The following is a 144,179-nucleotide window of genomic DNA, read 5'->3' on the forward strand; positions in this document are numbered from 1 at the left end:
CTGATCTCATTCAAAAGGCTTCCAACCTTACCCCATTAACTACAAATAGTTATTTTAAGTTTTAAAACATAGTATTTATGATGTTCCATTGAATCTTATTGTCACTCTCCTTTCTACTTTTTTTTTTTTTAACAGAAATGTCTATTGGATTTTGTCCAAAGCCTTTTGGGCATCTATTGATAAAATCATCTGTTTTTAATTATTTTGATTATTTTGGCCTATTATGTTTATAGTTTTAACCTTAATGAACCAACTCTACATTGCAAGTATAAACTGATAATGTTAATAGTATGTTATTCCAGATTATTTGTTAATATTCTATTTAATATTTTATCACAATACCTCTGAGGGACAGTGGTGTATAGATTTCCATCATTATTTTGTTTATTGTTGATGTAGATATCAAAAGCATATTTGTATCACAAAAGTCTTTGCTATAACTTTTGCTTCTATTTTTACATGCTACATAATATTTTATAGAATTCATTCATAAGTTCTTCTGGTTCTGTAGTCCCCTCTCCTGCTCAGGTTTTTTTTTTTTTAAGATTTATTCAATTTCTTTTATTAATAGTCACTAAATATTTGTATTTCTTAATTCCATTAATGTTTGAATAGTTTAATTTTTTTTGGAATTGTTCTTTTATTTAACCTAGTTTTAATTTTAGGGGTATAATTTATAAACATTATAAAATTATTTATTCAAACATCTGACAACTTATATCAAGATAAGCTCTAAATGCATATATGGCCAAATATAAAAAGCCATATCAATCATGAATAACTTCGAAAAACAGGGGAAATACTCCTATTAGATATATGTATAGAAGAAAATAAATCAATCAAAGAAGAAATGGAAAAGACCATAGGAGATAATTATTTCATAAAGTTGAAAAAGCTTTGCATAAGAGAATTTAATAATTAAAAAAATTAACTGGGAAAAATAATCAATTTGTTTTTCTGATAGACATCTCATTTCAAGAGCAAAAGTGATATAGAAGAGTAAGGAATATTTATCAATATTTAAGAATCAAATCATGCTTCACAAACTTGCTAGCAATATGAGCCTTGGCAATTTCCTCTGCCTCAATTTCCTAAATTGTACATTTTAAATAGTACCATCTTTCAAGAACTGTTGTGTCCATTAAATAAGAGAATATCTATAAGCACTAAGTTCAGTACCTGAAAATAACTTATTTTCAAGCCATATAATGAGTTGATTTAACTTTATATAAATATAAGCCATTCCCCAATTGATGTGTGATTTAAGGATACAAATTGTCAAATTTTAAGATAGAAAACCACACTATCATACTCATAGCAAATCAGTCATGAAGTGCTATATCACACCCATCATGTTAACAAAGAATATGTCTCCCACCTAAAAAAAAATTCAGGAATTCTACATTCTGTTGATTATACTTCTATATAAACATGGATAAATGAATACAAAATGTATGTGAAGTAAATATGAAATAATTTCCAAGGAGGAGAAAACTATCAACTGGGAGAATGAAAATATTCCTTTAAAAATGGCTAATTTAATAATATAAGCATATATAATAGAATTTAATTATTGTTTATACATATAATTATATTATCTATTATTAATACAGTAATGATACTTTTATGTATAACACTTTATATGAAAACATAATACAAATGAGTTATATCTAAAATAATCTACTTATTCAATTTCATGCCAATCAAAGTATTAAGAAATTACTTTGTAAAATTAGAAAAAAATAACAAAATTCATCTGGAAGAACAAAAGGTCAAGAATATCAAGGGAATTAATGGAAAAAAAAATAGAAAGGATTGTAGCCTAGCACTATCAGACTTAAAACTATATTATAAAACAGTGATCATCAAAACTATTTGGTACTGGCTAAGAAATAGAATAATGAATCAGTGAAATAGGTTAAGTTGACAGGACACAATAGTCAATAACTATAATTATCTGATATTTGATGAACCCAAAGACAACATCATCTGAGATAAGAACTCACTATCTGAAAAATATTGCTGGTAAAATTAGAAAATAGTATGGCAGAAATTAGGCATTGACCACACACCTAACACCTATACCAAGATAAGGTTCAAATGTGTTCAAGATTTAGACATAAAAGGTGATTCTATATGCAAATAAGGAGAACAAAGGATAGTCTGTCTCTCAGATTTTGGAGAAGGAATATTTTTATGGTCAATGAAGTACAAGAGAACATTATAAAATGCAAAATGGATAATTTTGATTATATTAAAATTAAAGAGTTTTATAGAAACAAAACCAATACAGCTAAAATTAAAAGGGATGCAGAAAACTTGGAATTTTTTTTTTTTTTTACAACCAAGGGCTCTCATAAAGACCCCATTTCTAAAATATATAGAAAATTGACAGAGGTGAAACCAAGAAGGTGGAGAAGACAAATGTAGCATTATAAGCTCCTCTCATACCCTCACTACTAATTACCAAATTCAGCCTCAAAAATAGTGTTTGACTTGTAAAATCTACAAATATTGGCAGTACAACAATTTACCAGCAGAAAATAATCTAGAAAATTGCCAGAAAAGGTTTGTCCTGATTGACAGGAGCAGACTAGTGCAGGTAGGGAGATAGAAGCAGAAGCTAGCATACTGAGCAGACCAGGGTGGGGGAGATCTCCACGCAGGTGGAGATTTTACAAGGAGGACTCTACCACAGGTTGGCTGCTCTGCTTTGATTGCAAAGCAGTACATCACCAGAGAAGTTCCAAAAAGGTCGGAGGTAGAGTGTACTTCAAAAAACGCCAGACTCTAACAGGATCTGGCTACATCCACCCAAAACCGGAAGTGAGTGATTCAGCACAGACCACACCATAGCTGTATAGTCATATTCACATTTCTGCAAGGTAGAGGGGCTCAGCCCAGAGCAGCCTCTAATCTGCACAAGGTGGAGAAGGAGGGACTCTGCCCAAGGCAGGCACAAATCTGCATAGCAAAAGGGCTCTGCCTGGGGCAATAGAACTTCCACAGTGCAGATATGCTTCCCAGGACAGAAACACTTCCAGTGGGGGGCTATTCTGAGGGCAACCGCTAATCCACACACAGTGGGATTCTGCCCGGGGATGTGACACTTTCCCTGCTCAGCTGGTAGGCCCAGGGCAGCTGCTGATTCATGACATTATTTCCAGGACAAAGGCACTTCCAGTGTGGTGCTCTTTCCAGGGCAATTCTGCAGCTCAGCTGCTCTTAGCAGCTCATTTGCAGGACAGTGATTGTCCATACATTGATCCCTGCCCTGAAGAGGAAGCTGGTAACCTCCCTCTTCTGAAGGCAGACACTAAGGGCTTTAAAAAAAATGAGTAAGAAGGCCAAGCAAATGCTAATGACTGATAGCTTCTATACAGAAAAAGAGCAGGTTTTCAACCCCGAGAAGACTATTAGCAGACAGTCTCCAGACAAAACCCCAAAGGGGGATGTAACCTGGTTCCTATCACACAAGGCTCTTCTAGAAGAAATTATTAAAAAATCTTTAAAAAGATCTAGAAGAAAAATGGGGAAAGAAAAGAGAAGCTATGCAAGAGAGTACAGAAAAGGCTTATAACTCACTTAAAGAAAAATTTGATAAAGTGAAAAAAGAAAACTACTTCCTGAAATGTGAATTGAAAAAGATCAAGAACTCCCAGGAAAATAGGATTTGTGAATTGGAAAAGATAAAGAACTCCCAGGAAAGTAGGATTGGTGAATTGGAAAAAGAAAAGAACTCAGTAAAAAAAAAAATTAGTGAAATGGAAAAAAATTCCATAGAGCAAAACAAGTCACTTAAAAACTCAATTTGACATATACAAAAAGAAATTTAAAAAGCTAATGAAGAAAATAACTCATTAAAAATCACAGCTAAACAAATAGAAATTATTTGTTGAGACATCAAGAATCAGTTGAGCAAAACCAAAAAAATGAAAAATAGAAAAAAAAAAAGTTATATATGTACTTGGAAAAGCAATAGACCTGGAAAATAGATCTAGGAGAGATAATCTGAGGATTATTGGACTTCCTGAAAATTATGATGAAAAAAAGAGCCTAAACAATATTTTACAGGAAATCATCAAAGAGAACTGCCCAGAGATAATAGAATCAGAAGGTAAAATAGGCATTGAAAGGATTCATCAAATGCCTTCTGAAAAAGACCTAAAATAAAAACCCTAAAGAATATTGTTGCTAAATTTCAGAACTACTAGACTAAAGAAAAATATTACAAGCAGCCAGAAAAAAAAAATTAAATACCAAAGAGCAACAAAAAAGATCACTCAAAATCTAGCTGTTTCCACATTAAAGTATAGAAGGGCCTGGAATCTGATATTCTAAATGGCAAAAGAACTTGGAATGGAGCCAAGAATAAACTACCCAACTAAGCTGAGCATTTTCTTCCATGGAAGAAGATGGACATTTAATGAGACAGGTGAATTCCACTTGTTTCTAATGAAAAAACCAGAACTGAACAAAAAATTTGACCTCCAAATATGACTCAAGCAAAGCAGAAAAGGTAAAAGGAACTCTTGAGAACTGTATTTCTGTTATGGACATACATAAAGAATGCATGTATAATTTGATTTTACTGATATAATATAAAAAGGGGGGAATAGAAATGGAAAGAGGATAGTATCAGAAAAAGGAAAAAGGGGAGATTAAGGAAAACTATATCCCACAAGGAGCCAAAAGGAACCTATCATATTTGAGGGAATTTAGAGAGGGGGAGGAACATTGTGTGAATCTTACTCTCATCAGATTTGACTCAAAGAAAAAAAAATAACTGACATAATTGGTTTACAGAGAAACTTCTCTCACCTCATTAAAAAGTGGGAGGGGAAAATGGAAAAGGAAAATAGTACTAAGGAAAAAGTATAAAAAAGGGGAAGAGATTCAAAGATGGTGAGAGGGATTCTAAAAAGGAAGAACCCCAAAGAGGGAGATACTAAATTCCTTTTATGACACAGACATGGTACTGATATTAAATCAGGTAGGATGAAAACAGAAAAAGAAAATTATAGACCAATCTTTCTAATGAACATTGATGCAAAAATCTTAAATAAAATATTAGCAAAATGATTACAGAAAATCATCACCAGGATAATACACCATGACCAAGTAGGATTTATACCATGACTTCAGGGCTGGTTCGATATTAGGAAAACTATTAGCATAATTGACTATATCAATAACCAAATTAAAAAAAAAAATATGATCATCTCAATAGATGCACAAAAAACATTTGATAAAATCTAACCTTCATTCCTATTAAAAACACTTGCGAGTTAGGAATAAATGTACTTTTCCTTAAAATAATCAGTAGCATCTATTTAAAACCATCAATAAGCATTATATGTAATGGGGATAGACTGGAACCATTTCCAGTAAGATGTGAAGTGAAACAAGGTTGCCCACTATCATTATTACTATTCAATATTGTATTAGAAATGTTGTCTTCAGCAATAAGAGTTGAGAAAGAGATTAAAGAAATTAGAGTAGGTAATGAGGAAACCAAATTATCACTCTTTGCAGATGATATGATGGTATATTTGGAGAACCCCAGAGATTCTACTAAAAAGCTATTAGAAATAATCCAAAACTTTAGCAAAGTTGCAGGATACAAAATAAACCCACATAAATCCTCAGCATTCTTATATGTCACTAACAAAATCCAACAGTTAGAGTTACAAAGAGAAATTCCATTTAAAGAGACTGCTGATAGTATAAAATATTTGTGAATCTATATGCCAAGGGAACCATATGAGCAAAACTACAAAAACTTTCCACACAAATTAAGTCAGATCTAACCAATTGGAAAAAACATTAAGTACTCTTGGCTAGGTCAAGCAAATATAATAAAGATGACAATACTACCTAACTAATCTATTTATTTAGTATTATACCAATTAGACTCCCAAGAAACTATTTTAGTGACCTTGAAAAAATAACAAAATTCATCTGGGAGAAGAAAAGGTCAAGATTTTCAAGGGAACTAATGAAAAAAAAATCAAATGAAGGTAACCTAGCTGTATCAGAACTAAAATCATATTATAAAACAGCAGTCAACAAAACTATTTGGTATTGGCTAAGAAATAGACTATTGGATCAATGGAATAGATTAGGTTCAAATGACAAAATAGTCAATAACCTTAATAGTCTAGTGTTTGACAAACCCAAAGACCCCTTCCTTCCCCTTTTGGGATAAGAATTTACTGTTTGACAAAAAACGCTGGGAAAATTGGAAATTAGTATGGCAGAAACCAGGCACTGACCCACAGTTAACACCATACACCAAGATAAGGTCAAAATGAGTTCATGATCTAGGCATAAAGAATGAGATTATAAATAAATTAGAAAAACATAGGCTAGTTTACTGCTCAGACCTGTGGAGGAGGAAGGAATTTGTGACCAAAGAAGAACTAGAGATCATTATTTATCACAAAGTAGAAAAAAATTGTATTAAATTGAAAAACTTTTGTACAAATAAAACTAATGCAGACAAGATTAGAAGGGAAACAATAAACTGGGAAAACATTTTTACAGTCAAAGGTTCTGATGAAAGCCTCATTTCCAAAATATATAGAGAACTGAATCTAATTCATAAGAAATCAAGCCATTTTCCAATTGATAAATGGTCAAGGAATATGAACAGACAATTCTCAGATGAAGAAATTGAAACTTTCTAGCCATATGAAAAGATGCTCCAAGTCATTATTAATCAGAGAAATGCAAATCAAGACAACTCTGAGATATCACTACACATCTGTCAGATTAGCTAGGATGACAGGAAAAGATAATGTTGAATGTTGGAGGGGATCTGAGAAAATTGGGACACTGATGCCTTGTTGGTGGAGTTGTGAATACATCTAGCCATTCTGGAGAGCAATTTGGAACAATGCTCAAAAAATTATCAAACTTTGATCCAGTAGTATTACTGCTGGGCTTATATCCCAAAGAGATCTTAAAGAACCAACAATGTGTTAGTACCCCAATTTTCCCATATGCCCTCCAATATTCATCATTATCTTTTCCTGTAATTTTACCCAATCGGAGAGGTGTGTACTGCTATCTCAGAATTTACTCTTTCTCCATTTTATTCATGTAAATATTTAGAGATATAAAATTTCCTCTAAGAATTGCTTTACCTGCATTCCATAGATTTTGGTATGTTGTCTCATTATTTTTATGCTCTTGGATGAAATTAATGATTGTTTCTATGATTTGTGGTTTGAATTTTTATTGCAATGTGGTCTGAAAGGAAACCATTTACTATTTCTGCCTTTTGCATTTGATTGTAAGGTTTTTTATGCCCTATAATATCTGGTCAATTTTTGTATGTATTACCAAGAAAATTATGTATTTTCTGTCACTATTCATTTTTCTCCAGAGGTCTATTATATTTATGCTTCTAGGATTCTATTAAGCTCCCTATTTTCTTTCTTGCTTATGTTGTGGTAATATATATATGACTCAAAAGAGGAAGGTTGAGGTTGCCATTAATATAGTTTTGCTGTCCATCTCTTCCTGTAACTGGTTTACTATCTTCAACAGGAATTTGGGTGATCTATAATTTATTGCATATACATTTAGTATTATTACTACTTCATTTTTTGTTGTTGTTGTACCCTTTAGCAAGATGTAGTTTGCTTCCTTATGTCTTAATTATATCTAGTTTTACTTTTGCTTTATCTGAGATCAGGATGCTTCAGATGAAGTTTAATAAATTCTGGCCCAGGCTTTTTACCTTTACATATTCTGTAAGTGTCTCTCTGTGTCAAATATGTTTCTTATAAACAACATATTATAGGATTCTGTTTTTTAATCCACTCTGCTATTCAGTTCTGCTTTATGAGAGAATTCATTACATCTACATTCACAGTTATGATTACCAGCTCTGATTTTCCCTCCCTCCTATTTTCTCTCCTGTATATGCTTTTGTTCTCTGTTTCTACCTTGTTTCTTCTTAGTAGTGTTCTATTTTTAATCCATCTCACACATTACCTGTCTTCTCTTATGTCAGATTTCTCTCCTTCTCTTATCCCTTTCTCCTAATGTTTCAGCTTTCCTTTCCATCCACTCTCTCCTTTTTCTTTCCTCTTTCTCCTCCTACTTCTATACAGGGGTAGATGGATTTCTATATCCAACTGAGTGATTAAATTATTTTCTCTTTGAGCCCAAACTGATGAGATCAAACTTCAGATAATACTTATTCCCCTCTATTTTAATAAGTCTTTTTTGCCTCTTCATGTGATTCATTTTTTCCCATTTTGCCTTCCCTTCTTGTGCTCCCAGTACAAACTTTTTTCTACTCTTTAATAGATTTTTTCTTTGATATCATTATATCCCAAGCCATTCATAACAACATCTTCCATCCATGTATGTTCCTTCTAACTGTCCCAATAACAGACACATTTTTCAAGAGTTACAGATATTATTTTCCCATCAAGGGATATAAACAATTTAGACTTTAAATAATATATATTTCCCCCTGTTTACCTGTCTATGCTTCTCTTGAGTTCTGTGCTTGATTAAATTTTCTGTTTAGTTTTTTTTTTTTTTTTTAATAGAAATGTTTGAAAGTCTGTTACTTCACTGAAGATCAATTTTCTCCCCTGGAAGATGATGCTCAGTCTTGCTTGGTAGTTAATTCTTGGTTGTAACCTCAGGTCCTTTGCTTTCCAGAATATGGTATTCTAGGCCCTCTGTTCCTTTATTGTAGAAACTGTCTGATTTTGGGTAATCCCGATCATTGTTCCTTGATACTTTAATTGCTTTCGTCTGGCACTTTGCAGTATTGTTCTCTTGAGCTTTGAGTTCTAAAGTTTTGATATGATGTTCATTGGAGTTTTCCTTGTGGGATCTCTTTCTGGAGGTGATGGATGAATTTTTCAATTCTATTTTCCCCTCTGTTTTAAGGCAGTTTTCCTTGATGATCTCTTAAAGGAAGGCTATCCAGGCTCTCTTTTTTTGATCATGTCTTTCAGGTAGACTAATAATTTTGAATTGTCTCTTCTAGATCAATTTTCCAGTTCAGCTCTTTTGCCAAAGAGATATTTTCCATTTTTTTCATTTTTTTTTGTTTGTTTAGCTGCTTCTTGATGTCTCATAGAGTCATTAGCTTCCATTTGCCCTATTCTAGTTTTTAATACGTGATTTTCTTTAGTTAGCTTTTATATCTTTTTTAGCATTTAGTTAATTCTACTTTTGAGGGTGATGTTTTCTTGAGTGGATTTTTTTTTTTTTTTTGCATTTTGCCAATTGTATTTTTTAAGGAATTGCCTTCTTTTCCCAAGCTGTCTGCTCTTTTTTTGCTTACCTCTCTCTCTCTTTTTTTTCTTTTACCTCTCTTATTTGCCTTTTAAAATCTTTTATGAACACTTCCAAAAAGCCTCTTTGGCCTTAAGACCAATTCCTATCTCTCTGAGATTTCCTTAGTGGATATTTTGTCCTCATCTAAAATGGTGTTTTGGTCTTCTCTGTCACCATAGTAGCTTTCTCCAGTCATGGTTCTTTTCTGTTTCTTGCTCATTTTCTTTGTTTTTTCTTTTTGTATTTTTTTTTTTTAATTTTAATTTTTATGGTTGAACTCTGGTCCTGGGGTAAAAGATGTGGGCACTGTCCCAAATTTTCCATGCAACTCTGAGCCTTGATTTTGAGCACAGGGACCCCTTGTTCTTGCAGGGGATAGCTTTGCCTTCTTTTTCCAGGAAACAGCATAATTTATTAGAATTTGCTTTCTGAGCTGGACTGGAGGCTGCTCCATTGATGTGCTCCTCTACTGAGCCAGGACCAAGGGTTTCAGTTGTTGATTTGATGTGATTAAGAACCTTCACTGGCTTTCCCATATTCAGTCTGAGCTAGGCTGATTACCGTTTTCACCCCAGTGAGACTGGCCTTTCTTGAAATTTTTCCAATCTATGTTGATCTGGAGAGTGGTTTCATTCCATGTGTTCTCTATTCAGAGGCTTAGTTTCATGTGGTTTTTAAGGGGAAATGGGAGAACTTGAACAGCTTTCTGACTTCATTCTGCCATCTTGGTTCCACCCTTCACTTTGAAGTTAACTTTTTTATTTATTTTTTTTTTTTGTAGGTTAGCATTTCTAATGGATTTTTGGTTATTGATATTTAAATTTGATAAAGACAATTCTTCACCATACAGAATTGAATAGTGATGATAGGCAAGTGGGAGAGTATTTAATAATTGTAGAATTGATTAATTGAATTTTTGTTTTCTATTTTGTTCTCTTTCATTTCTTTGCTTTCTAACTTCTTTGGGGAAAAAATATGTATTTCACAGATGTATTGAGGTCTCCATCAAACTACAAACAAGGAAAGGATGAGGAAAAGAAATTAATTAATTAATTTTAGGCCCAGATTTTTTAATTTGAATCAGATCCAAACCAGCTTTCTGGAATATGTTTTCTAAAGAGATTAAATGATTTATTTGCTTTCCTCTACAGCAATTAGATTGACAAGGTACGTGGGGGAAACTATATATAACTAACTTGTACTTTAAAAGTAGTTTTAAATAATTTTTGTGAAATGATATCTAATTTTCATCATATTAAATATGTAAATTTAGATACTTAAAGCTTATTGTGTACTGGCTACTCTATAAATGTTTATATTCTTTACTTTTTTCATCTGGAGCCATCTCTAGTCATTCTGATCTATATCCTGCCACTAGACCTAGATAGTTCTGGAGAAGAAAGTGAGACTGGTCACTTTACATATGTGTTTTTTTTTTTTTTTCATTTAAATCCAATTCATTTGCAAGTCATCATATCACCTTCCTGATGTCATGATCCTCTTTAAGAATGAAGGACAAAAAACGACAACTATTTTATTTTATTTTTTAAAATTTTATTATAGCTTTTCCTTTACAAAACATATGCATGGGTAATTTTTCAACATTGACCCTTGCAAAACTTTCTGTTCCAAAATTTCTCCTCCTTCCTCCCACCTCCTCCCCTAGATGGCAGGTAGTCCAATAAATAGTAAATATGTTAAAATATATAAATAACAACAACAATCTTTTTTTGAAATAATAATAGCTTTTCTTATTTTTCAAAATCAATAATAGAAAGATAATTTTCAACATTCACCCTTGCAAAATCTTGTAATAATAACAATCCTTACTGAATTTGCTTATAAAACATAGTATTTTCAATCATAGATTTAGTAGTGGAAGACAATAATAAATGATCTAGTCTTCTATTTTACAGATATATCTTATTTTACAGATAAGGACCTTGAGGCCTAGGATGACAAGGTGATTTTCTCCTGACTCTTTAGATGGTGAGTCTTAAGGATGGGATTTGAGTTCACATCCTCTGACCCTAAAGCTATTTTATTTCCCTTTTTGCTATCATATTCTTACAATCCCCTTTTCAACAACATCTTAATTATTTATGATGGATGAGAAATAAAATATGGATATAAAAAGATTGCATTAGATAGAGGGAACTTTTTCATTGCTCCTTAGTAGCTGAATTTATACAGTACTAATGGTAGACATTTGTGGAAGGAAATTGATAGTTTTTTCACCAAACAAATAAATGCTTCATTAATTATTTTACTTTGAACATGATTGAATGAATAAAAACACATTAAGAGCTATATGATAAGAACTCTTCTAAGAGCTTGGGATACAAATAAAAAGTGAGACAATTCCTGTTCTCAAGGAGATAACACATAAAAGATGATACATAAAAGAAACCATACCTAAAAGCCAGATGGAAAGGCCTAGAATCCCAAAGGATTTGGTACTGGTTGTTGAAGCAAGGAGCAGGTGTCCTTAGGTTACATTAATAGACAAAATGAAAAGGACTATGGACTGCAGGGCATATAGGCAAGGCAGATGGTAAAAATCTGGTAGTTATCCTTCTCAGATAGAAGACAGTTGTTTCCTCTCATTTTATTCAAGCAGTGTGAGTTGTCAAACAGTGCAAAGTGAATGTAGAAAGTGTCCCTGAGTAAAACCTAATTGTCTTTTACTCATTCTTTGGGTTTTGATGGCTTACAGTGAGTGCAAATAGAAATTGCTCTGTTTTGGTCAAAATGTCTGAGGATTTTCTCCTACTAGATTGATTCTTTTGCAAAGTAGGACATCTTTTCTCTCAATTCTTACCTAACACATTCATTTAAAGGCATTTCCTCAGACAAACTGATCCTGGGAAAGACCTCCATTTAAAAAGGCCAAGGCCACCCACTATATTTTAGGCCATTTCCAGTTGTTGTGACTCTTGTGTTATCCCTGGATTCCTATGACTGGTCCAAAGAATGAGGCTGATGATTTTGCACAGCTGTGTCTCACTTAAATTCAGTTCACACACAGATCAAGATATCACACTAGTGATGTCCTTGAGCCTTTTCAAAAACAAAGGACAAACTACGATAGCAAGTACCATGAGGATAGGAAAAATGCATTAAAAGTAATTTCCACAAAAATCCTTTACTTCTTAAAGATATAGTACTATTAACTTTGGATCTATGGTAGTCCTACTAAAGAATATGTTAAAGTAGTAATTCTTATATTATTTCCTCCATACCAGTTATTTTTTGTAATAATTAATACTTTATTTTGATCTTTCTTCTACAATAGCTTATTCTATGATATTCTTACATTATCGAGTGTTATTTCCCTATTCATTTTATGTATCAGGTACTGTGTTCAACACAGGATATGAATGAATAATGCCACAGAATCCAAACTCACAAGAAACAAACAAACAATATTCTTGTTATAAAAGTGTGGCAACTATACTGTCAATCTATGGCATTTCCTAGCATGGTAAAATTGATCAAAATTTAGAACTATAAACATATTTTAGAAATTTATAGAGTTAAGAGGTCATTTCTGGTAAGTAGAATGGAAGATCCTTGAGGGGAAGGATGAATATTTTTTCTTGGTCCCTAATTCATATGGTAGATACTTAATAAATATATTCATAATGGACTATTTTTGATTTTATAAGAAAAGGTTATAGAAAACAACTATATTATATAACAGATTGGAATGAAAACTATATTGAAATTCAGTTTTTGGAATAGTAATAATTATAGAAGATCCTAAGAAATTAGAAAGTACATAAGACAGAAAACACATTAGCTGAACAGTGAATGAATTGAACATTTTCACTGGAAACTTTGAACATTTCTAGAATTTTTCATTTAGCTTGGAGCAAATATTTTAATGTTTCACAGCATAACAAAATGATATATATTTTTTCCATTGTCAATTGGCACAAGAGGAATAGATATAGGTGATACATTGCAAAGTCCTACAAGTTGAATTGAATGTTTTAAAAAATGTATATATATACATCTATATGTATATGTAATATAAATATGTGTTACATGTCATATATATAGTATATATATGTAAAATATACTTATATTTTTCTCTACTCACTTGGTTCTAATTAAATCATTTGCTTTCTATTATAAAATGCTAGTTGAATATATCTTAATTATTCTAAGAAGTTAGGCTAATTTTCAACAAAGATCAGAGTAAAAGTCCATTTCTCAGTGGGTTTACAATGAATGCCTTTCTGGCTGTAAAATAACTTTTATCTGCTTTGCCACATGCTATTATTAAGAAATGACCCATTTACTGGCTGGGGTAATCAGGTCTGCTGATGCTGACAGAATGCTTGGAGCATAGACCTCATTACTAAAGGATAACAGGCACTTCAGATATGAGTCTTATAGAATTCTGATCAATTGTATTCTTGGTGATCACAGAATTGGGCAAATAAAACTTACAAGAAAACATTTATATGTATATATATGTACATATATGTATATATGTGTGCATACATTTCTGTATACACACACACATACATACACATATATCACTCTGTTTGGAAATAACTTTATATAGATTATTTTATTTAGTGTTCACAATAACCTTATTAAAAAAGTACTAGTTGCATTTTACAAATAAGGAAACTGAGAGAAAAAAATGACTTATCTAGGGTCATGTAGTTAGAAAATGTCTGAAGGAAGATTTGAACACAGACCTTTTTTGTTTCTAGGTCCATACACCTTAAATAATAACATAATCATCTAGTTATATAAAAACCCTTTAAAGTCTGGAATTCTTCAAACAATAATGACATGAATTGGATTAATTAAGACTTCACTTGTGAATGTTTATATGTGTGTGTGTGTGTGTGTGTGTGTGTGTGTGAACAGGACTCAGGCATCTATCTCAGATAGGAAATGTGTATCTTCTCATAGGATGTAAGTGCACCCAGATTTAAAATTATGTAGAGTAAATATAGGCACTTTGTGGTGCCATCTGAGGGGAAATGTAGGAAATGTATTGGCAATGGTTAAGCTTTTGTCAGAAGGAATTTTGGAATGTCAGAACAAACAAAATGATGGAGTGTAATGGGCTAAGGCTTGAGTTGATGCACTGAGTTCCCAAGCATGTGAGGCTAAATAGTAATTGGACCATACTCTATTAATATATATGCTTGGAGAAAAAATGGCCCCTACCCACTCTTTGTGCAAGTCCTGATGTGTTGTATAGGAAATGACGATTTTGGTGGGTGGAGACAAGGGAGGGGAAAGGGAAGCAGAAAGAGAGACTACTGACTGGTTTCTTGTCACAGCTGCTCACATTGCTATTGTGGTGGCCCTTCATCTCCAATCCCCCTCTGCTAGTTGGCTTCCTGTTGCAGCTGCCCATATTGCTATCACAATCCTTCTTGCCCATATTGCTATCACAATCCTTTTTCACTTCTTCACTTCAATAAAGATTGAAGATTTTTCTCTTAACCTGAATTCCTGACTCCGGCTGATTTTAAATACGTGGTCATTACATTTGGCTCCCAAGTGTGGGAACCAAGGACCCTACTTTCACTGAAGAAGTCTCCAGATCAGGAACTTAGGTGAGTATAAGACAAACAGGGAACTTATTTTCTTAAAGACTAAACTAGTAACCTTTTTTGGCTGAAATGGGACAGATCCCAGCTAAAGATTCTCCATCCCCCACCCAACCCCCCACCCCCAAGCCCCACCCAGGAGTGGCGCTATAGAAAGCCTGCTTAAGCTGATAGAAGATGAAGGGCTACTTATAATTTGGGAACAGACAATTAGACTTCTTGGCACATTAAAACGCATCTTCGTTCTTAGAGGAAGAGCAAATCTCTCCAGATAATTGGGCATTGATTGGTCAACAACTCTCCGCAAATTACAATGAAAACGGTCCTCAGGTCCTCATTCAATTTCCTTCAAGACATTATATTTATACAATATAATACAGTTGGCCTTAAGAAACTGTATAAGTTCTAGAAGAAAAGGAAAAAAAAACTCTAGGAATAGCCAAATGGGGAAGCCTGAGATAAGGGAGGAAGACAAAGAACAGATTAATGACCATATCCCCACAGGGCATGGAGACTTAAGTGAGGCTCAAGGGTGGGGGGAATCTAAGGCAGCTTCAGCCCCACCTAAGGAGCAGGTAATTGACTCTCCTCTGGCAACTCCACCCTCTGGAATGGTGGGAGGAAGAGTAGTGTGGGGGAGGGGGGGCAGTGAGAGCACCAGCACCTTCCCCTCCCCCCCCCCCCACATTCAGCCACTCCTATGAGTAGATTGCAAAAGGGACTAATTAAGGCCAAAGAGGAAGGAGAAATGTATCAGAATTCCAACACCACGTTTTTTTCTGTAATTCAACAGTTTAATTCTTCAGGTCAAAAAAGTAGAAGATATGCTCCTTTTGATATAGAAATCCTCAAAGACTTGAAAAAAGCTTGCAATCTTTATGGGGCTATATCAGCTTATGTTAAAATGTTATTACAGAATTTGGCTTTTGAAATCTTGACCCCTAATGACTGGAAATCTATAGCAAAGATATGCTGAGAACCTGGACAAACCTACTTGTGGCTTTCTAAATATAGTGAGCTCTGTAGGATACAAGCCCAACAAAATAGTCAAAGTGGAGTTCATGCTGCAATCACCTGTGACCTACTAACAGGTGTAGGTCCTTATGCAGATGTCACAGTACAGATTAATTATTCTATAGCATCATATGAGCAAATTGCTGCTAATGCTATCAAAGCGTGGGCTTCTCTCCACAATAAAGATGATAAGGGTGGGGCCTTCACAAAAAAAACACAAGGGCCAAATCAACCCTTTGCTGACTTTGTGGGACGTTTGCAGACAGCTATCACAAGAACAGATGGAGAAAATACAATAACAGACATTTTGATAAGGCAACTTGCTAAGGAAAATGCTAATGAGGTTTGCAGAAGAATTATACTAGGATTGCACAAGGATGTTCCTTTAGAGGAGCTCATAAGATGCTGTGCCACAGTGGGCACAGATACCTTTTATAGCCAGGCTATGAGGCAGACTTCCCAAAATCCAAAAGTGGGAAGACAGAGTTACTCCTTTTTTTTTTTTTTAATTTTTTATTTAATAATTACATTATATTGACACTCGTTTCTGTTCCGATTTTTTTTTCCCCTCCCTCCCTCCACCCCCTCCCCTAGATGGCAAGCAGTCCTTTATATGTTGGATATGTTGCAGTATATCCTAGATACAATATATGTTTGCAGAACCGAACAGTTCTCTTGTTGCGTAGGGAGAATTAGATTCAGAAGGTATAAATAATCCGGGAAGAAAAACAAAAATGCAGATAGTTTACATTCGTTTCCCAGTGTTCTTTCTTTGGGTGTAGCTGCTTTTGTCCGTCATTTATCAATTGAAACTCAGGTCTCTTTGTCAAAGAAATCCACTTCCATCAAAATATGTCCTCATACAATATCGTTGTCGAAGTGTATAATGATCTCCTGGTTCTGCTCATTTCACTTAGCATCAGTTCATGTAAGTCTCGCCAGTCCTCTCTGTATTCATCCTGCTGGTCATTTCTTACAGAACAATAATATTCCATAACATTCATATACCACAATTTACCCAGCCATTCTCCAATTGATGGGCATCCATTCATTTTCCAGTTTCTAGCCACTACAAACAGGGCTGCTACAAACATTTTGGCACATACAGGTCCCTTTCCCTTCTTTAGTATTTCTTTGGGATATAAGCCCAATAGAAACACTGCTGGATCAAAGGGTATGCACAATTTGATAATTTTTTGGGCATAATTCCAGATTGCTCTCCAGAATGGTTGGATTCGTTCACAACTCCACCAACAATGCATTAGTGTCCCAGTTTTCCCGCATCCCCTCCAACATTCATCATTATTTTTTCCTGTCATCTTAGCCAATCTGACAGGTGTGTAGTGGTATCTCAGAGTTGTCTTAATTTGCATTTCTCTGATCAATAATGATTTGGAACACTCTTTCATATGAGTGGTAATAGTTTCAATCTCATCTTCTGAAAATTTTCTGTTCATATCCTTTGACCATTTATCAATTGGAGAATGGCTTGATTTTTTATAAATTTGAGTCAGTTCTCTATATATTTTGGAAATGAGGCCTTTATCAGAACCTTTAACTGTGAAAATGTTTTCCCAGTTTGTTGCTTCCCTTCTAATCTTGTTTGCATTAGTTTTATTTGTACAAAGGCTTTTTAATTTGATGTAATCGAAATTTTCTATTCTGTGATCAGTAATGGTCTCTAGTTCATCTTTGGTCACAAATTTCTTTCTCCTCCACAAGTCTGAGAGATAAACTATTCTATGTTCCTCTAATTTATTTATAATCTCGTTCTTTATGCCTAGGTCATAGACCCATTTTGATCTTATCTTGGTATATGGTGTTAAGTGTGGGTCCATGCCTAATTTCTGCCATACTAATTTCCAATTATCCCAGCAGTTTTTATCAAATAATGAATTCTTTTCCCAGAAGTTAGGGGTTGTGGGTTTGTCAAACACTAGATTGCTATAATTGACTATTCTGTCTTGTGAGCCTAGCCTTTTCCACTGATCCACTAATCTATTTCTTAGCCAATACCAAATGGTTTTGGTGACTGCTGCTTTATAATATAATTTTAGATCAGGTACAGCTAGGCCACCTTCATTTGATTTTTTTTTCATTAATTCCCTTGAGATTCTCGACTTTTTATTGTTCCATATGAATTTTGTTGTTATTTTTTCTAGATCAATAAAATATTTTCTTGGAAGTCTGATTGGTATAGCACTAAATAAATAGATTAGTTTAGGGAGTATTGTCATCTTTATTATGTTTGCTCGGCCGATCCAAGAGCACTTAATATTTTTCCAATTATTTAAGTCTGACTTTATTTGTGTGGAGACTTTTTTATAATTTTGCTCATATAATTCCTGACTTTCCTTTGGTAGATAGATTCCCAAATATTTTATGGTATCAACAGTTATTCTGAATGGAATTTCTCTTTGTATCTCTTGCTGTTGGGTTTTGTTGGTGATGTATAAAAATGCTGAGGATTTATGGGGATTTATTTTGTAGCCAGCTACTTTGCTAAAATTATGAATTATTTCCAATAGCTTTTTGGTAGAATCTCTGGGGTTCTCTAGGTATACCATCATATCATCTGCAAAGAGTGATAGTTTGGTTTCCTCATTGCCTACTCTAATTCCTTTAATTTCTTTCTCGACTCTTATTGCCGAGGCTAGTGTTTCTAATACGATATTAAATAATAATGGTGATAGTGGGCAACCTTGCTTCACTCCAGATCTTACTGGGAAAGGTTCCAGTTTTTCCCCATTGCATATGATGCTTACTGATGGTTTTAAATATATGCTCCTGACTATTTTAAGGAAAAGTCCATTTATTCCTATGCTCTCAAGTGTTTTTATTAGGAATGGATGTTGGATTTTATCAAATGCTTTTTCTGCATCTATTGAGATGATCATGTGGTTTTTGTTTGTTTGGTTATTGATATAGTCAATTATGCTAATAGTTTTCCTAATATTGAACCAGCCCTGCATTCCTGGTATAAATCCTACTTGGTCATAGTGTATTATCCTGGTGACAATTTTCTGTAATCTTTTTGCTAATATTTTATTTAAGATTTTAGCATCAATATTCATTAGGGAGATTGGTCTATAATTTTCTTTCTCTGTTTTCAGCCTACCTGGTTTAGGTATCAGTACCATATCTGTGTCATAAAAGGAGTTTGGTAGGACTCCTTCAATCCCTATTTTTTCAAATAGTTTATATAACATTGGAGTTAATTGTTCTTTAAATGTTTGGTAGAATTCACATGTAAATCCATCTGGTCCTGGGGATTTTTTCTTAGGGAGTTGATTGATAGTTTGTTCTATTTCTTTTTCTGAGATGGGACTGTTTAGGATATTTACTTCTTCCTCTGTTAGTTTGGGCAAGCTGTATTTTTGGAGGTATTTTTCTATTTCATTTAAGTTGTCGAATTTATTGGCATAAAGTTGGGCAAAGTAACTCCTAATTATTGCTCTAATTTCCTCTTCGTTAGTGGTGAGTTCTCCCTTTTCATTTTTAAGACTAACAATTTGATTTTCCTCTTTCCTTTTTTTAATCAGATTTACTAAGGGTTTGTCTATTTTGTTGGTTTTTTCATAGAACCAACTCTTAGTTTTATTAATCAATTCAATAGTTTTTTTACTTTCAATTTTATTGATCTCACCTTTTACTTTTAGAATTTCAAGTTTTGTGTTTGACTGGGGGTTTTTAATTTGTTCCTTTTCTAGCATTTTTAATTGCAAACCCAATTCATTGACCTTCTCTTTCTCTATTTTATACAAATAGGCCTCTAGAGATATGAAATTTCCCCTTATTACCGCTTTGGCTGCATCCCATACATTTTGGTATGATGTCTCATTATTATCGTTTTCTTGGGTAAAGTTATTAATTATGTCTATGATTTGCTGTTTCACCCAATCATTCTTTAGTATGAGATTATTTAGTTTCCAATTATTTTTTGGTCTACTTCCCCCTGCTTTTTTGTTGAATGTAATTTTCATTGCATCGTGGTCTGAAAAGGATGCATTTACTATTTCTGCCTTACTACATTTGAGTTTGAGGTTTTTATGTCCTAATATATGGTCAATTTTTGTATAGGTTCCATGAACTGCTGAAAAGAAAGTGTATTCCTTTCTGTCTCCATTACATTTTCTCCAGAGATCTATCATATCTAACTTTTCTAGAATTCTATTTACCTCTTTGACTTCTTTCTTATTTATTTTGTGGTTTGATTTATCTAATTCTGAGAGTGCAAGGTTAAGATCTCCCACTATTATAGTTTTACTGTCTATTTCTTCTTGCAGCTCTCTTAGTTTCTCTTTTAAGAATTTAGATGCTACCCCACTTGGTGCATATATGTTTAATATAGATAGTGCTTCATTATCCATGCTACCCTTTAGCAAGATATAGTGTCCTTCCTTATCTCTTTTAATTAGGTCAATTTTTGCTTTAGCTTGATCTGAGATCAGGATGGCTACCCCTGCTTTTTTGACTTCACCTGAAGCATAGTAGATTTTGCTCCAACCTTTTACCTTTAACCTGCATGTATCTCCCCGCTTCAGGTGTGTTTCCTGTAAGCAACATATTGTAGGATTCTGGCTTTTAATCCATTCTGCTAACCGCTTCCTCTTTATGGGGGAGTTTACCCCGTTCACGTTTATGGTTAGAATGACCAATTCTGTATTACTTGCCATCTTGTTAACCCCGTTTATGCTTTCCTCCCTTCTTTCCCCTTTCCCCCCCTTCCAAGTATTAAGCTTGTGAGCACCCCTTGCTTCTCACAGCCCTCCCTTTTTAGTATCCCTCCCCCCGCCTTAGAGTTCCTCCCCCTATCTTACCCCTTTCCCTCCCAGTTCCCGTATTCCCTTCCACTTAGCTTATTCCTTCCCTTTCCACTTTTCCCTTCTCACTTTTCAATGAGATGGGAGAAGTTTCACCATAGATTGAATATGTCTTAAGATTTTTCACTTAAAGCCAATTCTGAAGGCAGTAAGATACCCACTATATTCATCCCCCTCCATTCTTTCTCTCAGATATAATAGGTTTCCTATGCCTCTTCATGAAATGTACTACCCCCACTTTACCCTTTTTCTGGTACAATGTCCTTTCCACATCAATTTCTAGAACAAGGTATACATGTATTCTTTATACATCTATATAGTCAAAATATAGTTCCCAAGATTAATCTTTACCTTTTTAGATTTCTCTTGAGTTCTATATTTGTAGATCAAACTTTTTGTTAAGTTCTGGTTTTTTCATCAGAAATAGATGAAATTCGCTTACTTCGTTGAATGTCCATCTTCTTCCCTGGAAAAAGATGCTCATTCTCGCTGGGTAAGTTATTTTTGGTTGCATACCAAGTTCCTTAGCCTTTCGGAATATCATATTCCAGGCCCTTCGATCTTTTAATGTGGATGCTGCCAGATCCTGGGTGATCCTTATTGTGGCTCCTTGATACTTGAATTGGGTTTTTCTAGCCGCTTGCAATATTTTTTCTTTCATCTGAGGGTTCTGGCATTTGGCCACTATATTCCTTGGTGTTTTGATTTTAGGATCCCTTTCAGTGGGTGATCGATGAATCCTTTCAATGTTTATTTTTTCCTCTGTTCCTATGACTTCTGGGCAGTTCTCTTTGATAATTTCCTGGAAGACAGTGTCCAGGCTCTTTTTTTCATCATGTTTTTCTGGGAGTCCAATGATTCTCAGATTGTCTCTCCTGGATCTGTTTTCCAGGTCTGTTGTCTTCCCCAGAAGGTATTTCACATTTTTCTCCATTGTTTGATTTTTTTGGATTTGCTTGACTGATTCTTCTTGTCTCCTCGAGTCATTCAATTCCACTTGTTCAATTCTGATTTTCAGTGAAGTATTCTCTTCACTCACTTTTTTAAAATCTTTTTCTAATTGTCCAATTGAGTTCTTTTGTTCTGTGGAATTTTTTTCCATTTCGCCGATTTTGTTTTTTAGAGAGCTGTTTTCTGTTTCCAGTTCACTAATCCTATTTTTCAAGGATTTTACTTCTTTATCCACTCTCTCTTTAACTGACTTCTCCAGGCTCTTTTCCCATTTTTCTTCTAGCTCCCTTGTGAGAGCCTTTTTAATCACTTCTATGAGGTTCATCTGTGCTGAGGAACAGACGATCTCCTCCTTTGGGGATTCACCTGGGGACTGCCTGTTTTTAGTCTCCTCAGGATTTAGAGTCTGCTCTCTATCTGTATAGAAGCTGTCAAGGGTTAAAGTCCTCTTCAGCTTCTTGCTCATTCTGTCTATTAATCAGAGACAAACTACCAAAGAAAAACAGAAAAAACTGGAGTCTTTCTTTGGGGGAGGGGTTGGGTATGTTATCGAGTTTCCTCTACAGACTGCGGGGGGCAGCAGTGAGGCACTAGCAGGACTGTGCTGCGCCTGCGCTCTGAGATCCCAAAGCTTGCTGAGTCACTGAGGGGGGGGAAGGGGGGGCGGCCAGATCCTGAGAGACTCCAGCTGTTTGGGGTTGTGTTCTTCAGCCCCGGTGTTTTTAGCTTCTCTGCTGGGCTGTTGACTTGCTGCCGGAGCAAAGTCTCCACACCTGTAGCGAAGCTCTCCCCGCAGAGACGGCTACGATCACTCTCCACCCCCTCTCCAGTCTGCTCCTGTGCCCTCACTGCCGCTGCCCTCAGCCTGCGCCCGATCTAAAACCGCCTCAGCCCTCCAGTAAAGACAGACCTTTCTTGGCGGATCTCAAGGATGGCTTCTCTTGGTAACTATTTGTGGGTTTTTTTCAGTCAAGCATTGATTCAGAGGCTTGTAATGAAATGGATAGTGAGAGAAAGCGTGGAGCTTATGCAGCTGTGAGCCTCCTCTCCGCCATCTTAACCGGAAGTCCAAGGTCTCACAGAGTTACTCCTGGCAAGGGACTTCCAGAGAGACTCGTAGATACTTTCAGTGTGGAAAAGTAGGACATCTGAAAGCTCAATGTTGGTATAGATATAGAATGGGAAAACAGGGTGAGAGAACAAGACCCAATACCCCATGTGCAAAATGCAACAGAGGCTTCCATTGGGCCACAGAATGTAGACAGATTCAGGGAAATGGGATGAGGGGCCCAGCCCCAGGGCCCAAGGCAAAAAACACTTGGGGCATGATGGCAGCCAATGGTGCACCCAAAGAGTGCCTACAAGTTCAGTTCCCAGACATGACCAGTCAGCCAGAAAGCCATATGATGGGAGAAGGGGATTACACAGTCAATCAGCCAGGAAGCAACCTGATGGCAGAAGGGAATTACAATTGGGGAGAATAAAGCTGTATGCAGCTGGGACAACTGAGATACCCCCTGGAGAGGTGAAATCTGTTCCTCTCCAGCCAATGGATACCTTACCTCCAGGCACAGTAGGCTTGACCATTTCACCTCATTTTTATACGTACAAAACAGTGTCCATCTACATACTGATGTGGGAAACTGGGGAATGTGTAGATAATATCCCAGTCACTAATACAGGTAGACAATGTGTGACTTATCACCCAGGAGAAGTAGTAGCATCAGGTTTATTCATGCAAAATCCTAATAAGCAACCTGGTGATAATCACCCAGACTCTGACTCCAGACCACAAAATCCAGGAATATACTGGACAGCAGCTGTAACAGCTGACCGACCTATGTTCATGATCTGTATAAATGGCCTACCATTGGAAGGACTAGTAGACACAGATGCAGATCGTACAGTTATTAGAGGTGCCAATTGGCCCAGTCACTGACCAAAGATTAAAGCAGATACCTACATGTTTGGAGTAGGAGGATCAATAGCAGCTGAAGTTAGTGCTACCCCTATGATATACACTTTTGAAGGCAAAACAGGAGTTTTTACTCCTTTTGTAGTTGAAAAAATCCCCATCAATCTGTGGGGAAGAGGCATTTTACAACAATTAGGGTTAAAAATGAGTACTTCGGTTTTTTAAGCAGGGCTGCTGTTGAAGGCCTGCCAACACTTTCACCTGTTCCTATCCAATGGAAAACTGATACACCAGTGTGGATAGAACAGTGGCCCTTAGTTAGTGATAAAATTCAGGCCTTATTAGATATAGTACTGGAGCAGCTTGAACAAGGGTACTTACAACTTTCTCTAAGTCCTTGGAATTCCCCAGTGTTCTTTGTAAAAAAGAAATCTGGAAAATGGAGGATGCTCACTGATATAAGAAAAGTGAATGAACAGATGGAAACTATGGGAACTCTTCAGCCTGGACTTGCATCTCCTACTCAATTGCTTAAAGAATGGCCTCTTTGGGTCATAGATATTAAGGATTGTTTCTATTGTATCCTTCTGGATAAGGAGGATATGAAAAGATTTGTCTTTTCTTTTTCTTTTTTCTTTTTCTTTGACCTGAATTTGTCTTTGTGTTAACTTAGCTGAGCCTTATAAAAGATATGAATGGACAGTTTTGCCAGAGGGAATGAAAAACAGCCCCACTACGTGTCAAATGTATGTTGCTGCTGCTCTTGCTCCAGTAAGAAAAGCATTTCCAAAAGTTATGCTATTACATTATATGGATGATATATTGGGAGGTGCACCTGAGGAACAAATGCTAGAAGCATGTCTACAAAAGACATGTTAAATCATGAGAGTATACAGCACAAATATTGTGTTTGGATGCATCTGTAAAAATAGTCGGCCCTTTAAGAGGAACTTTAGAAACTTTTTATTCAAGAATCCATTGCCAATTATGTAAAATTCTGGTTATCTTTAATGGAGACCCATGTGTAAAATTTGCAACCATGGCTAAGATACTACAAATTGTACATAGCTGAAGAAAAAATTCAAAGACATGCTCCTTTTCAATATTTAGGATACGAAGTATACCCTAAGGTGCTTACAGTACAAAAACTGTCCTTAAGAACAGAGAAGCTAAACACCTTAAATGATTTTCAGAAATTGATAGGAGATATCCAATGGATGTGAACAGTGTTAGGCTTGACTACCTATCAGTTACAACCATTATATGACATTTTAAGGGGAGACAGTGCTTTAAATTCACCACACCAGCTTACGAAAGAAGCTCAAGAGGCTTTGAGAAAAGTTGAACTGGCTTTATCCAATGTGGTTGAAAGAGTCACTCAAAAACCCTTGGAAATATCAGTTTTTGCCACACAAGAGGCACCCACAGCAATCCTTCATCAAGGAGGCAGTGTGATAGAGTGGGTGAACCTCCCGGCACAACCAGAACAAAGCCTTACTCTTTACCCAGTGCTTGTGGCTAGAATTTTATTAAAGGCCATTAAGTGAGCAGTACAGTTATCTGGGACAAGACCTGATAAGATATACACCTTTTACACCAATACACAAATTAATGTGTGCTGTGAGACCATCCCAGAGTGGCAAATTTTATTAGCCATGGCTCCAAGTTTTATACATAGGTCTCCATTAAAGATAACCAGAATTTTATATAATTGGCGATGGATTCTTGAAGAAAAAGTTTCTAAAATTCCTCTTAAAGGACCGACTATCTTTACAGATGCATCCAAACACAATATTTGTGCTGTATACTCTCATGACTTAACTATAAAGAGAGTAGTCAGAACTCCTTTTCAGTCCACTCAGCAGAACGAATTATATACAATCATGTTAGCTCTCACTTATTACCCAGGAGACATAAATATAATATCTGATTCAGTCTATTCAGTAGGTGTGGTTCAAAGAATTGCCACAGCCCAAATAAAATTTGCAGCTTCTAATATATATCAGCTCTTTAAGGAACTTCAGGAGCAAGTGAGAAAGCATCCAGGAAAGATTTATATCTTGCATGTCCACTCACATAGTGGACTCCTAGGTCCTATTTTTGATGGAAATTGAAAGGCAGATAGCCTTTTAACTATGTTAAGCCAGTACTCCTTTATTTCAGGAGGCCCAGGAATCCCATTCTAAATACCATCAGACTACTCGAGCTTTGCGTTTACAATTTGGGATAACAAAAGAGGAAGCTAGGAGCATAATAAAAAGCTGTACAGCTTGCCTTCCTTTCCACGCTCCTACACTGTCTCCAGGGAAGAACCCTCATGGTTGGAGACCCAATGAAATCTGGCAAATGTATGTGACCCATGATAAATCTTTTGGTTGTCTTTTATCCATGTTGTGGTAGACACCTTTTCAGCATTCACTTTTGCCATACCAGCAGCAAAAGAGACACCCCGAATGGTCACTGAATTCCTCACACAAGCATTTGCCATTATGGGTGTGCCACAAGCAATAAAAACAGACAATGGTCCCGCATATACCTCCAAACATTTTGCACACTTTTGTACACAGTATAAGATTTTACACACCACTGGCATACCCTTTAATCCTCAAGGACAGGCAATAGTAGAGAGGAGAAATAGAGACATTAAGACGCTGATCCAAAAACAAAAGAATGGGGTAGCCACAAGTAACCCTAGAGAACTACTAAATCTAACCCTTTATAATATTAACTTCTTGATTTTTGACAAAGATGCACTGGATCCAGCAGACAGGTTTTATAACCCACTGGAAGGGCAATGTCCAGTGTGAGCAGCTCCACTATCTTTAGATAATTGCCAGGTGATGTGGAGAGACACAGAAAGTGGTGAATGGAAGGGACCGGATAGACTAACTGCTTGGGGGAGAGGGTTTGCTTGTATCTCTACAGGTGGAGAAGGAATCAGATGGGTGCCAACGAGCCATATTCACCTTGTCCATCGCAGAGAGATAGAGCAGGCCCTTGAAACAAAGGAGAAGACCCAAGAAATATTGGGTTGTGCTATTGCTGATTGTACTCACCATTGAAAGAGCGTGGCAGTTATGGGGTTTGACACATGGACATAGAAAATCATTGGACTTCAAAACCCTCAGGAATCATTGGATTCTCTGAGACATAAGATTGTTGCAGGACTTTAAAACCCTCAGGAATCATCGGATTCTTTGAGACATAAGACTTGAAAGCCCTCCGGAATCACTGGATTTTCTGAGAAATGATAAGACTGTTACAGGACTTCAAAATCTGCTGGAGTCATTGGATTCTCTAAGACATAAAAAAGACTTTTGCAGGACTTCAAAAACTTGGGGGGATCATTGGATTTCCTGATATTTGAAACAATGGACAATAGATTGGTTTTGGACTATCTCTTGGCTGCTGAAGAAGGCGTATGTGTGACTGCTGTTTACATACTCTCCTTCTAGGACTTCTGGCAATCTTTTACAACACCATGTTGATTTATATTGTTTGTTATACTGTTATTTGAGTGTATAATTCATATTTGTTACACCACATCAAGACTGCACTGAATGTGAGGAGAGTCATCACTAATAGCCTCTGTGTTATTGCTATGTGCTTGTGTAATACCTCCCATGCTGATGGGTTTGTGCATAATAAGACCCTTCAGCCCAGAAACCTGCTAACAACCCCCACTTTCCTTTGGTGCTTTTCATATCCCTTCCTGAGATGTCAGGGAGGGTGTGATTATCTCCTTTTTTAGTGCTTTCACCTCCCTTCCTGAGAAGTCAAGGGGGTCATGATCACCTCCTTTTCAGTGCTTTCACCTCCTTTCCTGAGAAGTCAGGGAGGGTGTGATCACCTTCCCTTGGGGGTTCTGACCTCCCTGAGGAGTCAGGGATGGCATGACCACCTCTGTTTTAAAACAAAAGAAAGGGGAGATGTAATGGGCTGAGGCTTGAGTTGATGCACTGAGGTCCCAAGCACGTGAGGCTAAATAGTAATTGGACCATACTCTATTAATATATATGCTTGGAGAAAGAATGGCCCCACCCACTCTTTGTGCAAGTCCTGATGTGTTGTATAGGAAATGATGTTTTTGGTGGGTGGAGGTAAGGGAGTGAAAAGGGAAGCAGAAGGAGAGACTGCTGGCTGGAGGCTTGTCACAGCTACTCTCATTGCTATTGCAGCGGCCCTTCATCTCCAATCCCCTTCTGCTAGCTGGCTTCCTGTTGCAGCTGCCCATATTGCTATCGCAATCCTGCTTGCCCATATTACTATTGCAATCCTTTTTTACCTCTTCACTTCAATAAAAATTGAAGATTTTTCCCTTAACCTGAATTCCTGACTCCGGCTGATTTTAAATTCGCGGTCATCACAATGGAGTGAAACAATTTTCTAGCCCAAGACTATTTAAAAAGTCTACTGAAAATGTCTAACTCACTGAAGTGAGAATGAAGCCCAGGACAATTCAGGATACACTAAAGCAAATCACTAGGGGAAAACTAAGGTCTTCAAGGCAATTGAATCAGCAGCAGTAAAGCCAAAGCCATGGGAGTGACTGAATTAGAAGCAGCAGTGGCTTCTGTAAGTCCATAGAGGATAAGAGGGTCAGACAGCTGGTTAAAAGAAGATTTTAGGGAACCCTTTGCTGGTCATGGTAGCAGGATTCTGTTTCATTGCCCATACATGGTCCCAGGTTGAAATAAAAGGATAAGGAGGAATACTAGCAGGAGCAAGAATCCTGGCTATAGTTTCAGAATGAAAAACAATCCTTGTGGTTACTCACAGACAAGAGTACAAGCCAGGAGAGCTTAATAATTCTGGTGTGCTTGTGTAAATCAGTAGTCTTGGGTGAAATTTTCACTTACTCTAGTTTCTGGAAAAGTCTATTGGTGTTGAAATTATAAGAGGAAAGATAGGTCTTTTTTGTTTTATTTAAATAGGAACTTCCATAAACTATCAACATCTTATTTGTATGCCAGTTTCCTGTTTGTAAGTTGATTATTTAACTATTTTGTCAATATTTAATTAAACTTATTTCAAAATAATTATTTTTAATTCACAATTGAAAGACTTGCTAAATTTTACTTAGAAATTAGTGAAAACAAAGATGTAAGTTTTCACTCTCCCAGATCACAGAGATGCTGAAATCTAGCCACTGAGCTCTTATAGGTATGTGGACCCATATAAAGCTCCCTTCTTCAACCTTCATCCCAGGGAGTCTCTAACTTCTGAAGATAATTATTCAGTTTGGGAAGTGAGTGAGAACAAGAAACAAAAGGAAAAAAAAAATGAAGCAAAATAAAAACAATGGTACAAGCTCTAGTTCGCATAAGAGAGACTTATTACAAAATTTCACAGTGGACAAGTGGGACTCTTATTTTGATAGTAGGAAGCATAGTGCCACCAACTGAGTTTTAGAACATGAAAGGTATATTTTATTTGTCTGTTGGACAGAGGTACCTTTAGAGGGCTTAAAGAGATTTTTATTTTTAGGACTTACTGCCTATGAATTGTGCAGTCCACATATGTGATGAATGTGATTCCCTAATTAGATTTCTAGAGTCAGAAAACAATTGGGAAGAAATTTTCTTTGAGGAACAGAGGGAACAGTGTAAAGGGTTGAAACTCTGAGTTGATGCACTGAGGTCAAACAACTGAGCACTTAAGGCTAATTACTGATTGAACAATACTCTATTAGCATATGCTTGGAAAAATGGCCCTTCCACTATTCTGTGCTGGTTCAATCTTTTGGTGTATACAGAGACTTGTTGGAAGGATTAGGGAGTGGAGTAAGACAAGCCAGAGTCACTTTGGCAGTAGATGAAGAGAAGGAATGTCGTGAAGATCCTGCACACATCCTATTCACTTCTACCCCTGAAGACCAAGAATAAGGACCAAGGACTTTTGCTTATCCTGACTCTGGCTGATTCTAAAGTATCCAGAATGTTAACTCGGTCTTCAGAGAACAACACATGGTAGAAGTCCTAAAAGGGAAGACAATGAGTCACTCATTTTCAATCCCTTCCATTTCAACATTTCCCTAAAAGAAGAGAAAATTCAGGTTGAAATTTGATGTAACTGCCATTGAAAGTGAGAGGAGAATCTGATTCACTTCTGGTAGGGTCTGTTTATAACTATTGATGGAACTGCAAGAACAAAAATTATTGGATAAGTATGAATAAGTTGGTAGGGACACCTCCTAGGCTAAGTCATCAATTTTATGACAGATAGGTATGGCAAAGCACTTCAAAAACTTATTCAACAGGTCAAGGATATTTCAAAGCAAGTCTCATTTTGCCTAATTCTAGGACAATCTTTTGAACTACTTGGAGGCAGAATGTTTGCAGATGGTTAAATCAAACTTGAGGAAGTATCAAAAGCCTCTTTAAACTCCTCAAGTACTTGACCTCTCTTCATGGAAAAGGGCCATTTTTATTTAGCTGATTTTATGATTCTATGATAACAAATAGACAAGTGAACTGCTTTCTTCATTAATGGAACAAAACAAAAGTCATATTGTCCAGAAATGCATTGGGGTTGAAGGTCTTTAAAAAAACAAACCAAAAACAAACAAACAAACAAACAAATAAACAAACCTTGTAGTGAATTCAGAATCCTGGAAAGCCTTAGATATTTAGCAAGATTTTAAGTACTTAATTGGGACCTATCAATTTGACTCTGACTAAAGCCTAAGACAGGATTTGGCTTCTGAACACATCAGCAAATGTACTTACAATGCAATAAATTCTATGTCAGCCTCCTAAATTTCTTAGCTCCATAGTATAAGAAGCTACTCTTTGAAGTTAGAGCTAGTAGTCTGACATTGAAATCTGCAGTCATGGATTTAAAAGAGTCATATTATGTGAGGTATAGACCAACTTGCTGGTTTATAAATCCAGTATTCAAGAAATCAAGCTTTTTCAATGCTAAAGTTAGGTGAAAGGATCATGGGACAAGCAGGGAACTGGATGAAAGAATAAGGTAAATACGATGTCAAAAGAAAAAATAGAGGAAGCATTTAAGAAACCAGAAGTTTCAGCCTTTTATCATAACTGTGTAAAATCCACATCATTATTTTGAAATGTAGAGAAGTGTACAGGGCTTAGGGGTGTGGGAAGAGAGGACAATGGATTAGGCTCTAATATTACTTGCTGATTTAATAGCATTGTCAAAGTTAAGGCAGTATTCACCAAATAATTATATATTTATTTTTGTTTTTTATAGTTCATGTAATAGAACAAGAAGATTTAATTTTTGAGGAGAAGAAGAATAAAAATTACTATATCTCCATGTAACATAAGTCAAAATCATCAGCTTTTTAGTTTGATCAGGAATGTCAAACCAGAGATTTAAAGAATTATACTAAGCAGGTAGCTTGATGGCACAGACCAGATTACTGGTCTGAAGTCAGGAGGTCCTGAGTGCAAATCCAAGAAAACTTAGTACTTCCTAGTTGTGTGACCCTGGACAAGTTACTTAACACCAATTCCCTCACACACACACAAAGAACTACACTAAATGTGTCAGGGGAAGATTAGGGAGAGGGTTGTTCAAGCTAGCTAAACCATATCTGAGAATCTATTGCTAAAATTTCTATGAGAGCATTTACACCTCAGAAATTAGCAAATACTACAAATTAGGGCTTGAGTTATTATTTAGCTGAGTGCTTAGATTTTAGAAAGTGGTTAAAAAATGTTAATAAATGCATCTAGTACTCTTTATCTTTTTTTCAGAGTTAAATATTTACCAGCACACTTCTTGGATAGCTAAGTGGCTCAGTGGATACAATTCTGGGCCTGTCATCAGGAAGACTCATTTTCTTTTTTTTTTTCTTAATTTTTTTAAATTTTTAATAACTTTTTATTGATAGAACCCATGCCAGGGTAATTTTTTACAGCATTATCCCTTGCACTCACTTCTGTTCCGATTTTTCTCCCCCCTCCCGCTACCCCCTCCCCCAGATGGCAAGCAGTCCTATATATCTTAAATATGCCACAGTATATCCTAGATACAATATATGTGTGAAGAACCTAAGAGTTCTCTTGTTGCACAGGGAGAATTGAATTCAGAAGGTAAAAATAACCTGGGAAGAAAAACAAAAATGCAAACAGTTTACATTCATTTCCCAGTGTTCTTTCTTTGAGTGTAGTTGCTTCTGTCCATCCTTGAGCAATTGAAACTGAATTAGCTCTCTTTATCGAAGAGATCCACTTCCATCAGAATACATCCTCAAACAGTATCATTGTTGAGGTATATAATGATCTCCTGATTCTGCTCGTTTCACTTAGCATCAGTTCATGTAAGTCTCACCAGTCCTCTCTGTATTCATCCTGCTGGTCATTCCTTACAGAACAATAATATTCCATTATGTTCATATACCACAATTTACTCAATCGGCACCCATTTATTTTCCAGCTTCTAGCCACTACAAACAGGGCTGCCACAAACATTTTGGCACATATAGGTCCCTTTCCCTTCTTTAGTATCTCTTGGGGTATAAGCCCAGTAGAAACACTGCTGTATCAAAGGGTATGCACAGTTTGATAACTTTTTGAGCATAGTTCCAAATTGCTCTCCAGAATGGCTGGATGTGTTCACAATTCCACCAACAATGTATCAGTGTCCCTGTTTTCCCACATCCCCTCCAACATTCAGCATTATCTTTCCCTGTCATTCTAGCCAATCTGACAGGTGTGTAGTGGTATCTCAGAGTTGTCTTAATTTGAATTTCTCTGATTAATAATGATTTGGAGCATATTTTCACATAAGACTCATTTTCTTAAAACTAACGCATAACCTTGGGCAAATAAATAAATGTTGTTTGACTCAATTCCTTATCTGTAAAATCAGCTAGAGTAGGAAATGGTAAGCCACTTCAATATCTTTGCTAAGAAAGCCCCAAATTGGGTCACAAAAATAGACACAACTGAACAATTGTAGATTAGACACTGGCACTGAGACAGTCTTTAATCTTGGCATTTGCCAAACAATAAAATACATAGGTATTTATATATTATTATTTTCACTTGACAGAAGGGGAACTGGAGGCTCCAAGAGATTAAATTATTCATGAGTAGTAACATAATAATAAATGACAGAATCAAGAATTGAATTCACTCTTCTCTGATTTCAAACTCTATCCACTATGTCAAGTAAACCCGGATAGAGGGGTGTAAGATGAATGACTGGTTGAAAGGGCTATAAATAAATTTGCTCAGAAAGAATAAATATGGACACTAAGCTGAAAAGAAAAGAAGAAAATGTAGAAACTGAGATAGTTTTGTGAAGGCTTTTGAAACAGAATCTTAATAGTGGAAAGCAATCTTTTTCTCATTTTGTATTATTCATTACTATGTGCTCTACAAATTATCAATATGAATTTAAAGAGTCCTACAAGGCTGAAAGGTTGACTTCTTTTAAGACTCTCCTTTTTTGCCACCATGTATCCTCTCCACATATACTGCTCATACTTTAAAAAAAATACTCACTTTAGATAATAAATAAATATTAATCATTTTTATACTTCTGTGTTTAATCTGATCTGCTTGTCAAAGATTGCTTTGTTCTTTGGAGGCATAAATACAGAGAAAGGTAATGGGAACAATAAAATGGGAAATGTGTTATAGGACATAGAAGTGTAATACTTATTTGAAAGATTTTTAATAGCATATTGTTTTAACATATGTACATGTTAGAAATGGTTGAATACTCTAGAGTTTTTCAACCATGAATGTAAACAGGTAGCAATTTAATAATTTTCAAGTAAGGATAATAGATATAACTGAGAAGGTCCTTAGATAAAAAATATTAGAGATAAACTGGATTACTTCCCTCACTTCATACATAATGTAACTTAGGCCAAGGGAAGTTAAGTGAATTGGCCAAAGTTACACAGTTAGACAGAGTAGACCTTGAATTCTAATTCAAGTACTATTTTCCCAAATACATTGCTCTTTCTACCACAACTAGTTAATAAAAGTTTTTTTTTTCTTTTTTCTGGCATGAGAATCAACTGTATGAGAAAGGAAAGATGGGAAGGATTATGGATTTGTAAGAAGAAGGTGGGGTGGAAATTGGAGGTAGGAGACTACCTAGGAAAATTGAGATCTAACCTGGGATAGAAGCCAAAATCTAACAATGAAGTCTGGAAAAAAAATAAACAAAAAGAATCAATACAATATACTTCTACAAATAAATCTATTAACTAATATTTTACCTGGGATTAGTTGATAGATAGCTGAGAATAACATAACTTTTCCTGATAGAAATTGTGTAAAAGTGGAATTAGAAAAAAAAAAAAGCCAGAAATAGACTAGCAACTTCAAAATTAGACAGAGGTTAAATTTATCTAATTCTATCTAAATATTAAATGCATAGTTGGGAAAAAGTATTGCTTTTGTAGAGATGAGTGCAACAGGTTTTGTACTACTACCTTCCTATTTAAAGATATCTACTGTTTTAAAATCACAGAATTATATAAAAGCAAGTAACTTTATGTCAACAAATTTTATGAGTAAGTTGGTATAGAAGGTATCAGAAAATATATTTCAAAACACATTTGATAAAAAAAATCCAATATGTTTATCCTTGAGATACTTTGCATAAGCCATGAATTCTCCTTCGCCTTACTCAGAGAATGCCTGCCACCAACAAACCTGGGAACTTGTGACTGAAAGGATCAATGCATTTTTAAAATCCCATTATGTTACTTGGAAATCCATTTTAGGAATGAATTGTGAGAGATTATTCCTGGCAAATAAATACAGATGGTTAAAGTACTTCAAATGTCTTTTAGATGAGCACATATTTTCATTCTGAAACAATATGTATCAGAAGACATGGAATATTATTGTGAAGACTGAGAATTCAATTTTCATAAACACAAGGTAGATGCCAAATTCTTATCAGATTATATAAATCTACAAACATATATATTTATTTTTATTACAATTTTTTATAATTTCACTTTTATATATTATCAGAAAAGTCTATATTTTTCTCAGTTATTCATCAACTAACTCAGATAAAAATATAATATTTTTATTATATTTTATATATAACTATATAACATATGAGGGAAAGATGTTCTCCCTTAAATAAAAAAAAAAATACTTGAAGAGTTTTCCATTTAGAAGGGCAAAAGACTTTGGATTAGAAGGTTAAACACTTTGGATTAGTATTTTCAAAGTTATAGGAAAAACACTATATATAAAATTTTAATATTATAATTATACTGATAAAAGTATTTTTGTTTTTGAATTTTATCACATTTTTATTTTCCATCACGTTTATTTTAATATATTCTTATCTCCACTATTCAATAACCATCCCTTATAATAAAGCACAAAAATATGTAATAGTAATTTAAGAAAATATTATAATAGCATTTATATAAGACTTTTAGGTTTGCAAAGCACTTTATATATGTTAATGCATTTGATCCTTACAATAATCTATCTCTTTTTTACTTGTGAGGTAAGTGGGATGGAGTTAAAATGATTTTTACCAGGATCACATAGCTGGCAGTAAAAAAGATTCAACCTCATGCAAAATCCAATACTGATATTTAGGAAACATAAATTTATTCACAAATCTGATACTACATGCCCACATGACCCACAGCTCCTCAAAGAAGGGAATAAAATGTATTTTCTTATCTTTTCTTCAGAGACTAGTTTGGTCATTGTGATTACAAATTGCTTGCTTATTCTTCTTGATTTTTTCTCCTCTCTTTTGTTTTTTACCTCCCCTTTCTTCTTCTCTTCAAACTTTCTCCTTTTGGTCCTTTATTTTTCTCTTCCTTTATTTTTTTTTTGTGTTAAAATTTACATTGTTATAATCACTGTATATATATATATATATATATATATATTTTTATCTGCTTACTTATGTCTTTCATTCTAGTCTTCCTATGCTTTTTTGAATTTTTATATTTAACATTTATAAATATTAATAACAAATAAATTCATGAAGTTATGTATCCCCTAATTAGGAGCCATCTTTTTTTTGGTTCCAGTTTTTTGCTAATACACACACACATGCACACTCACAAGCACATATGCTTGTGACACACAAAATCATACCTAAGTTACTGTGAACACTTTGATGTGTGATTCTATCTTTGGCTGCCTTTGAGTCTAGAGATAGCAGTGAAATCTCAGCATCAAAGTTGGTGAATATTTTAGCTATTTTCTTAGCTTAACTTCAAATTGTTTTTCTGGAATAATAGGAAGAAACCACAGGTTGATTGCTAACAGCTTATTATTTTACCATTCGTTATGTAGCTCATTCAAAGGATATGTGTTTTTGATCTGATTTTATTTGTGTGGAAAATGTTTTGTAGCTGTGTTCATATAGTTCGTCTTTCCTTTGTCAGATAGATTCCCAAATATTTTATACAATCAACAGTTATTTTGAATGGAATTTCTTTTTGTACCTCTTGCTGCTGGACTTTGTTGGTTATCTATAAAAATGCTGATGATTTATGTGAATTTATTTTGTATCATGTAACTTTGCTAGAGCAGTGAATTGTTTCTAGTGATTTTTTAGTTAATTCTTTAGGTCCTCTAAGTATATGGTTTCCTATTTATGTACTCTTAATTTTTTTATGTGGTGTTCTCTTCTTTTTCTGAAATATGATCATTCCTTGGGAGCAGGTTTCTTGGGGAGGTTTCTGGAGGCAGCCTTCGTTTAAGATCCAAGTAATATTCACCTTGAATGCAGCCAGGGATTTAAGTACTGTCTTTTATTGTCTCTTCCAAAATAGCCCAGTTAGTTTTCTTAGAGACCTATCTCTCTGCTTGGTTCCAAGAGCTCTTGCATCTTGTCTGCAGCTTCTGCCTCCAGCTCTCTCTGAATCTTTTCAACTGACTGACTGACTGACTGACTGAACTCAGCTCTTTTTATGCTTTTTTAGAGGTGTAAACTCAAAGGTTGACTCCTCCTCTGAGAGTGGGATTATGGGAGGTGTGAATTCACAAAATTACAAAGTTAACTTTGTATGATGCTTGTTAGTGGTTTTTAATAGATGCTACTGATCATTTTAAGGAAAAGTTCATTTATCCTATACTCTCAAGTGTTTTTATTAGGAATGGATGTTGGATTTTATCAAATGCTTTTTCTGCATCTATTGAGATAATCATATGGTTTTTGTTAATTTGGTTATTGATACAGTCAATTATGCAAATATTTTTCCTAATATTGAACCACTCCTTCATTCCTGGCATAAATCCTACTTTATCGTGTTATATTATCCTGGCAATGATTTTTGGTAATCTCTTTGCTAATATTTTATTTAAGATTTTTGCATTGATGTTCATTAGGTAGGTTGGTCTATAACTTTCTTTCTCTGTTTTCGTCCTACTTGGTTTAAGTATCAGTACCTTTCTGTCATAAGAGAAATTTTGTAAGAATCCTTCATTCCGTATTTTTTCAAATAGTTTATATAGTATTGGAGATAATTGTTCTTTAAATGTTTGGTAGAATTCACATGTAAATCCATTTGGTCCTGAGGATGTTTTCTTAGGGAGTTGATAAATAGCTTGTACTATTGCTTTTTCTAAAATGGGACTATTTAAGTAATTTATTTCCTCTTCTGTTTATCTGGGCAATCTATATTTTTGTAGGTATTTCACTTAGGCTGACAAATTTATTGGCATAAAGTTGGGCAAATAATTGCTCTAGTTTCCTCTTCTTTGTTGGATAGTTCTCCCTTTTCATTTTTCAGACTAACAATTTGATTTTCCTCTTTTCTTTTTCTAATCATATTAACTAATGATTATCTATTTCGTAGCTTTTTAAAATAGAAACAACTCCTAGTTTTATTTATTAATTCAATCATTTTTTGTTGTTATTTTATTGTTCTCTTCTTTTATTTTTAGAATTTCAAGTTTGGTATTTGATTGGGGACTTTAAATTTGTTCTTTTTCTAGCTTTTTTAGTTGCAAGCCCAACATATTTATCTTCTCTTTATTTTGTTCAAGTAAGTATCTAGAAATATAAAATTTTCTCTTATTACCACTTAGACTCATTCCACAAATTTTGGTATGTTCTCTCATTATTCTCATTCTCTTGGATGAAATTATTGATTGTATTTATGATTTGCTGTTTCACCCATTCATCCTTAGGATGAGATTATTTAGTTTCTAATTCCATTTTGGCCTGTTTTCCACTGAGTCTTTATTGAATGTAATTTTTATTGCATTGTGCTATGAAAAAAATACATTTACTATTTCTGCCTTTCTGTATTTGATTTTGAGGTCTTTATGTGCTAATGTAATGTTCTTTCTAAAATGTAATGTTCTCTGTTGAGGTTGTCTTGGAATCTCTAGGAGCAGCCTTCCTTTCAGTTCTATAATGACCACAAGTGCAGCCAGGTGTTAATGTTCAAATCCTTTTTTATTGCTTGCTTTTATTGCTATCCTATATCTTTCACTTGAGACTTGGCTAGTCTTCTGGAGACCTTCCAGAGTCTTGGTTTCAGTGAAGAAGCAAAGGAGGAAAGCCTGCCACCAAGGGGGTGTGAGATGGGATTAATCTGTCTGAGTCCAAGGGATTGTGCTCCAGCCTTCTGTCTGCCCATCTCTTTAGCCCTGCTTAGCTTATAGTATAGTTATACTGAGTATACACCAATCATTATATCACTGGGAAACCATTATTTGTTGTAGGATTAGATCATTGCTAAACTAGATTTAACCATTATCTCCTCAATTCTATTTAATACCTTGTTTCAAGTTCTGGCCCATAACATTTCCTTGTTAGGATTAAATCAATCACACTGAACCATGATAAATTAGATAACTATTGTCTCAATGGATTCCACTGACTTAGTACCTTATGAGAATCCTATGTTTCAAATTCAGAGTTCTGGCCCATAACATGCTAACATAGGGTCAATTTTTGTACAGGTTCCATGAATTGCCGAAAAGAAAGTGTACTCCTTTCTTTGTCCATTCAATTTTCTCCAAATATCTATTATATTTAGATTTTCTAGTATTCCATTTACCTTTTACACTTCTTTCTTATTTATTTTATGATTTGATTTATCTGGTTGACATCTCCCACTATTATAATTTTGCTGCTTATTTCTTCTTGAAACTCTTTCAACTTCTCCTTTAGGAATTTTTAGATGATATAACACATGGTGCATATATATTTAATATTTTCATTGCTTCATTATCTATGGTACCCTTTAGCAAAATATAGTTTCTTTCCTTATCTCTTTTAATTAAATCAATTTTTGTTTTTGCTTGATCTAAGACTAGGATGGCTACTCCTGCTTTTTTTTATTTCACCTGAAGCAGAATAGATTATGCTCTAGCCTTTTCCCTTTACTCAGTATACATCACTCTGCTTTAAATGTATTTCTTATAAACAACATATTGTAAGATTCTGGCTTTTAATACATTCTGCTACCACCTATGTTTCATGGCAGAGTTCACCCCATTCATATTTACAGTTAAAACTACTAATTCTGTATTTCCTGCCATCTTATAAACCCCAAATTGCACTATTCTCTTTCTTTTTCCCTCTTTCCTCCTTCCAAGTATTTTACTTATGAGTACTACTTGCTTCAAACAGTCCTCCCTCTTTAGAGACCCTCCCCCTTTCTTATATCTCTCCCTTACTATTTCTCTTTTCTTTTCTATTTAGCCTTCCCCTTCCTTTTTCCCCTTTCCCCTCCCATTTTTCCATAAGATGAGAGATGTTTCTTGGTGAAACAAAATCTATCTAATATTTTTTAGGCCAAATCTGATGAGAGTAACAGTCACACAATATTTGTGACCTTCCACTTTTCCTTTCAATTATAATATGTTTTCTTTGCCTCTTCCTGAGATGTCATTTCCTTCATTTGACCTCCACTTTCCCTTTTTTTTTTTTCTATTACAATCCCCTTTCCACCTTTAGTTTCCTTTTTATATTACAATAGTAAAATCAAGTTATATATGTCCTCTCTATGTATACACATAACAGAAATACAGTTCTCAAAAGGTTTTTTTCTTTTTACCCTTTTATGCTTCTCTTGAGTTCTATATTTGGAGGTCAATTTTTTTTGTCAGTTCTGGTCTTTTCATCAAAAATAAATGGAATTCACCAGTTTCATTGAATGGCCATCTTCTTCCCTGAAAGAAAATGCTCAGTTTATCAGGGTAATTTATTCTTGCCTGCATTCTAAGTTTTGCCTTTTGGAATATCAAATTTCAGGCCCTTTGATCCTTTAATATGGAAGCTACTAGGTCCTGAGTAATCCTTATTGTGACTCCTCAGTATTTGAATTATTTCTTTCTGGCTGTTAGTAATATTTTTCCTTGGTCTGGTAGTTCTGAAATTTAGCCATGATTTTCCTTGGGGTTTTAATTTTGGGGTCTCTTTCAGGAGGTGTTTGGTGAATTCTTTCAAAGGTCATTTTACCTTCTGTTTCTATGATATCCATGCAGTTCTCTTTGATGATTTCCAGAAAGATAGTGCCTAGGCTTTTTTTTTTTTTTCATAATGTATTTCAGGGAGTTCAATAATCTTTAGATTGTCTCTCCTAGATCTATTTTCCAGGTCTGTTGTTTTTTTCCAGTTAGGTATTTTACATTTTTTTAAAAAAAAATTTCTTTTTTTTGTTTTTGTTTTTGTTTTGCTTGACTGATTCTTGTTGTCTCATTGAGTCATTCATTTCCATTTGTTCAGTTCTGAATTTTAGTGAATTATTTTCTTCCTTTACTTTTTTTTACTTCTTTTTGTATTTGTCCAATTACATTTTTAAATGAGTTGCTTTGTTCTATGGAATTTTGTTCCATTTCACAAATTCTGTTTTTTAAGGAGTTATTTTCTTTTTCTCTTTTACAAATTCTGTTTTCAAAGGAGTTATTTTCTTTTTCTGTTTCAAAATTCTGTTTTTCTTGGAGTTGCTTCCTTTTTTCCATTTTTATCAAATCTATCTTTGAATAAGTTATATGCTTTATCCAACCCTCTTGCAAAGTTTTCATTTCCTTAACTCATTCTTATTTTAGCTCTCTTTTAAGATCCTTTTAAAATTTCTTTTAGGAGATCCTTGTGTGATGGGGACCAGGTTATATCACCTTTTGGGGTTCATCTGGAGACAATCTGTCTTTAGTCTTTTTAGGGTTTGGAATCTGTTCTTCTCTCTCACCATAGAAGAAGAATCCTCTTTATTTTTCTACTCATTAAAAAAAAAAAAGTTAAGGTCTGCTTTTAAGACTGGGAGGTTTTTCAAGTGGCTGTGACTGTGCTGGGTCAGTGCTGATTCATTCCTGGTGCTGAGTGAGCATGACCAGGTCTCATGAGATTCTGGAATTTCAGGGTTCACTGTTGATCTTCTGTGTTTATGTTGGATATTTTATAACTTCTCTGCTGATCTACTGGCTTGCATCCAGGGCAGAGTGGCCAACACTGTTGTAGATTCATGTAGATTCCTCATAAATTCTTCACCATGTGGATTCTGTACTTCCCAGGGACTCTATGCTATCTATGCTGGCATTTGTGCTCAGCTGTTTGTGTTAGGCTGCCTCCCTCCCATTTCCAATTGAAACAGACCTTTTCTGGTCTGTTTCCCTGTAGATTCCTGCCAAGTAGAGTTTACATCACCCTGGTACTCTGTGCATTTGTGCTCTGCCTTGTGTTTGCCTGCCTCCCTTCTGTTTCCAATTGAAATAGACCTTTTCTGCCAATCTTCAAAATTATCTTCTGCTGATAATTTGTTGCCCTCCCAATATTTGTCAGTTTGGGCCAGATCTAATGCAGAGGCTGGGATTGCTAATCAGTCTGAGGGTTGTTGAGAAGGTCAGGGAGAAATGTGTGTCATCTCAGCCATCTTCGCTCTGCCCCTGGAAGTCCAACCTTCTATTTCATTGAAATAGAACCCTTTTCCTCTGAAGGATAATGCTCAGTTTTGCTGGGTAGGTGATTCTTGATTGTAATCCTAGCTTCTTTGCTCTCCAGAATTTTCATATTCCAAGGCCATTGGTTCATTAATGTACGATCTGCTAAATCTTGTGTTATAGTGACTGTGGTTCCACTATATTTTAATTCTTTCTTATTGGATATTTGCAGATCCTTGATCTGGGATTTTCAGAATTTAGATATATTCTGAAAGTTTTCGGTTTGTGTTCTCTTGTTGGAGGTGATTGGTAGATTCTTGCAATTTGTATTTTGCCTTCTGGTTTAAGAATATCTGGACAGTTTTTCTTCATAATTTATTGAAATATGCTGTTCAGTGTCTTTTGTGTTTTTTAAGGAGTTATTTTCTTTTTCTCTTTTACAAATTCTGTTTTCAAAGGAGTTATTTTCTTTTTCTGTTTTCAAAATTCTGTTTTTCTTGGAGTTGCTTCCTTTTTTCCATTTTTATCAAATCTATCTTTGAATAAGTTATATGCTTTATCCAACCCTCTTGCAAAGTTTTCATTTCCTTAACTCATTCTTATTTTAGCTCTCTTTTAAGATCCTTTTAAAATTTCTTTTAGGAGATCCTTGTGTGATGGGGACCAGGTTATATCACCTTTTGGGGTTCATCTGGAGACAATCTGTCTTTAGTCTTTTTAGGGTTTGGAATCTGTTCTTCTCTCTCACCATAGAAGAAGAATCCTCTTTATTTTTCTACTCATTAAAAAAAAAAAAGTTAAGGTCTGCTTTTAAGACTGGGAGGTTTTTCAAGTGGCTGTGACTGTGCTGGGTCAGTGCTGATTCATTCCTGGTGCTGAGTGAGCATGACCAGGTCTCATGAGATTCTGGAATTTCAGGGTTCACTGTTGATCTTCTGTGTTTATGTTGGATATTTTATAACTTCTCTGCTGATCTACTGGCTTGCATCCAGGGCAGAGTGGCCAACACTGTTGTAGATTCATGTAGATTCCTCATAAATTCTTCACCATGTGGATTCTGTACTTCCCAGGGACTCTATGCTATCTATGCTGGCATTTGTGCTCAGCTGTTTGTGTTAGGCTGCCTCCCTCCCATTTCCAATTGAAACAGACCTTTTCTGGTCTGTTTCCCTGTAGATTCCTGCCAAGTAGAGTTTACATCACCCTGGTACTCTGTGCATTTGTGCTCTGCCTTGTGTTTGCCTGCCTCCCTTCTGTTTCCAATTGAAATAGACCTTTTCTGCCAATCTTCAAAATTATCTTCTGCTGATAATTTGTTGCCCTCCCAATATTTGTCAGTTTGGGCCAGATCTAATGCAGAGGCTGGGATTGCTAATCAGTCTGAGGGTTGTTGAGAAGGTCAGGGAGAAATGTGTGTCATCTCAGCCATCTTCGCTCTGCCCCTGGAAGTCCAACCTTCTATTTCATTGAAATAGAACCCTTTTCCTCTGAAGGATAATGCTCAGTTTTGCTGGGTAGGTGATTCTTGATTGTAATCCTAGCTTCTTTGCTCTCCAGAATTTTCATATTCCAAGGCCATTGGTTCATTAATGTACGATCTGCTAAATCTTGTGTTATAGTGACTGTGGTTCCACTATATTTTAATTCTTTCTTATTGGATATTTGCAATAGTTTCTCCTTGATCTGGGATTTTCAGAATTTAGATATATTCTGAAAGTTTTCGGTTTGTGTTCTCTTGTTGGAGGTGATTGGTAGATTCTTGCAATTTGTATTTTGCCTTCTGGTTTAAGAATATCTGGACAGTTTTTCTTCATAATTTATTGAAATATGCTGTTCAGTGTCTTTTGTGTTTTTTGTTTTTTGTTTTGGTTTTTTATCATGACTTTCAGATAGGCCAATGTTTTTAAAATTTTCTTTCTTGGACCTATTTTCCAGGTCAGTTTTTTTTTTTTTTTTTTTTTTTTTTTTACAATGAGATAGTTCACATATTTTTTCCCCTATTTTTTCTTTCTTTCTTTTCTTTCTTTCTTTTTTTTTTGTCATGCTTTATTGCATCTTAATTTCTCATAAAGTCATTAGCTTATAGAGTAAGGTGGTCCGTGTTCACTTCTCCCGGTACTCTCCCTGGGTGTGGATGGCTCTCTTCATTGCTAAGCGGTTGGAACTTTTCTGAGTCAATTCATTGTTGGGGAGAGCCATGTCCATTGGAATTGATCATCATGTATTCTTGTTGTTGCCACGTACAATGATTTGAATCACCTTTTTAAAGCTTACTCTTTCAGTATCAATTGTCCTTATATTGTACTAAGCTGATTTGGGAATCTTATAGACATTTTATTATTATTTATTGAAGTTTTGTGTCTTATCATCCCATCATTTCAAGTGAATCAAAAAAGTCACTGAGATAAAAGTAAAAAATGTATTTATAATTAATTACACTTATGTTTCTATTTAATTTTTCTTGTCATTTAAAAGTATAGTAAGGTACATAACATAATATTTTAGGAAACATTAAAATTATTCTAACTTAATTTTGTACTGCTGCAACACAAATCTTATGGTGGCATAAATTCTAATATATCTATCCTTTGGATGCATTTCTCAAAACTGTGATATTTGAACCAGAGGGAAATAGAAAATTAATTTGATATTGTTAATAATTCAGAGGAATTGCCTATTGTACTTGAATTTCTTAATGATAGTAGCTAAATGCATTCCTATATATACATTTCTTTTTTGAATGGTTTGTTAAATTACAAAAAACAAACACCAAGGAACAGCTTTGAATCTGAGTTGTTTTAGAAAGTATAATTACTTTGCCATCTTGGTTTGGAAAAATATATAATTGTATTTATTTTCTGGATTTTTGCTAATAAAGTACATTAAAATTCCATTAAATAAATAAAGTTATTAGCTTCCATTTGCTTAATTCTATTTTTTGTGGAATTATTTTTCTCAGGGAGCTTTCATACCTCCTTTTCCAATTGGCCAATATAGAATCCAGAAATGTTTCTATTTTTGTTCCTCAATTCTTCATTGGGATTTGGATAGCACTTTCCTTTGTGAGAACTTTGTAGTTGAGGTAAATCATCATGTTGCTTAGAAGAACTGAATGATTTAGAGTTGATCATCACACAATGTTACTGATATAGTGTTTTCCTGGTTCTTATTTCATGTGTAATTGTACAGATCTTTCCAGGCTTTTCTGAAATTTGTTCATCATTTACTAATGTACAAGAGTATTCTGCCATATTTATATACTACTGTTTGTTCAGTCATTCATGAATTCATGAACATCCTTTCAATTTCCAATATTTTCCACTGCAAAAAGGGCTGCTATAAATGTGTGTATATGTGAGTCCTTTCTCCCTTTTTTAATGACCTCTTTGAGATATAGACTTAGTGGTTTTGCTAGATCAGAGGAGTGACCAGTTTGGTTGCCTTTTGGGCATAATTCCAAATTCCCCTTCTGAGTGGTTGAATCAGTTCACACTTCCAGCAACAATGCATTAGTGTTATGACATTATCCCATCATCTCCAATGTTTATCATTTCCTGCTACAGGAGCAACCTGCTAATGGTTGCTGGGGATCTAATTTTGACCAGTAGAATAGATTCCTTCATGTGAGAGGATAACAATACAAGGAGACTGAGAGGAGAGGCAATTGTATTCTCTGACCTCTCTCCTCTTCCCCCTAGTCTTTATTTCATTCCTAATTGACAAGCAACATCTGCATTAGTAAAGGCTCGTTTGCAATTCCTTCAACTGTGCTTTGATTCACAACTGTGGAGGTTTTCAGAGAACTGACCTGCCCCTTCATACTTAGGCATGGTCCTTAACAAATTAAATTTTGTTTTGTAAAGTCACATCAGCCAATCTGATATGATTGAAGTGATATCCCAGAGTTGTTTTAATTTGCATTTCTCTAATCATCATGAACCTCTCTTAATCTATCCTTTAAGAATTTGGATGCTATAGCACTTAATGAATATATGTAAATGTTATTTCATTTTCTATAACACCTTTTAGCAATGTGTAATTTCATCTTTACTATCTTTTAATTAGGTCTATTTTTGCTTTTGCTTTGTCTGAGACCAGATTCTTACTCCTGATTTTTGTTTGTTTTAAGTCAGCTGGGGCATAATAGATTCTGTTCTAGTCCCTTATCTTTACTCTGTGTGTACACGTGAGCATGCATACACACACACACACACACACACATACATGCACTTCAAATGTGTTTCTTATAAACAACATGTTGCAAGATTCTGGCTTTTGATCCACTTTTCTATCTGCTTCCCTTTTTTTGTTTTGTCTTTTTTTGTTTGTTTGTTTTTGCTAAGGCAATTGGGGTTAAGTGACTTGCCGAGAATCGCACAGCTAGAAAATGTTAAGTGTCTGAGATCAGATTTGAATTCAGGTCCTCCTGACTTCAGGGCTGGTGCTCTATCCACTGCACCATCTACTTGCCCCTCTGCTTCCTTTTTATTGGAGAAATCATTACATTTACATTCATAGTTATGACTACTAGTATGCATTTCTGTGGTGTTCTCTTCTTTAAAATATAATGGTTCTCTCTGAGCAGGTTTCTTGAGGAGGTTTTCTGGTGGCAGCCTTAGTTTCAGTTCAGAGTAATAATCACTCCAAATGCAGCCAGGTGTTAAAAGTTCAGATTTTTTATTACTTCCTCCAAAATAGCCCAGTTAGTTTTCTTGGTGGCCTATCTCTCTGCTTGGTTCCAAAACCTCCCTCCGAATGTTTCCAAATCCAAAGGTTTGTCCTTCAGCTTCCAGCCAGCACAAAGCTGGAAAATGGAATGAATCTGTCTTGCCTCAGAGAGAGGGCTTCGGGCTCTCAATCTCCCAGAGTGCTCCTCTCCAACTCCTGGCAATGTTCTGAACTAACTAACTGACTGAGCCTCTGTCAGATTCTTATATATGATCTCTCAAAGGTTGACTCCTTCTCTGAGAGAGTGGGATTATGGGATCTGAGAGTGGGATTATGGCTTTCTGACTTGTGAATCTCCCAAAAGTGTGAACTCCAATAAATACTTAAATACATTAGTGAGCTAGAGGATTTGCTAAATACCATGCTAAATTAGGTAACTGACATCACTTTGTAAGGAGTCTAACACATTTCCCTCTATCATATTTTTCCTTCTGTTTGTCTTCTCTTTCTTTTCACCCTTTCTCTTCTCACCAGTGTTTTGCTTTTGTCTTCCATCTTCCCTGATTTGTTGATTCCTTTCCACCACTTAATCACTCCTCCTAATTTCCTGTCAGGTAAGACATATTTCTATATTCAAATAATTGTGCATATTATTCCTTATTTGAGCCAATACTGAGGAGAATAAAGTCAAGTGATGCCCATTATCATCCTTCTTTCTTCACTCATCCTTTAATTACTTTTAGGTCATCTCCTCAAATTCATCTTATATCAGCACCTTATGATATGTATTGCGTGTGTGTGTGTGTGTGTGTGTGTGTGTGTGTGTGTGTTCCTTTTAACTACTATTATGGGACACTTTAAGAATTACATCTTTCTATGTAGGAATGTAAAAAAAAAAGTTCATTTCCACTAAATCTCGTATGTTTTCTTTTTCATTTTTCCCTTCAGTTTGATTTTTTTTGTCCATTTTTTCTCCTTACAAAAGATTGAAATCCTTCTATTTTATTGAATGATCATTTTTTTTTGAAGTATCATCCTTAAATTTGGATAGGTAATTTGCTTTTGTACTCCTAGCTCCTTTGCCTTCTGCAAAATCATGACCCATTATCTCTGATTTTTTTATGGATTATGCTGCTAAATCCTGTGTGATTTTGAGTATGGCTATGTGACATTTGAATATTTACTTTCTGATCACTTGCAGCATTTTTTCCTTGACCTGATAGCTTTAAAACTTGGCTATATGTGCTTGGAATTTTAAGTATGGAATATCTTTCCTGAGATGATTGGTGACTTTTTTTCAATGCCTATTTTGCCCTCTAGTTCCCAGATACCAGTAAATATATATTTTTTTTTGATAACTTCTAGAAAGAGGCTGTTGAGGTCCATCTTATGATTAAGGCTTTACAATGATTCTGATATTGTTTTTCCTGTATCTATTTTCCAACTCAGTTCTTTTCCCAATGATTCAAGTAAGTTTTTATCTGATTCTCTTGAATTCTTTAAAGTATACCATCATATCATCTGCAAAGCATGATAATTTTATCTCCTCATTGCCTATTTAAATTCCTTTTTTTTGTTTTTTTATTGCTACAGTTAATATTTCCAACACAATGTTATTCAATATTGAATAACTGACGTGATAATGAGCGTCCTTGTTTCACACCTGATCTTATTGGGAATGTATCTAACTTCTCCCTATTACAAATAATGCTTGCTAATGGTTTTAAATAGCTGTTGCTTATCATTTAAAGGAATGTTCCATTTACTCCCATGTTCTCTAGAGTTCTTAATGGGAATGGATGCTGTACAAAAGCTTTTGAGATTATCATATGATATATAATAGTTTTATTATTGGTATAGTCAATTGATATGATCAATAACAATTATGACTATATTTTTCCTTATATCGAACCAACCTTGCAACCCTGGTATATAGTCCACTTGTTGTAATATACTGATTGTTTTGCTAATAAGTTGTTGTAACCTCTTTGCTAATATTTTATTTAAAAATTTTGCATTAATATTCATTAGGCAAATTGGTCTATACTTTTCTTTCTCTGTTTTGGCTCTTTCTGGTTTAAGTATCAGCACCATTTCATTGTTTCTTGATGTTTCATAGTCATTAGCTTCCATTTGTCCAATTCTAACTTTTAAGGAGTTGTTTTCCTCAGTTAGATTTTGTTCTATCTGTTCCATTTGTCCGATTTTAATTTTTAAAGAATTGTTTTTTTCAGTAGAATTTTATATTTCCTTTTTCATTTATTCAGTTTTACTTTTAATTGTTTTCCTTTTTTCCCAAATTGTTGACTCTTTTCTCATAAATGTTTTTTATTGCTCTCATTTCTTTTCCCAATTTTTCTTCTACCCCTCTTATATGATGTTTAAATTCTTCTATAAGTTCTTTCTGTATTTAAAACCACTTCCTGTTTTTCTTTGGAGTTTTTGCACATAGATGTTTTGCCATCATTTTCTTCTTCTAAGTTTGTGTCTTGTTCTTATTTTTCACCATAATAATTGCTTATGGCTAGATCTTTTTTTGTACAGTTGCTGTTTTTTGCTCTTCTTTTTTCCCCCATGTTTTTAAATGAGAACTCTGTTTTTGGGATTGAAGGGGCACTATCTCAGGTTTCTTTTGCCAGATGTTGCAGGTGCTGGCTATTTACTTGATACTGTACTTTTCCCCTTAGACCCTCATGTCTGTTGCTGTACTGGGGGGATGGAGTGGGAATAGGCTGGTGATATTGGTCTGTAAAAGTCTGGTAGCTTAGCTGCTGCTGAGTTGGAATCCTAGTGGTAAAATCTGGTGTGTTCTGAGATCAGTTTGGTGTTTCTGTGTGTTTCCTGTGGCTGAAGCATATGGAAGTATGGCCAATGAACCCTTTCTGTTTGTCCAGAGCTATGCTGAAGTAAATGGAGATCTGGCCCCCAGAGGTTTTCTGATTGTCCCAGGGTTACACTGAAGCATGTATTGGGAATTGAAGTCTGCAGATTTATCTGACTATGCTAAGGCATTGGTTTTAACCTTTTTCCAGTGTACTGGGTTCAGGATTTTCCCTTGCTTTCCTGTGGTGGGACTTGCTTCTGCCTTGCTGGGATACTTTCTGTCTGGGACTGAGCTTTCAATTTATGAAAGTGAGATGAACCTTACTTGTTAATATTCCATGTTTCTTGGAGCAAAAAGATCATTTCACCATCTTTTTTTCTGGTTTTGTTATTCCAGGTTTTATTTAGGCGCTTTATTTTATGCTTGTCTGGAGGTGAATATGGGAGAATTTGGGTGATTTGCTATTTATTCCACCATTTTTGTTTCTGGAAGCCCCATTGAGGGTTAAGTGATTTGCCAAGGGTCACACAGCTAGGAAGTGTTAAGTGTCTGAGATCACATTTGAACTCAGGTCCTCCTGACTTCAGGGCTGGTGCTCTATCCCCTGTACCACCTAGCAGCCCCAGTCCCACTGATTCTTATTTTTTTCAATTTTTCAATATAGTAACACCCATGGACTCCTTGAAATAATGTTTATAAATGTACACATTAAAATACAAAGGATTACATAAGGGACCAATTTTATTGAAATATAGTTATTAAAATAAGCACACACACACACACACACAATCTTGGACCTCAAGAAATCATTAAGCCAACCCATTTGTAAACCCAGAGCAATGAATTATGTAATTTCATATAGGAAATTAACATTCAATTTGCACCCAAATTTTGTCTTCAAATTCAATGTTCTTCCTATTCATTACATTTCAGTATTTTATTAATAAAACATGTATAGTACATACTGAATAGCATCTAATTTGTTTGAATTGTTTTGGAATGTTGCTCCAGTATAGATGTTTTGATTACTTATGATTCTGGCTAGTTTGAATATATGCAGACTATTGCTCCCTGACCAGATAGGCTTAAAGGTCAAATGGAGCAAAATGAGTCATTGTTTATTAGCTCTCCCTGGAACAACAGTATAATTCAATCCTGACATCTTAGAGAAAAGTCCACATTTGCCATACCAGAATTCTCTTCTTACATTATTTTTCCCTATTATCTCTTGATCATTACTTTTAATATAATATATTTTTCAAACAGAACTCACTGTTGTATGTGGGAAGACTTGTCTCTTAATTCAAATTAAGAGCAGGTATCATATGGCTATTAATCTGACTTCAGATAAACTGTGAATCATTTAATAGAATATCCAAAAGGCAAGATGTGGATCACAAAGCTCAGTACAGAAAAGTCTTAAGAATTTTCTCACCCTTTTTTTAATGACAATTTAATGACAATTAAGACCACAGAATATTATGCCCCAGAAATAATGTTCTACCATCTTTTCTCCTGGAAGTCCCATTGATTCTTAACATTTTTTTTAAATTGGTCTGCTACCCTTTTGCCAGTTTAGTAAAGTCCATGGGCTCCTTGAAATAATGTTTATAAATGTAAACATTAAAATACATAGGATTACCGAGGAAACCAATTATATTGAAAGGTAGTAATCTGTTGTAATCTTTTTCTTCCCAAATGCAGCCAGGTGATAAAAGTTCAGATCTTTTATTGTCCCAATATAGCCCGGTTAGCTTAGAGGCCTATCTCTCTGCTTGGTTCCAAGAGCTCTCTCCGAATGTCACCAAATCCAAAGGTCTGGTCCTTCAGCCTCTGCCTCAGTTTTCTTCAGCCTCCAGCCAGCTCCAACTCTTCATGTCATTCCGCTGAAATCTCGACTTGTAGCATCTTCACTCTCCGAAGAACACTTCTGCCACCAGCCAGCCAAGTGGAAAATATTCTGCCTTGCCTCGGAGAGAGCGCTTCTGGCGTAACTCTACTGAAATCTGACTGAGAGCTTCTGTCTGTTTCTTTTATCCAAGAGGGAGGAATTGTGGGATACGAGAGAGAGGGATTATGGGTTTTCTCCCATAGTGCTCTCTGGCCCAACGAGCTTCAAGGGAGGTGTGAACTCATTGAACTTAGTTCTACTTAGTACCTTGTTTCAGGTTCTGCCCAAAACATCTTCTTGTAAGATTAGATCAACTCTAATTAGTTAGCAGTTAGTAAGGATTCCAACATCTCCCCCTTTCTTTTGTTTTAAAACATAGGGGGTTTCTGAAGGGGTACACATAAATCCATCAATATGGGCCAGAACTTTGTAACAGATATACATGGTATACATAAATCCATCAATATGGGAGGCATTATACATAATTTACAAAAGCACACAGCAATATAACACAGGCTAGTGGTAATGTAACAAATAACATGAATCAACATGAAAATTTAACTACTGCAAAAGTCTCATCAACAATCTTTCATCTCAAGAAATCCAATGATTCTTGCAATTGCTTAAAAAATGTTGTAATCTTTTTCTTCCCAAATGCAGCCAGGTGATAAAAGTTCAGATCTTTTATTGTCCCAATATAGCCCGGTTAGCTTAGAGGCCTATCTCTCTGCTTGGTTCCAAGAGCTCTCTCCGAATGTCACCAAATCCAAAGGTCTGGTCCTTCAGCCTCTGCCTCAGTTTTCTTCAGCCTCCAGCCAGCTCCAACTCTTCATGTCATTCCGCTGAAATCTCGACTTGTAGCATCTTCACTCTCCGAAGAACACTTCTGCCACCAGCCAGCCAAGTGGAAAATATTCTGCCTTGCCTCGGAGAGAGCGCTTCTGGCGTAACTCTACTGAAATCTGACTGAGAGCTTCTGTCTGTTTCTTTTATCCAAGAGGGAGGAATTGTGGGATACGAGAGAGAGGGATTATGGGTTTTCTCCCATAGTGCTCTCTGGCCCAACGAGCTTCAAGGGAGGTGTGAACTCATTGAACTTAGTTCTACTTAGTACCTTGTTTCAGGTTCTGCCCAAAACATCTTCTTGTAAGATTAGATCAACTCTAATTAGTTAGCAGTTAGTAAGGATTCCAACAGTAATCAAAATAAGCAAAAACAAATAAGTTGGACTCCAAATTAAAAAAACAAACAAACAAAAAAGCATTAAGTCAACCTATTTGTAAACCCAGAATCATGAATACTTTGCTTTATATAGGAAGTTAAGTAACTAAATATGCAGCCAGAGTTTGTCTAAAAATTCAATGTTCTTCCTAGTATTACAATTTAGTCATTTGTTCATAAAACACGCAGTAAATATTGACTAGCATGTGATTTGTCTTCATTGTTTTGGAATATTGAAATCAGACTATGAAAACAGTGCTATACCAGTTCTTGTATGTGATTAAGGTGCTGCACCACGGCAGGATCACTGCACCAGCCTCCTCAAGTTTCAGACTATGGTCCACTCTGATCTATCCTTCTACCTTTGCAATTTCTTTTCTCATTTTTTCTCCAATATTTCTTACCAGATTTATTCTCCCTCTCCCAGGGTAGCTGTCTGTGCTTATTTAAAAGTCATACATATTAGTCTTCTCTATTTTTCCCCAATCCCAAGCAAGATGAATGTTGTCTTCAAACAACCAATCTTTATAGACCACACTCTTAATGACGCTGCCATCTCTCTTCACAAGACATCTTTCTTTAGCAAAAGGATAATTCATTAATAGCAGTCCCTTCCACTAATGATACAAGATCTCACTCTTCTTTCCTCACTTTTCCATCTTTCTATGCATTCCTTGTCAACTCTTTTGAAGGCTTTTATCTTCCTGAGAAACCACAGAAGCTGCCTTCCCTTCATTGCTACCCTTTTACTTGACAAGGGGATGTTACCTATTTTCTTTGTTACCTTCCCTTCTCCCTTTCCACACATCATCTTAAATTTTTTATATTTTAGTCCCATACAAAAAAAAAGGAAATTCATCTGTAGGTAGGGGTCTAGGAATTCAGAACATGATTCCTCCAGGGTCCATCTTCATCATTACCTCCACTTCACTTATACATTCAACCTAGTTTCATCATGTACATATATAAAAAAGTTCATTAATAGTTTCTCTGCAGGTAATTTTGCTTTCCCAGTTCTTGAATTCTTCATATATTCAGCAGTTCTGCAATTCTTTTATCTATGGCATTTCAGAAGCAAATAATCTCTTTTAACTTTCTAAAATATTTACTTTTTTTCTAATTACATCTTTAAAAGTTTTATTTTTTTATTTTTCAATTTTGATTTCTAAACAATTTAGAATGATAGTCCCCTATCACTGACAAGATAGATGATTTTATAAAGGATTTATAAATGCAATCACATAAAACATTTCAACATTAATTATATCAGGAAAGAAAACACAGATCTTCCAAAATAAAAGTTAAAATAATCCAAAATCAGACTCCATCAATTCTTTCTCTAGAAGGGAATAACATTTTTTTGTAGTGAGTGCTTCATAATTTTCTTAGATACTTATTTTCTGAGAATAACTGTCATTCATAATTGATCATTCTATAATATTTCTTTTACTGTAAACAATATTTTCCTAGTGGTGTTCATTTCATTTTCATCAGGTTACATAAGATTTTACAGGTTTCTTTGAAAACATACTGTTCATCATGTCTTATAGAGCAATAGTAATCCCACAATCATATTTCAGAAATGGTCAACCATTCATCATTTGATGAGTATCCCCTCAATTTCCAAGTCTTTGTCACAACATTCAGAGCTTCTATTAATATTGTTGTACATATATCTCCTTTTTTCTTTTTCTTTTTTAATCTCTTTGGAATACAGACCTAGAATTTTTTTGGATATTATCCCATCATAGTCAATTCATGTATATACACTGTCTGATACAATACTGAATAATAATAGTGGAAATAGACAGTCTTGGTTCATCTTTGACCTTACTGGGAAGGCTTCCCGATTATCTTAATTAAATATAATGTTTGTAGATGGATTTAGATAGATACTACTGATCATTTTAAGGAAAGCTACATTAATACATTTTAATGTTTTCCTAGTTGTCCTTCATATCCATATAGCCCATTCCATTGTAAAAGCTTTTTGGTGCCTCTTTAATGTGAGATAATTTAACCCATTCTGCTTCTTCCTTCTTCCTTCTCACAGTGCATCCCTCCCTAATTGTATTTTTTTGGATATCATCCTATCATAGTCAACTCACACTCTATGTACACTGTTTTTAACTACCTAGTAATGATAAAGTTGTTAGGAGTTACTAATATCATATTCCCATGTAGGAATGTATACAGTTTCTGCTTATTGAATCCCTTATAATTTATCTTTTCTGTTTGTTTTTTCTTCTGCTGCTGTCTTGCATTTGAACTTTAGTTTTTTTTTTTTTTCTATCCAGCTGTGTTCTTTCATCAAAAATTCTTGATAGTTCTTTATTTCAATTAATATTTATTAATATCCTTCCCATAGAATACACTCAGTTTTGATGAGTAGATAATAGAATTAATATTCTTAGTCCTTTTGCAGATCCGAAGATGTTAGTCTAAGCTCTTCAGTCTTTTAATTTAGAAAATGCTAAATCTTGTGTGATTCTAACTATGTTCTATGTATGATATTTGAATTATTTTTTTGCTTCCAATATTTTCTCTTTAACTTGGCAGCTCAGGGATATTTCTTGAAATGTGATATCTAGTTTTTTTTTGTTTGTTTGTTTTGTTGTTGTTGTTGTTGTTGTTTTTAATCATAGATTTCGAGTAGTTCAACACAATCTGTCCTTCATTTATTTTCCAAATAAGTTGTTTTTCCAATGAGATATTTCACATTTCCCTCTATCTTTAATTCTTTTGATTTTGTTTTATTCTTTTTGTGTTATGGAATCATTAGCTCCGATGTGAATGTCAGTGACCATAAACACCTCTACTTGGCAAATTTTGTGTATATATATATATATATATATATATATATATATATATATGTATGTATATATATAAAATTTCATTTTCCCATTCTGCTTTTTAAAGATTTCTTCTTTTTGATGAATTTTAGTTACCTCTTTTCTCTTTTGATTTTTCAAAATTCTTTTAAGTGGGTTTTTATGTATTTTTTCAATTTGGCTCATTCTATGTTTTAAGGTGTTTTTATTAATACTTTTGTGCCTCATTTGATGAAACTTTTTTCATAATATACCATTATTCTGTTTCTTTTTAACAATTTCCCTCTACCTCCATTTTTTCCAAAGTTTGAAATCTATTCATATTTTTCCTTGAGGTTTTCAATATACCTGCTTTCATTTCATTGTCTTTTTCCAAGTCTGCATTTTTGTCTTTTTTGTCACCACAGTCTTTTCTATTGCCAAGTTCTTTTTTTATTATTTTCTTATTTTTACAACTAATTTCTTGACTTAACATTGTGTTTAAATTTGACTGTGCACCCAAAGTGGAGGCCACGTTGTTTCAAGCTTCATGTTTTTTATCCTGTTTCCTCCCTCTCCCCACCTCGAGCTGGGTATGTGTACTCTGTAAGTGTAATCATCACTTCTTCCTAGATGATATGAGTTAAGGAGAGATGAGGTTACTGTTCTCCTGGTCTTTGCTCTGGTCTGTTGATCACAAACTTTTTTTTTTCCTTCTTTAAAACTATAGCCAAATTCTGCTCCTGCTATTGCTTCTCCTTGTGTTAGTATTGCTACCCATATATGTGTGTGTGTGTGTGTGTGTGTGTGTGTGTGTGTGTGGACAATGCAACAGAGTGCCATTCACTGTGCCAGCAAAAAATGTTTTCACTTATCTCTTGTTAAACAATTGTCCAACTCTTTTACTGTCTGGACTGAGAGCTCTGGCAGTCACTGCTGCTGTTGATTCAGTTACTTCCAAGGTGTGCTGTTAGCTTTCCAATCATGAATTATGCTGGTGCAATCTCTTCTGTGCTATATTTTTACTCTCACTCCAATTAGATAGACCCTTTCTGCCAACCTTCTAAGTTGTTTTGGGCAGAAAAAAAGTTTTACTACATCCTTTTTTTAGTTCTGCTGCTCCAGAATTTGTTTTGAGGTATTATTTTAATATTGTTTGAAGATTCACAGAGGTTTGAGAAATTTCAAGGAACACAGAAAATCTCTGGTTCTCCTTGTGAATATTGTGAATCAGATCACCTGAAAGTCTTACAAAGAGCTGCAATTGATAATTATTACAACTGGAAAAAAAAAGAAAAGTCAAGGTATTTTCCTTGTAGCAAAACAAAACATAGAGAAATAATTCCCTACTGAAATTGGAAAGACAAATAGATCACACTGACTCATTTAAAACAAGTAGGAACCTAGGACACAGGGAAGTACTTAAATCTAAATGAAGCTTTCACCAATCTCTAGCTTTTTCAATAACTCCATCACATCACACCACTTCCAAGGTAATCTTCCTAATGCACAAGATAAATTACTTCCTTTTTATAAATATTCCATGAATCTTCACTACTTAATGAATGATGAGCAAAATCCTTACCCATCACTCAAGGTCCTCTATAATCTTATTATATCTTGTCTTTCTAGTTTTATTACTTATTGTTTTTATACAAATTTTGTCTTCTAACCTACGTGCAGTATTGATAATTATTTTCCTACCTGTTTATATTCTTTGTACCTTGAAATAATTGTCCCCATATTTCTACCTTTCAATTGTCTTTTTATTCAATGACTAGCTCATCTTGTTTTTTTCTATGAACTCTGTCCACATCTCTCTAGTTCAAAGGATTCTTCCACTTTTGACTCTCTAATGGCATTGATTTCAACTCTTTTTATGTAATTTATCATATACTACCTTGTATCTTATCTTTTGTTCATTTTTTATTTCCACTCAACCTACCCTACCCAACCTCTCTATAGGGACCCTGCTGGTTTTTATTTTGTATAAAAATTTAGCACTTAATTCTCAATCCACATATTGATGATTGGTTAAAAAATATTGTTGAATTAAGTGGATTTATATTGGCATAAAAACAACCCTAAGTAGTTAAAAAGACAATAACTTTTGGAGGAATTTGCAGATTTGTGAATTTTTAATACTAAATCCAAAGAACAAATTCACATATCTATCTATGGTGACTATAGAAGAAATAGTCTAATCATTTGCTACTTTAATCATCATAATCATTAACACCATTACAGTGTTATCTATCCTTATTAATATGTGAGCTAGCTGATAGCAGGGACAGCTGCAAGTTCTTCACAAATGTTTGTTTTTTGATTGAATGACTGAATGTCTCATTTTTCCATTTGTATCCCTAACACTTACTATGGTGATTTTATTTGCTTAATTCATAGATTATATTTTATCCATTTATTATTAAAATGATTTTATTACTTAAACAGCAATATTTTATGAATAGAACTCCAGAATAAGAGGCAGAATCCTAAGTATTAGTCCCAACTCTGCTTCTTAGGAGCAATATGAACTCAGTCATATTAACTTCTCTCACCCTCAATTTTCTTATATGTTAATTGAAGGAGAGAACAATAGTAGAAAATAGTTAAGCTTCTGTATAGCTTTGGAATTCTATTTTTATGGTAATATAGTCTAAAGGAAGAGTGACTCTGGGATATTGTAAATAAGTAACTCAACTATATTTAGGATCATATTAGGATTATAGAATTCACTAAAGTGAGGACTATGGGATTAAAGAGAAAACACAGGCTTTATAGGAGAAGCTTAGAGTCTTATTAGATTTTATAGCCTTCTCTTACCTAAAATAAACTTATTTAATTTTTATCTTAGGAAACTATAGTAAACTATACTAAAGTATATAAATTACGGATTCATCTAGAAAAATAATAGCAGTTTTTTCTAATAGCACTATTTACCTGTTAAGCATGGGATACAAAAATGAATGAAAAATATTCATTTAACAATCACTATGTACAAAACCTTGTGCTAAGATGTGGGGACACAAATAAAATAACAAGACATTTCCTGCTTTCAAGAAGCTTACATTCTAATGGATGTGATAATGCATATGGAAAGTTTCAGCTGCAAGATGGAAAAATTGTGTGGACTTGAGAGTACCATGGCTAAGATAATGGCAGAAGTTATCTACTTGAATGTCATTTCCATTTATTAAAACATACCCATTTCTGATGATGAACTGATAGTGGCATGAACTTTGGTAGTGACAATGTTTTTTTCCTTGATCATTACAGATTTAGAATTAAAATTTTGGCCACTCAAAGATTAATAAAGAGTCTGTTGGGAGAGGCAGCTAGATGCTACTGTAGAGAAAGTCAGAAGGACCTGAGTTCAAATCTGTTCTCAGACAGTTGACATATACCAGCTGTGTGACCTTGGACTTTGGGGAGAGAGAGAGAGAGAGAGAAAGAAAGAGTGGGTGAAGAAAAGGAAGGAGGAAGGAGGAAGGGAGGGAAGAAAGGAGGCAGGGAGGGAGGAAGAGAGTACATAAGTAGAGAGTGGTATATCAGCAATGAAGTATTAAAAATTAGCAGAAAAAATGTGCTAGAAAAGGTAACGAGAATGGGATAATAAATGAGTTTACTCATGTTTTCCTTTGGCATCCATAAAAAAATCAAGAATTATGAAGAAAGATATCTAGAAATTTCAGAGTTATTTATAGAAAGATCTAGGGAAAAAATTCACAAGGGATGCAAAGAGGTTGATGGATTGTGATAACTATCATTAGAGGAATATCCTTGCCAAAGAGTCCATGGACTTACCAGCAAAGTATCCCAGTATAGTTACAACTAGAAATGATCAGAAAACACTATTTTCCAATCCTAGTAAAATATATCACTTGAATTTTTTTTTTCTTTAAGTCATTGACTGTATGAAATTATTGCAGAGTACATTAATGATAACATTTAATTCTATTTAAGTAAACAACATTTTCTCTGTAGATCAGATTTCTGCTGCAATGCATTGCATACTACACAATTTCAGGATTGGGTAAACACTTAAAAGCAAGCAAACAAAAAACCTTCATTATTTTTTCTTCATGGAGTCATATGCTATTGTTCTCAATTTGATTAGAATTGTGAATTTCTCTAATTTGAATGTGGCATTGTGGGCAATGTTTGTTTATGCATTTATTTATTTGTGTATTTGCATCCCCAGCACCGCAGGTTATCTCTTCTTTGCACATGTAGACATTAACAAACTTTTGCTAAAATATTGAATACACCATGTTGAGAGAAAATTGGGAAAATATTTTAAGGTATTCTTGAAGTATTTTATTAGTTTTTTTTAATCACAATGCATATTAAATTTTTAGCTTTAATATTTATTCATATGACAATAGGTATAGATGTGGTAAACAGTGTTCCAGAATCTGGTTCTATCAATACCATCAATTATTCTTTCCAATGTAAAAAATTCTGAGACCAGATTCCATGTATTCATATGATATGTTGTACTAGAAAGATGGGAATTGTGTGAATGTTTTTCTAAAGACTTATTGCTTTTTAAAAATATGAATGATAAAAATATACATTAAAAGGAGAGAAAATAATGAGTGCTTGAGGGAAATTATTATCTGATTTTACTCCACTACAGTGCTAGCACATACCAAAGAAAACTAGAATAGTCCCTGGATAAAGCCACATACACATTTAATGAGTTATTTGCATGCAACTCAATGCTGTTGTATAGAAGGATGCATCATTGTGCTGAGCACTTCAAAAATGACAATAAATGACAGTGTAGCAATGTCATATCATTCCAAGATTTGGCACCAGACACCAAGCAAGGATGTACAAATAGTTTTTCATAATGCCTAATGGTAAACTGCATGCTGCAACCTCAACACATTCATAAATTGAATCATTTTTACCAAGAAATGACATGCCAAAACCTTAACCTCATTAATATCTAGGCCAATTGCTATTAATCATGTAACAGTTTAAATAGATTAAATAGATTATCTTATGGGGATTATTTCAACCAGAGCTAATATCTGGAAAAATAAAGAAGCATTTTACTAAACTTTAATAATACAACTGCAAGTTAGATAAATTTGAAAAAAAAAAGTGTGGTGTCACATAGTATGGAGTATACAGTAGTAAAGTATAAAAACTATGGAAAATATAGAATTTTCATTTTAAATTCTGCTCTTTATTCACCTGAGAGTACTGACTTCTTAGCCTTGTTTTCAAATTAGTTTTGGGCAGTGAAAAGAGAATAAGATTTGAAGTTTAAAAAAAAAAAAAAAACCTGAGTTCACTGTATGATCTTGAACAAGATCAGTGACCTTAGTTTTCTTCATAATCTTATTTTTCTTAGATGCTTTTCGTTTTTATTTTTTACCCAATCTCTCCCACTTGATTTTGAAGACTTTTCTTTTTTTTTTTTTTAATGTTCTATAAATTCTTACTGGGCAGATAACCATTTAACATTACTTTATGGGGAAGAAAATGTTTTTGTTTATTTTTTTTTTTGTATTTGTTTGTTTTTTTACTTCAGTGTCTTCAGAATATTAACCCTAGTCTTGCCTATTTCCACAATAAGTTTCTATTGTTGGGTTCTTCTATTTTTTAAAAATAAGATATATTAGTGAAAGTACCTCTAAGCTTGGTAGTGGGGCTCTTAGTATTGAGCTCTGGCTTCACTTCAGCTGTCCTCTCAGGCCTGGAACCCAAACCAAAAACTCTACCATCCTGCAAATGCCCACAATCAGTAGTGTCCCTGCCCCACTGCTTCTGCACTCACCTAAGTTGGTTGCTTCTCTCCCAAGACCTCTCAGCAGCACAATTGGGCCTGAATTCCTAATGGGCAGAAACTCCCTTAGTCTTCTTGGACTCAGACCCCCAACTTCCCATGCTGTCCAGCAGGTGAAAGTTTCTGTAGCATAGATATGGAAAGTGGTAGGCAGAAGGAAGAAAAGGGGTGATATTTAGTAGTAAAGATTAAAGAGAGAAAGACAACTTCTAATAGAATCAGTTTTTCTTAAGAAAGTTATTAGTCCTTGTAATGTCCTGATTAGCTTTCTGGAGGTCTTGGGACCAGCCTTTGTTTTAGTAGAGTAATCACCAGGAGAATAGTCAGGGATAACGTTCAAAGTCTTTATTATCTCCTTCACAGTCTGTCTCCTTCACCTGGGACTGGACTAGCTTTCTGGAGGCCCTCCAGAATGGGTCTTGGTTTCAGTGCAAGAGGCAGGAGAGCCACTAGGACAGTTTCTATCTTGAAGTGTCTCTCTGGCTGAGTTGTCCCCAGTTTATATATACTCTATTACAATTACATCATTACAATATACTGAGTATTAACCAATTATCACATCACTATTATATCAACCATTAGATGTATCTATGGCTGCATTTCAGTGATACATACTATCATTTTTCTACAACTTTAGACTTGTCATATAAATTCCTTGCCATTTGATTACTCCTTCAATCCACAGCTATACAATCTCTTCACTTATGATGAAGCAGGGAAGAGTGGTTAGTATAGTTGGGAGTCATCACTCCATGCATATGCCGTGATACTCAGGTCTTCCCCTAAAGAAATAAATCTTACCTTATGACATATGCCAGGGATTGTGGTGGAAACAAGGGTCAAAATAATTAATATACTTTTTAAATTCTGAACATGAGTTCACAATTTAAACAACTGAATAAATTTAAATGTAATTGCATAGTATTAAATCATATTTGAAAGAAGAAATGTAAAAAAAAAACATGTCAAAAATGCACAAGAGAGAAAAATGTCTGACAAATGGGATAAGCAATATTTATTACTAGGGTAAAAAGTAATATATGTTTATAACTATTATGAGACCACAAAACAAAATTACTTCCATTATTATCTTATCATGCTTCTTAATATAGTATAAATGAATACCAATTAGAAACTCAAAGGGTTTTTTCTATATTTGTAAAAAGTTTAAGTTATGGGGCAAATGTTTTGAACTTAGACAAAAAGCTTTAAAATATTTTTCTACTACATCACTATTACATAAAACTATAATTTACCATATTTGCCATTTAATTTTTATTATTCATTTATCTAAAAAAACACTGAGTGTTTATATTATATGTTATTATTCTAAATTGTTATAGATTATTGATTACAAAAATATGGAATACATTTTTAAAAGTTCTACTTGGTCATTATGAAGAAAGAAAAACATCATTTAATATCTCAGTTTTTCTATATTTTGCCTTTTAAAGATTATCTTTTTCAACTCTTTATCCATTAATATTTCCCAATAAAAGTATCCCTAACAAAAAAGATGTATACATCTTATGACTATAAACTTATTTTCTTTTAAGGCACACCATTTTCAGCTCTATTAGAAAATTAGCTCCCTCTTTGAACTCAAATCTTTCTCCTTACAATTTCTACACATTTTTGCTTAATTTTCCTGCAGGTGCCAATAAAGATAGGTCTAATTAAAGGATGTGTAAGCATGGTTCTAACTAGTTCTGAAAGCCAATTGTTAAATTTTAAGTTAGAACATTTATATTTTGAAAATTGGCAAATGCTTCAAAATTGAGCTTGGTTTGTTATTTTGTTGATTTGTCTGAATTAAATAAGTGATGCTAGAAATGTTAAGAATGTATGTCAAACCTAAAAAAACATATTACGGAATTTTTCTGAATGTTGATTACCAACCTATTTATTGCCCATTCCCACTTACACATAATAATATAGTATAGTATAATATATAATACTAATATAGTATAGTGTAGTATAGATTTGAAAAATCACCATACTATTTCCCACTTTTTTTTTTTTTAATAACCTAACCTATTTTAGTTCATGTAAACATTTCTTACAGGGTATGAAATGAAGGGATCTCTCTGCTCTCATCATTATCCTTTGTTTTATGTTATGTTTTATATTAGCCAGTAAATACAGCCATGTTGCAGAAATGTCCCATTTGAAAAGAAATTGAGGCAAGTTAAAGTTTAAAGCTTTCTGCTCTTACAACTATGTTTAAATCCTCTGAAGTACTTAAAATGAATGTAAAGGATTCTTTTAGCTTGAGATCCTGCTATTTAATAAATGTTTGTTGACTTGAATTAGCTTGCTTATTCTGTATCAAATCCTTTGTTTATCTTGCTCTTTACTTGACTTGTTTATGGTTTAAAGCCTACTTTTTCCTCTCTGCTATTTGTGAGATATTTGTTTACAGAATTAACAGCTCTGTCTTCTAACCTTTGCTTTTACCTTGGCTTTTACAAACATTTGACATTTTCAATTACAAAATTTGTTTTTCTCACCACCTATCAATACTATTATCCTGCTCCCCTCATTTACTACAAAGTTTATGCAGAAATCATTCTATTGAATCCTGTTTTCCAAATTCAAAGAGGCACTTTGGTTAGATTGAAAGCACCTTTTTATATAACTAGAAATGGCTTTAATTTCTTTATCTGAAAATTGTCTGTTCATATCCTTTGAATCTTTATCAATTGGAGAATAGCTTGTTTTCTTATAAATTTGGGAAAATTCTCTATATATTTTAGAAATAAATCCTTTATCAGAACTCTTGGATTCTGATCCCAGTTTACTGCTTTCCTTCCAATCTTGTCTGCATTGGTTTTGTTTGTATAGAAACTTTTTAACTTAATTAATTAAAATTATTCATTTTGCATTCCATTATGTTCTCTAATTCTTTTTGGTCCACAAATTCCTTCCTTCTTCAAAGATCTGAGGTGTAGACTATTCTCTGTTTTTCTAATTTGCTTATAGTATAATTCTTTATGTCTCAATCATGAACTCACTTTGACCTAATCTTTGTATAGGGTGTTAGGTGTGTATCAATGCCTAGTTTCTGCCACACTAATTTCCAATATTTCAAGTAATTTTTGTCAAGGACTGAGATTTTTTTTAATTTTTATTTTTTCCCCAGAAGCTGGGGTCTTTGGGTTTATCAAACATTAGGTTACTATCGTCATTGATTATTTTGTATTGTGATAAGTTGCTCAATTTTTGGCCAGTTCCAAATGATTTTGATGACCACTGCCCTATAATATCTGGCACAGCTAGGCCACTTTCATTTGCATTTTTTTTTATCAATTCCCTTGAAATTCTTGACCTTTTGTGCTTTCAAATAAACTTTGTTATTATTTTTTAGCTCTGTAAAATAATTTCTTGGGAGTCTGATTAGTATGACACTGAATAAATAGATTAAGATAGAAATATGACTTTTATTATATGAACTTGCCCTGCACATGAGCACTTGATATTCTTGCAATTGTTTACATTGAACTTTATTTGTGTGGAAAGTTTTTGTAATTGTATTCAGATAATTCATGACTTTGGTTTAGGTTCCCAAATATTTTGTCATCTTCACTTATTTTAAATGGAATTTGTTGGTAACATATAGAAATGTGAAAGATTTATAGCCTGTAACTTTGCTAAAGTGGATAGAGCACCATCCCGAATTCAAATCTGACCTCAGAAATTTACCTCTTCCTAGATGTGTGACCCTGGGCTAGTCAAAACCCCAATTATTTCACACACACACACTCTCTCTCTCTCTGTCACTCACACTTACACACACACTCACGCACATAGAATATATATATATATATTATATATATGTGTATGTGTATATATATATATCATTGTTTGTTTTCTTTTGTTCTTTTCAGGTTTAACAATTAGAAAGCAAGGTCATCTACTATAAGAATTTTTTACCTAGTCACTTTAAGCATTGTTCTCAAGTCATCTGTTTTGATAACATAAACAACTTAATTAAATACAATAAATATTTAATGCTGTTGTTATGGTATAATCTTATTTGTCCATTTTGTGCATAAGGATATACCTCTATCTATTTGTCTATTCATGAGATTATTTACCTACCTACTTACATAAATATATGCATATTTATTTATATATTACAAAGTGAAAAAGTAGAACTAATATAAAGTATTTTAATGTTTTCCTCAATATCTAGATACTTAAGACAACTTCAGAAACTTATCATCCAAAACTATTTATTTTTTTCTTTTTAGAAATTCCTGAAAATAAAAATTAAAAAATGCTTTTGGGAAAAGACTATTTTTCTTTTCTATTAGATATAGAATATAAGCAAATAACATTAAGGTTCCAAAAGAAAGCACTGAACATGTTTAAATTCTCAATTTAACAGATTTATAAAAGGTTCAAATTGATGTTCAGTTACTCTCCAAGTGTCCTTTTCTCTAATTTTGACTAAATTTTTTTCTTACTATTACTATGTCTTACAACCATGAAAATTAGAAAAATCACAAACAGGAAAAAAAAATATTATTTGTTATCCTTCTACTAGGAATACTTTCCCCCCTTAGCATTGACTTCTGGGCATGAGTTACTGGCTGTACTCTTCAACAGGTTATTTTACATAATGATATTGTTGACTTGGCTATCTTTAGCTCATTCTCATTTTTTATGTCTGTTTGAGCCCATCAAAAACTCACACTTTAAGAAAGAGCCTTTGAATAGAGGGGCTTTACCAGCAGACAAAATTAAATCCTCTGGGCTTGTTTAGTCCTTTTTTTTTTTTTTTTTTCTTATTTCTTAAGACAATCATTTTCATTTTCTTTTATGTCATTTTGTGATTGTCCCTAGATACTCAAAGAACATTTTATATCAAACAAAATGCCAAAAAAGAAAAAAAGAAAAAAAAAGTAGATTAGATGGTTGGGAAATTCAGCTCAAATGTGTTTGAGATAAAATAAATATTTAATAATGATTTTATCTCTTTCTCTCAAATTCTGTAGTTTTGTAATATCTCTCTTCCCTTCGATTCTGACAATGATATATTAAGTTTTTAATTCTCCATTCTTTCCTTTTTATTTTTCTTGTATTTATATTTTCAAAGCAAAGAAGAAAATTGAAATAATTATTTGAATGTCAGATATCCTTCTTTTTACTGTCCATTTTAGACCAATAAATAGTTTTGTTTGAAAGATACAATTTAATAAAACTTGTCTTAAATTGTCATAAACCTTTTTTTATTCATCCTAAAAGTTGATATTTATATATTCACTTAAACCTTAGTTCCTACTAACGTGCATACTACAGTACAAATTCAAATTGTTTATAGCAGACTTGAAGTTGCCAATCCTCACTTCTCAGATAGTGTACAAACTGAAAGGCTGTTGATTTTTTTTTTCATTACAGATATAAGCAGATCAACATATAATAATTTCTGCTTTGTGGGGTAAGATACACTTAATTCTCACAAAATGGTTTCTGTTACTTTGTAGAATATTAATGAATTCTAATAAGCAAAGTTTCCTTAAAAGTAATATGATACTCAATTAACAAAAGAAAAATGGCTTTGAATTTTCAGTTTTGAAATGAAACACCTACACAAATTTTGCAGCTAGCTATCTTATAAATCTTAGATGGTTCTAAGGAGGGGTAACCTTGTTAACATATGATTCTATGATACATTAATTCAATCTGCATTATTTAAAGAAAAAACTTTTAGAGGCATAAATAGGATTTTCTCCTAGTGTTTCTATGACCATTTAAGTCTAAGACTTCATAAATTAAAAGAGAAAAAGTCCTTCATAGTTACTGAGGTATTATGTAAGACAAAAAGGGCCTTTAATAATGGAAATTTGGATTTTTTTTCTGTTTTGAAATTTTATCTTTTTCCTAATAATTCTATCCTTGAAAATACACTTTAAAAGTATTAGAAGAAATAAATTAATGACAACTATCACTAAAATGGTGTTCATAGCAACATTTTGTTGTTGTTGTTGTTGTGTATGTGATTGCAAGGCAAGATTGCAGCTGAATGTTGAACAGTGGGGACAGTTCAAATGAATTATGCACTTATATAACTGAACCATAATAAAGTAAGGGGAAAGGAGTGGAACAAACATTTATATAGCACCAACTATTTGTCAGGCACTGAGCAGAATATTTCTTTTTCTTTTCTTTTTTTTTTTTTTTTTGATTAGAAATGTTATCTCATTTTGTCTTCACAACAAATATGTGAGGTCAGTGTTAATACTATCTCCATAGTGCAGTTGAGAAAAATGAGGTAAAAAGAAGATAAGTAAGTTGCTTAGACCTATATGACCAGTTATTGTTTGGGACTAGATGTGACCTCAAGATTTTCCTTTTTTTATTCATAATATTTTATTTCTCCCCAATTACTTATAAAAGATTTTTTTTTTTAGTTTTGAATTTCAAATTCTATATTTCCTCCCTTTTTTCCCTCCCTCCTTAGATGGTAAATCTAATATAGGTTATATAAAAGTAATCATATAAAACATTTTCATGTTAGTCATTTTGTGGAAGAAATTTAAACAAAAAAAATGAAAGAAAAAAAGAAAGTGAAGAACAGTATGTTTCAGTCTGCATTCACATGCTATTAGTTCTTTCTCTAGAGATGGATAACATTTTTCATCACAAGTCCCTTGGGATTGTCTTGGATCATTGTATTGCTGAAAAAGCCAAGTCATTAACAGAATTTGCTTTTTGTTTTTGTTTTTGTTTTTCCCCCAGTATAGCAATTCTATCAAGTGCACAACCAGCTGCCTCTAAATAGGAAATATGAGAAGCATAGAGATAATCTGGAATGACCTTAACTAAATAATCAAAACCAAAAATAAATAGAAACAAAACAATTGAATACAAATATAAATGAAAATGGAAGGGCAAAGAAAGAAAAATCACAGAAACATAATGGAATAATGAAAAGTTACATTTTATGTGTTGAAACAATTTAAACATAAAGTTACAAAGCAAATTAGATAACTGTTATTCAACGTTCAGTTTCTTCTTAAGTAGCCTAGTTAAAAACAGTTTGAATATTAACATTCATATGTTGCAAGATACAAACATTTATTATAAAAAAAATTCAGGTTGGAAAGATTATTTATTTTACACACAATTCAATTTTTTAATATAAATATTTTTGGGTGAAGCAATTGGGGTTAAGTAATTTGCCCAAGGTCACAGAGCTAGGAAGTATTTTTTTTGTTGTTGTTATTGAGGCAATTGGAGTTGTGACTTGCCCAAGGTCATAAAGCTAGGAAGTGGTAAGTATCTGAGATTAGATTTGAACTCAGCTTCTCTGACTTCAGAGCTGGTGCTCCATCCACTGCACCAAGTAGCTGCCCTTAAAAACAAAAACAAAAACAAAAAAACAACCAAAAAAAAAAACTCTTAATACACATTTCTTTATGAATTCAGCTGCGAGAGAAAAATCAGAGCACAATGGAAAAACCAAGAGAGAGATTGAAAAAAACAAAACAAAACAGAGAAAAGAAGTGAACATTGCATGTGTTGATTTACATTCAGTCTCCTTAGTTCTTTTTCTGAATGCAGATGTCATTTTGACATCTGACAAAATAACTAATATGTAAATATTTTATGTAATTGTAAGAGATCATTTAAAATATAAGACATTGGTCATTATTTCAGGGAGGGTAGGAGGAATAGAATTTAAACTTAAACTTAAAAAATCTTAAAAAAATATTTAAAATCATATTAACATGTAATTAGGAATAAATAAAATACTATACATGTGCAAATTATGTATCAATTTGTTTTTCCAACATGTTGTCTCCCATTGTTAAATAAAATTCTTTTAATTTTCCTCCAAAAACCATAAAAGAAAAAACTCAATTTAGTGACTCTGTAATAATAAACATCAGGAAAGATACAAAAAAAAAAAAGATTCATGCTCAGCCAAGGTATTTTTTTTATTGTATTAGAGGGTTTACAATGGCATAGAGATAAAGAAAAAAGAAAATAATGTCTGTGGCTGTTAATTTCCTTATTTGTAGATGGCATTGGATTGACAACACCAGGCTCTAGACTTTTGCAGAGCTTCCTATAAGAGATCTATCCCTATTAAAGGGGATTCGGTCTATGTATTCACAAAAAAGGCAGGTAGAAGAGAAGAATAGAGTCCAGAGGTCCTCAAACTTTTTAAATAGGGGGCCAGTTCACTGTCCCTCAGACTGTTGGAGGGCCAGACTAAAGTAAAAACAAAAATTTTGTTTTGTGGGCCTTTAAATAAAGAAACTTTATAGCACTGGATGAGGGGGATAATCATCCTTAGCTACCACATCTGGCCCATGGGCCGTAGTTTGAGGACCCCTGTAACACACAGTCTGCCCAGGAAGAAGCACTCAAACTCAGGCAGAGGCTGTTCACCTGGTTAAGGAAGTGTGAGACCAACACCTGAGAATTTTCTTATCCATACCCAGTTCCTGTTCACAGATCCAGGACAGACTGAGAAGACCAGTGTCTAGGGACAGCATTCCAGGTTAGGCAGTGTGTGTAAAGTGTAAGTAGTTTATGGAGAAAGGAGCAGATAACAAGTATAGCTCAGATGCCACAAGTAGAATTTGGAATCAACTCCAACTTTTAGCTCATTCTGAAACTAACAGAAACAAATAAAATAGACATTCTACACCAAGATAAGATATTTAATTCTGCCATTCTGAATCAGAAGACTTTCCCAAGTGGCTAATAGCTGAGTCCAGCAACAGATAATTGTTGCACAAACCTAAACTCAGGTCACAAACTTGAAGAACTGAGACAAAGGAATCAGCAATCAGATTTTGTCTAGGATCAAATCAGACCACTTTGGAAATATTTATATTGCAAGCCTGAACTGTGCTTGAAATTCTGGAATATGCATTAAAAAGTAAATAACTCAAGAAAGCTGAATCAGAAGACGTCTAGGCCTTCCCTCCAGAAATACACAAGAATCATAGTTTAATATAACATCTAAAGCCACAATGATAGGCTGCAAGAGACAGAGAAACCTGGGAAGACCTGTATGAATTGATCAGAACAAAGTGAACAAAAGCAGGAGAATGATTTACACATGTACATATATAAATACAGGAGGCAGCTAGGTGCACAATTATGTACAAATCCAATCTCAAACATTTATTCACTATGCGGCCCTAAGCAATTCACTCAATCTTTTTTGCCTCAGTTTCCTCATCTTTCCAAACAATTGTTTTACTTCAGTAGAAAAAGATATGGAAAACCACTTCAGTATCATTGTCAAGAAAATCCCATGGTACTGTGGTCAAGAAGAGTCAGACATGACAGAATGATTGGATATGTGTGTGTGTGTGTGTGTGTGTGTGTGTGTGTGTATGTATTTATGCAGTATACATATACAGATATGTGGCTATTAGGTATAATAAATATACATATATATATATATATGTATGTATAAACACTGTCTCTTTTTGAACGTGACTAATAAAGAAATGTGTTTTGTCAGATTATACTTTTTTTTTAAATAAGTTTTCTTTCATCCTTCAATTTTCAATGGTGAAGGTGATTTAAAGATAGAAAAGATGAATTTTTATTGGTTTTATATATATATATAATATATTCATGATATATAATATAAATGCATGTTTATATATATTGATGTATGACTTTTAAAATATATGTTTACATGTTAAAATTTATAAATGTATGTTTATATATTGTATTACATATTTTAAGTATAAATGCATATATATTACATATGTATGTGATTTATTTTATAAATATATACATATTTATATTTTTTTAAATAGCAAAAAGGACCTTAACCTGTACACATGTAGGGACCATTAGGCTGGCTTATTCACACTGTTCTTCTATAGCACATCCAAATCTTAAAATTTAGGCAGCAGAATTTTTCTAGATTAAACTATTTTCATCAGAAATATTTTATTTGTCTTATAAGGTGTTTCTTTGATGTTTAAGCTGGAAGATTGCATGGACTAATAGGTAACACATATATACTGTGGGACTATGTATCATTCAGCCATCATCCCTGAGGTTCCAAGCATGTGTTCTTTTATTTTCCTCTTGTACTATATACATCAGACTTGATGAAATCTTTCTCTTGGTATGAACTACCCTGACTAAAAATATACACATACGTGTACATTATACATATATATACACGCACCACATATGCACACATGTGTATATATGTGTCTATATATGAGAGAGAGAGATAGAGACTTGACAATCAATTTCACCATATTTTTATTCAACAACCTTATGACTCTCAAAAAGAAAACACTTTTCTATGATTTATTTTTGGATGTACCAGTATTATAAGTTATTTCATAGTAAAACATTGTCATATTATGACATTTGTATTCCAAATATTTTGCACATTGCCTGGTTTATATTAAGTGCTTTATTTATTTATTATATAGCTTCTATTTCCTACTGTAGTAATGATCTCAAAATCATGTTTGATTTGTCAATAAAATGTTCTTAAAGTTCTAAGATTTAAATGAATAATTATAATTAAGTGACCCAGCACGAGAGTGCATTTCCCTTTTTTGCCCCATATTTGTTTTATTCTTTTTCAATACTATTTCATTTTTTCATGTAGAAGTAAAATAATTTTTAATATTCATTTTTGTAAGATTCTGTGTTGTAATTTTTTGTCTCTCTCTTCCTTACCACTCCCATCCCAAAGACAGCAAGCAATCTGATTTAGGTTAAATGTGTTCAATCCTTTTAAACATATTTCTATATTTGTCATATTGTGCAGCAAAAATTAGACTAAAAGGGGAAAAACCATGAGAAAGAATAGGCAAAAAAAAAAGTGAAAATACTATATTTCTATACAATTAAGTCTCCACAGTTATTTTGCATCCCAAGTCTATGGATAAATCTTGAATCACTGCTTTGCTGAAAAGAGCCAAGTCCATCACAAGTGATCATTGCAAAATCTTGCTTTTACTATGTATAATGTTCTCCTGGTTCTGTTCATTTCACTCAGCATCAGTTCATATTATTCCATAAGACTACATTTCAAAAAAAAAAAATTATATCACAAGAAACTGAAGACCATAAATAAGGTCATCACCTTATAATCACACCCAGACTCACAGAAACCCAATTAAATTACTTAGGAAAATATGAATATATTAATCTTTACTATTCCCAAACTGTAGTGGATTTGTGTTTTCATTTTTCGGAATGTTTTCTGCAGATTCAATTCCATCCATCTCCATTCATTCTATTTGACTCATCTTAATAGCTTTCTGTCAGGTTGCCACTGAATACATTGCGGGACCTTTCTTATATTCTTTACACATTACAAGGAAATTAGTGGAAAAGTTGGACTATCATATATAAAAGTTCTGATTGTGTTGGAAGCAGAATTATAAGTGTAGTTAATAGAATGAAGATGAGAAAATCAGCTAGATTGGAACAATTTGTTTAAGCGGAGTTCCATCTTAGAGAAAAAAATTATGAGGGCATTTTTTTTTTCTTTTTCTATATTCTGGTTTACGTAGCTTTTTCTCTTAGAAAATTCTTTAAAATAAAGTCTAAAATGTTTGACAAAACTGCCGCAAGTTCAAGAAAATGTGCTAACTATGCTTATAATTATCTTAAAAAAAACAAAAAAACAAAAAAACAAAAACTTGTTTTCCAGTAGCACAATCTTTATTGAAACTAATAACAATAGGGCAAGATAATTGCTGAAAACAGCAACCTAATAAAGACAATTCAAATGAAGGTAAAGAAGCCAGTCAATTTTTTTCTTAATAAATTCAATACAGAGCTCTCCCTATCTTAGGGATGTTTAGTAATTTTGTTTATTGGTTGAGGGTATGTGGCATCTCTGGGGTGGGCATCTTTATTATTCAGTTGTTGTTGAACCAGTCAGCTTATGTTTTAAAGTTCTTTGCTCATCCTGGTCTTTTCTATGTTTTTCTTGTCTGTCTTAAAATGAAAAATTCTGGGAATGGTATTCCTCTAAAGGCCTACCTTTCATTTCACACTAAACATAGCTGCTACTTGTGCCCCAGTCCCATGCCTTTTATAAAAGATTAAGAGGATCAGAATTTAGAGCTAGGTAGCTCCATCAATTCAATGAAATTCAATAAACACTTAAGTACTTGGATTGTGTTGCTATTTTAAATTCTGGGAGTAAAAAGTCAAAACAAAACAATCTCTAACTTCAAGAAGCTTACATGGGAGGCAATGACATATTTAATACAAGAAAATTCACTAAGGTATTCATTTAGGGGATTGGAGCACAAATATAAGAATGACAGTTTATTAACAATAAAAAAGTAGTTTTAGAGTTCACATGGAAGAATATGAAAGATTGAAGATATTAAAAAGATAGAGCTGTAATGAATAATAAATAAGAAAACAACTTTGAATCAGATTCTGAGCATATTCAGAGATTTGTGTATTGCTACAGATCTTGAAATAGTAAGGTTATATTGCCTTATATGGTCTTAGGTTGTATTCTTGAGAACAGCAGACTATTTGTTGGCTAACTCCAGATGGGGTGACTTGAGGAGGCAAAAACTCATGTCTGCATACATTGTTCATGTCTGTATATAAAAAAATACTTAGATAAAATTATCCAATACTAGATATGGTATTAACAAAATTATGTCTTCCTAAATCCATAAAATTATGTTGGCAAGAGTATAGATGGTGGACAGGAGAGAGAAGAGACTAGAAGCACTTTTTATTGATCAGACTAAATCCACAACATTGGGTTAACTTTTAGATGTAATACTTTAAGCAGACTCAGAAAAGGATGGGGAAAATTTGGAAACCAATCCATGTGAGAATGATTGTCAGAATGGTCAATATTTATCAAGATAAGTATTATGGGAGACATGACAATGGCCTTCTACATAAGTAGATTTTAAACTGTTCTGCTTGACAAAATTAACAAAACTGAGCAATGGGTGGAAGTTTTGATGCAATGGCTTTAGGTTCTGTATAAGGAAAAAAAAACAACTTCTGAATAATTAACATTGCTCAAAAGTAGTTTTTTTTTTTTTTTTTTTTTTTTTTAAATAATTGGAGCAAATGGATTTCTTTTACTTGAAGATCTTTGCCTTGTTGGAATCCTTACAAACTGCTAACTAATTAGAGTTGATCTAATCTTACAAGAAGATGTTTTGGGCAGAACCTGAAACAAGGTACTAAGTAGAACTAATTAGTACAATGTTGTGTTTGCACCTTTACTCATTGGAGTTCACAAGTATGCCAGCTTCACAAAGTAAACTTTGTAACTTTGGGAGTTCACACCTCCCTTGAAGCTCTGTGGGCCAGAGAGCACTATGGGAGAAAACCCATAATCCCTCTCTCGTATCCCACAATTCATCCCTCTTGTATAAAAGAAACAGACAGAGGCTCTCGGTCAGATTTCATCGGATTGACATGAAGAGTGGTGCTGGCTATAGAGGCTGAAGAAAGCAGAGGCAGAAGCAAAGGACAAAGCGGCAAGAACTCTTGGAACCAAGCAGAGAGATAGGACTCTAAGTTAACTGGGTTATATTAGAGACAATAAAAGATCTGAACTTTTATCACCTGGCTGTGTTTTGAGAAGAAAAAGCTCACCACATTTTGGCGCCCGAACAGGGACCAACAAAATCCTGATTTCAGGGAAGGCACCCAGAGAGAACTTTTATAATATTTTGAGAAGAACAAGAACTCCAACATTTGAACCCCAACATTTGGGAATTCACACAGAGAGAACTTTTATAATATTTTGAGAAGAACAAGAACTCCAACATTTGAACCCCAACATTTGGGAATTCACACAGAGAACTTTTATAATATTTTGAGAAGAACAAGAACTCCAACATTTGAACTCACAACATTTTGGTGCCCAATGTGGGGCTAACAGACCCCTCAGTGGATTTCAGTGGAAAAGCTACAATCCTGATTTAAGTGGAAAAGCCTCTGATCCTGATCCAGTGGAAAAGATTCTTCAACCCAGAAATTAGGGTGAGTGCAACAAAGAAATTTTGTTAGAAGAGTTAAAGTAGAATTTCAGCTAAGATGGGACAGATATTTAGAAAACAGCCTGTTTCTGTTCAAGAAAAATGTTTAGAGAGCATTGTCAAAATTATGGAAAGCCAAGGTTTAATTATAAGTTTACAGCAAATCACTGAACTTTTACAAACTGTAAAGGACATTGCCTAAAGATCAATCAATGGGGATGCTTCAGGGAAGATTTCTATTCACAGCTGTGTTGGACTGGAGTTTAGATTCTTTGATTCCTCTAAACCTAGAAGAATATAGAATTTGCAGTCCTTGAAAAGGTTGCTGGACTTAGATGCAAAGTACTTGAAGCTTTCCTCTGGTACTTAGTTTATATGCAACTTTAGACAAGTCACAACCTCTCTGGATCTCTTTGCATTATATGAAAGATGAAGAAATCAGACTGGATATCCTTCAATCTCCCTTTAAACTCTAAATCTAATACTCCTATGTTTTAATTCAATTTGAATCATTGTTACATAATTCAACAAACCTTTTATATAAAGGTCTACTGTGAATATGGCACTAAGCTAAGTATTGGATTGGAAGTTGTAAAGGAAAAACAATGAAGCCATTTTTCCAAGCGAACTCATATGTTAAAGGAGATGCAAGAAGTAAAAATGATGAATTGTCAAATATGATCAGGATCACATGCCAAGGAAGTCTCTAGGCAAAATTTATCAAGTAATATAAATATTTGTTGTTTGGAATTTGTGAAAGTACATGGAAAAAGTAACTCTTGAGTTGACTTTTGCAAAAAATAGGATGTGATTTAAGTTTGGGTAACTATTTGTTTGAAGTCATGGAAGAAGGAAGTACAGTACAAGATAAAAGAAGCACTAGCATTCTAATTTGCTTTCATTGTCAGATATGTGAAAAAGAGTTTAATGAAGTATAGATAGAAAAATGGGTTGAATGTTTTCTTATGAGTATTAAGTTATGATATTTGTCTACAATGTTATGAGTCAGTGAAAAATTTAAAGTTTAAAAATCATGTGATCAGATCTGTGTCTTAGGAAAATTATTTTGGCTGCTCTACAAAGGATATATGAAAATGTGTTTAATCACAGATATCAAGTAACCATTTTAACAGTTTAGATGGGAGGTAATGAGAAGTTGAAATAGGCAATAGCTGCAGAACTAGAAATGCTACATTTTGGAGAAAGAATCTAGACAATCTAATAACTGAACTCATATGGCAGATAAAGGTCAAAGATTAGGCTTCCATACCAGGTGAATAAAAAGATGCTATTCTATCAAACAAAAAGCAGGAAATACAAGAAGGAGAGTCAGGGTATGAGGAGTTCATTTTTGGATGTATTGAATTTGAGACATATATTTGCAGACGGAAATAGATTTGTGAAAATGAAATTGTGGAATTCACAAGGGAAAGATTGAAGCTGGAATTCATTTTGCCAAATATTTAAATTGAAATCATGGTAGTAGATAGAAGTGTTTCTAGTGAGAAAAATGGATCAAAGATAGAATACTGGAAATTATTGACATTTCTAGAACAGGAGGAAGAAGAGGAAGTAGTAAAAGATGGAAAAGGAATGTTCATTAAAGTAGAAAGAGATCCGGGAGGAAGTATTATCACAGAATCCGAGATAGAAGGTGAGCAAAGAGTGAAATTGTCATGTATGTGAAGTTTCCATTTCACTCAGATATTTATTTTCTATTTTTATTTTTTAATAAGCTTGTTACCTCACCTGTTTTATTTCTTATAATTTATTTCTCTTAATCTTTTTTTTTTTTAACTGAAGCAATTGGGGTTAAATGACTTGCCCAAGATCACACAGCTAGGAAGTGTTAAGTGTCTAAGACAAGATTTGAACTCAGGTCCTCCTGACTTCAGGGCTGGTGATCTATCCACTGTGCCACCTAGCTGCCCCTATTTCTCTTAATTTTAATCCCATTCCTTATTATTGACTCTCTGTTTTCTTTGTAACCATCATACTATTTTGTTAGAATTAATTTCCTTAAAAATACAACCAAATAGCCCAGTTATCTTTTGAGAAGGAAAGACAGAAATATTCAATTCCCAGATAATGTCAAATGCTAAGATATAAACACTGGTTTCGATAATTGCTTCTATCCTAGCTCTAATTTACACACACACACTCACACAGATGTGTATGTGTGACTACTGACAGTTATACACTAATATAGCGTGTAACTATTCATTATGTTTAACTAATGACAAATATCCAGATGGTTTGAAATTCTCTCTCTTTGCCAGAGATCTCACCTGCACACCTTAGGAAAAATCAACGATCCATGAAATGATCAGAAATGTGCACCAGAAGGCAGAAGAAGAAGTAATCAATAAGATTAATTCAAAAACTGCTTTTAGATAATAGGATAATGGAAAGTTAGTGCTTGCCAGATGGTTAGGCTATTCTAGCATGTGGTTTTACTTCAACACTTGCTTAAATTTACAGATATTTTATTTGTCCACAATTGTAATACAAAAAAAATAATAATAATACCTAATAGAGAATGTGGAGATGAGGAGTCTAGTAAAATATTAGGAAACTAAATTAAATAACTAAAACAAATTTATTTTTAATTATACACATGAAAGTACAGATAAATGATCTTAAAAAGGAGCAAATGGAATAGAGATTTTAAAAAAAATTCTTTTAATTTTGGCTATGGAGTTTTATGCAATTTTGGTGACACTATGGACTTTTTCTTAAAATAACCTTTTGTCTATCTAGTCTATAGATAAAACACACAGATTATCTTTGATTCCAATTTGAACAAATATATACTTGGTTATAAATATGAAGTGAGTTTTCTCTTTTCAGCATTGCACAATAATTAAATCAGAGTTTTGGTAAAATAGAATAAATGACCCTAGATTAATGTGTTCATTCTTGGGAAGACAATATGATGTGGTAGGGGGAAAAATGATGAGCTAAAAAATTCTAGGTTGAAAATTTTCTGCGTCTTAGTTGCTTTAGCCTTGGTTAAATCACTTTACCATGTATTTAATCAGGATGTGTATGATAATTTGAAGTAAAAAGATACAGTTTAAAGAACTTTTTTTTCTGAATATGGGAGAGTTGGGCTTTATATTATGGTTATGTCAAGGTATATAACTTCTATGACTATACTATGTTAAGAAAAAATGACTACATTTAAGAGCACCATATTTTGAGCATTTTCAAAATTAAACAATTATATTTCAATTTTAATATATTACACTTTTATTTCAATTTAATTGGATTCACACTTGAAACATAGAATGCTGGAGCTCAATAAGTTAGGATTTAAGTGCAATTGAAAGAAAGATCATAATAAAAATGCTTTCAGGTTTCAGATGGGGAAAAGATAGACCACAGTGGAAGTTATGGGTGTTTTTTTTTTTTTTTTTTGAGTTATACAAATTTGAATGAATCCAAATAAAATTAGGCTAGCATTCAAAATAAATCTGATTGGGGAGAAAAAAATGTTTCATTATAAATTGAAAATACAATTCAAGTCTTATTCTTAACTATATTGATACAGTTGCATTATATTACATTGATTACTATGTATGTAAGAACAAAATTAGGCATAAAGCTTATGGCTTCATATATGTTTTGAGAATTCTATGGTACCTTTGGAGCCGAGATGTAGCTAATACCTACATTACTAGGTAGTAAATGTCTATACTTACTATACAGTTAGTAAGTATCTGAGGCTATATTTCAACTCAGGAAAACAAGGCTTTCTGATTCTAGGCTGAGCTGCTCATAGACTATACAAGACACAGGTGCTTGAATATTTGCTATTATTACTGGATTATATTGTTTTGAAATAGAATCAAAGAAATTATAGACAGATTTTTAAAACGGTGTTGTAATTACTCCAGAAAATTTTTCAGGTTTCCAAATATTTTTGCCTAATGAATATTTGATTTTTACATTGTGTGTAGATATTTTATTTAGACTAGAATTGGAATATTTCAAATGTAAAAGGTACAAGAATACTCTTTTATCTTTGGCTTCTTGTGCCTAATTGTTTCTTATCATATATTTAAAGAATAAAAAAGGAATCATAGAAAGATAGGTCAGGTCCACAAAAAAGTATTACTGTTTACTATATATATGCCAGACACTGTGCTCATTTAAAGAGATTTTTAAAAAGGCAAAATCAGGTCCTATACACTTAAAAAAATGAATAATAGCTTTTTCTTTTCAAAATACATGCAAAGATAGTTTTTAGCTTTCACCCTTGCAAAACCTTGTGTTTCAAATTTTTCTCCCTCCCTTCCCTCACTCCCTCCTGTAGACATCAAGTAATACTATATATGGTAAGCATGTTCAATTCTTCTATACATATCCACAATTATCATACTACACAAGAAAAATCAGATCAAAAAGGAAATATGAGAAAGAAAACAAAAATCAAGCAAACAACAATAAAAATAGTGGGGAAAAAAAAAAAAAAAAAAAAAAAACTATGTTGTGATCCACATTCAGTTCCCACAGTCTTCTCTCTGGATGCAGATGGCTCTCTCCATCACAACAAACTGCTTATAGTCACTATCCTTTGTGCTCTGTGTAATATTCATTTTAATTTTCTCAGACTGTTATATTCTACATTTTGTTGTCACACAACAATATTGCTACAAATGATTTTAAAATGGAATTTTTTTCATTGGAATCTTTAGGTTATTACAGGAATTTTAAAATTTTCCAAAGAAAATCCTGGCCATTTCCTGTCTGTTCTAAGCCTAATCCATAATCCTGCTATATTATCTGCCCTCACCTTCCCCAACATACACTTTATGAAATAATTAACTTTGTATGCATGCATACACATATCTTATACACTTAAAAACAATTATATAAGGAAATAAAATATGGAATAAATACATATACATGATAAGATATGAACTTTTTAAAGTTAAAGATAAAATAGAGGATCATTATGCCTAAACCAAAATATTATTTGAAATGCAACAAAAAAGTATTTGTGATATAGATATATATATGCATATGTGTGCATAATACATATGTGTATACTTACATGTATAAGATAAATATACATATTATATATTTATACACAGATTTTTGAGCTCCAAAAGTTATCCCTTTTGACAACTTTGACAAGTTCTATAAATATGTGTTTATATCTAGAGACATCCATCTTTATGTATGTATAGATCTCATAAAACAAATTTTCTTCTTAGAGACACTGTTAGATGCTGAGACATTTTATAAATATGAATATAGTTTAATCCAATTAAAGTTTTATACTATTATTTCAATTTTTATCTCTGTGAGTTATTTTAATGGATATCTTACTATATCTCTGAAAAAGGAATATGAATGTGGGGATTGATAGTTGAGAAAAGGCAAAGTCAAAATTATATGTAGAAAATCATTATTTTATATGTTTGTTTGTTTGTTTTTGGTGATTTGGTGATTTAATCTAAGTTTATTGTTAATTTAATCCTGCTTCCTATCCCACTAATATATTTAAGGGAGTTGTTAAGGAAGATTTTCTAATGCAGGATTTGTAAATTCACTGCATCATAAAGCCTCAGATTAGAAGGGACTTAAGAGGTGATCTTCGTTCAATACCTACAGAAGAAGAATATGTTCTATAATATAAATGAAAAATAAGTTTTAAGCCTAATCCATAATCCTGCTATATTATCTGCCTCCACCTTCCCCAATATACACTTTATGAAATAATTAAATTTGTATGCATGCATACACATATCTTATACACTTAAAAACAATTATATAAGGAAATAAAATATGGAATAAATACATATACATGATAAAATATGAACTTTTTAAAGTTAAAGATAAAATTTTTATTGATTTGAACTCCAGGAAGTGAGATCCTTCTGCCTTTCAAGGCAGTCCATTTCAGCTCTAATTGTTAGTGAATTTTTCATTGCTTTTTATCAATTTCTACTAGGGCTTTTTTTTTTTAATCAAATAAAAGCCCTTTAAACATTTAAAGATGAAATTCATGTTACTCTCTATCATAGTTCTTTTTTTCCTCAGGCTAAAATGTCCCTAGTTTCTTTAACTTCATATTTTCATTATATATATATAATATCTTGCCACCTGGTTATCTTCTCCTGAACTCACTTTTATTTATCAATATCCGTCCTTAAATATGGCACTCATAACTAAGTATAATAGTCAAAATGGGGGGCAGAATGATATATGGCTATAGCCTAGTCCTAGAAATCAAGTTTATTTCAATGGAGTCATAAACTGTTTTAGCTGATGTTTTGTACTGCTTTTTGAGCTGAATTTTTAGTCTGCTAAAAATACATAAATACTTTAAAGGGACTTCATTCTAGTCATGATTTCCATATTTTTATTTGAGGATTTTACTCTTTGAACATAAATGTAAAGTAAATTTTTTTCCCTTTTGATATTTCATATTATTACATTTGGTTCAAAATTTTAATCTTCAAAGATCTTTTGCATCCTATTTTGTCATCCAGGAGGTTAATTAAGTTCCTCTTAGGTTTGTGTCCACTGAGCATCTGTCTGACAGACTGAGATTAAATGTATCCAAGGTCACAAAGCTAGTAAATGCTTAAAGCTATATTTGATTTTATATCTTTGTGACTCCAGATCTAGCATCCTATCCATTGTTCCACTTGGATGTTTATTTTGCTTTGGTCACTGTCAGTATTCCTTCTATTTTTATCATTATTAGTTTTCACTAAGTGTTCTCCAACATATTTCACCATTTCTGTATTTCTCCATATGATCCTTTTAGAACATTGTGTCTATTCCTTTCAACTATCCCATTCATTTTGAATAAGTATATACTTTAAGGTTTATAGTTTAGTCATGGAGCTCATGATCATTAATTTTTAAGACTGCTGTGAAGAAAGACCAAATTGCCTATTTTTTTTCAGGATTTCTACTTAACCTTGCTTATTATCCTTTCTTTGTGTATTTGTATATTGACTTCTGAGGAACTACATTTCTTTCATATTCCCTTTCTTAGATTTTCTTCAATATCTTTATTATTATTTTTCTATCTACATTTTAGCTACTGCTAATAGTTTCTGGGTTTGTAGACAGATATTGGTATTTTTCTCTCCCTTTTACTTTGAAGTTTAAATAACTTTTGAATACATTGTAAGATTCTGGACGAACATTTTATTTATTTATTTTCAAGCCTTTTTAGGCTCACTCATCAATCAAGAGCAATTCCACCTTGTTGGGGAAAAAATATGACTCCTTATTATAAGACAAAGTGCTGGAAACTTTAACAAATTATCCCTTGGATTTCTGATGAAAGTATACACAATAAAGCAACTATTTTGAATTTCAGTTCATATGTTGTACTTGGTTCAGTTCATATGCAACATAGGCAGTTTTCTCCCAAACATTCTGTCACCAGGGCTTTTTTATGCAGAGGAAAACATAATTCTCTTTAGTGGTATTACTTTTAATCAGAGGTTTTTTGGTAATGCACTGTTTATTGTGTAACTTTGTTTATTTTCCTTTTTCCTATATTTTCTGAGTATGTAGTTTAAAATGTATATTCAAGTTTAACTTGGGGAAAAAAGTATGTTTAATGACGGTAATTCTTTGAAATTTCTTAGCATCCTCCCTTAGTTTTATTCCTTTCAACAAAAACCAAAATGATCTAGGATGTCTATGCTTTTATGTATACTTGTACATATAGATATATATTATATACATATGTCATTACATGATGCAAACATGGAATTATAATATTTTAAAGGAAGCATAATTATTGTATACTTAATAAAAACATTACTTTTTGTTAAAAAAAATTCTAAAGGAACTAAAGTTTAAGAAAGCAGATGACTGAGTATGTATATATATGCATTCATGTGTATATATGTACATACACACACACACACACACACACACACACACACACACACAAACACATTCCTCTCAAGTGCTCAGTCACCTCTATTTGCCTATGTATATGAATAGGCAAAGAAAAGACACTGAGGTAATTCATCTAGAGTTGATATTCATTATTCCTGCCAAGATCTCAAACTGGTTTCTGGATTATTTCATATGCAACTATGTTGACTCCAAGTTTTACAAATTTCAGAAGAATTTATCATAGGCTAATAAAACCCCAAAAGCCTAAAAAAAGAATCTATCTCATAACCTTATGATCATCTCTACATCATCCATATTTTAAATAAAGCTTTTTATTTTCAAAACATATACATAGATAGTTTTCAACATTCACTCTTGCAAAACCTTATTTTCCAATTTTTTCTCCTTCTCCCAATCCCCTTCCCTTCACAGCAAATAATCCAATACATGTTAAACGTGTGCAATTCTTCTATACATATTTCTATAATTATCATGTTGCACAAGAAAAATCAGATCAAAAAGGAAAAAATGGGAGAGAAACCCAAATGCAAGCAAGCAACAACAAAAAAGTGAAAATATTACATTGTGATCCACATTCAGTCTTCACTAACCTCTCTCTCTGGGTGCAGATGACTCTCTCTACCATGAGATCTTTGGAATTGACCTAAATCACCTAGCTGTTGAAAAAAGCTACATCCTTCAGAATTGATCATTGTATAATCTTCTTGTTGTTGTGTACAATGTTTTCTTCGTTCTGCTCATTTCACTTACATTTCATATAAGTCTCTCCAGGTTTCTCTGAACTCATCCATCTTTTAGAACAATAATATTCCATTACATTTATATACCATAACCTCTTCAGATATTCTCCAAGTGATGGGCATCTACTCAATTTCCAGTACCTTACCACTACAAAAAGGGCTGCTACAAGTATTTTTGCACATGTGGATCCTTTTTTCTTCCATATTATGAAATTCATTGCTTGCTATATGAAACAATCTACTCTTTAAAACTAAAAATGGCATTCCACATGCAAAGTTACTTAAAAAAAATTAGATTGTATTTGGGTACATTGCACACCATTCATTCATGCCCTTGCCTTCTACAGTAACACAGTAATGGGGCCATGATTGGAGTTAATTTTGTTCACAAAAGCTATTTCCCTAGGAATGTCTGTTAACAACTCTTTCCTGCCTAAATGATTTTCGATATTGACTTGCTCAAGGCTTAGTAATATTCTTTTCCTCTTTGACATTTACATGATGCCATTTAATGAAATTAGAAAATGTCAGGTATTTCCAAGTAACTTGTATATGAATGGTACCCAGAAATAGATCTCTTGGGCTTTATGCTTTATAAGATGAGTCCTCATTCCTCTTCTACTACTGGAAGTTTGTCTGTGAGCAGTTGTATTAATTAATTAGAATAAGACATTCACACACTTGAGGCAGTGGTTTTTGTTTTGGAGATAATACAGCAAACTTCATTCTGCTACATAGCAACTGATATTCTTTGAATTATCTTTTTATAAAATAAATAATTTATAACTAAAAATATTTTTAGAATTTAGAATTGCAGACTGGCAGATATTCAGAAAAAGAACACTAATAAACACCCATAGTGTAGTGGGAGAGCCATTAATGAGGAAACAATATAAAATATAATTCTTTTCCCAGTACTGTCAGTGTCTTTATAACCTCATGAAAACTATGTAACTTTGATGTTATGGGCCAGAACTTGAAACAAGGTATTAAGTGGAATTGATGAGACAATGGTTAAGTAGTTTAACATGGTTCAGTATGATTGATTTAATCCTACAACAAATAATGGTTTCCTAGTGATATAGTGCTTGGTTTATACTCAGTGTATATAAGCAAGGAGCCTCAACTAAGTTGACAAAGAGGAAAAGGGAGAGAAGATAAAGAACTGGAAGTAGGAGTTTAAGCTCTCAAAACCAAGGGGAGAAATTCAATTCAATCTTTGATCTTCCTGGTGGCTGGCCTGACTTCCTGCACTTCCCCCACTAAAACCAAGGCCAGACTGAAAGGTTCTCCAGAAAGCTGTCCAGCATCAGACAAAGAGATAATAAAGGATTTGAATTTTAACCCCTAGCTACTAGTCTGGTGATTATTGAACTGAAATGAAGGCTGCTCTCAGATACCCCCCAAATAACCGAAACAGAGAATGCTACATTTTGGTGTCCAACATGGGACCATTGATGAGACTTCCATTTTCTCATAATTCCACTAACTTAGCTCTTAGTTTCAAGTTCAGAGTTCTGGCCAATAACATTCACCTTCTTCCATTTGAGAGAGGCACCTCTATATATCACTGTTATTCCAAGGTATTTAGTTAATCATTTTATCTTTTCAATGAGACAAAGAATATTTGTTTTTGTATTACTACATTCTTGACACTTTATGATATTTACAAGTTTTCTGCTAAGTAGTGTTTTTATAAACTTCACTTAATTTCATGTATGAGCATTTGTACACAATCAATCCAAATGACTCAATAAAATCATATCTTTATGAATTATAGATTTCAAATTTGAAGAGCAAAACAACCAAGAAATTTGAAAGCAACCATTAAGTTATTACTTCACATTAATAAGTTAGCATGTATCATGCATCTTATAAGGTATATCTTATATTAAGATACATCATATTATTGTCATGTTAAGTTTATTATAGTATGTATAATTATATTAATGTTGTATATTAAGATTACCTCATACACCTTATATAACTTATATAACTTCTCTAAAATCCAGAAACATAGATAATTCTTGGAGACTTTGTGGCTATGGTAGTGGCTATGAACGAATGTGCTAAGGTTAGTTCCAATTAGCTTTTGCAAATGAATTTGTGGACATGGTCTTGATGTATTGCTTTCTTCATTGTGTAGACTTAAGAAAGTTTTGGGGGAAATGAATAATGTGGATTAAACATAAAAGGCTAGTGTGATTTTTTGGGGGGAAGATAGGGAGATAATTTTGTTATTAAGCATTTATTAACAAAGTGCTGGTAAGAAATTATATATGATATTATGTGTTTTGTGGCTTGATTTTACTATATGGTTACTTAATGATTTTCCTATGGATATTTCAGAGATCCTCGAGTATTTTCATTAAGAATACAATCTCATCACTGACAAGGGTAAACTTAAACATGTCCTTATTTAATTAGGAAAATGCTCATATCGGAACAGAAACGAGTGTCAATATAATGTAATTATTAAATAAAAAATTAAAAAAAAAGGAAAATGCTCATATTCTATAAAAGAAATTGATTAATATTGTTTCTTGATGATATTGTTACTTTTTCTCTCTACAAAAAAAGTTAATAATTTCAAGTGTTTGCATGACTATCTTGTGGAAGAGGAAATAAAACTATATCTTTTGGTCTCAGAGAATAAAAATGAGAGATATGGATAAACTTAAACAGAAATTCAGATGATGTCAACAACTTGATAACTAATGCAGCTTTCCAAAAGTGGAAGGGGATACCTGGGAGTCAGGAGAGGAAGGGTAGTGATAGGTACTTTGATTTTTTACCTTATCAAGTGTAACATGGAACAAAAAATACAAGGTATGTTGGGAGATTTCTTTTCAGATATGGTTTAGAATAAAGGACTGATAAGGTCTCATTATACAGAGAAATCAGGATTTTATAATTTGAAAAAACAAATAAATGTAACTACAATTAAAAATATAAGGAAATAGTATGTCAGAATGAAAAATAAATCAAAGAAACAAAATTTGATGACATCTTAATCAAACAAGCATTATAAAAATGTTATATGTTAAATGATTTGTTTGCCATGTTATATTTTATGAAAAGTTTCAATATAAACACATGCCATGCTGTGCTAGGTTCATTCTCATGACAAGTAATGTAGAAAGAAAAATAATGCCAAACTAATGGCAAAACAGATTTCATTTCTGTTCTGTTGGCCAAGTCCTTATAATTCAAGAAGTTCAGACTAATTCATTAACCCAAAGAAAGATATGGAAAAGGTATTATTTATTGAAGAAGTGTTCAAGCTAAGAAGTTGTTTGTAAAATTTAATATTTGTCTCAACAGTAACGTAAATTTATTAGTATCCTAGTGCTATTCAAAGATACAAAATCACTATAATGACAAGAGTTGTAACCTGAACTGATGAAATTAAAAGTGGAAAAAAGACAAAAAGTCCCCAACAAAACAGTAATCACACATTCATGGGCAGGAGAGTAGAAAAAATTTGGGACTTTGATATTGGTAAAAATCAGAAGCTACAATCATCATTTGGTGCACTGGAAGGAAATAACGATTTCTCCTTTAAATTCACTTAGATTCACCTCCTTAAAAATTCTTACTTTTGCAGTTGAAAGCTCAGCTTCTTTGATAATTCAAAGATATATCTATAACATGTCTACAGAAGATTATTTCTTTACTTACAATAAAGACACAGACATTAAAAAATCACAAGATATGTTACATGGTGACCTAAGTGAGCCAATGAGCTCAACTGACGACATCAGGATTTATCAACAACGTCTCTACCTGGAGAATCTGGGATTTTTTTTTTCTGTTACATAAAGTTATGTAGTTTTATATTACAATTAAAACTAACTCTTTGGCTTGCTGTCAGCAGACCTATAAATTTGTTTCTCTTTAATGTTATAGTGTAGGGAGAAAGCTTAGCTTAGCAGAGAATTAATTGTATCTGGAATCAGAATGACCTGGGTTCAAATTCAGATGTCAAAGCTTGCTATTTTTATGTGCTTGGAAAATTCATTATTATATCCTTTGCAAAATAGATATGATGAAGTTGAAATACCTTCCTCATGGGATTGTTATGAGATTCAAACATGCTAATGTATCTAAAACATTACCTAAATATCACATTATTATTAGTGCAAAAAAATCATTTGGTTCAATTTTAATTTTTAATTATTCCAAAGTCCCTTAGTTACTTTTGTGTAATAATATATATACACATATAAATATGTAAAATGAAATTATATATATTTAATCAATAATAGCTAGAATTGATAGAGATTTAATGTTCATAAAGTGATTTATAAATGCTGTAATTTTATTCTGACCAGTATTGTCACCATCCAATTAAAACATTCTATGCATATCTGTCTCTCTTTCTTTGTCCAATTTGTTTATCATAAAAAATTGCTCTTCCTTCTCTATTCTTCTGAGTTAAGTTCTTCAAAGTCTCATAAGGTCTTCCCTTTTTTTAGATCAATGAAATCCAACAATATTTAGTCTTTTAAAAATAAATTAATGCTTATGAATAAATTGCCTTATATAATTGGATAGTTTTCAGTATTTGCCTAGTTCCTCTTCCCAATTTAAATTTAAGTTTCTTAAAGGCAGGGACTTAGTTTTCCTTCAACATTTTCCAAAATGATTAAGAGATTTAGTATATATTCATAAACATTCAATTTTTAATGATAGGTACCTAATGATTGATTATTAAAATTTCAACTGTCTAGGGCACAAAACTTATTTCTCTTAGCTATTCTTACAAATAAACAGGACTAGCTATGTGCCTTCAAGGATATCAGTTTTCATGCTATTTGGGATGCAATGGAAAAAAAAAATGATATGAGGAAAGGTGAAAAAAAAAACATGGAGCTGCAAGCATGTCTCAGATTCAAAGGAAAATATTGAGTAACATTAGTAAGTATAAAGTAAAGTTATGGGATTAAGGAAGTTACTTCTCAAGCTGGGCAAGTTCTGACACTATATCTATGTATATATGAATGAACTATTCATTTTTTTCTTTTGACTAGTGTACATCCTCTGACACCTTATCTATAACTCCTTCTTATGTGGAGATCAAGCTATTTAAAATGATTTGCTTTCATATTTCCAAACATGAAACCAGCCCTAATTAGGAGATTAAAAATTATTTTGGTAATTAATCAAATAATTTCAACTGTTATTAGTCAAGGGGCTGAAATATTGCACCCTTATTAATATTTAGTCACTCCTATCCCCTAGAATCATGGTTATGGTCAGATTGGGTTCAATTTTTGGGGAACCCAACCAATTAGAAAAGAATGAAGTACTTTTTCTTCTGAGGAAATGTGGAAAAAGAAGATCGATGTCTAAGCATGTCAATAATACTAAAGAGAATACTGGGAAGACTATAGTAGTATATAGTAGTAGTATGGCATTGAAAAATTTTCTAAGGCTGGATGAGTTCAGGGGTTATAATCATGTGGATTCAGTTTAGGGTAAAATCTAATCCCCAGAAAGGAAGTTAGACACCTTTTTGTCCTATACTCTTTGTCTCATTATGTTTCCACCTTGATGCCTTGAAGAAACATTTCTTAAATATTATATTTGGCTCCCTTGAGGGTAAAGTAAAAAGACAATGGATAATATGAATTAGTTATGGAATAGTCATTTGTTTTTTTACACAGAGAAGTGATTACTAATATTCATAAGACTCCAAAGTACAAACTCTTCTTGACCAATAATTGGATTGTTTCCTGATCCTCAGAGTACTGAAATTCTCCAGAGCTGAATCATACATGGTCTAGCTGGAAACCATCAAAAACTTTATCGGATCCTAGGAGCCAAAGTTGAGATAGTGCATAAATTATAATTCCCTTCAGTCATTTTTCTATTGTATCTTACTTTTGTGACCCTATTTATAGTTTTCCTGGCAAAAATACTAGAGTTCTTCTCCAACTCAAGTTTGCAGAGGAGGAATCTGAGGCTAACAAATTAAAAGGCTTTCCCCAGTTCACTCAACTAGTAAGTGTCTGAGGCCAGATTTGAATTCAGGGAGATGATTTTCCAGGCCTGGAACTCTGACAACTCTGCTACCTAGCTGTCACAGTGCATGAGTTCAGTTAGAAACAAATATAGTAGCACTTCACTTGCCTTTTTATAAAAAAAAAAAAAGAATATGAATACAGAGAATATATTTCCTTTCTTAATTAATCCTGGGAACTCTCCAGCTTCAGTTCACTTTTCAATCACATTTCAAATCACTTAATTTCAATATCTGACTAATCTAGATATTGTATTAAGATGCTTCAAGAAGCTGCAAGAGGAGAACATTATTTTATTAATCTTAAGTAAATACTAATTTATCAAACAAAGTTATGTGACTTTCAACAAGATTTGTACTTGTAGAGCAAAACAAAAAACAAAAATGTTATTTTCAGTGTGTTTGTCAGTTTTCTATTAAAATTCAGAAATAGTTGGAATAAAAACTATAACAAATTAAATTTGTGTGTATAGGCATCTGGAGAATAAGTTTCATTTTGAGTTACAATTTAGATATATCCTGAATGGTCAGAGAAAATATGTCCAGACATTACATAGTAGCAGAGGAAGTGAAAGCTATCAACAAAAAGGAAATTAGGAGTGAAAGAGTTCTTTCCCGACTTCTTTTTTTCCTCTTTTTGCTAGAAGGATGTTAAGATTTGTTTTCTGCTGAATGGTATTTCATTTGGAAGACATGAGTAAAGTTTGGTTTATTAGCTTATTAAAATGAACTGTCTTTATTGTTGTTTTATCAAGCTGTCAAATTTTATGGGAAACTAAACAAGTCTGCAGTATGCAATGTGAGAAGTCAACATTTTTTTAAAAATTGATATGAACATGATTTTTATTCTAGTGGTTAAAGAAACTTTACTGCTAATCTACATCATGCAGTAGAAGGAATAATTAAATAGTATATAGTAGTAGTATGCATTGAGAAAATTTCTCAATTGTTGTTGTTGAGGTTTTTACTTAGCTTTAGCTGAGTTCCATTGAATGCTTAAAGAATATTTTACATTGAATATATTACACACATGACAAGTATAAAGGAGAGATTGGTTATTTTCACTAAAAGATTATTAACACTTTTCTTGGGTACGGAAAGCAAGGGTTAGATTTGTAATTTTATCATATAGGGAACTTTTAGTATACAGTCAATAAACAATTATTAAGTACCTGTTATATACCAGACATTATGCTAAGTGCTGAAGACACAAAAAAGAGACTAAAACTGCTCCTGCCTTGAAAGAATTAACAATTTAATGAGGAAAAGAATAATCAAACAAGTATGTTTTTAAAAAGCCAACTGTATAAGTATAAATAATTAAGAGAGATAACCACTAGAATTAAGAGAGATTATGTAAAACTTCATGTAGAAGATGATTTTTTTTCTATTCTTGAATTCAGAAAAGTAAAAAGCATAGAGATTATTATTAAATTCATGGGAGCCAATGAAATCATTAAACATGGTATAGGGGAAGAATAAAAGAGAAGCCAGGACAGAATGCTGTAATAAGCTTATGATTTAGAGGCATTATCTGTTGGACTGAGAAGGAGGTGTCAGATAGGTAGGAGGAAAGCCCGGTAAGAGTGGTGTGCCAGAAATCTGGAGAGAAAATAATATCAAGCAGCTGAGGTGATTAATGGCATCAAAGATGACAAAGACATTAATAAGAATTAGGATTTAGAAAAGAGCACTGGATTCAGTAATTGAGACATCATTAGTAACTTTGCAGGAAGCTGTTTCAGTGGAATGCAGAAATCAGAAGGTAAGATTGTAGGTAAAGTAGAGATTTTATATTTTCTGGATTTGAATTTACTCTAGGGTTCAGTTTTTTAAAACTGTAGTTTGCAATTCTATGTGGTATCTCATAACTGAATGTAGGTCATGAAATTATGATTTATTATCAGCAAATGTTTGATTTATATACCTATTTTACATATTTATATACCTGGGGTTATGTAAACATTTCTCAGGTGGAAAGAGGTCACAAGTAGAAAAAAACTTTAAGAAGTCCTGATCTAGGGCATCTAAATGGTTAGAAAATTGCATGCTATTATAACATGATTTCACCACTCTCTCCAATAGAAGAGGATAATAGTTCTTGAAGAGAATTTGATCCTACTCTTAGATCCATGGCTCTGTTACTGACCTTTTTTTTTTTTATGATAGGTTTGGTCAATATCATCTCATAGATCCCTCCCAAGTTTCAAACCTTAGTGAGTATGTTTTTAATATACATTTTATCAATTTTACCAATTTACATTTTACCAATGAAGAAAACAATCATTACGAATTCTGTCTTTCTTATATCAAAATAAAAGAATTTGACCTGGGAATTTCTAGATAGGGATCCTTCCTCTACTAATGTAGCTAAACATGCTGTCCACAATTTATAGTCTTAGAAGGATATTTGGGTCCTGAGAAATTAATTACTTGCCTAAGATCACAGAGTCAGTGTATGTTGAAACCAGGACCTGAATGTTATTTTTTCTACTTTGGATGTTGGCTCTCTATCCACTATATCACAGGTGTCAAACACTGTTGGTCATTGCATTACATGTGCAACACACTTAACTGAGTCTTGTTTGAGTTTGATGACACAATACTACTCCACACTCCCTCCCAATAAAAATGTTCATAAAATTAAATTGAAAATTATTTCACAATTAATAAATAAAACTGAGTTGTTTTATGAAAAAATCAACAAAATAGATAAACCCTTGGTAAATTTAATTAGAAAAAGGAAAGAGGAAAATCAAATTATTAGTCTTAAGAATTAAAAGGGAGGATTTTCTACTAATGAAGAAAATATTAGAGCAATAATTAGGAGTTACTTTGCCCAACTGTATGCCAATAAATTTGATACTTAAACCTTCAAAAATATAGGTTGAACAGATTATCAGAAGAAGAAGTAAATTCATTAAATAGTCCCATTTTAGAAAAAAAATAGAACAAGCTATTAATCAACTCCCTTAAAAAACAAAATCCCCAGGACCAGACAGATTTACATGTGAATTCTACCAAACATTTAAAGAACAATTAACTCCAATTCTAATAAACTATTTTTAAAAATAGGGAATGAAGGAGTCCTACCAAGTTCTTTTTATGACACAGACATGGTACTAATATCTCAACCAGGTAGGCAAATACAGAGAAAGAAAATTATATGCCAATCTCCCTAATGAACATCAATGCATAAATTTTAAATAAAATATTAGCAAAAAGAATACAGAAAATCATCTCTAGGATAATACACCATAACCAAGTAGGATTTATACCAGGAATGAAGGGGTGGTTCAATGTTAGGAAAACTATTAACATAATTGACTATATCAATAATCAAATAAACAAAAACCATATGAACATCTCAATAAGATTCAGAAAAAGCATTTGATAAAATCCAACATCCATTCCTATTAAAAAACACTTGAGAGTATAGGAATAAATGGACTTTTCCTTAAAATAGTCAATAGCATCTGTTTAAGACCATCAGTAAGCATCATATGTAATGGTGATAAACTGGAACCATTCCCAGTAAAATCAGCAGTGAAACAAGGTTGCCCACTTTCACCATTACTATTTATAATTGTATTATAAATGCTAGCTTCAGCAATAAGAGATGAAAAAGAAATTAAAGGAATTAGAGTAGGTAATGAGGAAACCAAATTATCACTTTTTGCAGATGATATGGTAGTCTACTTAGAGAATCCCAGAGATTCTACTAAAAAGCTATTAGAAATAATCCAAAATTTTAGCAAAGTTGCAGGATACAAAATAAATCCACATAAATCATCAGCATTTTTATACACCATTAACAAAATCCAACAGCGAGAGATACAAAGAGAATCCATTTAAAATAACTGTCAGTAGTATAAAATATTTGGGAATCTATCTGCCAAGGGAAAGTCAGGAACTATATGAGCAAAAATACAAAACACTTTCCGCACAAAAGTTTCAGATCTAAACTGGAAAAATATTAAGAGCTCCTGGATAGATTGAGGGAATATAATAAAGATGACAATACTACCTAAACTAATCTATTTATTTAGTGCTATACCAATTAGACTCCCAAGAAACTATTTTAATGACCTAGAAAAAATAACAACAAAATTCATCTGGAAGAACAAAAGGTCAAGAATTTCAAGGGAACTAATGAAAAAAAAAATCAAATGAAGGTGACCTCACTGTACATAATCTAAAACTATATTATAAAGCAGTGGTCACCAAAACCATTTGGTATTGGCTAAGAAATAGATTAGTTGGTCAGTGGAATAGGGTAGGTTCACAGGACAAAATAGTCAATAACTATGGCAATTTAGTGTTTGACAAACTCAAAGACCCCAGCCTTTGGGATGAGAATTCATTACTTGACAAAAATTTCTGGGAAAATTGAAAATTAATATGACTGAAGCTAGGCATTGACCCATACTTAACACCATACACGAAGATAAGATCAAAATGGGTTCGTGATCTAGGCATAAAGAATCAGATTATAAATAAATTAGAAGAACATAGGATCATTTACTTCTCAGACCTGTGGAGGAGGAAAGAATTTATGACCAAAAAAGAACTAGAGGTCATTATTGATCACAAAACAGAAAATTTTGATTATATTAAGTTAAAAAGCTTTTGTACAAATAAAAGTAATGCAGACAGGATTACAAGAGAAGCAACAAATTTTTACAGATAAAGCTTATGATAAAGACTTCATTTCTAAAATATATACAGAATTGACTCTAATTTATAAGAAATCAGGCCATTCTCCAATTGATAAATGGTGTTGGAATCTTTACAACTTGCTAAGTCATTAGAGTTGATAGAGACAATAATTATCTAATTTAGCATGGTTCAGTATCATTGATCTGATCTTATAAGGAGATGTTTTGGGCCAGAACCTGAAACAAGGTTCTAAGTAGAACTAACTGATGCAATGCTTGTGTTCACACCTTTAGAGAGCTCATATAAGCAAGAAGTATTTAAATACTCATTGGAGTTCACAAGTATGAAAGATTCACAAAGTAAACTTTGTAACTTTGTGAATTCATACCTCCCTTGAAGCTCTTAGGACCAGAGAGCATTCTGGGAGAAATCCATAATCCCACTCTCTCAGATCATATATAAGAAACAGACAGAGGCTCTCTCAGAGAGTTTGGCTGAATTAGATTGGAGAGGAGCACTCTGGGACAGACACAGAGCACTCTGGGAGATTGAGAGCCAGAAGCCCTCTCTCAGAGGCAAGACAGATTCAACTTGGTGCTGGCTGGAGGCTGAAGAAAGTAGAGGCAGAAGCAAAGGACAAGGCTACAAGAGCTCTTAGAACCAAGCAGAGAGATAGGCCTCAACTAACCAGGCTATTTTGGAAGGAGAAAATAAATGTTTGCATTTTTACCAGCTGGCTGTATTTTGGATGATTATTACTCTTAACTAAAACTAAGGCTACCTGTAGAAAACCTCCCCAAGAAACTCGCTCCCAGAGAGAACCATTATATTATTTTAAAGAAGAACAAGAATTCCAACAAAATGGTCAAAAGATATGAATAGACAATTTTCAGATGAAGAAATTAAAACTATTTCTAGTCATATGAAAAGGTTTTCCAAATCATTGTTGATCAGAGAAATGCAAATTAAGACAACTCTTGAGATACCAGTACATAACTGTCAGATTGACTAAGATGATAGGAAAAGATAATGATGAATTTTGGAGGGTGTTGGAATCCTAGTATTAACTCAACTTGAAACAAGGTGATAACTCAAGGGAGATGTTAGAATCCTAGTGTTAACTTAGTGGAATTGATACAATGCTTGTGTTCACACCTTTAGAGAGCTCATATAAGCAAGAAGTATTTAAGTACTCATTGGAGTTCACACATTTGGGAGATTTCAAGGTTTTGTGTGAGATATCCGAATTCACACCTCCCTTGAAGCTCTTAGGGCCAGAGAGCACTCTGGGAGAAACCCATAATCCCACTCTCTCAGAGGAGATCATATATAAGAAGAAGACAGAGGCTCTCTCGGGGAGTTCAGTTGAAAAGATTCAGAGTGGAGGAGAGGCAGTTGGAAGATTGCCATGAGTCAGAGATGAAGCCTAGGCAGAAGCAAAGGGCTAGCAACAAGAGTTACTTCAGAACATTGTCAGAGTCGGAGAGGAGCACTCTGGGAGATTGAGAGCCAGGAGCACTCTTAGAGATACAGAAGCCCACAAGCCCTCTCTCCAAGGTGCAACCAGATTCACTTCATCTCACACCACTGTGGTGGCTGGGCCACTACACTTCGCCAACTGAGACCAAGCTGGTCTGAAAGGCTCTCCAAAAAGCTAGCCGAGCCCCAAGTGAAGGAGGCAAGAGAGATTTATTGCATTTCCCACCTGGCTGGCTGGAGGCTAAGGAAAAACCTTTGGATTTGGAGACATTCGGAGGGAGTTCTTGGAACCAAGCAGAAAGATAGGCCACTAAGAAAAAGTAACCAGGCTATTTTGGAAGGAGAAAACAAACATTTGCTTTTTATCACCTGGCCGCGTTTTGAGGTGATTATTACTTTCAACTGCAACTAAAGCCGCTTCCAGAAAACCTCCCAAAGAAACCTGCTTTCTCCCAGAGAGAACCATTATTTTAAAGAAGAAAAACACAACAGGAGGGGATGTGGGAAAACTGGGACACTGATGCATTTTGGTGGAGTTGTGAATGGATCCAACCATTTAGGAGGGCAATTTGGAACTATACTCAAAAAGTTATTAAACTGTGCATGCCCTTTGATTCAGCAGTGTTACTACTGGGCTTATATTTCAAAGAGATATTTAAAAAAGGGAAAGGGACCCATATGTGCAAAAGTGTTTGTGGCAGCCCCTTTTGTAGTGGCTAGAAATTGGAAATTGAAGGGATACCCACCAAATGGAAAATTGTGGTTGATTGAATTGTGGTATATGAATGTTATGGAATATTATTTTTCTATATGAAATGACCAGCAGGATGAATACAGAGGGACTTGAGAGACATACATGAACTGATGCTAAGTGAAATGAACAGAACCAGGAGATCATTATACACTTCCACAATACTACATGAGGATCAATTCTGATGGATGTGGCTCTTTTCAGCAATGAGAGGATCCAAATCAGTTCCTATTGATCTGTAATGAACAGAACTAGCTACACCCAGAGAAAGAACACTGGAAAATGAGTATGGACCACCACATAACATTTCCACCTTTTCTGTTAATGTTTGCTTGCATTTTTGTTTTTTTTTCTTTTCAAGTTATTTTTACCTTCTTTCTAAATCCAATCTTTCCTGTGCAACAAAATAACTGTATAAATGTGTATACATATATTTTATTTAGTATGTATTTTAACATATTTAACAAGTATGGGACTCCTGCCATCTAGGGCACTTGGGGAAAAGAGGGGAAAAGTTGGAACAGAAGGTTTTGCAAGGGTCAATGCTGAAAAATTACCCATGCATATGTTTTGTATATAAAAAGATATAATAAAAATAAAATTTAAAAAAGAAAAAAAGAAAATTATTTCACTTGATATCTGTACAAACCTATATATCTATATAAACATCTTCAAATGGAAGAGTACTCCCATTCTTTCATATCCCCCAGTGAAAACTAGATTTCAGGAGAGACAGGAAATATATGAGTAATCTTAGTTTGTTTTTGTTTGTTTAATCTAAGAACTTTTTTTTGAGATTTGAATTATAATGAATTAACTATGCCTTGAACAGATTAAGCACTCAATAAATATTTGCACATTGATTTAAAATTTTGTCTTGACGGAATTATAAATTATTGTCCTGAACTGAATAAAGAAACTGAAACATTATATTTACTTTGTATATTGCTATGGAAACCTTGTTATAGGCCAGAACTTGAGACAAGATACTAAGTGGAATTGATAAAGACAATGGTGTTTAGCATGGTGCTTAATAAGTTCTCTAGTTCAATACATGTACTTAGCACTTAATATAGTTCCACAAGATTTACACCTATGATAAGAGAGTACATAAGCTGGGACAAACTCAGCCAGAATCAGAACTGTAAGACCAAGACAGTGGTGGTGGTCCTCCTGCATCCCCCACAGAAACCAAGACTCATTCAGGAGGACCTCAAGAAGCTGGCAGAGGCAGAAAACACAAAGGACTGGCAGCAGGAGCTTAAGCTCTTGGAACCAAGGAGAGAGATAGGCCTCTAAGAAAGCTAATCAGGCCCCAAGAAAGGAGACAAGACTTTTAAAGAGATAATAAAGGATTTGGACTTTAAGACCTAGTTGCACTTTTGGTGATTACTGAACTGAGATGAAGGCTGCTTCTAGAGCTCCTAAGAAAACTGAACCAACAGAACATTGCATTTTATTTTATTTATTTATTTTTTAATAATTATAACTTTTTATTGACAGAACCCGTGCCTGGGTAATTTTTTACATTATCCCTTGCATCACTTCTGTTCCAACTTTTCCCCTTCCTCCCTCCACCTTCCCCCAGATGGCAAGCAGTCCTTTACATGTTAAATATGTCACAATATATCCTAGATACAATATATGTGTGCAGAACCAAACAGTTCTCTTGTTGCATAGGAAGAATTGGATTCAGAAGGTAAAAATAACCTGGGAAGAAAAACAAAAATACAAACAGTTTGCATTCATTTCCCAGTGTTCTTTCTTTGGGTGTAGCTGGAGAACATTACATTTTTAGAGAGAATTACAAAACCTGATAATAATTAGGGCTCACATGTAATTTTCTGAAGCATATTATAAGTTCTCTACAAACTTACACAAAGAATGTGCAGTTAATGAAGTTTGTAGAGAGATAGCAGGAAAAGCATTTGCTTTAGCAATAATATTGAACACTGAAAAGATGCAGGACTCCTAAGGAAGCTCTACTGAATGATATTGATACATTTTTCATACCAGTTCTCCTAAAGTTGTGCTTCCCCTTTTATTCTATTTTTTTGCTCATTGCTTGAAGATGATGGTGATGATGATTTTCAGTGCAAAGAAATTTACCAAGTGTTCATTGAATACCAATTACATACAGGGCATCTTCAGATTGGCATCTCAGCTAGAATAATGACAAGTCTGTGTTAATTGTCTATCTGGAATATTCCTTGGAGAAAAAAAAAATCTGAAAGTTGTTAAAATCTTCAGCAGAAGAGAATGTTTCATTCCTATAGCTCTAAAATATGTATTCTCTGTGGACTTTCCATACAGCAGTTTTGAGAGAAAAATTTTACCTCTTTGGTTTCCTGAGAAGTCCGAGAAAATTGTTTAAATGATTATCTATTAACTTCCCAGTTATATGGACATATAGGATGTAAGTCTTGGGTACATAGAGGCAAAATCTTGTTGTTTTTAATAAGTTATATAAATTGAACAACTGAAATAGATATGTGTTCTGCAGCCCCATGAAATTGTCATTTGACCCATCTTAGAAACCTTGACATTCCCTATAGGAAATCTCTGTTAAAAGTATTTCCATCTCTCCTCTTTTTTGAATACTAAATTTTCAGTTTTCCCCTCTATCATTTGCCAAATGCTTAGCATAGTTCCTGGCACACTGTAGGGACTTAGTAAATCCTTCCATACTTCATCATTTCAGGAAGCTAACCAATTCATACATTAAAGTCATATTTAATATTCCATTCATATATTACATTATCAGGTCATATTATTCTTCCTGTTTCAGACAAACTGGTGAAGAAGCTTTTCAAGTCTCTTTCACATATTCTCAGTTATCTCTTTCTAAAACAATCAAAACTGAATAATCACAAAGTCATTTGAAAGGCCAAAGATTGCTCTCTCTAGGTAAGAATTGAGATTCTTGTTAGCAAGTAAACATTTGTAACTTAATTGTCATGAAATTTCTTTTTTTTTTTAATTTTTATTTAATAATTACTTTATATTGACACTCGTTTCTGTTCCAATTTTTTTTTCCCTCCCTCCCTCCACCCCCTCCCCTAGATGGCAAGCAGTCCTTTATATGTTGGATATGTTGCAGTATATCCTAGATACAATATATGTTTGCAGAACCGAACAGTTCTCTTGTTGCATAGGGAGAATTGGATTCAGAAGGTATAAATAACCCGGGAAGAAAAACAAAAATGCAGATAGTTCACATTCGTTTCCCAGTGTTCTTTCTTTGGGTGTAGCTGCTTTTGTCCATCATTTATCAATTGAAACTCAGGTCTCTTTGTCAAAGAAATCCACTTCCATCAAAATATGTCCTCATACAATATCGTTGTCAAAGTGTATAATGATCTCCTGGTTCTGCTCATTTCACTTAGCATCAGTTCATGTAAGTCTCGCCAGTCCTCTCTGTATTCATCCTGCTGGTCATTTCTTACAGAACAATAATATTCCATAACATTCATATACCACAATTTACCCAGCCATTCTCCAATTGATGGGCATCCATTCATTTTCCAGTTTCTAGCCACTACAAACAGGGCTGCTACAAACATTTTGGCACATACAGGTCCCTTTCCCTTCTTTAGTATTTCTTTGGGATATAAGCCCAATAGAAACACTGCTGGATCAAAGGGTATGCACAATTTGATAATTTTTTGGGCATAATTCCAGATTGCTCTCCAGAATGGTTGGATTCGTTCACAACTCCACCAACAATGCAATAGTGTCCCAGTTTTCCCGCATCCCCTCCAACATTCATCATTATTTTTTCCTGTCATCTTAGCCAATCTGACAGGTGTGTAGTGGTATCTCAGAGTTGTCTTAATTTGCATTTCTCTGATCAATAATGATTTGGAACACTCTTTCATATGAGTGGTAATAGTTTCAATCTCATCCTCTGAAAATTGTCTGTTTCATATCCTTTGACCATTTATCAATTGGAGAATGGCTTGATTTCTTATAAATTTGAGTCAGTTCTCTATATATTTTGGAAATGAGGCCTTTATCAGAACCTTTAACTGTGAAAATGTTTTCCCAGTTTGTTGCTTCCCTTCTAATCTTGTTTGCATTAGTTTTATTTGTACAAAGGCTTTTTAATTTGATGTAATCGAAATTTTCTATTTTGTGATCAGTAATGGTCTCTAGTTCATCTTTGGTCACAAATTTCTTTCTCCTCCACAAGTCTGAGAGATAAACTATTCTATGTTCCTCTAATTTATTTATAATCTCGTTCTTTATGCCTAGGTCATAGACCCATTTTGATCTTATCTTGGTATATGGTGTTAAGTGTGGGTCCATGCCTAATTTCTGCCATACTAATTTCCAATTATCCCAGCAGTTTTTATCAAATAATGAATTCTTTTCCCAGAAGTTAGGGGCTTTGGGTTTGTCAAACACTAGATTGCTATAATTGACTATTCTGTCTTGTGAGCCTAGCCTTTTCCACTGATCCACTAATCTATTTCTTAGCCAATACCAAATGGTTTTGGTGACTGCTGCTTTATAATATAATTTTAGATCAGGTACAGCTAGGCCACCTTCATTTGATTTTTTTTTTCATTAATTCCCTTGAGATTCTCGACTTTTTATTGTTCCATATGAATTTTGTTGTTATTTTTTCTAGATCAATAAAATATTTTCTTGGAAGTCTGATTGGTATAGCACTAAATAAATAGATTAGTTTAGGGAGTATTGTCATCTTTATTATGTTCGCTCGGCCGATCCAAGAGCACTTAATATTTTTCCAATTATTTAAGTCTGACTTTATTTGTGTGGAGACTTTTTTATAATTTTGCTCATATAATTCCTGACTTTCCTTTGGTAGATAGATTCCCAAATATTTTATGGTATCAACAGTTATTCTGAATGGAAATTCTCTTTGTATCTCTTGCTGTTGGGTTTTGTTGGTGATGTATAAAAATGCTGAGGATTTATGGGGATTTATTTTGTAGCCAGCTACTTTGCTAAAATTATGAATTATTTCCAATAGCTTTTTAGTAGAATCTCTGGGGTTCTCTAGGTATACCATCATATCATCTGCAAAGAGTGATAGTTTGGTTTCCTCATTGCCTACTCTAATTCCTTTAATTTCTTTCTCGACTCTTATTGCCGAGGCTAGTGTTTCTAATACGATATTAAATAATAATGGTGATAGTGGGCAACCTTGCTTCACTCCAGATCTTACTGGGAAAGGTTCCAGTTTTTCCCCATTGCATATGATGCTTACTGATGGTTTTAAATATATGCTCCTGACTATTTTAAGGAAAAGTCCATTTATTCCTATGCTCTCAAGTGTTTTTATTAGGAATGGATGTTGGATTTTATCAAATGCTTTTTCTGCATCTATTGAGATGATCATATGGTTTTTGTTTGTTTGGTTATTGATATAGTCAATTATGCTAATAGTTTTCCTAATATTGAACCAGTCCTGCATTCCTGGTATAAATCCTACTTGGTCATAGTGTATTATCCTGGTGATGATTTTCTGTAATCTTTTTGCTAATATTTTATTTAAGATTTTAGCATCAATATTCATTAGGGAGATTGGTCTATAATTTTCTTTCTCTGTTTTCAGCCTACCTGGTTTAGGTATCAGTACTATGTCTGTGTCATAAAAGGAGTTTGGTAGGACTCCTTCAATCCCTATTTTTTCAAATAGTTTATATAACATTGGAGTTAATTGTTCTTTAAATGTTTGGTAGAATTCACATGTAAATCCATCTGGTCCTGGGGATTTTTTCTTAGGGAGTTGATTGATAGTTTGTTCTATTTCTTTTTCTGAGATGAGACTGTTTAGGATATTTACTTCTTCCTCTCTTAGTTTGGGCAAGCTATATTTTTGGAGGTATTTTTCTATTTCATTTAAGTTGTCGAATTTATTGGCATAAAGTTGGGCAAAGTAACTCCTAATTATTGCTCTAATTTCCTCTTCGTTAGTGGCGAGTTCTCCCTTTTCATTTTTAAGACTAACAATTTGATTTTCCTCTTTCCTTTTTTTAATCAGATTTACTAAGGGTTTGTCTATTTTGTTGGTTTTTTCATAGAACCAACTCTTAGTTTTATTAATCAATTCAATAGTTTTTTTACTTTCAATTTTATTGATCTCACCTTTTATTTTTAGAATTTCAAGTTTAGTGTTTGACTGGGGGTTTTTAATTTGTTCCTTTTCTAGCATTTTTAATTGCAAACCCAATTCATTGACCTTCTCTTTCTCTATTTTATACAAATAGGCCTCTAGAGATATGAAATTTCCCCTTATTACCGCTTTGGCTGCATCCCATACATTTTGGTATGATGTCTCATTATTATCGTTTTCTTGGGTGAAGTTATTAATTATGTCTATGATTTGCTGTTTCACCCAATCATTCTTTAGTATGAGATTATTTAGTTTCCAATTATTTTTTGGTCTACTTCCCCCTGGTTTTTTGTTGAATGTAATTTTCATTGCATCGTGGTCTGAAAAGGATGCATTTACTATTTCTTCCTTACTGCATTTGAGTTTGAGGTTTTTATGTCCTAATATATGGTCAATTTTTGTATAGGTTCCATGAACTGCTGAAAAGAAAGTGTATTCCTTTCTGTCTCCATTACATTTTCTCCAGAGATCTATCATATCTAACTTTTCTAGTATTCTATTTACCTCTTTGACTTCTTTCTTATTTATTTTGTGGTTTGATTTATCTAATTCTGAGAGTGCAAGGTTAAGATCTCCCACTATTATAGTTTTACTGTCTATTTCTTCTTGCAGCTCTCTTAGTTTCTCTTTTAAGAATTTAGATGCTACCCCACTTGGTGCATATATGTTTAATATAGATAGTGCTTCTTTATCCATGCTACCCTTTAGCAAGATATAGTGTCCTTCCTTATCTCTTGTTTTTGCTTTAGCTTGATCTGAGATCAGGATGGCTACCCCTGCTTTTTTGACTTCACCTGAAGCATAGTAGATTTTGCTCCAACCTTTTACCTTTAACCTGCATGTATCTCCCCGCTTCAGGTGTGTTTCCTGTAAACAACATATTGTAGGATTCTGGCTTTTAATCCATTCTGCTAACCGCTTCCTCTTTATGGGGGAGTTTACCCCATTCACATTTATGGTTAGAATGACCAATTCTGTATTACTTGCCATCTTGTTAACCCCGGTTTATGCTTTTCTCCCTTCTTTCCCCTTTCCCCCCCTTCCCAGTATTAAGCTTGTGAGCACCACTTGCTTCTCACAGCCCTCCCTTTTTAGTATCCCTCCCCCCACCTTAGAGTTCCTCCCCCTATCTTACCCCTTTCCCTCCCAGTTCCCGTATTCCCTTCCACTTAGCTTATTCCTTCCCTTTTCACTTTTCCCTTCTCACTTTTCAATGAGGTGGGAGAAGTTTCACCATAGATTGAATATGTCTTAAGATTTTTCACTTAAAGCCAATTCTGAAGGCAGTAAGATACCCACTATATTCATCCCTCTCCATTCTTTCTCTCAGATATAATAGGTTTCCTATGCCTCTTCATGAGATGTACTACCCCCACTTTACCCTTTTTCTGATACAATGTCCTTTCCACATCAATTTCTAGAACAAGGTATACATGTATTCTTTATACATCTATATAGTCAAAATATAGTTCCCAAGATTAATCTTTACCTTTTTAGATTTCTCTTGAGTTCTGTACTTGTAGATCAAACTTTTTGTTAAGTTCTGGTTTTTTCATCAGAAATAGATGAAATTCGCTTACTTCATTGAATGTTCATCTTCTTCCCTGGAAAAAGATGCTCATTCTCGCTGGGTAAGTTATTTTTGGTTGCATACCAAGTTCCTTAGCCTTTCAGAATATCATATTCCAGGCCCTTCGATCTTTTAATGTGGACGCTGCCAGATCCTGGGTGATCCTTATTGTGGCTCCTTGATACTTGAATTGGGTTTTTCTAGCCGCTTGCAATATTTTTTCCTTCATCTGAGGGTTCTGGCATTTGGCCACTATATTCCTTGGTGTTTTGATTTTAGGATCCCTTTCAGTGGGTGATCGATGAATCCTTTCAATGTTTATTTTTTCCTCTGTTCCTATGGCTTCTGGGCAGTTCTCTTTGATAATTTCCTGGAAAATAGTGTCCAGGCTCTTTTTTTCATCATGTTTTTCTGGAAGTCCAATGATTCTCAGATTGTCTCTCCTGGATCTGTTTTCCAGGTCTGTTGTCTTCCCCAGAAGGTATTTCACATTTTTCTCCATTGTTTGATTTTTTTGGATTTGCTTGACTGATTCTTCTTGTCTCCTCGAGTCATTCAATTCCACTTGTTCAAGTCTGATTTTCAGTGAAGTATTCTCTTCACTCACTTTTTTAAAATCTTTTTCTAATTGTCCAATTGAGTTCTTTTCTTCTGTGGAATTTTTTTCCATTTTGCCAATTTTGTTTTCCAGTTCACCAATCCTATTTTTCAAGGATTTTACTTCTTTATCCACTCTCTCTTTAACTTTCTCCAGGCTCTTTTGCCAAGCCTCCCTCTCCTTTTCCCTAGCTTCCCTCTCCTTTTGCCAAGCCTCACTCTGCTTTCCCCATTTTTCTTCTAGCTCCCTTGTGAGAGCCTTTTTAATCACTTCTATGAGGTTCATCTGAGCTGAGGAACAGATGATCTCCTCCTTTGGGGATTCACCTGGGGACTGCCTGTTTTTAATCTCCTCAGGATTTAGAGTCTGCTCTCTATCTGTGTAGAAGCTGTCAAGGGTTAAAGTCCTCTTCAGCTTCTTGCTCATTCTGTCTATTAATCAGAGACAAACTACCAAAGAAAAACAGAAAAAACTGGAGTCTTTCTTTGGGGGAGGGGTTGGGTATGTTATCGAGTTTCCTCTACAGACTGCGGGGGGCAGCAGTGAGGCACTAGCAGGACTGTGCTGCGCCTGCGCTCTGAGATCCCAAAGCGTGCTGAGTCACTGTCGGGGAGGAAGGGTGGGGCGGCCAGGTCCCGGGAGACTCCAGCTGTTTGGGGTTGTATTCTTCAGCCCCGGTGTTTTTAGCTTCTCTGCTGGGCTGCTGACTTGCTGCTGGAGCAAAGTATCCAAACCTGTAGCGAAGCTCTCCCCGCAGAGACGGCTGCGATCACTCCCCACCTCCTCTCCAGTCTGCTCCCGTGCTCTCACTGCCGCTGCCCTCAGCCTGCGCCCGATCTCAAACCGTCCCAGCCCTCCAGTAAACACAGACCTTTCTTGGCGGATCTCAAGGATGGCTTCTCTTGGTAACTATATGTGGGTTTTTTTCAGTCAAGCATTGATTCAGAGGCTTGTAATGAAGTGAATAGTGAGAGAAAGCATGGAGCTTATGCAGCTGTGAGCCTCCTCTCCGCCATCTTAACCGGAAGTCCTGTCATGAAATTTCTAAAGCAAGATTGGAACTGCTAGCTTTTTACATTAGTATACACACACACACACAGATATAGATATACACACACACACATACACACATATATGCATATGTAAATATATGTGTGTATATATATATATATAGTAATGTGGGCATAAAGAAAAAAAAAAACAAAAATTTTAAATTCACCAAAAATATTTTATTAAAATGTCTTAATGTTCTCTTGTTTCTCATTAACCTTACATTCTAAAGTCTGAGTCTTTTCAGAGTACCCATATGACTGATAAAAGCAATAAGTCCACATAAAAAGAATCCATTTGAAAGGTCTTCCTTGCTATCCTGAACTTTATGGGCATATAAAAATATCTGTTCATAGACCCTGGCCCAAGGGCTATGAAAACAAACAAACAAAAAAACCCCACTAAAACTATATTTTAATTTTGGTTTCTGACACCCTAAGGCTGAGATGGTATATATCTCAGAAGAAGGAAAATCTGATAATAATGGCATAGCTTAAGGAAAGAAAAAAGATGCATTTCCAAAAAACTGCCCAAAACCCCATTTTGAAATTATTGCTTTCATTTAATGCCTATCTTTTAGTGTTTATATCAGTGGTATCAGCAGCAGGCCCCAAAGCAGAGAGCCCCTAAAATCCTGAAGGAACATCTATTGCAAGAGCTCGAGGAAATTCATTTTACATCTGTCATATTTCTGCTCATTTGAAGTAGGATTACTAGGAAAAAAATAACAAGGATAATAATTCAATAGATAAATGATCCATTTGTTATTCCTTACTTTCAGCACACAACTATCCCATCTAATTTTAAGGTATACATACACACACAACATGCACATGTATGTGTATTTATGTATGTGTGTGTGTGTGTGTGTGTGTGTATTCTTCTATTCTATTCAACCCAAATATTGGTAGTTGTTGTCTATAGTTAGTCAGCTCACTTCCCTGACTCAATAATGAGTTCAATATATGTCTTACAATTGTTCTCTCCTCTCCAACATCTTCCCTCATACTAAGGGATTCACCACACATAATTGATTACCTCTCAAATACATTAAGTTCCTCAGTTTACTCGCTTCCCATGAGCTACTCCTCCAGCCACATCTCAGCCATATAGAGATGATCATATCCTCAATCTGGCCATTACCTACTTTTACTCATATTTTATAGGTACGAAAAATGAGACTATTTGCTGTGAACTCTCTTCTCTCCTCTTCCTCATCTCCTTTCATTTGGGTACCTTCTGCCATATTTTTCTTCTTCATTTGTCTCACATGAAGTAGACTTATGCTTTACCAAGTTTAAGCCCACCATTTGTACAAGTAATCCAATTCCATCCTTTCACTTCCAAAAGACTGTTCCCTCTGTCATCTCTACTCTTTCACTTATTTTCAGTCTTTTCTGATCCACTTGTGCCTTTCCTACTGCCTACAACTATACCCATGTTTCCCTTATCCTGAAAAAAACCCTCATTTGATCCTTCCATCTCTGCTATTATCCTTTAGATCTTCTGTCATTTGTAGCTAAACTTCTTGAAAGAGCCATGTAGAATCGGGGCCTTGATTTTCTTTTTGTCTCCCTCTTCTTCATCTCTTATAATCTGAATTCCGACCTTATCATTCCCTGAAATTGCCTTGTTCAAAAATACTGATTTCAGTTATTAAAACCAATGGCCTTTTCTCAATCTTCATTCTCCTTGACCTTTCTGCAACCTTTAATATTATTATCCACTCTCTCCTCAATAACTCTTTTCTCTAGATTTTCTTCCTACCTACCTTCTCTTTCTCCATTGCTGGATCCTTCTCCAGATCATACTTTTTAACCATAGATTCCCTCAGGAATCCGATCCTGGCCCTTTTATATTTTTCTTTAAATTTCTTCATTTAGTAATTTCATCAATTTCCATGGATTTAATTACTCTCAATACTGATGATTCTTAAATCTACCTTTCCTTTCTAACATTCTCCACTGACCTTCAATCTTGAATCTCTGACTACTTTTCAGGTATCTTGTACTGGATTCCCTAACCACTATTGCAAGGCCACCTTCCTTGTTACTATGGGATTAATCATCTAACATTTGACTGCCAAATGAAAGCACAACCCATCATCATCTAAGTAAAGCAATGTCAGAGATCATTTTTAATCTGCTGAGATATTTTTGTCTATGGTTACAAAACTTCCATCATCTTAGTTTCTCAATTTTAGTGACTGAAATTTTAACTTCCTCAAAATAAAACATCCCATATCCCAAGTGCTTATTTCCTCTTCTTTCATTCACATAAGATCTAAACTTTACATATTTAATAACGTGTTCTAAATTTGCCCTTCTGTTTCATTGTGCTCTCTATGATTGCCATCCATAATTAATAGAATTCCTTTTACTTCTTCACTGTTATTCTTCCTCGTCTTAGGTTCCTTTTACTTTCTGGAATTTATATCAATTTGGTTCTTCATGGATAACTTCTGATATCTTTTCCAGTATGATTGTAGATCCTCTTATATAAAAATTACCTTTTCCATAGCCTCACTCTGTTGCAATTGCTAATCAGTCTCTCTGTTTTATATATGGGGAAACCAAGCCTGAGAGAAGAGCTGTGATTTGCATAAGATCCTAAAGCTAGAATGTATCCAATAAAGGATTCAAATTCAAGATTTCCTGACATCAAATTCAAAGCTCTATGTAGTATTTCACCTATGTTTCAAAACTTGTTCTATCTAAAAGTCACTGTCACTGAAAATAGTCTGTGTAGAACACAGAACTTTATAGAAAAACTAACATTGTTAAAAAGTAACATTACAAAGGTAAATTATGTCATAAAATCAGTAATATGTAATGTAAAATATATTCAACTAGGAACAGGAAGGGACATATATCTATGACTCAAGTATCCCTGGATAGAATGGTATTACCAAATGATACTGTCCAGGTAATCATATTCTCTATTCTACTATATACTCAAATGTTCCCTTTATAATTCATCTCTGTCTTCATCTAAGGCCTGAATTGGCCATATTGCCACATATTTTCCTACTCTACCTCAAGATGTGATGCATGTAACTTCACATTCTGAAATTTATATCCATCACCAAAAATGCTACTTCTGATATATTTGAACTACCTGAAGAGAATGCTTATTAAAATGCCTATGAAGTAAAATAATTTCTTTTAGGAACAGATGTTCTGCCATGTATGTATTTATGCACATGAAATCATACAACAAATTATATTGTTTGCTAACAATAAAATAACTTATTTAGAGCCTGAAAGCACCAAAATATTAAAATAGTATAACATATTTTCTCAAACAATGATGTATAATCTGGAATTATATATACTCTAATTTTCTAAAACAAAAGTATAAAAAAGAAATAATTGCTGCACACAAATTTCTTTTCAGGATTTAATCTCTGATATATTGTCAAAAATGGGAAATATGACATAATAAAAATAACAATGATGATTATGTCCAATATTCTATTTTATGACATTTCTTGAGTTTATTACTTTAATATGGAAAATAAGTAACAATATGTATCTTAGATAAGTAGCTGCTCTTCACTTCACTTGGGCTAAAACCATATGTTTTCTCCTTACTAAGTGAACAGTACTTTATTAGTATTTAATTGACTCGAATACATTGTCTTTTTCATTCAAGAGTACTGGATAATATGGAAGTCATGAATTTACTGTGGTCAAAACAAATAGTGACTAGTTCTCTTCTCCTGGCTTTTGAAGTATTTTCCTTTTTTTTTTTCTTTTTTTTTTAATAACTTTTTATTGACAGAACCCATGCCAGGGTAATTTTTTACAGCATTATCCCTTGCATTCACTTCTGTTCCGATTTTTCCTCTCCCTCCCTCCACCCCCTCCCCCAGATGGCAAGCAGTCCTTTACATGTTGAATAGGTTACAGTATATCCTAGATACAATACATGTGTGCAGAACTGAACAGTTTTCTTGTTGCACAGGGAGAATTGAATTCAGAAGGTATAGATAACCCTGGAAGAAAAACAAAAATGCAAGCAGTTTATATTCATTTCCCAATGTTCTTTCTTTGGGTGTAGCTGCTTCTGTCCATCTCTGATCAATTGAAACTGAATTAGCTCTCTTTATCGAAGAGAACCATGAAGTATTTTCCTACTGTTCTTTAATGAATTCCATAAAAGAAGATTGTAAACAATTGAGAATTTTAGAAAATCAATATATGTAGTAATATTAAATATGCTGGACCTATATGCACATTCTGCCAACTAGATTAAAGCAAAACAAATGTAATTCTAATTGGCCACCAGTAGGTCTTAGGCCAAACCCCATTTAGTCATTGTTTAGCTCCTGTTTGATTCATTTTAAATGTAAATAACAGTAATTTATGCTTTGGCCAGAAACCCTGAGGATTTCCCCCTCATACATTCATTCATTCACTTACTTATTTATTTGGATTTATTTTGGAGTAGGAGAAAGAGAAGATTCTTTGCCTCAATTGATACCTAGTCTTAATACCTGAATGGATGAAATCTCAGTTAGAAATCTGTTGAAGACCTTAGCTTAGAAAGGCCAATGTTCTCACTGCATCCATCTTAGTCATCTTGATCTATATCTGGCCACTGGATGCAGATGGCTCTGGAGGAGAAATTGAGGCAGATGCCCTTGCATAGCCCTCCCTCAATCAAATCTAATTCATTTGCATGTCAAGACATCACTTCCCTGATGTTATTTATGGTCCTCTTCCAGAACAAAGGACAAACAATAGCACCATCCATATGTGGAACCATCTTTGACAGCAAATGGAGAAATTTTGAATGCTGTGGATAAGTTCAATTATCTTGGAAATATACTTTCTAGGAATGTTCACAAAGATGAAGATATTAATATATGCATTGCCAGAACTAGCTGAACATTTGGGAAGCCCTCAAAGAATGTGATAGAGAAAAGAAGTACTGAGCTGCCTATCAAAATGAAGATCTATGGAGCTATTAGTGCTGACTCATTGTTGTATACCTGGGAGACTAGTGCAAACCAGGATATTCAATCACTTCCATTTGAATTGTCTTAGGAAAATTCTGTAGATCACTTGGTGAGCAAAGAAACTGGACATTATGGTCTTTCTCAAGCTGAATTGCCAAGTATTTAAACTCTACTACAGAAAATGCAATTCTGATGGAGTGACCACATTGTTCAAATGCCAAATGAGTGTTTGCCTAAAAGACTATTTTATGGAGAGCTACCACAAGGCAAGTGCTCACATGGAAATCAGAAGTGACACAAGAACACTTTCAAAATTTCTCTGAAGACTTGATATTGATTTGAGATATAGGAGACACTGACACAAAATCAATTAGCTTTCTGAGCAAAACAGAATTGTGGTAGCACAAAAGAAACATGAAATTGCACAAATTTAGAGACATCACCCATCCAAATGGTCATATGGACTATTGTTGGAATCCTTACTAACTGCTAACCAATTAGAGTTGATCTAATCTTACAAGAAGATTTTGGCCAGAACCTGAAACAAGGTACTAAGTAGAACTAATTAATACAAGGCTTGTGTTCACACCTTTACTCATTGGAGTTCAAAAGTATGCCAGCTTCACAAAGTAAACTTTGTAACTTTGGGAATTCACACCTCCCTTAAAGCTCTTAGGGCCAGAGAGCATTATGGGAGAAAACCCATAATCCCTCTCTCTCGTATCCCACAATTCATCCCTCTTGTATAAAAGAACAGACAGAAGCTCTCGATCAGATTTCACCGGAATGACATGAAGAGTGGTGCTGGCTCTGGAGGCTGAAGAAAGCAGAGGCAGAAGCAAAGGACAAAGCGGCAAGAGCTCTTGGAATCAAGCAGAGAGATAGGCCTCTAAGCTAACCGGGCTATATTGGAGATAATAAAAGATCTGAACTTTTATCACCTGGCTGCATTTGGGAAGATCACCATTAGATGAAAACACCAAAGGAAATAGGAAATCTAATCAGATTAGTGGGTTTCTGAAGGGGTACACATAAATCCATCAATATGGGCCAGAACTTTGTAACAGATATAGATGGTATACATAGTACCTTGTTTCAGGTCCTGCCCAAAACATCTTCTTGTAAGATTAGATCAACTCTAATTGGTTAGCAGTTAGTAAGGATTCCAACAGACTATTTATGCCCAACTTACGTTAGAGTCTTCCGAGTCGGTATTGGTCTGATCAGCTACAGTTGGACATACTATATGTTGATCCCACCATCATGAAACCAATTTGGGCATATATACAAAGATACACAATACATACATACACACACATACATACACACATGCACATCTATACATATATATGCAGACATGTGTGTATATGTTTATATGTATAAGTTTGAGTAGATACAGGTTTAGACATTTGGAGTGTGGGAGGTAAATCTCTTTGATATAAGCCTTGCCCTACCTGTTTCTAAGGTGAGCAATTTCTCTATTATATATATTGATACACATATGTCTGAATCTGTACTGGAAATAGCCCAATGTAGTAATTACTATTTATTATCATAACTATTTTTATATGCCACTTCCAATTACATTGTAAAAATGAATGCAGATTTTTTTTTAAAAGTTGTATTTCTCTACTGACAACTAGAATAAGTGAAGTGTCCGTACATCAGTCTTTTTTCTCCAATAATTTAATAATTGTTGAATAAGCCAACAATATTACAAATGGTTTTTTTGATTATTTAATATAAAGAGTTAGCAGCAAACTATTATATTAATGGATTAAATGATCAGCACAATAGAAAATTTGGAGTTTTTGATACTTGGAAGAAATCAATAAAAGAAATTGAAATCTTTAATAAAAAAATTTAAGTTGAAGGTAATGTTTATAAGATCATAGGTACTTTTTTATTAAAAAAACATAAAAAAAATACCTGCTTTGGGGAATATAAAACAAAATCAATATATAAATATACATATGTCAAGTTTTATTGCCCTTTGGAAATAATTTCAAATTGTTCTCCAGGCTCACTGGAGTTCTAGTGTTCACATTTGGCCTTAACAGCTCAATGGTAGCCCAATTTTTCTATAGCTTTCCCAGCATTATCAATTTTCTTTTATATATATATATATATATGTATGTATATATATATATATATTATATATATATATATATATATATATATATATATATATATATATATATATATAGATGAAATAGCAGTGAGGTTGCTCAAAATTAATTTAATTTGCATTTGTCTGATTACTGGTTATCTAGAGTATTTTATGGGACTAATGATAATTTTTATTTCTTCTTCAGAAAGCAGTCTCTCTGTATTCTTTGGGCATACTTCAACTCAGGGATGACTTTAGCTTATTTATTTATTTATTTATTTATTTATTTAAAAAATTAGCTCAGTCCCTTAAATGTTTCAGAGAATTGGCCTTTATCAGAAAAACTTGCTGGAAAAATGTTTTCTAGTTTCTTACTTTCCTAATTTTTTTCTAATACTTTCATTTGTACAGAATTTTTTTAACTTTATGTAATCAAAATTATCCATTTTATTTCCTGTGACTTTCTTTTTTCTTGTTTAGTCATAAATTCTTCTTATCTATAGATCTAGCAAGTACATTTCCCTATGATCCCCTAATTTATTTGTGTCTAAATAATTTATCCATTTTGATCTTATTTTGTCATATAGTGTTCTGTTAAATTCCTTTCCAACTTTTTCTTCAATTTTTGTCAAGTAGTGAGTTTTTACACCCAAAATTTTGATATTTGGCTTTATCAAGCACTACATTACAACTGTCATTTATTGCTATATATTGCATTCCTAATATATTCACCACTCACTTGGTCAGTACCAGATTATTTAGATAATTAATATTTTGTAATATAGTTTGAATCTGGAACTACTAGGCTACCCTCTTTTTCATATTTTTTTTTTCATTCATTCACTAGCTATTCTTGATCTTTTGCTTTTCAAGATGAATCTTATTTTTTTTCCTGGCTCTATAAAATAATTTTTGGTAGTTTCATTGTTATGGCACCCAATTCATAAATTAATTTAGGTAAAATTGTGAATTTTGTTACATTAGCTTTGTTGCCTGCAATTAATATTTCTCCAATTGTTTAAGTTTGTCTTTATATGAAAAGAGGTTTGTAATTGTGTTTATATAGTCCTTGGATTTGTCTTGGTTGGTAGAATCAAGTATTTTTATTGTCTACAATTATTTTAAATGGAATTTCATTTCCTATCTCTTCCTGATGGCTTTTGTTGATAATAAATAGAAATAATAATGGCTTCTGGGGGTTTATTTTTTTGTCCTGTAACTTTGCTAAGGTTGTTAATTGTTTCAGCTAGTTTTTAGCTGATTTTCAAGGATTCTTTTTCTTCATTATTTATCTTTATTCCTTGAATTTCTTTTTCTTTGTTTTTATTGTTACAGTTAGCAATTTTAGTACAATATTGAATAGTGATGATAATGCTTTTTTCATCCCTGATTTTTTGGGAAGGCTTCTACCTTATTCCCATTACAGATAATTTTGTTTTTAATTTTAAACATAACTTATGATTATTAGAAAGGTTTAATTTATTACTTTTTTGCTAATTTTTTTGTTTATTTGTTTTTTGACAAAGCAGTTGGGGTTAAGTGATTTCCCCAGGGTTACACAGCTTGTAAGTGCAAAGTGTCAGAAGCTAAATTTGAACTCTGGTCCTCCTGACTCCAGGTCAATGCTCTATTGAGTCATCTAACTAACCCAATTTTCTAATTTTTAGATAGGAATGAGTGTTTTATTTTATCAAAGATTTTTTTCAGCATCTTTTGATATAATTATATATTTTTTGTTGTTTTTGTTAATGGATATGGCCACTTGTATAGATAGTTTCTAAACTTGAACCAGTCCTACATTTCTAGTCTAAATTGCAGCTAGTGATTATGTGTGATCTTTGTAACATTTTATTATGATCATTTTGCTACTATTTTATTTTAAAACTTTAAATCAATATTCACTAGGAAAATTGATTTATTTTTCTTTGTTTTTGCTCTATATGATTTAAGTATTAAAATAATATTTGTGTCAGAAATAAAATTTAGGGTTAGGGATAAGGTTAGGGTTAGGGTTAGTGTGCCTATTTTAAAAAATGTTTATGTAGTATTGTGTTCATTTAAGTATTCATTTAAGAAAATACTTGGTAGAATTCACTTGTAAATTCATCTGGAAATATTTTTTTCTTAGGGAGCCCATTGATGTCTTCTTCAATATTATTTTTCTAAGATAAAGCTAATTAATTCCATTTCTTCTTTTGAGAAACTGGATGCTGATATTTTTTGTAAATATTCATCCATTTCATTTGGATTCTCAATTTTACTAGCATATAATTGGTAAACTAACTCTTAATTGCTTTAATTTCATCTACACTGACAGTACATTTATCCTTTTCATTTTTTAATATTCTTGGTTTGGTTTTCTTTTTTAAATGAAATCAACCAATGAAATATCTACTTCATTTTCCCCATATAACTTAATCCTAAGTTTATTTATTAGCTCAATGTTTTTAAACTTGCAATCTTATTAATTTCTGATTTAATTTTCAGAATTTTCATTTTGGTTTTTAATTGGAGATTTTTATTTGTTGTATATTCAATGTTTCTCCTATTAATGTGTTTATGAATATCTGTGAATATGTGGTTAACTTATTGGATTGCCTGCTCTCTTCACAGAAGTGAACATTGAAAACTATCTTTGCATGTATTCAAAAAATAAGATACTACTAAAATGAAAAACAAACAAAATAAATAAATTTCCCATTCAAGAAAGCATATATAATAATAGAAGAGAATATATTCATGACTATTCATTTTTGTTTCCATATATATTGTTTTGTGTGTGTGTGCTTTTGCTGTACCATTTTAACTTTTTTCTATTTTTCCCCTTTCATCCTCCCCATATCTCCCAAAGAAGCAACGTTAAACATAGGTGTGTATATGTGTGTGTGTACATCTACACACATACACACACACACACACACACACACTCATACTTATATATACAGATATATACCCTATATACCACACATATACACAGACACACACATACATATACATTTACACATATGTAAAAATGCATCTAAAATGACATTAATATGGCTGTCATTCTTTCTTCAATGTATCTTTTTTTTTTTTTTTTTAGTTTTGTCTGAGATTAAAGATTGCTATAGTGTCCTACTTTCTTTTTCTAATAAATTCTACTCCTGATCTTTTTTACATTGTTTTTTTTATATCTCTTCCTTCCTGTTCCTGCTAAAATCTTATACTTCAGTTGTACTCTTTAATTTGCCTTGCTATTACTTAACTTACCTCTAGCCATGGATTTCTTCCTTCTCTTCTCCCTCCCACCTTTTCCCTCCCTCTTTATTTCATTCTCATTAATCTACATACTGTGTTCCCTATCCCTTTAATCAAAACACCATCTCTACCTTATCCTATGTAACCCTTTCCCTCTTTATCCCTTTCCCCTTAATCTACACACCTTGTCCCACTGCCATAAATCTACACATCCTTTTATACTCCATATCTTATCCTCCTCTTATTTCTTTAAAGATTTTGAAGGGTGCTATAGTTTTCATCACACACACACACACACACACACACACACACACACACACACACATATGAAGTATTCCCTATTAAACCCAATTCTTTTATGAATGAGTTTTCAGGACTATGAGCTTTCCTTCCCCCTCTAAAACCTCTAATGCCCCCTCCCCTTCTAAAGCTTCTGTATATGTATATGTAAATTGGTAATAAAAATCTATCTTACTTAATAGGTAAATAGGATGGAAAGGGATTTAAAAATGGGAATGGGAGAGTGACAGAAAAAGAATGCATTAGTTATAAGGAAAATAGACTTTAGAGGACAGACAAAATTGTAAGAGAGAAAAGATAAATGGAAGAATGGGTGGGAAAAGATATTGCATATTGCATAAAAAGGGATAAATATATATTAGATATGCCCTTCCCCCACCAGTTCTCCCTCTATGGTAAAAGCCTTTCCTTGTGTACCTCTGTACAGTGTGAGATAATTTTCCCCATTGTTCTTCTTAACTTCCATCTTCTCCTTAGACACACTTATTTTCTCACCTAGCTGTTATTTTTTTTTACATTGCCCCAACATAATCGACTCACTTCTATGCTCTTTTTCTATGTAGAATTCATCTAATTGCCATAATAATGCTACAGTTCATAGAAGATATGTGTATCAAATATCCATATAGAAAGGTAAACAGTTTAACTTATTGAATTCCTTAAGATTTCTCTTTCATGTTTACCTTTTTTGCTTCCCTTTAGACTTATATTTGAAAGTCAAATTTTCGACTCAATTCTGGTCTTCTTTTCAGGAATGCTGAAAAGTCTTTTATTTTATTATTTGTATTGTATTTATTAAGTATTTCACACAGAGAAAAAATACATATATATATATGCACATGTATGAATGTATTCTACAGAAGGATTATATTGTTTTGCTGAATACATTATTCTTCATTTTAGTCTTAGTTCTTTTGTTTTGTGGAATATCATATTTCATGGTTCTTTAATGTGAAAATTGTTAATCTTGTGTAATCTTGACTGTGGCTCCATAATAATAGTTTCTGATTATTTGAAGAACTTTTTCTTTGATCTGGGAGTTTGGGAATTTGAATATATTATTCATGAGAGTTTTCATTTTGCATTTTTTCAGATGAGGATTAGTGGATTCTTTCACTTCTATTTTACCCTCTGGTTCTAAGACACCAAGCCAGTTTTCTCTGATAATTTCATGAAATATGATCTGTAGGCTTTTTCTTTGATCATGACTTTCAGATAGTAAAATAATTCTTGAATTGTCTCTTCTTGATCTCTTTTCTAAGTCAGTTGTTTTTCTGATGAGCTATTTCATATGTTCTATTTTTTTTCATTCTTTAACTTTTTTATTATTTCTTGATATATTACATAATCATTAGTTTCAACTTGTGCAATTCTAATTTTAAGGAATTATTTTATTTAGTGAATTCTTATATCTCTTTCCATTTGATCAATTTTGTTTGTTATGGTGTTATTTTCTCCAATACATTTGTATCTTTTTTTTAAACCAAACTTAATTGTTTCTTCAAAATTCCTTTCCTTTTTCTCATTCCTTTACCTAATTTTCTTCTACCATTCTTATTGAATTTTGAAAATTAGTTTTTAGCACTTTTAGGGGTTTTGTGGAGTTTGCATTCACTTTACATTTTTCTTTGGGACTTTGCTTGTACCCATTTTAGTTCCATTCTCATCTTTTGAATTTTGTGTTTTGATCTTCCTGTCACCACATCAGAGTTTTATGATGAGGTTCATTTTTTATTTTTTCCCTCATTTTACATTGCTATTTTTTTTATTTTAAATTTTATGTTAACTTTTGCCCTGTTTCTGGAACTAGGGAATGGGGAACGGAGGATTAGGGACATTGTCTCAAACTTCAAAGTTTTTTTTTGCAGTACTGGCGTGTTTATTTGTTGGTGGTTGTGGTGTTGTTTGGCTCATTTAGATGGGATTGGAAGTTTTTAATGCTTCCCATATGTGATCTAGGGAGTGTTGTATTGACTCCTATTCTGCATTGTCCTCCTCACCTAGGAAGGGTCTCTGACTTCTTTAGATTGCAATTGTTACTGTTCTTCAATGTATCTAGTCACTCAAGAGCATAAATTATACTGTTCATTAAGGTACCTGAACATAGGTTTAACATAGTTAAGTGGTCTGAAAATTCGGAACTAGTAGAAAAATTCCCAAATCCCATTCTTGCCAATTACTATAGTGGCAAATTCTAGATAATCTAACTGGGATCCTCCCTTCTATAAAATGAAAGGATGAACAAAGTGATCTCTAAGGTTCTTTTATTCCTTATATTCAATGATATTTTGAGATATTCTCTTTATAAATAGTGATATTTACTTTTATGAATTAAAAACATTAAGACAAGAATTTAAAATGATCATAGAATCAATTTTGTGTTGAAGAGTGGAAATTAGGTGTTAAAAATGTATGCAGTAGATTTTAGATTTATTTTAATCTAATAAATACAAAAATATTTCTAAAAAAATATGTATTGAACTTAATTTTCTAAAAAAGATATTGAATTTAATCCTTGCCAGAGGGACATACAACTTTAAATATAGAAATCTTTCAAGAGAAGTCTCTAAAGAAATAGATCTAATCACCTGATATAAAGGCAATATAATAAAGTCACTGAATTTTAATTGTCACTAAATTTGGATGTGACACTGGCATCAAGACACAGTCATGAATATAATAGTCACACATAATTCATATTAGATCAGTGCTAGAGATTGTTTATTAAGGAATGATAGGCTTAAGAAATTGCACGCACATTGGCATGCACATTGATGAGATTTAAAAAAAAAAAAATTGACCTAACACTTGTAGAGTGTTTGTGAAGAATTTTTTTCAAAGTTTTAATGAGACCAAGTATATAAACAATATATATTATCAATAAAAACTGGAATTTACCTAGTGTCTTCTAGATAAATATTTACTTTCTTGTCAATAACTTGTGAAATAAATGAAGAAAATACTGTTTTTTCAATTGAAGATTAGATTATTTGTAATTTCCTAAAAGTCATACAATCAGTAAAATTTGGAACTTCTGCATTCTAACCCAAATTTCAACTGCATAATAAAATTCTGTTATTAAATATATCATTGGCATGTAAAGAAAAAAAAATCTTATGATGAGTTGGATGCTCTCAGAAAAACCTGGAAAGTGCTCCATGAACTTAAGCAAAGTGAAATATGTGTGTACAAAGTAATAGCAATGTACTGGCATGATTAGCTACAAATGATTGCTGTTCTTAGCAATATAATGATCCATGACTATTCTGAAGGACTTATGATGAAAAATGCTATTTATATTCAGAGAAAGAATTAATTGTGTCTGAATATAGATTGAAGCACAATTTTTTTCTTATTTTATTTTTCTTGATTTTTTTTTCCCTCCTGAGAAATGGGAGAACTGCGTTTTCTTTCACAACATGACTTAATGGAAATATTTTGAATAATTTCACTTTTGCTTTCTTAAAGAGGGGTAAGAGTGGGAAGTAAAAGAGAGAATCTACAACTTGTTTTTAAAAACAAAGGTAAAACTTGTTTTACATATAACTGGGAAAATGATATATTATATAAATATAAAAAGAGGAGTATCTTTCTTTACTTTGGTTTTTAAAGCCCTCCTTCATATGGTCTCAAATTAATTTTCTACTATTACTTCATGTTAGTTCTTTTGATATATTCTATAAACTGGCTTATTAGATGTTTACCTATCTTTTTATCCCTTCTCTCATCTCTGGGTCTGCATACAGCCTCAATCCCATGTATAGAGTACCTTTTTTCTTACTTCTGACTCTGAGAATACTTTACTTCTTGTAAGGCTTAGATCCTGTTTCACTTCCTATAGAAAATTTTGTTTTGATTTTTCTTGTTAATATTTTCTCCCTCCCTACATTATCTTGCACTTACCAATTTTATGTATGCTATTCCCACCTCAATCACCAGCTTTTTCATTAGTTTGTTCAGTAAGTCCTTAAAGATAAAATCTTTTTATATTATATCCATGTATTCCCAGAATTGACCACAGTGTTTTGCACATAATGATAATTTAATAAAAGTTGTTGACTTATTTGTCAAAAGCAATTGTATAGTCAGAGAAACTATGGTGATCAATTTTTCAAATATCACAAAGTCATGAGGAGTTACAAAATACAATAATAGAATCTGAAAATAAGCATGAAGCTATTAAAATGAGTTTGGATAGGGACAGATTGCTTTATTAATTATGATCACAAATTTTCTTTATGACATATCTTGCCTTCATTGCTATTCTTGGTTATTATTAGAAATATGTTGTTCCTGTATGTGCCCTCTATGAATCTTTCTATATAGGTATTCTAATGTTCTATTAATAGAATTTTTGAGCTTTAAAAGATGAAGTGGAAAAATTTCAGATTTCTAAAATCATTCCTCAATTTCTTAAAGAATATAATTCATTCTCTTCCTATGAGTCCAATTCACTGTTCATTTGCACTACCTATATTAAATATATGCATATAGGGATATATATACATACACACATATTTATTAATAAATAGAATTCTATGACTGAAATTTGGGTTCTAACATTTACTAGCTATGTAACTGAAAGTCATCTAAACTATATGGAATTCAGTTTCTCCATTCTCCATACTTTCCCTATATATCATACAATATTGTTCTATTTTGGGAGTAAAGCAAGTATTAAATCAAAAAACAACATATAAATGTAAGTTTTCCTTATTGATAATTATTTAGTGCTTATTTATTTTATTTCAAGCTATAGATACATCTTCATTATACACATTATACACATACACCTATATACTTAAAATATGATGACTTATTAGTTTACAAACTATCTTTTCAATTATGTGCAAGAGCCTGTGCAATATATTATAGTCATTTCCCCATATAGTTAGACTTCTCTTTTTCTTGAGTAATCATGTATTTCACTGAGAAGTCTTTTTAAAAATATTGAACTTATGCAGTTAGCCCAATAGCATCTGAAACCAAGATTACATAGAAAACCTAAGCAAGACATAACCTGGTATCTAGTTATCCAGAATATATGAGCAAAGGTAGCAAATAAAATCGGCAAGCATTCATACCCCTGTTTTGTGTGTAATTTGATATTACTAATCATAAGGTGTTCAAAGTGTCTCCATTGTTACATATTTCAAAAAATCTTCTATGTCTAAGGAAGCAATTTTTTTTTCTTTCCTAACCAAAAACTACTAGCAAACTAATTAGGTTGTTCTGCTGAACCGCATAAATAATGACAAAAATACTGGCCAGGTAAGTATAGAGTACATCATTGTCTCTTCAGCTTTTGATCTAATCAGTTCCATTTGAGTTCAAGCCAGAAAGATTCTAAGGGTTACTTAAGAGAATTTAACACTAATATGGGCATTAATCTGCAAAATATGAGTTTATTCTTCACTAAGAATTGCCTTTTTTTTATTTCATAGCTTTTTATTTACAAATTATATATATATATATATATATATATATATATATATATATATATATATATATATATAGGTAATTTTACAACATTAACAATTGCCAAACCTTTTGTTCCAATTTTTCCCTTCCTTCCCCACCCTCTCCCCCAGATGGCAGGATGACCAGCAGATGTTAATATATATTAGAGTATAAATTAGATACACATGTATCTTGTATCATGTATACTTACCAAACATTCTGTACAAAAAGAATCAGACTCTGAAATATTGTACAATTAGACTGTGAAGGAAATCAAAAATGCAGGCAGGCAAAAATATAGGGATTGGGAATTCAATGTAATGGTTCTTAATCATTTCCCAAAGTTCTTTCGCTGGGCATAGCTGGTTCAGTTCATTACTGCTCCATTGGGAACTGATTTCGTTCATCTCATTACTGAAGATGGCTCGGTCCATGAAAATTGATCATCATATAGTATTGTTGTTGAAGTATATAAGAATATAAGGATCTCCTGGCCCTGCTCATTTCACTCAGCATCAGTTCGTGTAAGTCTCTCCAGGCCTTTCTGAAATCATCCTGTTGGTCATTTCTTACTGAACAATAATATTCCATAACATTCATATACCGCAATTTATTCAGCCATTCTCCAATTGATGGGATCAGTTTCCAGGTTCTGGCCACTACAAAGAGGGCTGCCACAAACATTCTTGCACATACAGGTCCCTTTCCCTTCTTTAAGATCTCTTTGGAATATAAGCCCAGTAGTAACACTGCTGGATCAAAGGATATGCACTGTTTGATAACTTTTTGAGCATAGTTCCAAACTGCTCTCCAAAATAGCTGGATGTATTCACAGTTCCATCAAAAATGTATTAATGTCCCTGTTTTCCCACATCCCCTCCAACACTCTGCATTATCTTTCTTCTCATTCTAGCCAGACTGACAGGTCTTCACTAAGAATTGTAAAAGGTAAGATACAGTCTTAACCTACAGAAATAGAAATGCCTATTCTTGTTTTGTTGTAACAACAAGCATTTAAGAGATCCCAGGCTTCCTGTATCCTGGAGATCTTCTGATACCATGCCCTAGCATTTAAACCTGGGAAAGCTTGGCTGGATTTGAAGAGTTCAAAGATAGTAGCAGAGATCAATATCTCAAAACATTATGAACTTTGGGGTATCATCCAGCTGAGGTCACCAGTTACTACAAGTGAAGCAAAAAAAAAAAAAAAAAATGAAGCAAAATCCTCTATCCCCTAAGATTCCAGTAAGATCCAGTAAGGACATAAAGCTCCTCCAATATTGACTAATGCATTGTTGGTTGAGCTATAATACTAAATACTAAAATAGTGGGAAAAAAAAAAATTTGGAACTATACCCAATCAGCCATTATACTGTGCTTGAATTTTGACCTAGATATGCCAGTTCTATACCTCAAAGAGATCTAAGAAAGAAAGCAAGGATTTATGTCAAGATAAATATGCACATATATGTGTGTGTGTGTGTGTGTGTGTGTGTGTGTGTGTATACACACACACTTATATATATTATATATGTATGTACATATGCATGCATACATGTCTTTGTGTGTGTGTGCTACTATTTTAAAATCTTTGAAAGGAAATAATGGGAAGTTAAAAAAAAAAAAAAAAACAGATTGAGACCATGTTGAAGATGATTATAATAAGCAGTATTAAAGAGTGGAGTCAAAATAGCAGTGAGTACCTGTCTTCCCTCAGAATCCATACTACATCATGCCTGTGAATGGATTTTGAAGTGACAGAACGAACAAATATTTAGAATGTAAAAAATTTCTAGCATTAAGATTTCCTGGAAGGACTTCTGTAAAAGTCTGTATAAATTGGTTGGGAGGAGTAGAAGGGGCAAAAAGGTCCAAATCAAAGAGGCCCAGTACAAGGGATCTAGTGGGAGGCTCTTAGCCAAAATACAGCAGATTTGCCTCTTCTTTCATGGTTCAAAAGGCTATTAGATAAGCAGACTATGCACACATATATTGTATCTAGGATATACTGTAACTTATTTAACATGTAAAGGACTGCTTGCCATCTGGGGGTGGGGGTGAAGGGAAGGAGGAGAAAAATCGGAACAAAAGTGAGTGCAAGGGATAATGCTGTAAAAAATTACCCTGGCATGGGTTCTGTCAATAAAAAGTTATTAAAAAAAAAAAAAGATAAGCAGACTAGCTGTGAGACCTCCAACACAGGGCAAATACAAAGGGCAAATAGTTATATACATATATATGTTTATACATATATAAATACTTATATAGTGCATATACATATGTCACATACAAAAAGAAATATCCATTAACTTGGGAAATATTTTTAAAATTATGATATATAAATATAATGGAATATTATGGTGTTATAAAAACTTCACAAAATAGAGTATTTCATTTTTTTTAAAAAAGGAGAATCTTCTATAATTTTATACATGGTAAAGTTACTAGAAATAAAACAATTCACTAAATAGTAACATTATTAAGAAAAAATAATATTGAGAGACTTGATAATTCTAATTATTGGGGGCAACTAAGAGGCACAGTGAATAGAGCCCTGACATCAGGAGGACCTGAGTTCAAGTCTGGTCTCATACACTTAACATTTCCTAGCTGTGTGACTCTGGGCAAGTTCAACCTCAATTGACTCAGGAAAAAAAAAATATTCTAATTATTACACTGTTAAATATAATTCCAGTGAACCAAAGATAACATGCTATTCACAATCTGACAGAGAAATTAGAGACTCAAGTTGCAGAATGAGTCATACATTTTTATACAAGGTCAAAGAAAGAATTTGCTTGCCAGACAATGTGTATTTGTTTTCTTTGTTTTTGTTTGTTTTTTCTTACTAAAGGTAGGCAGTGAGTTAACATAGTGAATGGCACATAGTAGTCACTTGATAAATACTCTGACAGGCTTACTGGAGTGGGATAGTGGAAAAAAAAAATGCTTGTTATTTGGAAAACAACAACAAATGAGTTGCCTATTCTCTTGTATTGCCTATGCATAGACCCTGTAGAATAATTTTTGCCACAGTATTGCATTAAATACTTTTGCTTTTGTACTCTAAATGATGAAGGGAAAATATAGACATATTGAATAGAATAATGTGAGCTAGGATTTTGAATGAAATTTAATCCATAGCATATTTTGAATCGGGGATACTTATTTATGTAAGCACCATTGTGAGGAAGGGTAGCTTAATGGCTATATATGGCTTTTTGTTTAGTAAATATTTATTGTGTCAATAAATTGAGAATACTATGATAAGACCAGAGAGGGATTAGTCATTGTAAATATTGTACATATAAGCACTAATATACTATGCCATATTTTTATTGGGAAAAAAATGACATTTATCTTATAATTTTAGCTCACCTATATTTGCTCATGAATTACTCATCCTTTCCTCCTTCTTATCAAAAAAGAATAAAAAAAAGAGTAGAGAAATTAATATATCAAAGTGTAAAGCTAACTAACATATCAAAGAAAAATGTTGTTCAACCTCTACAAAACAACAGATAAAGGTGGTTTTTCATTTATCTTCTCTGATTCATGCCTAATCATTATGATTTTATATTGTATCTATGATTTTGTTGTTTTTTTTCCACTAATTGTGTATGCTATATTATATAGATTTTTTCTAGTTTCTCTTTAATTTATTTTACATGTATTTATATTTCTTCCAATGCTTCTCATTAGCACCTTACAACATTGTAATATTCCATTATTTTCATGTACAGAACTTTTTTTTTAAAGTAGTCTACAATTGAAAAACTTTGTTTGAAGTTTTTTACCACTACTAAGAATGTTGTGAAAATATTTTGGTGTCTTAGGATTTTTCTTTTACTTATGGTCTTCTTTAGCACATGTTACTGGCAATGAGGTAGTCCTAGGTCATGAATATTTTTGTCACTTGAAAAAAATTCTAAGTTGCTTCCTATGTGTATCGTGATAAATCCATTTTCAGCTCCTCTAACCATGAATTAATGTATAAATTTTCCTATAACCCCCTTTTATATTAATATTTGGTTATTCATTCTTTTTCTTTTCTTTACTAATTTTCCCAGTGTAAAGACATATATCAGTGTAATTTTGATTATTACTTCTATAGATAGTAATTATTAGTAATATTATTTTACATTATTATATATAGTTTACAATTCTTCTTTTGAGAATTGTTTGTTCACATCTTTCAGCAACTTTACTCTTACAAAATAGCTTTTGAGACACCATATTTGTTATATTTTTCATATGCTTTGTTTATCAAATGCTTTTTAGAATTATCTAATACAATGTTCCTCTCACACTAACTGCTTATTTTATTTGTATTTATTTTGTTCATTAAACAATGTTTTTATTTTTAATTTCCTGTAATTAACAGCATCTATATTATCTTTTTGATGAACAACAGCATTTTGTTGAGGATTCAACAATTCATCACACTTTGTGAAAGGCACCTGATTAAATTTTCTCAGAGTATATTAAATGTTTCCAGAGTATAATCTTTACTATTAAGATCATATTTAGAGTTTATTGTGGTAAATGGTATGAGCTATTTATTTAAATTAAATTTCTGGTAAACTATTAGTTTTTCTAATGATTCTTATCAAGTAGGGCACTCTTGATTTCCAGAGGTAGAGCCAAGATGATGGAGGTGAAACCAGGAAGCTTTTCAAGTTCTCCCATTTCCCTTAGAAAACTATATAAAACCAAACCTTTGAACAGTGTCTGACAGAATGAAACCACTCTCCAGCTCAAGATAAATTGGAAGAACTTCAAGAAAGGTCAGTCTCACTGGGATGAAACAAGTGCTGATCCAGACCAAACAGTCTGGAAAAGTTAGTGAAAAGGTCTTAAACTTAGCATATCAGCAACTGAGACCTTCATTCCTGACTCAGGAGGGAAGCAGACCAGTGAGGCAATTCCTACTACCAGCTCAGAAGGCAAATTCTGGAAAATCAGGCTATTTCCTGGAAAGAGCAGATAAATCTACTCCTGTTGGGAGCAAAACAATAAACACAAGGGACCCCTGTGCTCAGAGGAAAGGTTCAGAGCTGCACAGGAAGTTTCAGACAGTGGTTCCTTTGCCACAGGAGCAGAGCTCAATCATGAAAGTAAAAAAGAGAAAATACAAAAAGAAAAAGAAAATTAGCCAAAAAAAAAAAAATAGAAAAGAACCTTCACAATAGAAGCTACTATGGTGACAGGGAAGACTAAGGGACAAATTCAAGCAAGGACAAAATGTCCACAGAGGAAATCTCAAAGAGTGATATGAATTGATCTCAGTCCCAAAGAGGTTTCTTGGAAATACTCATAAAAGACTTTAAAAGGCAAATAACAGAGGTAGAAGGAAAAATGAGAAAAGGAGAATAAACAAGAGAGAGTAAAAAGCTTGAAGAAGGAAGGCAACTTCTTTAAAAATATATAATTCCCCAAATAAAAAAATCCACTGAAGAAAACACCACCTTGAAAAGTAGAATTAATCAAAGGGAAAAAGAAAAAGAAAAACTAACTGAAGAAAATCAAACATTAAAAACTAGAATAGCAAATGGAAGCTAATGATGCTATGAAACATCAAAAATCATTCAAACAAATCTAAAATAATGGGAAAAAAAATGGAAGAAAAAGTTAGATACCTCATTGGAAAAGCAGCCAATCTGGAAAATAGAAATAGAAAAGACAACTTAAAAATTAATGATCTATCTGAAGGCCAAGACCAGATAAAGCCTAGATACATTCTTCAAGAGATCATCAAGGAAAATTGTCTTGGTATACCAGAAAGAGAAAGGGAAAAGGTCATTGAAAGAATCCAGAAATCATCTTTGGAAAGAGATTGAACAAAGAATACTCCAAGGAACATTGCTGCAAAATGCCAGAATCATAATCTCAAGGAAAAAGTGCTGCAAGCTGCCAAATAAAAGCAATTCAAATATAAGGAGCAACACACAGGATTACCTAGGATATAGCAGCTTCTAAACATAGAAAGTGTTTATATTCTAGATGGGAAAATCATATCCGTAACTCTTGAGAACTATATCTGTTATTGGGGAAGTTGCGGGGGGGGGGGGGGGGGGGCGGGGAGGAGGGGGCATTACATGGATGAAGAATATGGTTATAAATGGACTCTGATGTGAATATTATCAAAAAAAGACATTAAGGGGTGGAAAAAGAATTGTACTGGGAGAAGAGGAAAGGAAAGGTACAATAGGCCAAATTAGATCACATGAAGAGGCAAAAAAATATCTATAAAAATAGAGGGAAATAAGGGAGAAGGAAGAACATTGAAGCCTAATCTTATCAGTTTTGGCTCAAAGAGGGAATAACTTAATCACTCAATTGGATACTGAAATTAATCTTACCCTCTAAAGAAATAGGAAGAGAAAGGAAAAAGAAAAGGGAAGGGTTGGATAAAAGTGAGGGCAGAAATACTAGGAGAAAGGGGTAAGAGGAGGGAGGTGTGACAGAAAAGATGGCAGATGATGGATAGGGTGGGTTAAAAACAAAACACTAATAAGGAGGGACATGGTGGAAAGAGAGAACAAAAGTATATACAGTAGAAAAAATGGGATGGAGGAAAATAGAGAGCTGGTAATCATAGTTAAATGTGAATGGAATGGAATTTCTTATAAAATGGAATCAAAGAGCAGAGTAAATTTAAAAACAGAATCCCACAATATATTGTCAGCAAGACACAGAGATTCATGCAGAGTAAAGGAAAAAAGAGTTGGAGCAGAATTTATTATGCTTCAGCTGAAATAAAAAAAATAAAAGTAGGGATAGCAATTCTGATATCAGATAAAGCAAAAGTAAAAATAGATTTAATTAAAAGAGATAAAGAAGAAAAGTACCTCTTGTTAAAGGGTATCATAAACAATGAGGTAGTAATGATACTAAATATTTATGCATCAAATGGTAGAGCATCTAAATTCCTAGAGGAGTTAAACCAGTTACAGAAAAAATTAGATATCAAACTATATTATTGGGGGACCTCAAACTTCCCCTCTCAGAATCAGACAAATCTAACACAAAATAAATAAGAAATAAACTAGGAACTTTAATAGAATCCTAAAAAGCCTAGATATGATAGATCTTTGGAGAAAAATGAATAGGAACAGAAAGGAATATATCTTTTTTCTTAGCAGTGCATGGCAACTACACAAAAATACACAATTTTTTAGGGAATAAAAACTTTACAATCAAATGCTGAAAGGCATATCCTTTACAGAAAACAATGAAAAAATTATATTTTAAAAACCACTTGGAAATGAAATAATCTAATTCTAAAGAATGAGTAAGTCAAACAACAAATCAAAGATACAATTCATAATTTAATCCAAGAGAATGATAATAATGAGACAACATACCCAAGTCTATGGGATGCACCCAAAGGAGTTGTTAGGGGAAATTTTACCTCTCTCAATATCTACATAAATAAAATATAGAAAGACAATATCAATGAGGTAGGCATACAATTAAAAAGGCTAAAAAAGAGAACAAATTAAAAACTCTCAACTAAATACTAAATTAGACATTCTGAAACTCAAAGGAGAGATTGATAAGATTGAATCTATGAAGACAGTTGAACTAATTAATAAAAAAAAAAGAGTTGTTGCTTTTTTTGTTGAAGGAAAAAAAAAACAAAATAGAGAAAGTTTTGGTTAATTATTAGAAAAAGAAAAGAAAAAACCCAAATTATCAGCATAAAATATAAAAAGATAAATTTATCACCAATGAAAAAGAAATTTAAAAAATAATTAAGAGCTATTTTGCTCATCTATATGGCAGCAAATTTGACAATCTAATAGAAATGGATAAATATTTACAAAAATATAAATTGCCCAGATAAACAGAAGAGGAAATAAATTACTTAAATAGACCTATTTAAAAAAATAAATTGAACAAGCCATCAATGAACTCCCTAAGAAAAATCTCCAGGACCAGACAGATTTATAAGTGAATTCTACCAACCATTTAAAAGGATAATTAATTCCCTTACTAGAAACTAGAAACAAAACAGAGAAAGGAAATTACAGACCAATTTCCCTAATGAATATTGATGCACAAATTTTAAATAAAATATTAGCAGAGATTATAACAAATTATCATCAGGATAATACATTATGACCAAGTGGGATTTATGCTCAGAATGCAGGGTTGTTTCAAAACCAGAAAAAAAAAAAAATATATATATATATATATTGCCACAATCGACCATATTAATGACAAAACAAACAGAAATCATGTGATAATTTCAATAGATCTAGAAAAAGCTTTTGATAAAATACAGCATCTCTTACTATTAAAAATATTAGGGATCAGAAGGATAAAGGGAGTTTTCCTTAAAATATTAAGCAATTTTTATCTAAAACCAACATCAAGCATTATTTATAATGGAGAGAAGCTGGATGCATTCCCAATAAGATCAGGGATGAAACAGTAATGCCAATTATCATCACTATTATACAATATTGTACTAGAAATGCTGGCTTTAGCAATAAGAAAAAAAATTAAAGGAATTAGAATAGGTTATGAGGAGATAAAATTATTACTCTTTGCAGATGATAAACTTAGAGAATCCTAGAAAATTATCCAAAAACATACTTAAAACAATTAACAGCTTTAGCAAAATGTAGGACATAAAATAAACCCACACAAATCATCAGCACTTCTTTATATTTCTGACAAAGTTCAGCAGCAAGAGATAAAAAGAGAATGAAAGAAAAGGAGAAAAAAAAAAGAGAGAATTTCATTTAAAATAACGGTAGAAAAATATTTGGGTTTCTACCTGTCAAGACAAACCCAGGAATCATATGAACACATTAGAAAATACTTCTCACACAAATAAAGTCAGATCAAAACAACTGAAAAAATGCTAATTGCTCATGGTTAGACTGAGCCAATATAATAAAAATACAATTCTATCCAAATTGGTCAACTTGTTCATTGCCATACTGTGATGTTCTCTGGTTTGCTTTTCTGGAGGTCTCTGGGGGCAGCCTTTGTTTCAGTTCAGTAATCACCACAAGAACAGCCAGGTCCTGAAGTCCAAATCCTTTATTGTCTCCTTACCTGGGGCTGAGCAGCTTTTTTTTTTTTTTTTTTTAATTTAATGATTACTTTATAATGACAACATTATTCCTTGCACTCGTTTCTTTTCTGATTTTTTTTCCCTCCCTCCCTCCACCCCCTCCCCTAGATGGCAAGCAGTCCTTTATATGTTGGATATGTTGCAGTATATCCTAGATACAATATATGTTTGCAGAACCGAACAGTTCTCTTGTTGCATAGTGAGAATTGGATTCAGAAGGTATAAATAACCCGGGAAGAAAAACTAAAATGCAGATAGTTCACATTTGTTTCCCAGTGTTTGTTCTTTGGGTGTAGCTGCTTATGTCCGTCATTTATCAATTGAAACTTAGTTAGGTCTCTTTGTCAAAGAAATCCACTTCCATCAAAATATGTCCTCATACAATATCGTTGTCGAAGTGTATAATGATCTCCTGGTTCTGCTCATTTCACTTAGCATCAGTTCACGTAAGTCTCACCAGTCCTCTCTGTATTCATCCTGCTGGTCATTTCTTACAGAACAATAATATTCCATAACATTCATATACCACAATTTACCCAGCCATTCTCCAATTGATGGGCATCCATTCATTTTCCAGTTTCTAGCCACTACAAATAGGGCTGCTACAAACATTTTGGCACATACAGGTCCCTTTCCCTTCTTTAGTATTTCTTTGGGATATAAGCCCAATAGAAACACTGCTGGATCAAAGGGTATGCACAATTGGATAATTTTTTGGGCATAATTCCAGATTGCTCTCCAGAATGGTTGGATTCGTTCACAGCTCCACCAACAATGCATTAGTGTCCCAGTTTTCCCGCATCCCCTCCAACATTCATCATTATTTTTTCCTGTCATCTTAGCCAATCTGACAGGTGTGTAAAGGAAAGTCAGGAATTATATGAGCAAAATTATAAAAAAGTCTCCACACAAATAAAGTCAGACTTAAATAATTGGAAAAATATTAAGTGCTCTTGGATCGGCCGAGCGAACATAATAAAGATGACAATACTCCCTAAACTAATCTATTTATTTAGTGCTATACCAATCAGACTTCCAAGAAAATATTTTAATGATCTAGAAAAAATAACAACAAAATTCATATGGAACAATAAAAAGTCGAGAATCTCAAGGGAATTAATGAAAAAAAAAAATCAAATGAAGGTGGCCTAGCTGTACCTGATCTAAAATTATATTACAAAGCAGCAGTCACCAAAACCATTTGGTATTGGCTAAGAAATAGATTAGTGGATCAGTGGAAAAGGTTAGGTTCACAAGACAGAATAGTCAACTATAGCAATCTAGTGTTTGACAAACCCAAAGCCCCTAACTTCTGGGAAAAGAATTCATTATTTGATAAAAACTGCTGGGATAATTGGAAATTAGTATGGCAGAAATTAGGCATGGACCCACACCTAACACCATATACCAAGATAAGATCAAAATGGGTCCATGACCTAGGCATAAAGAACGAGATTATAAATAAATTAGAGGAACATAGAATAGTTTATCTCTCAGACTTGTGGAGGAGAAAGAAATTTGTGACCAAAGATGAACTAGAGACCATTACTGATCACAAAATAGAAAATTTTGATTACATCAAATTAAAAAGCCTTTGTACAAACAAAACTAATGCAAACAAGATTAGAAGGGAAGCAACAAACTAGGAAAACATCTTCACAGTTAAAGGTTCTGATAAAGGCCTCATTTCTAAAATATATTGAGCAGCTTTCTTAGAGGATTTCCTGAGTCTTGGTTTCAGTGGAGAAAATGTAATAGGCCAGGCCAGCCACCAGGAGTCTAAATGAAGATGAGATGAATATCTGTCTTCTTGGCTCTAAGAGCTTCTAGTGCACTTCTCCTCTGTGGCTCTCAGTCCCTGCTTATATGCTCCACACTGAATATAAACCAATCATTCTATCACTAAGAAACCAGTATTTGTTGTAAGATTAAGTCAATCATACTGAACCATGATAAACTAAATAATGATGGTCTCATCAATTCCACTTAGTTAGTACCGTGTAAGCATACTTGTTTCAAATTCAGAGGTCTGGCCCATAACACCATACCAACCAATTATTTTACAGAATTAGAAAAAATTAACAAAAGAGTTTACCTGAAAAAAATGAATGGCCAAGAGTATCAAAGTAATTAATGAAAAAAAAAAATACAAAGGATTGCAGCCTAGTAGTACCAGATCTAAGAGTTTATTATAAAGTATCTAAGAAATAGAGTAATGGAATATGTTAGATATACAAGGCACAATAATCAATGCCTATAGTAATCTAGTATTTCATAGCCCCCAAACTCTAATCTCTTGGATTAAAAAAAATTACTATTTCACAAACATTGATGGGAAAACTGGTAAATAATATATCAGAAACTTGGCACAGAAATATATCTATATCACATCCCATATCAAAATAAAGTCAAAATGCGTACATGATTTGGGCATAAAAGGTCACACCATAAGTAAATTAGCAGAGCAAGGGTTAGTTTAAATTGTATATTTTTGGAGAAGGGAGAATTTATGAGCAAGGAAGAACTAGGAACATTATGAAATGCAAAATGGACAATTTTGATTCTATTAAATTAAAAAGAATTTGCATGAACAAAACCAATAGAAACAAGATTATAAGGAATGTACAAAGCTGAGGCAGGGCAGAATTTTGCAGCCAGTGTTTCCAAAGAAGATCTCATTTCTAAAATATATAAAAAACAGTGACAAATTTGTAAGACTACAGGTCAAAAGATATGAACAGAAAATTTTCAGATGATGAAATTAAAGCCATCTAAAGTCATATGAAAAAGTTCTAAATCACTATTGAGTAGAGAAATGGAAATTAAAACAATTCTGTAGTACTACTTACACCTATCTAATTGGTTAAGATGATAGGAAAAAATAATGACAAACATTGGAGGGGATGTTGGAAAACTAGGACACTAATGCATTGCTGGTAGAGTTGTGAAATGATCCAATCATTCTGGAGAGCAATTTGAAATTATGCCCAAAGAGCAATAAACTGTGTATACCTTTGACCCAGTAATGCCACTACTGTGTTTGCAGCCCAAGGAAATCATAAGGGAGAGAAAAGAACCCACATGTGCAAAAATGTCTATAGTAACTCTTTTTGCAGTAGCAAAAAATTGGAAAATTAGTAGATTCCATCAATTTTGAAATGGCTGAATAAGTTGTGATATATGAAAGTAATGGAATATTATTGTTCTATTAAAAAATAATAATGATGAAGAATCTAATTTTAGAAAGGCCTGGAAAGATTTATATGAACTGATGCTGAGTAAAACAAGCAGAATCAGAAATACATTGTACATGGTAACAGCAAGATTGAGCAATAATCAATATGAAAGACTTGGTTCTTCTCAATATTTCATTGTTTCAAGGCAAACCCAATAAACTTTTGATAAAAAATACCATCTTCATCTAGAAAAAGAACTATGGAGATTCAATGTAAATCAACACATGCTATGATCACTTTTTTTCACTCATGATTTTTTAGCTTCATTATGATTTTTCTCTCCATGGTTCTTTAAAAATATGTATTTAAAAATAATATAATTTTTATATTACCCAATTAATAACCCAAATTAATAAAAAATACATAGGAAGGTCTTTTCTAGGCAATTTGTTTCATAATTTAGCAAACATCATTTTAAGATGTTCATTTTTTTCTGATTTTTCCTTACCTAGTCTAGCATTTTAACTGGTCTCCCTAATTCAAATTTCTTCCTATTCTGATAAAAAATTCACTCAATTGTCAGAGTCAAACAAAACAAAAGAAAACAAGACAAAAATAAAAAATAAAAAACTGAGAAATAGTTAAATAGGTAGAAATTATTTTAATAAAGTTGTCATGAAATGTCAAAAAGGATATATGCAGGAAAAGGCATTCATTAGTCTAAAATGTCACTTAGAAGTCAATAAAGAGGAAGAATGAAAAAAGGTCATTCAATTTGTTAATTAAGAAATCATTAGCAATTTTCCCAAAAGCAGGTTCAGTTAAATATTGAAATGAAGAGATTGGAAGAAAGATTATTGAGTGTGTAGAAGTCAGTGAGGGGATAAAGGAGAGACAAAAAATACAGATAGATTAAAACAATCAAAAAACAATTACAGTAGAATATTAAATTCTCTGTGCCTTTCAACTGTAAAAGTAAAATCATTTTCAAAATCTTGCCTATTCACGTGATATTTTCATCAAGTCAAAGTTTAGGTAATTATTATAAATATTCTTCAAAGTTGAATGTGTAGAAAATGGATTAATAATGATGATGTTTTTTCTTTCACCATTTTAATATAATATTCTATTCCATGATTTTTAAATCTTTTTTCTATAATCTCTCCCTGAGATGACTGATAAAATTATTCTTTAATATTTTCATGTTTGTGTTAACTCAAACACATTTTCTCACAACTGTGCACACTCTGGTTCCACCTTTGGTCATAAGATCACCTTTCTGATAGTAATTTCAACTTCCAATTGTAGTACATTAAAATGTTAGTGTTCAAACATAGTGGTTACTATGTTATTGATGAAAAAATAGGTCATTCTAGAAAGTGCAATGTAATTACTCCTTTTTTTTTTTTTGTACTCTTGTTATTTCCATCTATGAATATTCCTGGGTGGTGATTTCAGTTGTATCTCATAGACTGATTTTCCTTACTTTTTATTATTTTTAGGTATAGGGTATGCTATTTGTAAAAATCATTTTTCTTCTACAGTCACAATTCTTGTTAGCTTCTTTGGTATGTATGGATAGCCTATAGAGATCACAAACAAAGGTCAAGGGTATCTGGAAGAGGAAGAAAGAATGTGTGAGTGATTTAGAAGGAGAAAGATTGACACTAAGAAGGCATTTTTGGTTGGAGACCGCTTTCTGTTTCCCTTAAACATTTACTACTAGAGATGTAGCGATCTGGGTATATTTAATGGAGTATTTAATCTATATCTTGTTTCAGAACTTCAGGTGATATAGTGAATATTCATTTGTGAGAACATAGAATAACACTCTCCAGAGTCCCCCATCTTCACTGGAACCGACATTAGTGCCCACTTTGATGTTAGTAAGTCAAACAAAAATGTGTATATGACTACCACTGGGACCCATGCTAATTCCCACTGCTGCTGGGGCGGAAGCTGATGCCCATGGTGCCCACTATAGTTGGGATTCACTATACTGTCCAAGGTATAAAGACCAAGTATGGCCTTGATAGGGTCCAAGAAATATTAACCTGCATTTTACAGTAGAGTTAAGAGTCTAGAAATAATTATCACCCATAAACATAGAAATTATACAAATTCAACAAACAGCACTTTCTAACATTTATCATCTTCAGAGACTGCTTTTTAGAAAAGCAGAGCACTTTCATCTAATCACTGGTTCAAAGACACTGTCTTTTGGTATGTAGCCAGAAATATCACCAGAAATAATGCCGCTACAGAGTAGTGAGCTTACATATCAGGTTCTCTGATCATCCAGTTTTCTTATTGCTCTGCATTGTCTTTCTTCCACTTTGAACATGACAACATATTACTGTAATCCACCTCCTCTCTCTTATTTTCTATTTATCTGTAGCTTGCTTTGTATATTTTTATTTATGTATTGTCTCATTTATTGGATTGTAAGCTCCTTAAAGACAGGGATTATTCTATTTTTGTTTTGTTTTGTTTTGTTTTGTTAGTTTTTTGTGTGTACTTTGTACAGGGCCTGAGTCACTTAGTAAATACAGACCCATTAATTCAATCTTGACAATGAAGGGCAAGTTTTGCAGATCAATGTTGATTCAGTCTGGTCTCCTGTTTAAAGTTCAGGAGAATTGAATCCTTGATAGAAAAGAAATTTTTAAAAAATTCCTTTTTATCATAATAAAGGATATTCAATAATGATACATTGATTCATTTGAGTGCAGCTTCCCTATTTTAAATATGGTGTCTGTCAAAAGCATAAATCAAACTAAAAGACTTTGACTTCTTGTATGCTGGGTTTTTAGTTTGGTTACCAGAAAGGTATATCACTGCTTAAAACCTTAGTCTCTTGGTTCAGTTAAAGCTTTAAAAGCTTTTTGATACCATTTGGTAGAATAGACATTGTTTTTAGGACAAGAGGCATATGTTGAGATATTTTGCAGAACCTTATCAAGTTCCTCATAGAGTTTCTCTACATATTCCACACAGTTTATTTACAGTGTCCGGACTAGCTCTCTGGAGAATCTCAGGACTAGCCTTGGTCTTAGTGGAGAAATGAAGGAAGGAGGAGAGCCACCAGGATGGTCAAAGATGGAGAGTCTTATTTCCAGTCCTCTCAGCTCTTAAATACCTCAGTATGATTACATCATTGTAACACCCTAAGTATGTGTGACCTAAAGAAATCTCAAAAAGAAAAATTATCAAGGAAAGCCCACTGTTTCCTCTTTATTTTCTCTCCTCAGTTCAATCAATTCTTGAGGATCTGGGGGAAATAAATTTGGTAGTGAGACAGCGAGTAAGGCTGTCTCAGAAAAAATAAAGTTGACTTGATTAAAAAAAAAAACAAAAAAACAATGTATGTTTATGTGGGGGAAGTGCAGGTGAGGGAGGGGATGAAGTTGGGGAGGAGGATAATGCTTAACAGTGTCATATGCTCTAGAAAGAAAAGAAAACAATAATAGAGAAAAAAAGTAATTGTTTGTGGCCATTATGAAGAAATAATTTTGAATTAAGAAAGAAGTGTCAACAAGTAGTCCTTTGGGAAACTTCTTTGACAAACAGAAAATAATTATTTCCATTAACAAATCAATTCTGTGTAAACAATACTTTTTCCTCTAAAATACTTTAAACAACTCATTGAGGATGAAAGGACTCAAGTGACTATATTTGGTCATCATTTATTTGACTGTAGAAATAAAAGAGAGTACAGAAACAAAGATTATCCACAGATTCTTTGCTGGAAGAATTGGCAAGATAAACTCCAGCAGGAATTGAATATTTATCCAGAGGGGAGTATTTGTGGAGAATGATACAGAGTTTTATCTTTTATAAGTTCATTTTCACTTGGCAATAAGATATCAAAGTGAAGATAGATATCTGTAGTCAAAGGATGGATAAAAGTTTGCTCTGTGGGAGAGAGGTCAAGAGGATATTTGTACCTTCTGTCTTTCTGAAACATTTTGACAGCTTGTTAATGGTAATTTTTTATCTGGGAAAAATCTGTAAAAATCTTTTTTAACATTTCCCAAAGATAAACAATCTTGGGGGACATTTTTTATAACATATGACTTTTTTACTACACTACAAATCAAACAAACAAAACTTGATTTCTTATTGGTAAAATTTACCTTTTGCTCTTTCAGTAATATGCTTTTGTCTCCCATTACACTTCTTAAAAATAATAATGTAGGTTCATAACTGAGCTATAAACTGAATCTGGTAAATATACAAAAGTGTCTATAGAGGGGCAAAGGAAATATAGCCAATATTTAAGTACTAATTTATTTTAAATATTGGTCCCAAGAATAGAGGTTGCAAATATAGACATAAATTATTTGAACATTTTACTTGAAAATATATTATTAGCATAAAACTAATTTCTCGGTACAATAATGAATTTGCTTTTTCTGTTTTTTTTAATAAGAAAACAAAATTGAATAATAACATAAATATATAATTTGATTAGCATTATAAACAATTTTAAGTATGTAAAATTTACCAACATTTTAGCTATTTTCTTTTGTTTCCATCAGAATTTTTTCTTTTTCCATATCATATGTTTAAATTTTATTTTTATCTGATCACTTAATCCACTCTATTGATGAGGTGCAAATGATGAGGTTAGTGTAGTTGTGATGAGGTATGAGAATTGAAGTGGGGAATTCCCTCTGATCCACACAGGTCCAATGAGAAAGAAATCACAAATCCAAAATCTGTGTAGCAAAAGGGTTTTATTGTCACTGAGAAGACAATATTTTCACCAGTGGACAAAAGTCCTAGCAGGGCAGTTTTGCCAAGGCAGCTTCCTTGGCAAGCATAATCCTGTTTAGGACTTCTGCAAAGATTTGGGGTTCAGAGTTGTCTTTTACTGGCTGTCTGAGTCTTGGGCTTCAATTCAGAATTGAATGAGATTCCTTCAGTGTTGTCAGTGCCCCCGGATTAGATCTCCAATTGAAAAGAGATTACTTATATTGGTTTTGAGCTAATAGCAGACTGATCTTCAACTGAATAGAGGGTATAGCCATATCCCTGGCCTGATCTCCAACTGAATGAAAACATTTCTTGGGAGTTTGCAGGCTTTTCCCAGGATCTGGGAGCTCTTAAGAAGGGAATCCAGGATCCTCAATAGATCTCAGTTTGCTTCACTATTCTTTTTGATTCTGCTTTTCCCCTTCTTTGAGTTATTTTATGAGAGCATATACTTTATTATTATTATTTTTAAATTTTAATAGCCTTTTATTTACAGGTTATATGTATGGGTAACTTTACAGCATTGGCAATTGCCAAATCTCCTGTTCCAATTTTTCCCCTCCTTCCCCTCACCCCCTCCCCCAGATGTCAGGATGACCAGTAGATGTTAAAGTATAAATTAGATACACAATAAGTATACATGACCAAACCATTATTTTGCTGTACAAAAAGAATAGGACTCTGAAATATTGTACAATTAGCCTGTGAAGGAGATCAAAAATGCAGGTGGGCAAAAATATAGGGATTGGGGATTCAATGTAATGGTTCTTAGTCATCTCCCAGAGTTCTTTAGCTAGGTATAGTTGGTTCAGTCCATTACTGCTCCATTGGAACTGATTTGGTTCATCTCATTGCTGAAGATAGCCAGGTCCATCAGAATTGGTCATCATATAGTATTGTTGTTGAAATATATAATGATCTCCTGACCCTGGAGAGCATATACTTTAGATGTCATTGCATCTATCATAGTTTTTTTTTTTTTTTTTTTTATCTTGGTGACAGAATATTCCATTACATTAATATGTTATAATCTGTTTATTTATCCTCTTATTTTATGATATTTGCTTTACATGTTTGTTAAATTTTTAATTAAATAAAAAGGCATCATAGAAATATTTGGATTGGTATCTTTTTGCTAAGTTTAAATAATATTTCTGGTCATTTACTCAATAATTACCTTGCTGGCTAATTATTATAGTAACTCTTACTGTGTAAGCCAAATTAATTTCTCATAAAAATAGGATTGATATGGGCTTTAGCTAAGAGGTAGCACTAGAACTACCCTTGAAAAAATTGAAACTTCTCTGAGCCAGCAGTGAAGAGAAAACTTATCTTTCTATTTGAATGGCCCAAAGATTAGTGATCAAAAGTCTTAGTCTGAAAAAGGTAAACTAGACAATCTGGCAGGAAAGAATTTTTTTTTCCAGAAACATAATATTCAATAATACTTTAAAATCTGGGGACAGAATATAAAGAATTTTAAATGCCAAACAGACTTTGTGTTTTATCCTTGTCATCCATTTGTGATTTCTGATCATGAAAATGTCACAAAAATCTTAACTTTTATGCTAGTCATTTTAATTTGGCACCTGGAGGATAAAAGGTGGAGTTTAAAAAAAAAGGATATTCTGGGGTGTGGGAACTAGAGAAACAATTAAAATGTTATTAGAGAGAAATTATGTGGGCCTGGACTAGTATGACAGCTAGGAGAGTGTTTATAAGGATGAGAATATGAAAAAAAAGTTGTAGAGATACAATTAACATGACTTGGCAATTGGTTAAATATGAAGAAAGACTAAGATTGAAGGGTTCCTCATGACTTCATGATCTTACTTAAAAAGAAAGATGGGTGTAGCTTTAAAAAAGTATGTTCTTTTGTTTAATAAAACCTGAGAGGGAGGATAAGACAATAACTATTATATAAGTTATGTAGAATTTGAAGTGTTTGGTAGGAGTTGTATAGGATGATCATTCAAGACAAAAACCAAGACTGAAGATGTGGGTTTTCAAAAAATCTGCATAGAGATAAGAATTTAATCTATGAGAACTTGTGAGATCCTTGAGAAACAATATAAGAGAGAAGGGAAGAAGACTCAAAACAGAGTCTTGTGTGTAAACAGACATTTAAGTGGGCATAATATGGATACTGAGTAAGCAAGAGAGAATGAGACAGAATAACCTAATGGGCAGAAGAAGAACCACAAGATAGCAGTTTTGTAAACCAACAAAAGAAGATATACAGTATAAAAAAAAAGTTGCTAACATGCTAAACACATCAGAAAGATTTAGAAAAATAAAGAGTGAAAAAGGCAATAGAATTTAGCAATTAAGAGAACATTAGTAACCTTGGAGAGAACAGTTTTAGTTGTGTTATGAGATCAGAAGCCAGATTACAAAGGGCTAAATGGTGAGTGAGAGGAGAGCAGTTGAAATCAATGTCCCAACATATTGCTTTTTCTAAAAGTTTGGTCAAGAAAAAAATAGATAAGAGGATAAGTTGCAGATATGGTAGAGTTAAGTAAAAAATTATTTTAAGGATAGAGAATACTTGGACAGGTTTTAAGAGAGATACCAGGGAAGAAGTTTACATATGGAGATATATATATACATATATATATATATAAATTAAACCACATAAATTTTAAACACAATAACAATCTAAGGAAGGGAAAATATTATTTAGAAAGGTTGGCTTTGTGGAAGGAATGCCAATTCTTCATGAGAGATTGGATCAAAGAAGATGAAAGGTAATATCAAGTCATGTTAAAATCTATGTTGGAGGGAGAAGAGGAACACATAATGAGTGTTTTTTTTTTTTCTTTTAAAGAATGAAATGGAGACCCCTTCTGAGAGAATAAAAATGACGTGGTATTAGGACCTGAGAAAAGAAGAAAAGATTTTTCAATAGTAGTTTTCAAGAAACATTGACAAAATTGCTGAATAAAGGCAGGCATTTATGTATATTTTCCTGAATTCCCCTTTAAACAATTTTAAAATATTGCTTCAAGATGCCTTCTGTAATAGCAGAATTTTGCAACAAATTTCCTACAAAAGAAAAGGATAAAAAAAATGATTTCCTCTTTCAAAAAATTTGGAAAGTTAACAGAAAAAGTTCATTTGATTGGGGTGAGACTGGAGCTCCCTCACATAAGGGGTAAAAGGTAGATAAAAAAGGCATTGGATCAGGACTCTGTTGTATTGTTTATACTCACTGCTAAGTGGCAGTTCAACAAGGAGGAGCAGTAGCAGGAATAAAGTCCATGGTCAAAGTTCAAGGGTGAAAAAAGGGCTTGTGCTAAGACATGCAAAACAGTTTAGGAGAAAAGTGGCTAGATATATTCTTAAATCATATCACATTAGAAAAACAGGTATAGCATAATCTCAGAGCTAACTCTGAAAACAGTGGCACAAAAATTTTGAAGCTTAGAGAGTGCCCTATCCATCCATGGAACAAAGTTCAAGTTTAACAAAGAAAAACAGTTAAATGAGCAAATAACAAAAAAGAATCTAACCATAGAAAGTTATTTAGGGGAAAAAAAGCAGCAAAAAAAAGTGACATGAAAAGTGTCAAAGAAAAATGTGATTTGATCTTATGTCCTAGAAGAGCTAAAAATGGATTTAAAAATCAAATAAAGAAAATAGGAAATGGAGAATAAATGAATAATACAAGAAAATTGTAAAGAAAAAAGTCAGCAATTTGGTTGAGAAGGCACACAACAGACAGAAATGGGTGCACACATACATACACACACACACACACACACACACACACACACACACACATACAAATAGTACTTTTAAAAAGCAGAATAGACCAATAGCAAAAGAATTAAAAAAAAAAAACTAGAAAAGAAAAAAAAACAATTAAAAAAATAGAAAAGAATAAAAAAAAAAAAAAAAAAAAACTTAAAAAGGAGAATTGGCCAGAAGGAAAAAAAGAGACAAATATTCACTGAAATAAGTATCTCCTTTAAAAGTGGTATTTATCAAATGAAAAAGGAGGTACACAAGCTTAATAAAGAAAATAATTCCTTAAAAGTGAGAATTAAGAAACTAGAACTAGTGACTCAATAAGATATTAAGAAACAATCAAACAAAATCAAAAGTATTAAAATAAATAGAAGAAATGTGTACTATCTCATTGGAAAAAAAAATGACTTCTAAAATATATCAAGGAATATAAAAAATAAATAAATAAACACCTCTGATTAAACTACAAACTGGAAATCCTGAAAATCAAAAAATTTGAATAATCTAAGTGAAATGGATAAATGCTTACAAAAATATAAATTGCACTTAAATAATAGAAGGCAAAATAAATTATTTAAACAACTCATTTTAGAAAAATAATTGAACAAGCCATTAATGAATTCCCTAAGGAAAATAAAAATCCCTAGAACCACATGGATTTATAAGTGAATTCTGTGAAATATTTTAAATAACTTCAAATACTATGTTAACAATTTAGAAAAACAGTCAAAAAAAGAGTTTCACAAATTTTTTTACACTAATATGGAGCTAATAACTAAACCAGGAAGAACAAAAACAGAGAAAGAAAATTGTAGAACAATTCCTCCAGGAAATAGATAAGTAAATAGTTTTCAGCAATAAGTGACAAAAATCATACACTGTGACCAACAGGATTTATGCCAAAAATACAAACTGGCTAAGATGACAGGAAAAAATAATGATGAATGTTGGACGGGATGCAGGAAAACTGGGACACTGATGCATTGTTGGTGGAGTTGTGAACGAATCCAACCATTCTGGAGAGCAATCTGGAATTATGCCCAAAAAGTTATCAAACTGTGCATACCCTTTGATCCAGCAGTGTTACTTCTGGGTTTATATCCCAAAGAAATACTAAAGAAGGAAAAGGGATCTTTATGTGCCAAAATGTTTGTGGCAGCCCTGTTTGTAGTAGCTAGAAACTGGAAATTGAATGGATGCCCATCAATTGAAGAATGGCTGGGTAAATTGTGGTATATGAATATTATGGAATATTATTGTTCTGTAAGAAATGACTAGCAGGATGAATATAGAGAGGCTTGGAGAGACTTACATGAATTGATGCTAAGTGAAATGAGCAGAAACAGGAGATCATTATACACTTCAACAACAATATTGTATGAGGATGTATTCTGATGGCAGTGGATTTCTTTGACAAAGAGACCTAACTCAGTTTCAATTGATAAATGATGGACAGAAGCTGCTACATCCAAAGAAAGAACACTGGGAAATGAATGTGAACTATTTGCATTTTTGTTTTTCTTTCCAGGTTATTTTTACCTTCTGAATCCAATTCTCCCTGTGCAATAAGAGAACTGTTCGATTCTACAAACATATATTGTATCTAGGATATACTGCACCATATGTAATATATATAGGACTGCTTGCCATCTAGGGGAGGGGATGGAGGGAGGGAGGGGAAAAATCGGAACAGAAGTGAGTGCAAGGGATAATGTTGTAAAAAAAAATTTACCCTGTCATGGATTCTGTCAATAAAAAGTTATTATAAAATTAAAAAAAAAATTCCTT

The sequence above is a fragment of the Antechinus flavipes genome, chromosome 3, assembly GCF_016432865.1.
Source record: "Antechinus flavipes isolate AdamAnt ecotype Samford, QLD, Australia chromosome 3, AdamAnt_v2, whole genome shotgun sequence".
NCBI lineage: Eukaryota > Metazoa > Chordata > Mammalia > Dasyuromorphia > Dasyuridae > Antechinus > Antechinus flavipes.